Source organism: Amyelois transitella, chromosome Z (assembly GCF_032362555.1).
Source record: "Amyelois transitella isolate CPQ chromosome Z, ilAmyTran1.1, whole genome shotgun sequence".
Lineage (NCBI taxonomy): Eukaryota > Metazoa > Arthropoda > Insecta > Lepidoptera > Pyralidae > Amyelois > Amyelois transitella.
Window position 1 is genome coordinate 9096352 of NC_083535.1, and position 121896 is coordinate 9218247.

The following is a 121896-nucleotide window of genomic DNA, read 5'->3' on the forward strand; positions in this document are numbered from 1 at the left end:
TGTGTCTTTATTAATAAAATAACGTTTTTCTCCACCGTAACAGTATCAAATAAGTAACGAAGCATAGTTGTTAGTTCATTTACTATGTGGGTTCAAATCCATTGGACCTTTGCTTGGTGAACTCAGTTTTAGTTGCGTAAAATTTCGCAACTCTAATCGCCCGATAGTACATTACCTGACCAGACTTACGCAATTTAGGTCCGTAGTCATAAGCGGACTATGGAGAAGAACCCGTCCCGAGGACAAAACAGAGACTAACGCCAGTAGGATGATGTTTTTAGTAAATTCCTGGGTATGTATGGGAAAGAGGCGTGCATTTATGTATGTATGTATGTTAGTATTCAGTATATGACACAGTAGTGATTTTCCTGAATGATTTTACTTCCAAATGTCTATAATTTTAAATAGTTCCGATTAATATTCCTCACTGGACACAATATAATAGAAAATCCCCGCTTTTTGCAGCGAAACAGTAACTTAACCGAGCTAAATTTTAATAGGAAAAACAATTCGCTTGCAACTGGGCTTTTAATAAAACTGCAGGGCAAACACCTCGCGACGGTAGAACTCTTGCAAATTGCCATAAGCTTCGGGCGGCGCGTTTACAACAACCGCCTGTGCAGTTCCGCTCAGTTCAGATTTAAGGGACAGCTGTATGAATTATTATTTCATTGATATTATAAGATATTAAATTAATTTTAGAGTAAATAACGGTTAAGGCACGTATAGGTTCTTTTGTGCCCCCTGTCTCTTATTAAGTCTTTTCTGAGTTCTACTTCTTTTGGCGTTGTCTTCTTGCGAAGGATACGGAGCGCACTCTACGCTCTGGAAATTCTTACAAAGGTTAATCATTAAAGCCACGGAAGCGGCATTGACTTGGAGCCATTGGAAAAGACGGCAAGTAATCTAATACATCGTAGTGGAGAGCCGCCGTGTAAGTGCTAACGCAAATTACATCCTAATAGAGTCTGTTCTGCCCCCTGCATCGCGGGGACAAAGTTACTAAAACCACCAGAAATAATTTTGGCCGTACAATTTCCTTTGTATAATTTTAATTTTATAACATACATACCTCTTTCCCGGAGAGGTAGGCCGAGACAACATCTAATAATTTTATTCCTTTAAATATATCTTATAGTACCAATTACATGAACAGTTTTTATCACATTCACCCGCATCAAACAACATATTGAATAACAAATTTTCATTTAAACTAAGATAAACAAACTGTATATTTGCGAATGTCAATCAGAGCTCTTATCTCCCCTGGTAAGCACTTACATTCCTCTGGGTGCAGCATTTGGGTCCCTGACACACGTCGCGTACCCTGGGGACCTCGACAGATCTGTGTTCAAACACGATGATTGAATGTTGGTCCGCCTTTATGAAATTAAATGGCACACTTTAAAGCATTTCATTAGCTAAGTTAATTTTAGTAATGAGGTGAACGTGATTTTAATTTGAAAGAAAATATATTAGCTGTTTATTCAAAAGGATTCTTTAGATCTCTGTTTAATGATATAAAATCATAACTTTGTTGACGGTTTTCATAATAATCCATAACAATCTTGAAAACAGTATTTCAAATCGATTGTTATTAATGTAAAGAGTAATAACAATATATCTCTTATCAATCATAACTACGCCCCAACTTTCAACAAAACATTGCTAACAAGCTTCTTTTGTTGCAGACACTTGAAAGTGTCCAATTAGTCTTGGCCTTAAGCGCTCCGCAGCCGATGAGAGTCTGAACAAAACTATGCGCTGCGGTGGCGGGAAATAGTAGAGCAAGCAATGCAGCTTCCCCTCCTCCCCCCACCACCTGCCACCTCCCTCCCCCTCTCCAGGTATATGAGTAATCTCATTGGTACAATACTGGGCAAGTTAGCTACAACCGTTCTCTGAATCTCAACTAGGTTATGTTGGATTTCATGCGGGTATTTATCTGTCAATCGCGGGTTTCGGGTGTACCAGAACAACAAGTTTAGTTCTATCCTTCATTAACCCATGTCACAATTAGTTAAGTGAGACGCTACTTATTTACTTTAGGATTGGCAAGGTAAGATACGTAAATAAAATTGACAATAAGTTATTCACAACTGTATTATAATCAAAGCAATTACAACTTCAATGTTGTGAACTATACTGAAGAGAAAAAAAAAACGAATTGGTATTAAGAAAAATTTTACTAATACATATAATGTGGTCATATATCGGATCTAAAGGGCCTTGTTTTGGGAAGTTGTTGGGAAAGAGTATCTAACGAAATACCGTTAGTAGAGAGTAAATTCAGCCCATGGAATAACTTATTGTTTTGAGTTTGCGCCTCCGGTCTCATCCAAATGTCACAAAATGAAGTTTGTTTGTGTCATGAAGACAGAATTTGTCAATTTCGCAGAGTATAATATTATCAGAGAAAATAAAGTTAATTTAGTTCTCTCTAGTGTCACAGGCGGCACTGATAGGTATCACCACTAAGTTGATTGGTTTCCTACTAAACCTTAATTACTTCCTATTATGATATACCGTTAATCAAATCACCATTGTTCTTGTTCAGTCCTGAGTATTCATCATTCAGGATCAATCCCGTTAGTATAAAGTAAAAAAAGCCTTAAAATATGACCAGGGATTTATGTCCAAACCTGAATACAAACTTAGATTAACAAAATCCATTCATGGTTTGGAAATTGATAGACGAGCTCCGTCGAGATTTCTCATATCTACGCTACTTAAATCTTTCGTTGTTCATGATACTTCGTTAGTGTGTGATTCGATCACAGTTTTGTTGTAAAGATTATGTTCTGAAGAATCTCTCATCCGGTCTTTGGGTGTGTTGGGCACACACGGTGTTAAACCCAAGGACATATCCCTAAGATTGTTTCATAAAAAATATTTAATATTGTAGATTAAATATTTATGTATTGTGATTAATTACCTAAAAGTTGTTATTTTTAACATGGCATTAACATAAACCATATCACAACTAGACATTTTATAAAATACCAAATGTAATGTTTGCTATACACATTATACATATGTGCCATTTGAAATAATGAATACGTTGCTAATAGTCATTTACTACAACGCTTTCTACAAGACACGTAGCTTTGTAATACCGAAATAGGTCTATTATATAAAAATATTTGGTTTCAATGTAAGATCTAAATTTAAAATAAATTACTACTAAGTTAACACTATCATTTAGTATATTATCTGTTAATTTTGTTGTTGTTCGTGTAATGCTAAAAGATAATACGTTATCAGTATAGATGCTAAAAATGTTTTAGTGTCTATATAGAAAATAAAAATAAATATCAAAGAAAAAAAACAGGACTAAGCTAAAATCATAGGATTGTGAAAATAATGTGATGATAAAATAAAAACCAAACATATAAAAAAACATGTAAAATTGGATAAATTGATTATCTCGTGTCGTGTCTTCAGTTGTGACCGCGGTGTGTACCCCGAGTATAGTGGTCAACATCGGTCCTCCGATGTCCTACATGTAGCTCCTATCTGTTTCGATGCATTTGTCGTTTAAACACCAACCTGTAATAAATCAGGCACAATCTTACTCACTATCAAACGTCTTAACTACATCGTAATACACATGACTATGCCCTTTTATAAAAACCAGCTAAAGATCATTTTCGATTGAAATGAAACACCAACTTTTTACCTGCGACCGTAAGCTAATTTAAGCCTATCTTGAGACCACTACGGACACTCTTCATTCAATACTTTAAATGAGATTCTTATCTCGCGTCCTTAAATAGATTAGTAGATTAATGATGTCTGTAATAATTAATAATGGATCGTGAATTTTACAACAACAATAAAAGCGGTTCGGACGCCGTCGTAAACCGTACCTTGCAGTTTGTTGTTTTGAATCCTTGGCTTTATGATCCGTCAATACGTCCTATATATTTACTCAGTCTTAATTACGAAGTTATCGTCCCCGTTTTATTGCACTTTATTTTTTAGTACAATCAAAGCCTTGTTTATTGGTATCGAGATAACGTGCAGTAGGTATTGTAACTGCGGAAAATTGATCACAATGATTTTTCATATCGAGAATTTAAATTTAAAAAAGATGTTAGAACTTATAACATAACGAAATACTGAATCACACGTTGTCTTTAAATATAATAATTTTATCTTTTCAATATGTAGCTTGACAAAATGTCGAGCCTTTAAACGTTCGCATTAATTTTTATCATTACCTGTATCATTTTAATTGAAATCCATACAAGACATGACATTGATCTAATCAAATAAAAAACCTGCGATCAACTTGGTCAACGGACAAACTTTTAAAAGTTAAGCCCATTTTTTGAAAAATAAGAAAAAAGTGTGTCCCTAATTGATGCGTCGTCTTTGTTTAGTTTAATTCTAACATGCTTTTCCCATTAAAGTGGTCAGGAATCGGCCCTGTCGGAGATAACGCCGACTCTTTTACTCCTTACACGTTATAATATTATGAGGCCGGGGTTGTCCCTCGCTTTTAACCCTAGTTAAACTTGCGTTGGTAATGTTCAACGCCTCCGCCGCACACGAGAACAAATAAGTGAGACGCGACTCGTGTTAGGCTCCGTCGCGTTTTTACATTGTTGCTTGGGTCCCTGGGGCGCTCGCGTAGCTACAATCGATATGTTTGCGCTAAGTGCTTAAGTGCTTCGTGGGGATTGCGTTTCACTGATGAATAAGCAATGCCAATAATTGATACTGGCACATTTATGCCCTCCGCTATCAGTTTCACTACGTGACAGATTAACATCAACGTGCAACGGTTTTTATTACTTACGACTGCAGTTTTATGACGAGGTAATAAATCGATGATTAAATGGTAACGGAATGATTGATATCGTCAAGCTGTTTCATTCGGGTTCAAGTGTGAAAAGTTCGTATTTGTGAGATATTGATATGAATTAGTATGCTGTAAAACGAATCTCTGTAAAATGTTTAGTATTCGGTCTCATCTTTTTTTATAAACTTAGCTGAATTGAGCTAGTTAAACAAATTAAGATTTAACTAAATGATAACTGAAAGCAGACACTGTTTCTTTCATAATGTATGATCTCAACTAAATCTTACTTCATAATACAATGTTTTAAATTAATGCAATAACAACACCACAAATTAATGTTATATTTTAAACCATCCTTAGTTTACAAATTGTGCAACCGGCCGTCGTTTGAAGACATCCCGGCACCTTCAAATTTACGAATTATCTCCTTTAGGTTGTATACATGAGGTCTGATGTCCGGTCCCTACTCAAGGCCCCTTACCTTATCGATCTTGGCCAATGCTCGATTATTTTGGAACAGAAGTTTTGTCAAATTCTGTCTTCAAATCAAATTGAATTTGTTTTGATAATTCGAAATATTTTTTATCAATATCATTGCTTTTGATCGTCAAAACTCTATCATAAGCATGAAAACTCAAGATGAGTGTTCAGCCTATGATAGTTTTGATTTTTTCTCCTATTACTTGATAAGGAATCGATTAAGAAGATTTATCTACTTCTTAGTAGATAATTTTCAAACTGGGTAATATTTTTATTGTTGCCTAATATAAATTATTCTTAAACTGGGTAGAAAGTTGTCAGTCAAACGCGTCATATTCTCGAAATAATCATCAATCGTTCTGAAGTACTTGAACAAAATTATAAGCTGAGATTTAATAACTTACAGTACATAAGAGGCAGAGGGTTGTACCAAACAACGGGACAAACAAGCTTTCGAACGCACCCCACCGTTTCAGGAATGACACTGTAAACAAAAGTATCATATAAGTTTATTAATTACTTAGCCCTCCCGGCGAAACCCCATGAATATTAATTACAGGATACCAAAATGCTTGGAAACTCAAGAAGGGAAAGTTTTACAAAGAACCTTTATTATTTAAGAAGTATCGCCTATGTGTAAAAAGGTATTATACTTAGGGTATTCAAGTAAACAATACTGAACTTTAGTTTGATCACGTTAAGGCTTGGTTTTTGTTGTTTTGCATGTCATTTATCATAACTTGATAAGAAAGTGGAGGAAGTAAGTCAATACAGTAGGTGCTTGAGGGTAGGCTTTTACATAAGTAGTGACTGTTAGTGTTGTACATTGTATATATCTATTTTAGATTTTTATTTGTTCTTTATATGGGTAGTGGGTAGGTTAAGATGGTTTTTAAACAATTTGGTGAAACTTTTATTTTCATTTAATTTGTCTTATTTTCTCTATTGGCACCATACCTCATACGTTTCATTTAGGATTTTAGTACCTTATCGTTTTATTTAATAGCTCAAGCTTCCATTTCAATCATTACCAGACAAACTTTGATACCAATAAGCACAAAGCTATGAATTTTCTTAATGTGATTAGTCTGAAGAAATTTAACGCGCAAATGTTTTTTCTTATTTCTTTGACAAAATCAAGCAAGCACGGGTATTATTCTTCAAATGTCTTTTACAAGTATTCTTTTATCCGGCGGGAAAACTCGATTGCGTCCTTTTGCAAATAGCAGTATAACAAAGAAATAAAAAAGTAACGAATTAAAACTTTTTGCGCTTTTTTTATTCAACACACAAAAATGTGTAAGTCGTTTCGCAGTGGCGTTTAATTCCATTGTGAATTAAAAAAATGCGTGACGGGTTCGTAGCCTTGGGCTGGGAAAACATACAAAAATGGGTAGAGTCACTTGAACTAAGATAGTCCTGCGGCGGGACTCGAGTAGGTCTTGTTAGGAGCAGGCCCCGGGCGAGTTCGGTGCACCATTCATTTTACTTTGATGCTCAATTTTTCGTCCGGTCAAGTGTACTTAGGATGGGTATTGTTAACATTTATTTAGGGTATGCAAAAGGGGAAAACACATAAGTTATGTTTTAGATATTGAAATGTTCTGTTCGATACGTTTGTTCAGAATGAACGTTCATAAAGTTTGTGATTATTAAACAAACAATTTTAGTGCGGGCATATTTGTTTTTAGGTAGGTGGCAAAAGTTATGTATGTAGGTGTCATGAGCACTTTAATTCTGGAAAAATTGAAATCTGTTTCTTATATGGGAACCAGGTTATTTTACATACATTGTAAGTACAGTACAACTGAAAATTGGCAAAACATTATCATATGCACCAACAACGTTACCAGACCATGTATATACGAAGGCAAAGCCGAGGCGATAAACATCTGTTCACTTTGTAGCAACAAATTAACACCGAGTCTCCACCAACTCTGCTCCATCTCCGCCCAACGATCCCCAAAGCTTCCCTTAAGAACCTCGCCATCTGTTCATAGCACTAAATTCAACGTTACAATGCTTTGTTTTAAAATTTGTAATCATTCTCACATTTTACGACGTCGAACGGTCCGTTTCAGAAAATTTGATACGTCTATAAACCCTGTAATTGTGTTAGCATTCCACTTAATTAAAAGTTATGAATTTAAAGGGGCTTTGCTTTAGTACGCCTTGACGTCCGCGCCTTCTGTCGTATAAACGAATTTCTTTCGACCGTTCCGGAGTTTATAGTTAATGAGGAAGCAGTATTAATGAAACTCGTATCTATTTGTTTAAATTAAACTATTATGACTGTTAAACGTGAAACGAACGCGTGGAAAATTCGATTGCAATTTTTTGAAGATTTTTTTCCCACAGCTATTACTGAAGGGAGTCTGGGCTAAAGCGGTGAGTTATGAAAACAAATATATAAATACGAAATCTCATGCAGCTAATGACGTTAAAAGCGAGGGGCAGAAGTTACATTGTTAGGCATAGTTTGCGTAAAACTTGGGTTCATACATTCGCCACCGCAGGGGTCCGAAGCCGTAACAATGATGCTTGCGAATATGTTAACATTAGCTTACACTGTACTTTCATACTTTGTTTGTAGTTCAGAATAGGACATAAACAGTGAATATTCTTTAATTTAGTCAAATTATGACCAAAGTTAAGACCTTTGATTACTTATTGTTATTTTTATTAGTCTTGTACTGAATGACTACGATAGTCGGTACCAGCTGATTATTTTATTGGTCTTTTCTCTCCATCATCATCCTTCTTGCGTCAATACCGGTGGTAACCTGACCTCTATTGGAAATTGGTCTGTATAAGACCATAGGCTATGCTCCTGAATAGGATGAGGTTTTAAACACGAAGCGATTCCATCTGATCTTCACAACCTCAAACCCAAACATTATTATATTATTATATACTTATTTACTTTCAGTCACCTAAATGTGTTACCATAATGGGTGTAGATTGCCTCGTCCACCAAGCTTCCCTTCACCGTAAAGTAAAAAGGCTATGCTAATTGAAATTGAGTCAAAAGAAGATATAATCATAACAAGCCATAGCCAGAAGTTTCGCAGTTGTCATCTACATAAATACAAAAGCCGTGCCCCCACTCCTCTCTGTAGTCTTAATTCGAAGACGCAACAAAGCGCAAATCGCACCTACAGCCGTCTCCGTTGCCGACATCAATCCTCAAATCCTAAGGTTTGTTCAATCAAATAACTTGGCGCTTTATAATTTAAGCGTCCCATTTACATCGGAACTAGACGAGCGACCAAAAATTTTAATAACAAAATAACTTTATAACTTCTCGTCAAATATAATGGGAAAGTTGGAAGTAATAAGACAAAATTTTATGCATAACAAGGGGGGCCAATGGGGGGATCGGGTGGGGTTTAGCACTTGTCGACCTGCCTAGACAGGGATGAAATTGTCGCGTCTTATGAAGACGAACACCTCCGTGATTTCACCCTTAACAAGTATAAATTAATATTATTTCTCTCACTGCGTACATTTTTTAATGCTCAAGGTAATCGTAATTTATGATCCGTGATTGTTTTTATATTAGTGTTAGTTTTATTGGATATGAACGAGGAACAGTGGAGTTATGACTTCCGAAATTCATATAAAGTTCAAGTACTTATCATTTTATGCCTATGGTTAAGGAGCACGTGTATTTTTCACATTGTAAAGATTAAAAATATTAAGATAATGAAACTTCTCGTTATGAATATAACTTTGAGTGGAATATTATAGTAATTAGATTTCTATGGTTCCTGTTTTTTCTCTTTCTTCTGTTGCTAAGTAGCTAGATTATCGTTTAATATGAAAAGAATCTTGATCCACTTGTACGAATTGAGCAAAGAAAAAGTCACCGGCACACTTTGCGGTTTATTTTCGCCCCGACATCAGAATTAGTAGAAGAAGTAGGTATTGGAAAATGTCGGTGGTTATAATTCGCCCTTACCTTTCTCCGACTTTTGTCCCTAAAAATGTAATTAAGCACTTAATTGCGTGATATTGATATATTAATACAGGTGGAAGTAATCGCATTATTTTGTGTTACATACTGCTTTGAACATTTAATATATTTCTGATAAGACTTCAGAAATTGATTGATACAACTGTTTCAACTCAACAAGATAATTAAAGCAAGCTTCGAATTGGTATCCAAAAACACCTTTCACCTATTGATTCCACAAGGACTACACACGCGGAGGTCACAAAAAATCCTAGTTGTGAAGTAAAAAATGACGTGCCAAATTATCAGTCGCATCCGGCGACATCTGCATCAATTTACATACAACAAAATATATTAAAATCCTGTCAGAGAGCCAAGACACACTTGCGAACCGTCATTGGCACCGGGGCGCGGTGATTAGCGGGGCTGAGAGGGGGGTAGGTGTGGGGGGGACCATGGCGACAAGGAAAAAGGGCTACCCGAAAATAATTACTTTATATACCCCCTGTGAATAATTACCCCGGGTGGCTGGCCAGAGATCAATTAGGTGGCAGCCCGGATCAGAACCGTCGGTAATGAGCCGGCAAATTTTTATAGCCGGCCCTGTGCGGCTAACGACAATTTATACTTGCTGTAAGTGGGTAAATAAAAACTTGTAAATACGGTTACAACATTGGGAACAGTTTTCGAGTAAGGAATTGTAAAGTCTCTTTGGCGCAGTGGTCCTTCCCATTTTATATGAGGTCTCTGGTTTAATGCCAGGTCAGGTCAAATTGGAAAATGGCACTTTTCTGGTATAGGTGTTATATTGATAAATCTATTTTATTATTTTTTAAGAACGACACAATCTGAGTATGAATTTATATTCTAGTAATTAACCAAAATTATAATATATGTAGGTAGTTTACTTACTTACAGATTTCGGGCAGCATTTTTTTATGGTAAAGAAATGGTAAACTTGATTTCTGTATCTTAATTAATTGATGTGTAAATATTTTCATTTGTTAAAATTTATAATAAGATTAACTGATTTTATTACAACGTCCACAATATGAAAATGAAGTGCTGGCTCATATAAATCAAGAACATTATTGCTATTAAGCGATGAATATATTAAGATCAAGATGCAAAATAACGACTTCGGAATACATGTTGTGTTAACAGAGAAACAACTACATGATAAAAATAACAAGCCACAAAAACCTCTCGCCTGTTCCAATATTATTACACCAACGATACATTATACTCTCGATAATACATTTCATTTAATATTCGAAATAAGTTATGCCTCTTATGTTTATTCAAAACATTTTTCAATAAGTTTTTGCGATCACCCAAAAACTGTTTATCGAACGAAAGGGACAAGTTGTCATAGTTTCACTCACAGGTCATAAAACATTTTTTCCACTTCCTACTTATACCGATGTAACACATGGTGAACTAAATTATGTTACCTACGCATAAGCGACAGCAAAATAAAAATGTCCAAACATTTGTATACATTAAATAAATTTATCATCCCGTTTCATTTATAGTGTAGCAGTGAAAGGAAGCTGCGCACATGGGGTGCCGTGGAATCCCAAACGTATTATTTTTTCAATATCACCTCTCACTTCTGCTAATACAAGATAACAGAATTCACGACAATCGGATGAATGTTCGCGCCGCGTGAAATCAGTACTTTTGTTAGAAAAAAGAATCGAGCTAAGTCGCGATTCGCGTGGGACACATCGGAACACATGTATGTGGGTAGACGAGGGTAGAACGGGCCGTATGACGATACCTGTCAAAATATGACGAGTTTCATTCAGCTACAGATGTCGGCATTGTCGTCGGGCTAATCTCATTTGGTGCCTTGGACCGTGAAAGTGTTGCAGCGCGATTAACACATTTGGTAACGAATTGGGAGGCTGTCAAGTTTTGCGTAATCTGTGACAGGAGAATGGCAGCGGAGGGTGCGAATTGTGACGACTCGTCTAGGTCAAACTATAGACGTTGTCAATAGATGTCAATGTCTACTAACTTCCATTGTCCTAGATTGTCCTAGTTATCTGTTTGGATTGTATAAACACCAATAAAAAGATCAATGTCTTTGAAACCTGAACCCAAGGACTCAAAATTACTTGAATATAAAATATGACATTTATGAAACATCATGTCTAAAAGAGATGATGACTACTATTACAATTTCAAAAAAGTGAGGATACTTAATATAAATTACAAACCAGGGATGAACATTATGACAACAAAAATCAATTCCGCGGCCAGTAAGTATGCTAATTGAAATGTGAGTGGAGTATCAATGACTTTCATGAGTTATTTAACACTAATTACTTTTAACTTATTAAATACATACCTATTTAAGTTTTTCGGCAAATTTCGGAAATACGAAATTTCTCCCACCATAAGAGTTTATGTTGAGAGAAATTGTGTTTGGAAATTATGGTCTAAAAGGGCCGAGCTCCCCTTTTAGGAACTATCATTTCTATTTGTTAAGTTTAAGGCTTAAATGTTAAAACAGAACGAATTAGGTAATATTAGGTTCAAGTTTCAGGTATAATTTGGACAGACAAACACAACGCACAAGAACAGGCTTAAAGCTAAAAACTCATAAGACTTTTATTGAAAATTAAATTTCTTAATCATTGTGAATACATAAATACCATATTAAATTACACAGCGGCAATAAATATATTTCAAAATTATCTCATTCAAGTCCCGGGCCCATAATGGTCTACATTAAATTGTAGCAAACAAATCAGCGCTAAAACACATTTAGATGCATCCCCAATACATTTGTAAAGATACGGCTACTTAGTAAAATTAGAGGGTGGGGGGAGAATGTGTCACAAAAGTTATTTTGATGTTTACGTGTGCGTTGTTGCATTAAATAAGCTGTGCTGCAGCGGGGGTCCGCGCAAAATATAGAGAGTGCAGAAATAGCACCTGAATTGATGCCAATTCTGATTCGCGTTTTTATAGTTGAGCCATCTAGTGAAATGTGGACTGCCTTTTGGCTTGGCCTTCCTCGTAAGTGATAAAGACACGATATATTTGTGTCTGTCAATAGTAGATCTTCAGTAAATTGGGGCTAATATGGAAGGAAGAGAGATTAAAAAAATGAGAATTGAAAACCTTAATAAGTTATAAAAATGTTTAGTCAAATTAATTGAATGAAAAAATAAATTGAATTGAATGGTTACCATAAACTAATAAAATTGAGTAGTAAAAAATTGCCGTTGGAGAAAAATTTAATGAGACATGTAGAAAATAAATTTCAAATAGGAAGTTGCTAAATACTTTTACAAGAATTATTTATTATAACTGTTCAAAAATATAGACCATATTTTTGTACAGTTTTATAACATGTATATATATACAATAATTTCCATACTCTCTTTATTTTGTATTCTGGCCCACAATGCGAATACGCACTGCATTCGGCCACCCTTTGTGCCAGATTAACTTATATTGACAATCGTTGACGCACAAAGTTTTTGTTCTTTAATAACTTGATATTGGCTCCGGCGAGTGTTGTTGCTCTTTTCATTCGTCTAGTTGGGATTTAATTATCTCATTCAAAATTCAATTATTTTAGTTAGCAGTAAGTTAAAAACTGAAATTTTATAATTTTTATGGATTTGTCATAGATATGAGACAAATAAAGGCATGGGTGGGTGTTATATGTATTATTAAAAAAAATATTATTCATTAAAACAATTTACTTAGTCATAGTTAATTTGTGTAATTAAAAGCTACAATGTTTAAAAGGTCTTAATGCAACCTAGCTGTACCAAATTAGCCCCATAATCAAACTACTCGTACCGTGTATCCACATATTAGTTTTGATTAAGGTTCTTAACACCATCCCCAGCCGAACCGCTGATAATGTCGGGATAATGTTCACACACAAGAGTTAATTGCAAGGAGGCTGCAGCACGCACTCTCCCCCTCCTCCCCAGGGAGTGTCTTAGAGGGGTGACCTTACATTGCCTACCTATCTCCTAATGCGCCAAAATACGCATGAAATTTGAATGGCCCCAAAAAAATCGCAACAATAGCAATACCACCAACGCGGATGCATGCACCCCGCAGGGCTACGCCTGAATAGAATAATATCATACATAAACCCGTGCTAGCGAACCTCATCAATCAATGTACTCGAATGTTTCATTAGTAAACATTAAGATGTTTGCTTACATGTCCGAGTGTTGTCCGTAATATGGCCAGATTCCGTGAAATGAGGGTTTAAAATATTGTCAGTGAAGATGTTCCCAAACAATAAGGCCGAGGTGAAATATAGCGGTCCATGCGGTAGGCTTCTCTCTCTCTGCGTGAGAATATGTCATTACTAACGCAGTTCACCCATTATGTTCGGTACACGACCGTCCTTTTTGGCCAAATGTCTTACTGTACAGTGGCAAGCGAAGTAAGTTATCATTTTTTTTATAAGATTCTATTGTGTAGGTGGCCATCCCTTTTGGACAAAACTCGAGCAATTTTAAACTAATGCCTATCAGCTTGATCTATTGTCCGGTGTCGTGGGACACTTTTTTGGCATGCCATACTGCTTTTGTTTTAGCGATTCCTATCTATAACAGCATCTGGAATAACTTCGGAATCTTTTTCCTTTTGGCGACCATTTTGCATCCTTCGAATAAATCTAAATTAGATGACCAAAAAAGAAAACAATTTAACTATGTGTGAACGGAATTAATTAGGTTTCGAATATGTTAAAAAAGCAACGAATTTAGAACCTGATAGGTTAGGTTTATCTAAATGGATTTTTTTTCAGATTAGTGAATCGATGTGACATCGCCAGTTTTGTATGACATTTTAAGTTTTTTCAAAATTAAGTCACATAGAAATGCCTAAAAATTATTTTATAAAATTATTAAGACAAAGAAATGCCCGGATTACATACCAATTTTTACGAATTTTCTTATACTATAGACGCAAGAAGATTACGGTTATAATTACATATAAATTTAATAGTTAAAAATTGTATCCCTATTGTGTTTTCTCATTTTAAAAAACGTTCAAATGAATATTCGAGACTAAATCAACGCCTACATCGAGTTTAAAACAAACAGGCTCAGAACATTGCCTCACGCGCTTTCACAGGCGTTCCCATACAAACAGAATAAATAAATGAAGCCATACTTATTACTTCAGTCGTGTTTATATAAAACGTAAACACGAAAGTGACAAGGATTATCTTTGAGCGGATACTAAATAAACATGCAAAAGGTACCTGGTCAGGAACAGGTGTTACTTTTGCAAAGATTTCAAAGTATTAAGCAAATATGCGCGCTATTCTTAAAAGTATAGGGACTTTTTATGTAGTGACGTTTTTATCCGCAACTTAACAAAATATGGGAATCGTCCATGTGATTAGTTTTTGTGTTACTAGGCACTTTTATACTTTTGAGTACCTATTGAATGTCTTTCAATGTTAAATAATGTCACATGAACTATTTAAATAGTGGTTCTGATGTTTTCATTGCGAACACTTTTAATTTCTGATCAGAAAGTATTTAATTTAATTTTCTCTTTTCTTTTAGTGTCGGTCATAAAATGGGTGATTATGAAGGAGGTGGGTGTTAAGTAAAGGTAAACTTATGAATAGGATCTAGATTCACACAATGTTTGAGGGTTGTAGAAATAGCAAATAAATTACCACTTTCGCCAGGAGGATATCAAAAACATAGTAAATTTATTGTTATGAATATAACGAAATGGCTTACATTTTAAATTATTCGAACAAAAATATAACACTGCCTGAGACTTTAGGAATATTGAGTTGAGAGGCGTAGAGGAATATTGAAATTACAGAAACTTGTTCCGGCGTATTTTTGTGAGCTGTAAAACTTAATGTCCTTTTGTTTGTTGAACTTCATGAACCAGTTATGATGACACAAAATATATTTGAATAAAATCAAGAAAGAATTCAGGTACTATAATTACTAATTGATCAATTGAATTGAATAATTTACTTAAACCTGGTTATTCTTTTAGTTTAACACAATCGTTTCTTAAAAATATATTTGTTTTCACTCAACGGTTTCACTAAACGGGTACCGTGTGGTTCCCGGCACAAATACAAAAAAGAATAGGACCACTCCATCTCTTTCCCATGGATGTAGTAAACTAAGGGATAGTTTTACAAACTTGGGATTCTTTTTTTAGGCGATGGGCTAGCAACTATTCACTCTTTAGATCTCAATTCTATTACTAAGCCAAATAACTGAACGTGGCCGATCAGTCTTTTCAAGACTGTTAGCTCTGTCTACCCCGCAAGGGATATAGACGTGACAATATGTATGTATGTATGTTGTATTCATTATGAACTTACAACTTACAGATAGATTATATTTTGATGTAGGTTCCGGATTGTTACATTAAAGTTTGTAAAGATCGGTTTGACATAGCATGCAGGTGATAATTGTAATTAACCTCGTATACACTTTTATGTTCTTTTGGATATACCTAGCTAAAGGTATAATATGAGGTGAACGCAATGATCGATGACTGGCAGTCAAGGACACCCACACGATTCGCTGTCTTCTCACTGACATAGCTTTTTCTAGATATGACATGATAGACGGCACGATGATGTGAGGAAGTGGTTAATGTGAGTGGATTTTAAAAATCCAAGAAAAATTAATGTTGGTATCCTTTATTTCACCTTCGGCAATAAAAAATATATTTAAATTACTTTTGCGGGTTTTAGTGAAAACAGGCATAGAGACCAATACCGCAGTTCGAAGCTAAATGAGAACTCCATCTCGAGATGAGAAGAGGTGCTGCCGAAAAGTCAGGTCAAGATTACCGACTGACAGTATGAGCTGTCAAATTGCCTGTAAGTACTTCCTTTGCATTGAAATGAGATACTCATTTCACACAGACCCGCCGCCGCCGGTCAAGCTCTCGATTCGGAACGCCCTGCTCAACAGCGCGTCTCACCGGCGTCACTCTGAAACTCGCTTAAATTTCAGTAGATATTTATTTCATAGAGAGTAATGCATGTCTCATCTAGCATAATAATATCAATGCTAATGAAACACAGCTCGATACATCAACATCATTGACCGGGGCACGAGTCGCTCGCGTCATGTTTACTAGATCAGACATGAACACCCCATGTTGTTCAACTCTCATTACCAGAATTAATGACGTTTTGCCTTCGTCTTCAATCCATTGATGATTCACTAATGAATCAACAAATGTTCAACTAAACTAAACGATACATTCGATTATTTTGGTAATTCGAATGTTGCTACATTGTAAATAATGATGTAACAAATATGTATTGGTATTCAAATTTATGATTTGAGTTTGAGAGGCCATAATGTATTAACCATTGCGTTAGTTCAATATTTTAAATAGCTTTAATGTAATGATTTGGAAATGTTTCACTTTCTAAGTCCACTTTTTAGTGAAGCATCAACAAAATTTCATAATTAAAACAGAGTTTAAATTTTGAAAATTTGTGATATTCACTTGCCACGTAAATAAACTGGAAAAATACACTTACCTATACTGATACATATACATAATCTCAAAAATAAAGATGCAGAATGATGTAGAATAACTCTATTAAAATACAAAAATATGGGCCTTAATCCAAATGTTAACAATCAAAAGAAAACAAGTCATATTTAATTTTAAAAATAAACAAAAACAATTAATGACTAACAGTAGCATTTCAATTATGGGATTGTCTTGTAACTACAGGATGATACTTTGATTTTTCTTCTAAGGAAGGTAAAAATTTAAATTAAATTTAAGTTAAAACTTCGTAAATTCGTAAACAATTGTTTTAAAAATATTTTCCACATTAATGTACATATGTGAACATACCTTGATGTTCACATATGTACCTATAGGATAAACGTGTATTATCAATATAAAATTGTTATTCACCCTTAAATCAACTGATTTTTTTTTATATATGGGAAAACAAATCTCGTTATTTTGCATCGCTATTAAAAATAACATCCCGTACGTTAAACCCCTTGATAGTGAGTTACATTCGTTTCAATTTTTATTCTCTTTATGGCTGCTTGTTAATAACAGAGGTTATATGAATATGCCTGCCTTTTCACTGTCACAATATAAGTGTTTTTATCTAACGAAGTAATAAATTTAGATTTATGCATCCTGAAACTAACAAAAATAATTCACAGAACGTCTTGTTATTACCTAAGTAATTTCCAGGTCACATTATTTTTCTCAGTCTTGTCTTAAATTACCTATCAATGGAACTGGGAATAATTAAAAAAATCTTTTCTCTCTCAATTTATAATGTTTAGACCATTAGTATATTATTTGATTCATATCAATTCGTAATCTCTCAAGTTTATTTTCAAAATAAATTAATAAAAAGTTAACCAGCTGATTCACCTAGCCGTTATCACGGACTAAATAGTAAAAACCTTTTAAATCATATTACCATTCAAACCGTCAAAACAGCTCATAAAATCGACACATCAGAAATTATTACCGATACAACACAACTCTCTACATCTTCATGTCATCACAAAACAACTAATAAAACTTAATACGAACATGCATTCCACGGATTCAAAGCATATTTCTAAAGTGCCTGGTAATGATTATAACACACTTATATTCATTAATCTTTGATAAATTATAATTTATAATTCCATGTGAAGGCTACATTAATAAATTTGGACGAGTGTATTGAAAAGTTTTGGGTTATGATAAATAAATAATTCGATCTTTGGTTTCTTTCCTCTTGCCTCCTCTAAAGTTAATGACAATAAACCTATCGATGTTTTACAATAGTAAAAAAATATACTACAGTAGAAAAGGAAGACAAGCTAAATGATTTGGTTGTCTGACATTCTGTTAATTGCATAATTGTAAATTTACCTAATTATATTACAAATTAACAACTGTCGTTTTGTCAATTACCAAGTTACATAAATCAAGATAAAAAAAGTAAAAGCTTAAAAATATTTTGGTGGGATCATAATGAATAAGTATGGGAGGGAATATGAATATAAGAGTCATTGGGAGTAACACTGTGGCAGGCATAGGTCGCCAGAGATCCATGCGCGTGCCACGGCTTATTCATATTTTCATATCAAAAGCCCTTAGCTGTATTACCCTTGTTTTGGCCTGGATATCTTCCTTTAGAGAGGGAGGTTCGCGTGGGAGAATTTAATTTGTCGCACTTTATTAATCGCATTATGATATTCATATCTTCATTTTGCTGAATCCTGTTATCTCCCGTTCGCAAAGGCACAATCCTAGTTATAAATATTGACGGACGGGCCAGATAAAGTTTAATGGATATGTTTGCAAATAGCGGTAACTTAATAAAAGTTCTTTTATCGAGGGGGTTTGTAGGTTAAATCGACTGTGGTAAGTCTTATATTTTGTTGGTTGTTTTGATAAAAGAATATTCACAATGTAAAAAATTACTAAAAAGAATTTCTACTACTTCTTAAAAAATCCATCTACAAGGAAACCACGTACACGTAACTAAAACGACTTGACACTTTGCTTCTTCACATAGAGAGAAAGCAACTACATATTATCTTTTCAGCTGCAGAAGTATTAAAGGTAATGTATTTCCAAAATTGGTTAACATTGGCAATGTTATGACACTACGTTACGTTAGATTTAACTATAATACATTTAAGTAAATTAAGCGAGCATTCCTCAGTAACGTGAGAAATTTCATTCAATGTGAAAATGAAACGAATAGACGCTTACAGCGGAATGTAACATCAAATTCGTGCGAGCGTGCAAATTGTAACAGCTTGAATCCGGCCTAGATTTTGGAGAAACCACACTACCAATGCAATTCTCTGGCATTTCAAATATCTAGTTTTACTTCAATTGCTTGCGTTTGCTTATTATTTATACTTATTTACTGTTGTTTTATTATGGCCAAGTTTTGTATTGTAATAATAATGAATGAGTCAGTTCCAAAAATACGATTCAATTACAGAAATCTACATACAGATATTGCGTTGATACGGTCTACCATCATAATTTTTATATTATTAAATTAATTGCGCGCCAATGTGCTGAATAGTATTTTATAATAACGTATACATCCCTTACGTTCTTGACGGAACCCATATCTACAATATTCAAAGGCCACGTTTAGGCTACAATGTGACCCAAACATTAAAATTGATTTTTCCGTGGATTTAACTTAAGATGTCAAACATATACCTACAGTGCAAAGTTTGTGTTTAAAGAAAGAACAAGGAACGAAGAACCAGAGCAAAATGCGTGACCCATCGCAGCGTAGGACATTATGCGATTCGCGGCGGACCACCGGCACCGGCATTGTCAGATTTGTCCCTATTTCCATGAATTTTGTTTATTCAACATTGCCTGTTTGTTTTGTTCCTTTTTTTACATATGATTTATCCCCGCCCATTAGGTCACAGTGAGTAATGCAGCGAACGCTGAGCCTCTCCGCAGGGCGTCCGATCTCACTGGAAGATAGCTGCTACACGTGTTGTCAACTTGTATGTTTTCATCCAAATACTACGTTTTGATAAATTTAACATTCTACATTAGTATGATATCCTGATAATGACACCGTTTTATTTCGAGGTGTCACTTAATAAAGATGTTTCTCCGATGTCAAAGACCATAATTTGATTTTAAGATGCCGATGATCGATTTTTTATTGGGATCGATACAAGTACGATGCCCGTGGAATTCGGACTGTTTGTGAATTAATGTTTATTTATGTTCTTACTTTGGCGACATTTACCTTATTAAGTTTGTTCTTTATACTGCTACAGATTATTCTGTTTTTACAGTATGGTACCATTAAATGTGTTTTATATTAAAGGGATTTTGGTCCACGATACTGTCAAACTTTGCCAACCAATTTTTTTTGTTGTTAGAGGTTAACCATTTTGAAACACCTTTTTGTCATATACCCTAAAGTATAGAATACAAGGATTTCAATTATAGAGTAAGTCAGATATGTATGAAACATGAAGAGGTAGTTTACCAATATGAAGTGGTTGTTCAGAAGAAAATCGAAATCTTTTTTGTCAATCTTCTGAAAAAGTTGCTTAAATTTTCTTAGATCTGCTACATAAAGTAAGGAAAACCACATCGACCAGTGCTTACTAGCCTGCTCTGTGGTATTTCTCTTCAAGGCTCTGGCTATGCGAGTCGTTGCACTTTGCGCACTCACTACGAGTATACATTATGTATGAGTTATTGTGATGACTTGTTTATTTTTCAACAACCAATAACATTGTTTTGTTTCTTCTGATTTTTGACTTGAAGATTTTACGTTATTTCATCGTTTCAATTTGTAAAGTGTATGCATCATTAAAAGCAAATTACCTACGAGTTATAGTAAAACTTTGCATTGCATTTCTGCATTGAAACGAGTAATTTCTCTACACGATCTTTAAACAATATATGTAGGTAAGTACTTAAATATAGTATTTTTTTCTTTGTTTATTAATTTTGCGTCTCTGATACGTAAACTAAATGTAAGTTACCTACCTATAATTTGCTGATTAGTCAAAATACATTTTCCCAAACTAAATATTTTGGTGACAGCACACAATAGTAACCAAACATCTATACTAAATATAGGCACTTTAGAATTCGAATACCCCTTTTATAGAGCAGGAATTTCCGAGGTAATAAGAGAATAACTCGCAAAAGCGGATCGGGCCATCCATTATGCGGGGACGGAGCGGCCACCTCTAGCAAAGGCACTTTGTATTAAGTCAACAAATCCAAAAACCATTCAAAGTACATTTGTTTCGATGAATAATAATATGTAAATGCCTTTGTTTAAGAATGAGAAACTACTTTTGTTTTAAAATCTGGGTGGGTCAGTCAGATATGGAAAATGAACTCGTTCTGTGGACAGATTCTAATGCATTTGCATTAGTTGGTTTTAGCTTAGTAGAGTTAAAATTTATAATAAACAACGTATGCTATAATTTGTGAATGATACATTAGTTTTTTTATTGGAGATTTTAAGCTTATTAACTACTATACTTTTATGGCACGGGATCTTATTAGGTAGTAAGTAGGGAGTAAAGAAAAGCAGATTCTTACTTAATCTAACTACAGATCTAACAAAAGTATCAAAAATAAGTAAGACCAGATCATTCAATAAGCTCAATCGAGTCTCTAAGCGTAATGTGCATCGTCTATTAAAAAATGCGTATTTACTGTCTTCGGGCCGGTCTCGAGAGTTTCAAATATTTGAATTTTCCTTTTGTCTTAAGGATCACGAATTGTTTTGTGTGTACGCGGGCCCCGGGAGAGCGGGACCCCCGCCGTGGCTTCCTTCCTACCTCGCGTTTACAAAAACTCTCGTTATAAAAATGCGAGATCAAAAAAAACGGCCTCTCTGGGTGACAAGTGTTCTTTGTTATTATATTTGTTTATGTTCTTGTTCGTAACGCCTCGTGACGTTGCACTTTTGGTTGGCCCACGCATTGTCAATTAGGCTTGTGGGTTGAACTCGGAGTCAATATTTGTAGGGATTTGATAACTGATAGCTGAATGTGTTATGTTTGCTTTCTATCTCCATAGGTACATAGAGTCTCAGTGTGTGCTGTGAAATTCTTGAAATCAAAATTGAGGATGGATTGTAGATAATTAATTACACGTTCTTTAGAATATCTTATAATGTGAAATTTCATTAAACCGTGTTCAAGTCAATAAGTTTTTATTTAATTTTATTGAATATGAAATTACTATATAACCTTAAATGTTGTTGCGGTACTCGGACACTGATGCATCATGAAATTAGTAGGTATATTATTCTGACGAAATCTGAAACACTAAAAGCATTGAAGACACACGCCAGTACGATGACGTAGATAGAAATTCTGATTTGAGTGCGCAAGAGCAGCGCGTACAGTCTCGCCGCCGCCGTCCGGAAATCATTTCGTATAATAAAGAACAGCGCCATAACGTGGCCGCGTGCTGGGAGATCGATGCCCAGAGCAACGACAAAAAAACAACAAAATCGACTTAGCAAACATGTTTCATAAAATGAATAAGACGCCCGTATATCTTCACCTGCTTATGACATAAATTATAATAACATTATGTTCAAGAACTCCCAACAAATTCTTGAAAATAAGACGTTAAAAAAATATTATTAAGATGACTTTCGAAATAAAAGTAGAAATTCTTTTAATATGTCACCCCGCTGTTGAACAGCGCATGGAGTGCTTTTGTATGTTTACATGAATAATGCCATGTGATTTGAGCTAGCTGGTAACTGTCCGTGGATTAATTCCTGAGGAGGAAGCTGAGATCATGAATTACTTATCTTGAAATTTGTATTATTAAGAACGATTAATAAAATAAAATTTTATTATTGAAAGGAAAATCCAATGAATATGAAAGAAATTTTCATTTTAATCAAAAAATCGCACTTATAAATAAGAAACCAGTGAAAATAAACAAAACTATCAGTCATATTTTCGTTAGGTATATGAAATTAACTCATTTTTATAATATCACGAAAATTCCTTTCTTTCATGCCATAAAAATTATTATATCTTGAGGCATTTACAACAACTATTAAAGGCAATTTGATTGATGACATTGATTTTAGGCGTTTTACTACTTAGGTATCTAGTCTCATAGGCGCAATGTAAGCTAATATATTTATGCACAATAAGACAAAACGCAGAAGACTGAATGAATGAATTTCATCATTTGTTTATATTGCATCGATAAATGATCCAATAGAACAGCGTCCTGAAAGTATCATGATCGAGTAATTAACAAAAACAGACTCTTCTAACCCATATTTACCACCGATAAACCCAATGAAGTCACATGGAATTAGAAACGGTAATAAAAATCAATTAGATCGTACAGTTACGGTCTAATTGTTCACATTGGTTCGGTCCAGTGTAGAAATTGACAGAGACATGAATACATACGTGTAAATGTTATCTTTAGTGTGTTTAATCCCTCGCAAGGTAGGCAGAGCTAGTAGCTTGAAAAGACTTAAAGACCACGTTTAGCTGGAGAACAAATTAATGGAATTGACGCTTAGAAGTCAGAGGTTACGATACCACATACAAAAAAATAATAATTTAAGTGAGTAAGTCTATTAAATGAAATATGCGGGGGCGATAGGGATGCAGCATGGATTATTGAATTGATGTCCATCTAAATAATAATTATGAATTGCTTAAATCAAGTTTCATGCCTGATGACGAAACTATATATATTTTTGATGAATTTTCAAACTTTTTAAACTTACTCAAACTTTCCTTTTCTAAAATCAGAATATTTAAAGAGTTGTTCAGAATCTCCGAGGCAGTGCCAAAGGGAGCGTTTGCGGTGACGCAGCGTCGAGTCCCGAATTCCTTTTATTATCAATTAGATAGGTTTATGTGAAGAGGTGCGGATTAACCGGGTCTAGTGTGCGTGTCTCCGCCGCTTCGCTACAGCTTAGCCTCGAGGGACGCTGTGACCCCTCAGATACCCGATGACAGCTGCCTTTGTCATGTCCACAGAGGAATTTTATACCGCGAAATTGACAGTATATTGCGTCTCGCATTAGGGAATGTTCCGAAGTAGTTATGGTTTGTAGAAGTTGTTGCTTGAGAATTGAAGTAACATGAATATTTAGGTGCAGTTTAAAATCGTTTTTGCTTAAGGAATTTTCAAATTAACAGAAGAAAGTTATATATTTTTGTATATAGTTGCTAAAATAACAGATGTCAGATCTCTTTATAAGGATGGATGTTGTTTTTACGGAAGGGCAAAAGCACATACATTTTTGCATCTTATCACTCAATTGTCAAGACATAAGGTGTCGGGATGGTGTTTTTTTTTTTACAGTAAGTACATTAAAGACTCTATATAGTGGATGGACTAACTGACTCAAAATTCCTAATTCCATAATCTCGAGCTACATGAGATCAAAAGCCTAGGATTTAAGAATACAAGCCACAATATCATAATCAGAGGAGCTTTTAATCTATAAAATTTATGATTTCCTTATTATATGATTTTATTATGCTAAATTGACAATGATGACAATTCATATGAAAACAATTGAAATTAACATGGATGCCTCATGTTCTCGCTCGATCCAAAGCCATGTTTAACGGGTTTCCTGCGAAATTGACAGCAAGTAACACCGTAACTCATGCCGGTCGTGTTCAATGGTAGCTATAAACCACGAGTTCTTTTGCGCACGAGCACAAAATAAGAAAGATGTAGATATTTATCTCATTACAGTTTAAAAGTGCCTGTGGTTTTCGGCAGTTTGGAATAGGACCACTCTAACTCTTTGCTGGGGATGTCGTTAAAGGCGACTAAAGAAACAGGTTCACATTCATCAAATGCAAGCTTCCATGTAACTAAGAAAAATCATAGACTGATTGTAAAACTCAGTCAGTATTCTTTTTTTTTTTTGCAATGGGCTAACATTCTGTCACTTTTTGATTCAAAATTTTATCATCAACCCATGTATATGAACGTGTTCATTCTGTTTTTTGACGCTGCTCGTTCTGTCAACCCTGTGAGGGATAAAGAATTAATAATATGAAGGGTATTACAGTACGCCAGTGATTCAGCCTACGACAAATATCGTTAAAATTCTCTCTAGTGAGAATTTCAGGAAATTCTCATTTAGTTCACCATTAGACTAATATAAGAAACATTCGCGTCAGATTTTAATTGTTATCCCATCGGTTTGAACTGTGCGTTGATGTGTCGTCAATAAGACAAATAATTATCAGACAAAATTTTATTCCAAACTGTCAGCTTTCCTACATAATATAAAAATATGTGTTTATTTATAGGTACCCTGTGCTCATCTTTTCTTGACTGAAATAGAAACAATGCAACCTTTAACGAGCTCGTTAAAATATTATCTACCTATAAGAATAGTACATAATGCTCCAATATGCCTGAATTTTTAAAATACATATATTTTTAAGTTCTATTAAACTTCGGCAGGGACTACTACACTGCTAAATAGATTTTCAAAATGGATTACACCACTGTATTCTCCATTTTTTATTACATGAGTGAAGCGATGGTTTCACGTAGCGTACCTATATTTATTTCGTTCTATATCGAGTACGCTTTTGTTAATGTGCGAACTAAATCAGCATGATTTTATATCGTTAATGATTAAGCTTTTGTCTTTATTTCGTATTTCATTAGTATTTTTGTTTTAATTTTCAGGTCAATCAGATGACAGATGAATTTCAGTTTTCGCCGTAAATGCTTATTCGTTATAGAAGTTAACTTAGGTTAGCACATTTTATTTTGAAGTCTTGTCTGGAGCACATTATCGAATTATTTCGAATTTAGATTTGGACTATTCCATTTTTTCCCGTGGGTATTCATCTTTATAATCACATTCTTACGCCGCTACTCGCGACGCTATAGACTTGTGATTCTTCTTTATATATCTGATCTGACAATATTTTAAGTCTTAATGCTCTCATCGAACAGTCCAGCTGAATATGGCCTTCGAGTCTATTCGTTGTTGGCTCCATCTTATCCGTAGGAGATGAAGACGTAATATAAATGTAAAATATATAATGTAACCTGATAAATTAAATCCGGATTCACATAACAGACAACTGCGAAATCTTTCGAATCTCGGCGGAAGTTGGAAAGTCATTTAAGCTGAACCGAAAGCGTGTAGGAATGTACTATTGATTCCTGGATTATTTGCATGGAAGTATGCGCGAGGATCCAATCGAAATATTAATGAGGTAAATCTTTGTTCCTGCTGTTTTAGGAACTTCTGATTATGAAGGAATGGTTGCTTGAACCTCGTTTGCATGAATTCCCTTCTAACTTTATTTGGATTGCAGAAGCTAAAATGTCATTAGATATATATTACATATCTAAACACTTTAATTTTACTTCCGGATGCAGTTCTTACTTCTCGATGTTAATGAAAAAAAAGTAAATTATTGCTTGATACTTACATTTTTATAGAGAAGATAACCATACTTAGAACATTGCATAGGTACCAGTTGTAGCTACAAAAATTTATTCATATCACATTTTTAAAATAAAATGATTTTACTGATAACTGCAGACAAAGATTGAGACAAATTAATATTCGCTTTCCTAGCCTATTTTATCATGTCATAATTCTATCAAGATATGCAGAGTTTATTATTATCAGCGTCATAGATCTCCGTCGCTTCCTCTATTCTTCGTCGTATACCTACGTTAGATCATTATGAATGCTGCAAACTTCACCTTTTCTAGGAAAGTCAACATCAGTTTTAAAGAATAACATATAATAACTTGCATACACAATAAATCCAATGCTGCGACCGGCGCCGGCAGACGAATTGCTTCAGATAAATTATAATAATGTTTCAGTTATCTCCGATGTCATACGGAATGTGGAGATCGCATCGCGATGAACAGGATAGGGAGCCGAGCGTAGACATACTATCTATAGACTCAAAATGTGACCGAAACAAAATGTTACAATATAGGTAGCACACAATACCTGTATTATATATGCGAGAAAAAAACCTGTTGCCTTTTGACAGATAAACCAGTGAACCATAAAATTTTGCATCATATAGTATGGAGTATTGTGAAGAATGTATTCATGATTATCAGGTCATTTTAAAACGAGTGAAGCTGCGAGCAAAAGCTAGTGACGAATAAGAATTAGGACTCTTTTTTTTTAAATTTAGTATCTTCTCTCATCTTTGAATCTAGTGTACAGTTGATCAAGAGCCGAGCCATCTGGAAGCTGCCATCGGTGCGAACCATCATCCAACCCTATTTATCGAAGTCAGAAAGATATATTGACGTCCACTCCACTTAACTGCTGGACACTATAAGATATAAGAATGAATAACTTGCACTTCTATTAAATGTGGAAACAACATTTATGACGAAATATGAAATAAGTTAGTGGTATCTAAACAATATTAGAAAAAGCTTGAGATTCAGTTTCTTTTTTAATTAGAAAGGATCTCATCTAATAATATTGGAGGAAGTGCTGTTTCTTTGATTCTTGCTCTTCTTCAGCTGGGGATATTCCTTTTGTGATCTATGGTAAAATAGGTAGGGTGATCATAGATTTATCAAACATCATTTCACCCCAGCTACATTTTCAATTATTATCCTTCTCATCTATCAATCTATTTTCCAACTTCAACCTAGAAACCTAAGTAGCTAATTTTGACAGTAGTTCGTAGATTCACATGCTCATCAATAAAAGAAAATATTAAAATGAGTCTGTTCGATGACTAACAAGTAAGCTAACATCTCATCAAACATTCTGTCACTCCGCTAAATTTAAATATGAACGTTTATAATTTTAATATTATCAAACAAATTGCCAATCATGTAATTTGTAGATCGCTGATGTCAGATAAGGGTCATCGTTCGAATGATTGAAAAACAACAGGCGTCGTAAAATATAAAAATCTGTTTTGAATAGCTATAAATAAAACAGGGCCGGTGATATTCATACAAGCAGGGGATATTACGCAATAGTTTGATTTATTGTTTTGGGCAAGGTGCACGAATTTCTAACGGGCCCTCAGGAGGCGTGATAGAATTTCGCCTCGGCAATTTTCTCGTATGAAAAACTACTCCAGCGTCTGTCGGTGATAAATGCGAGGGTATGAATAAATTTGCCTGTTCGTAAAGAAATCTGACGTGATTAGGTTCGACACCTCCGGCCATCAGGTGCTTACTTGTGCTGCTTGAGTTAAAGTAAATTATATTAGGGCGAAAGCAGAAACGAAGGATTCTGAATGTCTTCATACAAGTTTGTTATTAATAAATTGACAATCATTTAGAACATAATCATAAAAATGCATACAGTTCAAATATCAGATCTTTTAAGCCTTTGCTTAATTAAAAAACTCATGAAATCAAATTAGGTACATAACGAGTCTCATTTAAGAATAACATCGACGGATCATTTAAAAATAACGGTTCATAAAAAGTAGAACCGTATTCCTCAAAGACGATTTTGAAAGTCCTCTTATAAACTGGTCTTAAAGTTTGCCTAAGGTTGTATTTTACGAGCTCAAGACGGTGGCTACTGAATGCTGGGAGCATCTTGATGAATTATAGGTTACGATGTTAAAGATCCGAATGAAGATTATTAAAGAAAGCGGGAGATGCTCCGAATAATATAATAACTGATATTAACTACAATTGCCTCGTGTCATTTAAGTTGTTTACTGCAGATAGGTAGGTACCAGTTTTTTTTTTACTTTGTCTTAGCACAAATTGCGACTGTCGAAGGATAGGAATAAGGTGCAGGTTACAAAAATCATCATAAAAAATGAATTCAGTTCACTGAGTTCGAAGTATGAGAGTGAAAAATAATTTTATTAATAAAGATAGTCATAGAAAGTACTTACTTATTTTCTAGATGAATATATAAGGCTTTCAAAGCTTAGTTATAAGTTTTCCAATAAATGGATTGGCCATACAATTCCAATGTCTTTAAACTTACCTCTTACTCTACTTCTACAAAGTTATTTTTCAATACGTATGCTGTGCTTAGATGAAGATAATCTTAATATGTTGCCAAGCAATATTTTATTATTGGGTTGACAGACCTCTCACATACTCATCCAAATAACATATAGGTACCTACTTTCTGAAGTTTCTTTACACCTAGTTAACGGAGCGATTTTAATAATGCCCACAAGCTTTTCACAGTTACACAATATCAACGAACGATAAAATTAAGCGTGTTACATTAAACATGCGGTTCAAGCATTTAAAGCGAGTATTGCTCATAATGAACTCTCAAATATCACTAAATCACGGTGGATGGTCGTGCGTTTGTTTATATTTTCGATTACCCACCAATTCCATGTGCACCTAATAAATTTTACAAGGCTAAAAATATAGAACTTGCAATAAGAACCGGCAAACAATAGAACAACATATAGCGGTAACGTTGGGAATATATTTATTTGAATTAGAGGCGGCTCGGCCCGCACCCGTCGCGGAACCACGTAACCGACTCGGGCCGGACGCTCCCCACTTAGGCGAAGACTCTAAAATATTTACGGCTAACCGTTTATTATGTAATATTCAAACGACGTGGGAGATCAGAGGGTCCATTCGGGTTTTATACATTTACTCATTCGCCATTAATGTAATCTATGGAAAATGGCTACTTCCCCGGAAATAAATTAACACCTTCAAACAATTACCTATAAATAACATCACATAACTCACAAATGGGACCTTGTTTTATGACAATTGTTACTAATCGATATGATGGGAGTTCTGAAGCATGCACTTGAAATTGGTCTGCGTATGCCATCTGTCGGGCCCTTGTGAAAACACGATGAGCTGTGGCAAAGCAACTTCAGACATTCACTAGGCATCAACTCTGCCTGGATTTTGAAGACAAACTATTAGTTCTTGAAAATTATCGACGATGGGGTCAAAGGCAACAATATCCATAAACCTGTATAACCACAAACCACAAATCTTCCATGTTCAACACGTTTCACCGTTCTTCATTGCTAAGTTGAGCAAGTAAAATACTAAATGTAAGCTACGAGTATTTAAGTAAGTAGGTACGCTTTTATTCTTAAGAATTCGTGAATACATGAAAAAAATACATGTTCTACAATCCAGATTCACCAGTTAACAGGTTTATAGGAGGTCGGAAGGCAGTCGCTCAACATAATCAGCTCAGTCCTATATAAGACACAGCCGGACCCCGGGTGATCTCTAGGGAGGACGCAAGTGTATATACGTAAGGATGATACTTAATGGACCCAAAATGAAATATTTGTGAAGAATGACTACAATAAGTACCTATACTTTATTATCTGTACCAACTCATTAGAAACGAATAGTAAGCGATATAACTTTTACGCTTGTAAATATCAATCCACCTAATTAAAAGTCGTGATTCCAGCAAACATCTTTACTGCGCCAATCATCAGCTATGCTCTCATGAAGGTGCCTATAAAATATCTTCTACTTACGCTTGTGGTCTGATTGGTCCTTTCATTATTAGCTGCTATTTGTGTTGTCAATGTTTACGGCCTTTTTATGATCGCCGTGGTTTTATTGCACGTGGAATTGCTATAGTAACGAATTTGATTAAGTAAAGCAATCGTTATGTTTTGTTTGTCCCTGAATGAGTGCATTTTATTACCTCTATCAGCTGGATATGGAATATTGGTTTTATTGTCCGTGTCGTCATCATAAACTTGCCTAATTTAAATAGCATGATTACAATAAAAGTATATAAACTATAGTATCTCTTGTCTATAGCATATTTGAAAGCACATTATGAGCGTGAAATCTTTGCCTCTGCCATTTGTTGCAGCATTTTCTTTTTATTTTTCATTTCGTCACATTCACTCATAATTTTCTTATGAGATACTTACATGTATGATCTTACGGTGACAAAGAACATCTTGACACCAGCACATTTAGGCAACTGGATCAGTACCCATGTTTTTATATTTATAACATGGGTTTCATTTTTAAGCGATGGGCTATCTATCATTAAGTCGTATAGCTCAATGTGGGCTATTAGTCTCTTCAAGACTGGTGACTCTGTCTCCTCAGTTAGGGATGGAGACGTTTAATTTTTACAGAGATCAGACAGGAGTTGCTTCGTGTAATAATCTGCTTTTTCTTATCTACAATTGTAGACATAGACTCACTCCGATTTCTCCTCCAGAGATTTGAGGACGAAACCGAGACTAACGCCAGGAGGATGATGGATAAGTAAGTACTAACATGCAGGTAATTTTCTAGATTTTGCCTTATTGTCATATAAACAAATCAACTAGTATATTCTTAATCTCAAAGTCCCCAGTTTTATGTTAAATATAGTAAAAAGTTAGATTAAAACCACTAATCTTCAAAACTTCTGTCCGTCATCATGAATTCTGGCATTTAATTAAAATCCCTTTAATTAAAGTAATTCAGTAAACTGGGCAAACAGCGGACCCCATAATTTTGGTACTACGAGAGAAAAAAGCCGTTCTTTTATTACCCTTTAAGCATTGTTTAAGAGGCTAGGGAGAGGACCCTCCGTACTTTTACTGAGTCATTATCGACTTTTTCACGTTTTGTTTAAACATCATTTAACAGTGAACAGTTCTTTGGTTAACCTGATTTTCTTTTAGATCGTTGATGAGTTTCCATTAATTTATTCAATGGTTTTTCATTAACAGTTGCTTGATTAGTTCTTTCAGCTTTAAATTGAATTTAATGCATTCAGCATTATTTAGTTATGTTTATTTTTATTTCCTTTGTTCGAATTAGGGTTTTTTACACTTCTCCTTATAAACTTTATTGGTAGTGATAATATTCATTGGGAAGAAATTTAAAATTAAAAAAAACAAATAAACGGTGATTTTTTTAAGATACTTAAAATTAAAATGAAATGACGCTTTGAAATAAAGATTTAATTACAATCGTTACATAATTTTACTCATAATAATAATAGGTATATATTCTATAAATATCTATATAGAACATTTAATATTAAGTGAATGTATTCGATTTGGTCACATTGAAATTTTCGTTTGATTGCGTTGCATCGTGTTTTATGAGAAGCCTCAAACTATGGACACAAATTAATTTGTGACTTTACAATAAAGGCTAAGTAATCTAAAAGAAATTAATATTGCTGGCGACGATTGGCCATTCCCAACTAACAGAGTTCAGTAATGATTACTACAAATAAATGTTCGATGTGCTCTTCTTAGTCATAGTGCATACTTTTAGCTGACTTATGGTAGTGACAGGAATTTTTATACTGAGTGGGCAAGCATATTCTTGACGACCACAAACAACAAAATATCTTTTTTGCTTCTATACAGTTTTGATCTTCTGCTGTTAGTATCAAATTGGTCATAGGCGATATGAAGACTTTATTTTCATGGTCATATTTAGTTTAAACGGAAGTCATAATTTACAGACATTTGACTTAAGTAATATTTCGGTCATTGAATTTACAGATAGATTTTATTCCCAAAAGTAATTATTTTCAAGCAACACGGCTTATTTGTAGTTTATTTTAATCCATATACCCAGATGTACAATTATACAAATATGGCCTCAGATTAATCCTATCATCGAATCTTCCAAACATATCCATTGAAATATATCATTTATATTCATTGCAATTACCTAATTTTTACCCACATGACTAAATCCAACATCAAACAAATAAAATTCTATTATAAAACCCCGGATCCTGTCGCGATAGACTGTGACCGATTTAAAATAAAATAGTATAATATATTTATTTACATTGTATTCTAATAATACTTTAAACAATATTTATAAAATTCAATGCGTCATTGCACAGCATCAAAGTTAGCGAAACCATATCAATACTTTGTACACTCGTCAAGAAACTAATATAGAAAATCTACAAAACATTTTATATACAATGACAACAACAATAACCAAATCGACGATTGTCTGGTCTATCGATTACCATCTAGTTTAGCTTAAACTGTTTCCGAACGAAAGCCGTGAAAGTGCGAGTTTCCTCAAGTCGTTGTAATGGGTGCCATGGCACGCGTCGTATACAAGTATAGAGGAAAATATCGCTACCTATTATCTTATCCTATGGACCGTCGTAGATAAATAAGGAAAAATAATTAGTTGATTACTTTTCATAAGTACTGTTCTCTTCTGTAAGAGGGTCTCATTCTTCGAACCCGACTGCAATAAGAGATTTTCGTGTTTCATTGTCCCTGTGTAACTTTTGTATCCAATTTAAAATAGCTGGACGGATTTTTAAAATTAAGATCCATTATACTCGTTTTGACTACACAAATATCATCTAGATAGATCTGTTAATTTGTATCGGAAGAAAGTAGTCTAAAACCTCTGCTGCACATTTATTTACTACAAAATCAAAAAGTAATCTAAGAAGAGTTCTGATTATTTAAAACAATTAATTATTTTTTTTTACATTTGAAGTTACAGTCAGGTCGATTATTAGATATTATTAATATTTCATATTTGTTACAAGTAGTAGTACATGCGTGTAGAATATAGGAATCAGATTTATCTCACACTAAGGTTCTAAAATTAAGTCTTGCGTTTAATGTGTATCAATTTACAATGCACTTACAACTAGTGAAAATAAGTGTGGCACCAGAACTACATTAACTTATTGCTCGAAAGGTTAACCGTAAAATCATATCGGAAGAACTCAAAAAATGTAATAATAATTCTTACATAGATCACTTATCATACAGATACCCAACCGGGAATACAATATACAATATTTCACTAAAACCAATTATTTAATTCGATTTTACACTTAATTGCGCGTTTCTTGTATTTATAATTTGGATATAATTTTCATAATATTCTTAAATCTATTAAAATACTGAGCAAAGTTTCTTTCACACGACGATGCGTTTTAGTCGCTTAGTTGAGGACAACCGTCGATTAAACTGGAACAAAATTAAGTACTTAACGAATTCTTTATACATCATAATAATCTGTGCATTAATTTAGTAGTTTAGAAATTACCTTATACGATATACAAATAAAGTATGTACCAAAGTAATAATTTTACAATCTACGAGTTGTCGTATGATGACAAGTTCGATGCCCTATAGTTTACACTGTGCCACTGAGAATTTCATTGTCCCTATTTATGCGCCAAGCAGCGACTCAGTTAACACATGCTTTACCTGAAACAAACAAACAAAAATTAGTTGCATAAAGGTTTTATTACCAATTATTATTTAATATTTATAACACGAGGTCATTTCTTTCAGAAATAAGGGCAGACATAGGTTTTCTATAGAAAAAGTCTGATGAACCATTAATATGACTGCAAAGATTATTTCTTACTTTAATTGTGAAGTTCGACGCTTCATTCATTAAATCCAAGAGTTCGAATGAGCAATATGATGTTAATTTTCATGCAGTAGATAACTTCCAATTAATATTTTAAATAAATATCCGTTAGTATATATTGGATCAATTTTGTTGACAAATAATAAAAGTGGCCCTTAAAAAGAATAACTGCTTTGAATGAGTAAAAAAGGTTGACCAGTGGAATAGGTGAGAGATGTGATTGTATCGGGAGCGCGCCCGCCGCCGCGCTCACAAAAAGAACAAGCCAGACCAATCGAGATGAGGTGACGAAACGTTCAGTCTCATTATCTGAGAATTTATTAACGAATCGCTCGGACCGGAAAACCTAAATGTGAAAGAAATAAAAATTCGACCTCGGCCGCGGTCATCTAAAGTTTGTACGGCGTCAATGAAAAAAGAAGTCAAACAGGTTACCCGAGCGACCTGCGACTGAATGAAACAGAGGACCCGAGCGAGGATCAACAGATAAGAGGGAAGATTAGGGCCTCGAAAAAAAGTAAAGCGGCTTTAATGCAGAGGTAGTGTTGTGATTGTGAATGAAGAGGATCCATTGAGATTCCGCGCCCACGCACGTCCGAGACGTTGCGTGTTATGCGGCGAGCTGGAAGCGGGCACCGCGTCTCCACAATACTCCTTGTGCGTCTCGCATTAACGTTTCTGTCTTTCAAACAATCCCACCTTTGTATTATTCAAATTCGGGCGCCGTCAGCGGGATTATAGCTAGGTGCGTCGGTATTACTATAGCATTAAACAATTATGCGCTTCCTGTTGGACGTGAAACGATAAAAATAAATTAGCAGCGCCCGAGCTGTCTCGAATTAAGTATTAAACGGGATAAACTGGCGATCTGGTAGCGATATCATTTTGCAAATAATAAGTTAAAACGATACAGATGCAGGTATGTTATTTAAGTCGAAGACAAAAACCGTCGAATTCTGCATCTTCTTTTTGGGACTACTTTAAAAGAATGCCGCGATAAGGAGTTATTTTCGCGTCGAGAAATTCGAGGGACAAAAAAGCGTGAAAACGAAAATAATACAAAACGTGTGTAGAAGTGAATTTGTGAGCGTTTGGCTAAAACAGAATTCTTGGCGATTCCGCCCTGTGCGGCGACGTCGGCTCGCTGGATTTATTGTAATGAGTCGAGGATGCCGATTACTCTAACAGAAACCCTTTATCCGCTTTCAAAATATTTGCTTTTACTAGCCGACGACTTTCAATGGGTGTTGTGTGCGATTCTTGCCTTCTTACTTTAAAATATTTGATACAGGCCTTTTTGTACCTAATTATAAATAAGATACCCATGCAGATGTCAATTCAGATTGAGGTTTTTTGGACACCAACATGTAGGTTTTCAATTATAGGTATGACCTAACAAAATGGTCGGAACATTTTTCCTCTAACATGAGCATAACACGCTGATACAACGGAGAGCTAAATTTGGGAGGTCACCGAGGAGCGCGGCGTGGGCGTACGCGCGCACCGCTGACACTGACAAATGACGCAAGATTGCAATCTCGCCCTCGACGCGACGCCCTTCGGCGCTACTCTACTCCATTGTTTTCAATTACCGACATGACACCCCGGCGCGAGTCGGCTACTAAACCGCAACTCTGTTTATGGCTTCCTCGATATCTTTACTACGATCATCCATTTACGAAGTTCTCATTTGCATGTGTGCGTTACGACTGCCGCAATTTTAATCAATCAGAAACTCACCGCCAGTGGTGCTCGGCCCGCTTTCAGACGGCCGACACGAAACCGTTGGGATGCTGTTGTGAGCTGGAATAGGAAATTTTCTCTTTTCACGTAGTGTTGAGGTTGGGGAGGCCTATCATGAACTTACTCGGTTACGAATTATCAACTAAGAAGAGATTTGAAGACGGGCACGTCATAATTACCTTTTATAGAAGGGTTTGAAAGCGGCAGATCCTTCGTTGTGATGGGGCTGGTTAGGTTGGTGATTATTAGCCGCGTGGTGGGGGTTGTGGTAGGGGTCCCGCTGTGGCGACTGCTGATGACGGGGGAAGCAGTACCCGGAACCGCCCCCGCTTCCCAACGGGTTGGCAACGCTCGGCACCTTCATATTGGGCGGTGTTTGGGGCGGCGTATCAGTCTGGACGTCAGGAAAAGAAGCCGGATGGACACATGGATGCTGGCCTCCATACTGCCCCCCAGGGAAACCTCCATATCGTCCATACGCCCCACTAGCGGGACTGGCAGCTGCCGTCGCTGGCAACGCGAATCCATTCGAGCTTCCGTCGCCCACTGCTGACCGGTCAGGGCCGTACGCGTGCTGGGGCCATGGTTGTGCTGCTGGCGGCGGAGTCTTGCATGCTGCCGTATCTGCCAGTGACCAAATCTTCGGTTTAGATGCCGGAATAGGGACACCACAGTCAGACGTCCCCCTCTTTGCCTCCTCCTTTATTCCGTATCCCAACAGCTGATGATGCATACCCTGCAGTAATTCATCGCCCTTCCGCTCATCATCTGTAAAGATAATCGTATTCATCGATCATATTTTGCGTCCGATCAGCAATAAACGCGTGGGCACACGTCGTTGCAATCAGATTAATCGCAACGGCTAATGTTATAGTTAATGCGACAACAATAAAAGGAGCTTAAATAATCGATACGGTCGGTGTATTGAATCGTCGACGTGACCGTTACAAGCGGGACGTAAGTTTTGGCTCGTAAGATGTGGAATCACTGGCTCCCTTCAGAAAAGTCGTGTGAAAATACGTTTGGCGTGCAGTGACCCATTCGTTAAGTGGTTATCCGATTAGCGAAGTGAAAATACCACTTTGGGGCGCCTCCCCCGCCGCGGGCTGCCCGATCCCTTTCGTATTTAAGCTGAGCATTTATTTCGCATTTGGAGGCGCGCGGCGCGCCCTCTAGCACTCATTCCGCTCGGAGTATAGGCGTCCACGACACAATTAATGGTCAACCTCACTTCTTGTTCTTCTATTTCGACCGCTATATGTATTCTTTTATTGTTTCCGCAAAACAAAAAAGCGTTTGTTTTATTAAAATCAGAACCGTTTTTATCGCACCTTACGATCGTAAGAGCTGCAGAATAATCCGCAGCGCCGTTGATAAAATCTAACAGTAGGCCGAGTCCGCTTATTTTAAAGCTGCAATGAAATTAATCCTAACACCGTTCTCGCTTGGAAAAATTTTATGTTATTGTACAATTACACAAAAATGTTTATTCAGCAAAATTTTATAAGGCTCTAAGTATTATCATAATGCCATTTTCCGTTGTAAAGTGGCTTTCGGAGGGCGCGGGGCGGGTTGGGGCGACTAATGAAATTCAGAGGCCCGCGCGACGGCGGCGGGACGGGCGCGGGACGGGCGCGGGAGGGGCCGCAACCGCTCGACTTCATTCTCTTTATTCCATTTAATGCTGACTGCTCCCAGCTTTTAAGAGGGGTTATCCGCGTTGCCCTTCACTAAGGATAAATAGGGACGCCACTGATACTCCGCGCGAAGATATTTATCCGGCAAATTGTTTTAATTTTCATTGTATTAATCTAATAAAGGCCCACAACGACGGGAGATAAGCGAGAATTGGATGATTTCGTAATGTTTTATTTCAGCAATATGTTTAATGTGTTCCTACGTTAATTTCTTTGCAAATTGTAAGGGAGCTGTTTATTGAATTATGGTCATGCCTCATTATTTGATCAAAACCAGATTTTAATAACTGCTAATAATATTATCGAGGATTTTTCCATTTAAGTGTAACTATTGTCGGTTATTTTTAATTTCTATGTTATATCTAAGCCCACTCTAGAATTATTATTTCATTCAACAAACTTCAAAGTGATCTTTATCACATAGTTCCACCTAACGTGTAATGTTCAAATCACGGCATAAATTGAAATGTTCATTTAAACTGCAGTGCTTAGTTCACCGATTCACCATTAATATTTATTGGACGCGCTACACCCGTGGATATGCAAACTAGCCTGGAAGCATCGGGAGAGGAAAGCGAGGGACGCTTCACACGTCGAGTGGTTTTTCCCTTTAGTCATTGAGGGCGAAGACATAGTAAAAACGCGTTTCGCCGCCTGCGAAAATCCCTCAATACCCAGCACTCGACTGCAATACAGGACCCTGCAATTTATTGCTGCTCCGGACGGCGTCCGCCCCGGCGTTCACTTGTTTGTGTTAGCTAAACTCGTTTGCCATTAACGCCAGCCGGATTAATATTTTGGGATGCGTGCGCTCGCTACAAAAATTAACATTTATTGGCGGGGGTCACAAAATGAACCTTTTATTCATGAGTGGCTTAGCCCGGGATAGTTCTGTATGTTTGTTTGCCGACGACGTCCTAGGGATCGCGTGTGAAAGCTTTTATATTGGCGTTGTTTGCCGTGACTCCAAATGATATATTACATGTCGCGAACATTGACGTTTTAGAACGGTTATGCATGTCGAGTGAATGTTACGCTTTATTTGTTCTGCGACTCGGTTTGTTCCGAAGAGTTTTTGCTATGCGTGTCTTGGGTAATAACTTGCCGACGAATGCCGGCTCTGCTCACATTTTTTCATTTCCAACTCACTTAATACGACGTAATGAAATGCCTTTGACGTAGTTCACTTGTGTTTCTTTATTACTTTGCTTTACACGCATATGCCAATTATTATGATTAATTAATGTTTTGTATTAAATATAATTGTTGGATGTTAATTTTTACTGACGATGACTGGGAAATAGATTGGCGAGTATGCCTAATTATTGTCTATAGTGGCAAACACTTTTTCCACGTGACTTGTGTATATTTAAATAATATTACGCCTAGAACATTGAATCGTTTGCATTAAATCTAGAAACAAAGATAGACTTAATTTTCGAGAAATGTCACAAAACACTACAAAAAATGTACAATATTTTAAGTCTTACCACTTATATTATTCAGACTCCTATGATTCCACGTAAATAAAAGTCATATACATTGCTGGAATTTCAATTAAACAAGGCTTAAGTCTTACTAAACAAAAGACACACTCTAGACCTTAGATTGTGTCTATTGAATTAAACAAAGTCATAACAATCAGCTCAGCGCCCCAGCTCACGGAAGTCGCCAGGGCGCGTGTCAGTAATCCCGGGGAAAAGTCTTGCGATTTTTTTGGCGCAAATGTGGGGTTGGTGTGATGTTATTGATGTATTATTGCTGGAAGTGGATCGAATAAATTGCTACGTTCCTTTTTATTATGATTGTTACGTTTGACCGCATTCGTATTACATTTTTTGTAGTCAAGCTTTATACGTAGGTATTGAATGGTTATTGGTTTTTTTAAAAACAAGAATAATTTTTTGGTATTAGTATAATAAATTAATAACTTCTTAACTGAATTGAAAATATTAGTACCATCAAAAAAAAATTTAAATCTCAAGTAATAGGTACTAATTAGCTTTAATACCTTCTTTAATTGCTGAAATATTAGTTTTATGAAGATTTGATTAAATTTAAAAACAATGAAAACAAGCGCTTCACGCCTATGTTTGTAAACATTTCGTGAAGTTAAAATATCGAGAGTAGAGCGCTTATAATAATTCCAGTGACTTAACATCGCTGTTACATCATCAAAACGCATCTCGGTTTCCTTACACATTCTCCTCTTCGTCATATCGGTATTTTATGACCCTCGGCCCGCATGAGCGGTGCGAGCGGCGCGCGGCCACCGAGACGGCATTCAAACCGCGAATTAAGTATACTCGTGTCCCAACAATAGCCGGCTTCATTAGGCGACGTATGCCGCGCGCTAGCCGTGACGCCCCCCAACACTTCCATTAGAGCCGTGAAGTTTGCAATGAAAACACTCCATTCCAAACCATCTTTATTGTTACAATGCCTACTTATAATTTATGTTGTTGACAAGCGAAACTAACAGCCTCTTCTGTTATTGCAACTCGCACGCTCCGTCTGCATTTTATTATTGCACTTACGCTGTGGAAACAATCCACATTATCATAACACTTCAGAAAAAGCAAAGTAAGAACGAAGGTGATGACAAAGACCACGGAGAAAATCGTTCCACATTCAATTGGAACACATTATAAATCCCCAAAACCGTACTTACTTACGTTCCGACGGAATATCCTCATAAAAGAAACGATCCACGAACTCGACAAATCCTTTGGCAAGAACATGAAGTAGGGCAGATCGTCTGACAAGCCAAACGCGACCTCCGCGCGGCGCCCCGATGTACCGGCGAACGGAAAAAGCGTTATATGAAATTTGGGCAAGGCGCCGCCCACTACTACGAATAGGAAATCCGGGAGCGAGGAGCGGTTACGCACAGTTACACGCCTGAGACCCACACCCCCGCCCCCGCTGCCTTCTCACCTCCTCAGATCCCGTTCACCCTGCCGCCCTCAGCCGCGTAACGATAATTCACTTGACGATTTATACACCGAAAAAATTAAAGCAATTTTAACACCGATTTCATTTCAAAAACATGAACTGCTTACACTAGTAAATTTAGCGTAGCGTGTAATCAAAGACAATCGCTTGAGCACAAATCAATAGAATCATTCACATATTTAATAGAGAACACATTAAATTCGCATTGCCTAAGACAGACACGATTAAGGACATAGTTTTTGGCACAGACACTCCAAGCGACATAGATAGATAGAACAACATTTGACAGTGAACACATTACTACCTCGAGTGAGGTAATGTGAGATGTTGACTATCCAGTGTTGCGTAGTTTAAAACCATTCAGTGACAGTCAACATTCTTGCTTGATATTGTTTATTTTGGACTGGATCACAAAATAGGTTTAAACGGTGCTGAAAGAACGGGGTTCGGCTCACCTTTGTGACTTTTTATTTTTTCGTCTTGCTCGTCTTTGTCTTTCTCCTCGTCCGACAGCATTGTGTCGTCATCGTCATCGGTTTTATTCTTGGGCTCCCACGTCATCTTGTTCTCCTTCTTTAGTCGCCGGCGTGCATTCGCGAACCACGTCGACACCTGCGTCAGCGTCATCTTTGTGATTATTGCGAGCATTATTTTCTCCCCTTTTGTCGGATACGGATTCTTCTTGTGCTCATTCAGCCACGCCTTTAGTGTCGCCGTTGATTCCCTCGTCGCATTCTTCCGTCGCGCCGCTAAATCGTACCCAGCGCCATATCTGTCGACAAACATGTTTATACTTACATATACCTAGTGGGAATAAATTTTCGCTTCTGGCCTCAAACATAAGACGTTCGCTTATGCGAAGATGTGTCCCTTACTGAACAACTAAGCCACATTTCAATAGTAATACATCAACAGTTAACACTTAACTACTTATATTAAAAACGAAAAAAGATTAGGTACGCACCTACTGCTTTAGATTTAATGAATTTTAAGTATCATGAAAATTACTAAAAACATCTGTACAATTACTCAATAAAAAATAAAAACTTTGTGACCAGAAATTGTATGAGAGCAATTTAACTTTGTGGCAGTCAGAGCCATCCACACACATCTCTTAGTATGTGTAGCGCGTATCCTCACTGACAGCTATAAAGCGGCTTTTAAATTCGTAACAGATAGGCATTTTATTTGGAGCAATAGATTTCTCGTAACGGCAGCAAAAATAAAGCTACTCCGGTAACAGAGCGGCATTCGATAGACTTTTTAGGGCCATGGTCCCATTTGCATCCGTATTTTGAAAGTAATTGTGGCGAAAGACTCGTCCCCCTGCAGCACTCGTACTTACCTGACTTCGATTTTGTATTCGACATGACAAAGGCGCGGTCTGAGGGGCCCAATAAATAGGTTTCGCGCGGTGGTGGATATAGTTAAAAAATTGCTCAATCGAGAATAGGTTTTCGTAAATTGTGACTTAAACGCGATTTTCAAAGGCCTAAGTTGAAGTTTAAAGTGTTTATGTTTATCTACTATGTTCAGTTGAATACATAATCGAACATTTTTGTTTTTAGTAACCAACCGTGTCTAGATTATTCCACAACTTCTGTTTCAGTATTATTAGACGGTGTAATTTATGAAATAGTAGAATAAGAATTCAGAACATAAAAACTATAAATAAATAAACAAAAGTTCGAGTCGCCGTGTCAAGAATTTTTAAATTGTATATATCTTTCATAAGAGCTCGGTGGCCTTCAAGAAGACACTCGGTTCGGCAGAAGGCGGTCCGTTGCAACTGCAACTGCAGGGCGGTGCAGCGCAGGCGTGGGCCGCGTGGGCGTTCTCGACACGAGACACCAATCGATCGCGACGCCATCTTGCGAGCCGGACACCGGTATTGTTAGTCTCTGAACAACCGCCGGCCCTCCATGTAGCCTACGCACGCTCCACCACTAAACATCTCAAAGGGTTAGACCTTTCAAAATGAAATCGTTCTACCAATCTCAGAGCAGCCGACCCACATCCAAACGAGTATTAATACGTATGTCAAAGGAGCGTCTTCACAAAGCCTCTGAAACCATACCGCATTAGTTTGAACACGAATAAGCTTTTCAGAAATCTACGGCGGTTAGTGACGACAGGGGAGCGGTTAAAGAAAAACTCAAGCGCTTCGGCGCTGAAACGTTTTATTGAATTAATAACGCGTCGCCAGTTTCAGCGCTGAAGCCGCTGCGAGGGATGGCCTCACTTTAAGCTTTCTAATTAATTTAGACAGTCCACTTACTCTTCGCGCCCGCCTGTGAGAACACATGCACTTGGTTTGGAATATGTTAATACTTCCATGGCGGAAATGCTTTGTATCTTTGTTAATTTGAGGCGAGAGCATAATACCTATGGTCGAGTTTAGAAACAAACTTTATATTCCCGCTACCAACAAATGGTTGGATTAATTCATTGTGACATTTCCTGGCTCAAGTATTTTAAATGAAACCTCAAGTTAATAACGTATTGTATGTGTGTATTACTATCATATTCCCATCTAAGTTGAGCTTGTGATACATATTTAAATCATAACGGCGTGTATAATTAGATCGCTAATTTGATGTTCTAAACAATTATCAAGTATGTTGGGCACGAAGACTGGTTCTGATATGTATATTAACTACTCACGTTCTTTGTGATTTTTTTTCTTTTAATTAAAGTGCTGTTAACAAAAGTTTCTGTTTTTGTTAGTCGATGTGAAACAGCCATAAAACAGTCATTACGTTTCTGATAAACAGTTGTAAATTTATTTTATTACCTCTTTGCGTTTAATAGGGTAGGTAAGGGAAAACAACTTAGTCGTGTGGTTTCTGTAGAAGAGTACACTACAATAGAACCACTACTTTTGATGGGATAAATACCTATTAAAATAGGCGGCACATAAGTTTAACCAATTAATACAAAAAAATTTTAAGAACTCAATAATGTCGAGAAACATCTATACTTATAATAAATCTGTAGAGAGGTTAATTCTGTACATGGAATATATTTTCAAAATAACTATCAGGGGGTGATTAGTGATCGATACTGATGCCAAAAATGCAATCAGTAAAATTTTTGTCTGTCTGTCTGTCGGTATGTTCTTTATAGAAACAAAAACTACTTGACGGATTTTAACGAAACTTGGTACAGTTATTCTTCATACTCCTGAGCAGGTTATAGTATACTTTTCATTACGCTACAATCACTAGGAGCAGAGCAGTGAAAGGAAATGTTGGGAAAACGGGAGAAGTTGCTTGATTTTGTAAGCTTCCGTCGCGTGTGCAGCCTAAATGGTTAAAGATACAGCGAAACCATGTATAACGGAAATATTCTACATAAAATTATTAAAAAAATATCCCACGACAGCATAAGTCTATCTTTTATGGTTGACTCACAATAACACGTGTAATTCCTAATAGCTTAGCAGTTCGGATATTTCTGATTATATTTCTTTACTCTGATGTTTATAATACCAATAACACTCACGCTCATTCGTAATTCTTAAAAGTTAATATAAGTACCTATTCAATTAAAAAAGAATCATCGAAATCGGTATAGAAACACCAAACTTATACATGAAATGAAATACGCTAGCAAGCTATCGCGCGTAAATACTGAATCATGCTATAAGGATTATTTTTGCGTAACGGTTACCGCGCTCGACGCGGCTAGCGGCGGCAGGGTAGAAAAAGGGCGGGAGGCGAGCGCAAGCTTCATGAGCCCAAGAGAACCAAAGTCTCAGAGCAGTCGTCGGAGCCCCGCGCTACGTGAGGAACTCGACGATCCGCAGGGACCTGAAGTGGGAGAACCTAGATATTCGAGAGGGCGGACGCGTCATCACACAGCCACCTGCGCGGCATCTCGCCGCTCCACGGTCGGGTGAAACTCTCCCCTCGCTGCCTTGCGGCAGACGTCGTCGACCAGTGACAACGCCGCCGCCGATGGGAACTCCCAGTGTATGAAGTCGTGAAGACCCAGGCCGTCACGGCCGCCCCATCGACCTGCCTACAGTCGTAGGCAGCGATGATGCCATTGAAGAGGGCCAAAAGCCCTCACCAATCTACGGGAGTAATACCTAAGGGAGTATGGGAAGACCCGACGACGGCAAGATAGTATTGCACAGGCGTTTCAACTTTATTTTCATTTCTTTTTCTTTTGTAAGTTGTAGGTACATATTTCTGGTTATAATTCTATTACAATATTTTTTTAAGTTTAAATAGGCACTTAGATTTATCTATACTAATAATATAAAACAGAAGAGTTTGTTTGTTTGTTTGTTTTTGTGTTGAATAGACCATTTATCGAGGAAGGCTTTAGGCTATACTAGCTGTGCCCGCGACTCCGTCCGCGTGGAATAGTTATTTTGGGCATCATTGCAGCCCTCAAGAGTGAATAATTTTTGCACATTTTTCATTATTTCTTCGCTCCCTACAGTTGCAGCGTGATGTTATATAGCCTAAAGCCTTCCTCGATAAATGGTCTATTCAACGCAAAAAGATTATTTCAATTCGAACCAGCACTTCCTGAGATTAGCGCTTTCAAACAAACAAACTCTTCAGCTTTATAATATTAGTATAGATTTTGACTACAGTTTTGTCTATCAGTCTATGTATTATAATTATTAATAGCTTTTTATATCGATTTAAAAATGACGAAGTTCCATACAAACTTGCACCCCCTATTTCATCCCCTTGGGATAGAATTTCAGGATAAAAAGTAGCCTATATTTTAATCCAGGTTACTAACTATACATACATACATACATATGATCACGTCTATATCCCTAGCGGGGTAGACAGAGCCACCAATCTTGAAAAGACTGATAGGCCACGCTCAGCTGTTTGGCTTAGTGATAGAATTGAGATTCAATAGTGACAGGTTGCTAGCCCATCGCCTAAAAGAGGAATCCCAAGTTTATAAGCCTATCCCTTAGTCGCCTTTTACGACATCCGTGGGAAAGAGATGGAGTGGTCCTATTCTTTTTTGCAATGGTGCCGGGAACCACACGGCACTTACTAACTATATCTGTGCCGAATTTCGTTCAGATCCGTTCGGTAGATTTTGCGTGATGCGCGTACAAACATACAGACAGACAGACGGACAGACAGACAGACAAAAATTCTAAAAAAAATTGTTTTGGCTTCTATTGACCCTAAAAAGACCCCTTATATTTTTTTTCTTAAATATCTTCAATGTACAGACAAAGTTCAGTTAGGTATAGTTTTATTATATGTTTGGATAACGTCTAGCTGCAACTATAAGGAGCGAAGAAATAATGGAAAATGTAAAAAAAATCGGGGAAGGAGCATCCTTGAGGGCTTCAATGATGCCCAAAATAACTATTCCACGCGGACGAAGTCGCAGGCACAGCTAGTTTAGATAATAAATTTTCATGGCATGTAAGATTATCTCTTTAAAAGCAGATAGCAGCCTCCGAGATTGGAGAGCAAACAGCTGAGAATATAGTCAGCAATATGCTTATTATAAAGAAAAAGACAGAAAATAGTCAAGATATGTTTATTTAACAGTAAACCATGGTCTCAAAATCAGCGCGGCAAACTACAAAGCCTACTAATATTCGAAAACGCGTAGGGTATTCAATTCGTGGTATCGGAGGTTTACAATCTGCCCGCTTAGGGGAATTGCGGCCTATACGTCCTCTCCCTACACGTAGTACCTATACGAGTACATAAGTAATGTACTCCGAGTGTACCCCCTTCTCCCTGCCGCCCCGGGGTCGTATTAGAATTAGGATTCGCAAGAGGCGCGACTCGAGTATCGTTTATTCCGTTGTATCACTTTATCCTTTGTCGTATTCTTAGTGGCGTGCTTTTACACTGTACATAGAGTGTCGTGGGCGACATTTTTAACCCCCAAAAAGGGACGTGTTACTAAGGGGGTATATGTTTTGTATCTGTCTGCTGTAGCGGTGTTTGGATTTTTTTTGAAGAAGCATTAATGAAACAAGCCTGTGGTTTATAAGTTGAAATAATATTTGAAGATCACCTATTCATCACCCTCTTGGTGTTAATCCCTCATCTGTTAAGAGGAGCAAGAGGTTCGCTTCTATGACAGATTCCGATTTCTATGGCATAGCATTACATTATTCACGTACCAATGATTGTTTTCTGTGATAAGTTATTAATTAACCGATGTTAGCAACGCTCTTGAGGAAAAAAATATCGTGAGAATACCTACATGCATACTTAAGAAAGTGGATCAAATATGGGTTTGAAATCAAATTTGTAAAACTGACATACCCAATCTAGGATCCATGGTCAAAAGCATACCCCGGGCTCCTCTTCAGAGAAGTGAGGATGCAACCGGGACTAAAGCCCGGAGGAAGATAAAATGAGGTGTAGGTAGGAATTCGATCATTCTAAATTTCAAATTTGAATAAATAAACTTTTCATGACTGGCAGATAAATATCCACTAAGTATAATTTTTCAAGTTTGCTATTAATAAAAGAACTCAGCAAACGACATTTTATAGTCTTCTACACACCACCTGGATAGCTGCTAATGAAGATAATGAATAGGAAGGTAGCCATTCTATTAAGACAAAAGTACTTACAGTTAGTGCATTAAAAATTCCCGAGGTGGGTTGGGTGGAGGCAGGCATTAGAACTCCTTAGCTGTCAAGATATCTGCTGAGGACGCAGTAGGGAATACGCTGTGGTGAGGATGAGAAAATCTAGGTAAAGATACCTAACTTTTAGAATAAATTTGTGTGCTTTAAGAATAAATGCACCTTTATATCACAGCTTTATGCCTCATAAGGTAGACATAGCCAAGAAATAGTCACAAGACAGAACCCACGTTTATATCGAGACTTAGAAATAGTCCCTGGTAAATTACCAGGCCATCGCCTGAAAGAAGAATCCCAAGTTTATAAGCCCATTCTCTTGATTTTTTAGCATATACCATAGAAGTATCTAAAATATCTATACATATAATAAAACAGTAAAAATATTTTGTCTGTACATTTAGTGTTTTTGACTGAAATGGATAGAGAAGTTTGTATGATTAAGATTCAACTCGAAATTTACGCGGACGAAGTCGCCGGCAACAGCTAGTAAACAATATCTTTTTATTATCTGGCACTTGAGAATAGGACCATCGTCTCTTTGTCATGGATGTCGTAAAAGGCGACTAAAGGGAAGGCAAATAAACACATAAGATATCTGAACGTGACCAATCAGTCTTTCCGAGGCAACTGGCTCTGACTATCCTGTAGGTAAGGGATAAATACGTGATTATATGTGTGAATGTATAGAATTATCCGATTAATTTTATATCATTTTACACCGAAATGTTGTCCTAAATTTATAAGATCGTTCTATCCTTTAAACTGAACAGTAAATTAGTAGTTACTTTAATGGTAAAATGGTGTGTTAATACAATGACCTGAGTAGCTGTTTGAAGACATGATGCAAGTCACACTAAAATTGTGTGTGATTGAGAAGTACTTACCGAAATAGAATGACTGAAGTGACAACATTGATGGTTTTATCTTAATCTCAATCAAATAATTGTAACAAATTATCTAAATCCTTGCCATATTGCGACAAAATATTTAATACTAAGTCTTTCTGCTTAAAACAAAATAAATGTTCATTGACGGCTTAACTGCCGTTTGAACGGCACATTTCGTTAACAAGTATTCCTTATTTGGGTTATTTAAAGGTAACAACCCGAATCGTTGGCACACAAAATAATTCCCTAAGAACGTCGCCTGCTCGGGGCGCAGTAATTTCCTGCTTATTTTGATCTCAATGGTGCAGTTCAAGTGCTCCCTCGTCTCCTTCCTCTAATTTTTGTACGTTTTCTCTGCCTCAGACTTGTGTTAAAAATAGCTGAGTAATTTTTCATTTCGGCGCTCGGCGGGCGTGGTAGATTACAGGCTGTTCCAAAAAATACGCCAACGGTACTTAACTGAAGTGGGCCTACAGTCGCAGCCAACTTTTGTTGTTCGTGTACATTTTTCGCCGTACTTGTTTCATTGTGTGGCATTTTATTTGGTTCAGCTGACTTATTGCTGCTGCCCTCGTTGACTTTTTACGGTATGTTTGCAATATTTTCTTACAAAAGTGAGCACTCAACGATTTTGCATGTATCTTTTTTTGTGTTTTAACAACTAAATTAATGTTTATTATAGCGAAAATTAGAAAAGTTGGAAGTGATAAAATGGAGGAATGCTACTTGTATATTTTGTTGATACTAGGTATTGTTATACGTGGAAATCTACGGTTTAATGAAATCATCCTATGGTATGAATAGAGCAGTGAACAATTGGGTATGAGGAGCGAGGGCGCGATATATCACGGAGTATTTCCGTGCTTGTCTCGGCGCGCTGCCGTATCGCTACGTCTTTTTTACGCATAAAAACTAATGTCTTTTCTAATTATTTTTAGATTACAACGAACCGCCTGCAATATATTAAGTCGAGCGCAACCGAATTGTCAGCGTAACTCCGCTTTGATGTATCATGATTTGTTTTTATTTTCAGCCACTTCCAACGTGATTCATGGACGGATAAATTTCAAGTACGCCGTGAAACGTATAATTTAATCGATGCGTCCGCATAATACATTGTTATGACACTCTTACGACGACTGCTCTCGGGTTATAGATGTCTCTTTTTACTGCCGGCGACTTGGAAGTGTTACGGTCCGTTTTAAGATGCTAATTATCTACTTTTAAAATAATAGATGGCCTCTGTATATTTCCTTAATGATTTTATCTTAATATGAAGTTTGATCCTTATCATTTTTTAATATTCATTATTTGAACATTTTGGATTTCACGATTGTTTATCTATGTTAATTAAAGCACGACGGACATTCTTATGAGCACGTAGCAGAGTTTACATTAAGTTGAATTAATCTTATTTGGCCTAAAGGTAAATGAGGAGATGAATGTCGGGGTGTTTGCGCTGACACGCCTGACGGGTTGATAAGTTTGCCGAAAACGTCAACACGACGCGTCGACCGCTCGCGTTTCAAAGAAAAACTGTGAATTAATCAGGCACTAGCGCAAAATGTATGTAATGTCATTCGTCTCTGTCAGTCTCGCGGGTGGGCATATGTGGAAATGAGATGGAGGACAACCAGGAGTGGTTATCCGGTCATTTGTCCCTAGCGAGCTACACGCACCAGCGCGTAGACTACGTGCTTTTATCTAATAATAAAGTTACTACAGAAGGGCCACCAAGGGCAGTACCCTTATAAGGATGAAACGGCCATAGAAAAAAGGAAGCGGTGTGGTTTCCGACAGATTAGAAGTCAACCACTCCCATCTTTATCTGTGACTATTGCAGAAGGAAATGCCAAAAATATTAATTTCACTGTAACAACAGACACCAAAAGTTTCACGAAAACTAAGCCGACCCCTAAGAAATTACATTAAATCACTTTTTTCATACTTTAACATGTCAAAGAAGTGTGAAAGTGAAAATTAACATCTTGTTAAAAAAATCTTTCAAAACGATATTCCAACTTTATATTTTTTGCTTCTACCGAGCAGCTGGATTGTATCAAATGGATTATCAAAAACTTCATTATAACTACGTCGCGGCACGCATGCGCCGACGCACGCAGTTCATTTTTTTCGTAACCGCACAGGTGTCAATGTGCATTTACACCTACTTAGAAAGCATGTTTATTGATGAATTGAAATTTATTACAGACCGATTGTTATGAATGTTAATGTTATCGGTTTTGTGTATTTTTGTGAGTATTACATGAAAAATGGATATCTCAAGCTGTTAATATAATCTGAAAGGGTTTTATAGCTATGATGTAGGTTAACGTTTTCCTAGTGGTTACGTAGGTCAAAAGGTAAGTTAGATTAGCTGATATTGGTAAGAAATCTTGAATAATTCGATAAAAATGTGTATATGTAAAGTGTAGTAGGTTCCGGATTAACTGAGCTACGTGCTGTTACTGCATAAATATTTATATAAATTACCCGTGCACTTATTTCAATCAAAGTTTATATACTTTTGACTGGGAAGACGGGCATGAAATAACAAAGGGTTTATTTTGCAACACTTGTTTAAATACTAATGAAGACTACAATCAGAAATACTTTATTCGATTTAAATTACTTTATACTACTTATTTATTTAAGTGGATTAAAAGCGTCAATTAAGAAATTAAAGTTGCTTAAAATTTTATATCATCCTCATACGTCAGTTATTAAACGGCGGAACGTGTTAACCTAAAAGCCGGGGTTATATTACATATTAAACGATGGCGAAAAATAAATGTAGTTAACAACCTAATAATGACAAGAGATTCTACGTTGTCTGCATCGGAAATTGGAGATTGACTAGTGATGCGCGAAATCGATTATATTTTCGTTAATTAAGTGTCAAGAAAACTGATACGTGGATCGTAGTGGTCGGCGTAAGCAAGTGGTACCGGTTAGTGTCCTTAGTAAAGTTTCTCAATAGCTTAAAAACAACTTCAGTTTCTTCACAAGACATATTATGTTTTTAATACACGATTTGGTATACACTCTGTTGCATACAGACGAGTAAAAATATTTGGCTAAGAATATAGTAGGTAAAAATAACTGGTTTCCAAACTAGGTAAGAACCTGTCCCTACTACCCCCAATAAAGCAGTTTTATAAAAAGAAATACATGGGAAAAAATATTTTAATTTTATCATCTTCAAAATGCTATAAATCAATCACGTAATTAATTTAACATGAACACATTCTGATTTAACCTAACACTTTTATAAATCGATAATCATGTGAATTAATTTGGCACATCACTAAGATAAACCTCTAATCGCCGCTAGACGTATCAATTTCCCATCGCGTGGAATATTTTAAATTTTGACCGAAAGCGATTTGGATTAAATTTACTTTGGTTTAGATATAATGGTTGCATATTAAACATCTATTTTGTCTGGTTAACATATAAGTATCCATTTAGTTTTTGACTTGAATCCTAATTTTGATATATATTTTTTTTTTATTTGATACATTTGACTTCCAACTGCCTGATGGTATGAAGGATGAGGTCTTAGTGCATAAGCTTAAAATAAAGCCTGTATCTTGCTTTTGTTCCCAAATTAAGTAAGGGGTAGGGAATTCAATGTTGAGCAGTTGGCATAACAATACAATTTGTTTTTTCGGAAAGGTACAATCTCTACTTCTTCTTATTAATTTTGTAGTTGGCGACTAAAGCACTATCTAGAAGAACAATACTTAGCATTCAGGCTTTGTTTAGATAGAGAGGACTAGCTTTTGTAAACAGGCGTTATTCAATCAAGTTGATGATAAAATAAAATATGCAAATCAAAAGTGTTTTCATTTCAATACACGTCCAATAAATAGAAGTGCTATTTATCACAGAATGAAATGTGGCTCAGTTACTTACTATACCAAAAGGGGACACATTTGCACAACATTACAAAATTTATTAAAGTCAATGCGAGCTAAATACAAATACGGGCCTTCGCATAGCAGACTATTAGAGAGATAAGTCTTGATAGGGTAGTGTTATGTTAATCCGGGCTTTATCTAAAGTGGCACGGGTGGACCTATGGGCCTCATAGACCCTGGGGACTTACCCGTAGGCAGCGAGCGTGGGGTCGTAAGGGTAGTAGCCGCCCGAGGGTTGAAGCCCGGCTGACGTCCACGCAGACATCTCGCCACCACCCTCTTTCAGCGCGTAAGGGTTACTCTGAAACACCACACAAACAATAAGTCAAACTTTGAAACATTTGGAAAAAGTTTGTCAGAAATAATGGTTTGGATAAATTTTTCTTTCCGTATTATTGGAAGTCTCACATTTATTACATACGTTACTACTGATACGTATAAATTACTTTTGGGCTGAGAAGGTGGCTGGTTTGCCTTATAATTAGAGCTGATTTTTTGCCTGAGTTGATTCTCATACATTCAGGGTTGGCACGAACATAAAATAATGATTTGACCTCTATATATCACAATACCAATTGAGGTACTTCATAATTATTTAAAAACAAAACGAAATATTAAATAACACAAAAAACCTATAAAAGTTACCTACTTAATTAATAAAAATCCATGGCCTTATACTAATTGATGACCTAGAGGGTCAAATAAGATAATCCGATTCCATCGCTATTTATTAAATTGTCACGTCCCTAACCTTTCATGTAATTTGAATCTTTTCATAATGCAATTGCTAACAAATACCGAACGCCATCCAGGATTTAATTAAAGTTAACTCCGAACAGGATGACAATAAAAGTCCCAAGTGTACGAACATATCACTATCCCATTTGCATAATGTCGGGATAAACTATTAAGGCATTTGCACCCTCAGTGACTGATAGTGAGGGACAGTAGGGCTGCTACGTAGGTATATAAAATCGAATGAGCGTTTAAACGAGCCATAAATGCGTTGTGGTGTATGAATGTTTCGAACGTTGATGGAATTATCATTGATACATTTAGCATTTAACTGACTTTAGTAGTGCTCGCTCGTGTTACAGTTAAATTTCTCTACTTAGTACTGCTCATATTTATTAAAGGTTGGTTTATTAAACTATGTTACATTAAAGTTAAATGTACGTAGTTGATAATAGCAAGACCATCAAAAATGAACATCGTTTATAAACTAATTTATCTCTTTGCCTAAATTAATGAGACAATGCGAAATCCCATTTATTTTTGGTAACATACCAGTACCTGTGGACTGTACTTTTAGATTTAAAATTAACAGTATACTTATACTTCACAAGGTTAATATAAATATTTTCCTACGCTCAAGAAATTAAAAACCTTTTTTTCCACGCGTCGCCAGCCCTGTCTACTGCATACATTAAGACAGACTAAATTAAAAGTGTGAACCCCAATTCGGCGCATTTCGATAATACGAGAAGTATTATGATACATATGGTGCCGCGGAATAAGAGGGCCGAAGGAAGAGGACTTATTTGTTCCCTCTTGTGAGGGTCGGGTTTTCCTTTCGCGAAGGCTGTTTGTTTATTGTATAACTCAATCTCTCACCAGTTTTATTGCTTTTCGAAAATATGAACTCGGCGAGCACGTATTTTGAATCAGTGTTCACTTTGTGGCTAGGCGAAGTGAATTTTAACGTTTATAGTGTAAGTTATTTTGATGTATAAACTAAGAAATCAAAATAATTATGATGATGATGTATGTTATTGATAAACTTAGACGCAAAAATGTTTGAATCAGATTTCACATCTGTCTCTACTTTGGTAACTTACAGGATAGGACTTGCATAATTGTGGCTGGTTTTGATTATAATACTCGGCTATGATAACCCGTAATTATGTAAGCTAAATAATAATTCATATGTCGTATAAATAAAGATTTCTTAATATTAACAGCAAAAGATTCAAGAAAAAATAAACCGTAGGTACACTGGCAATGTGTAATAATAATGCATTTCTAATAAATGATAGATAAATTGAATCATAGATTATTATTCTTTTTCTTTTAAATTCGTAGTTTTATATGACATTCTGAGGTGCTCAATTTGTTTATTAAATGTTATCTCTGCTACGATCGTTGACTTTCCCTATAAACTTGTTTGGTGGCATTTTTGCATATCAACCTCTGAGAAATAATTCCAAGTCCAACTTAATATATACCTTTGACACATAATTAAACTAGCTACCACAAAGATTTGTTAAATAATTTTTCTGGCTAACTTTTTTCGATTTATTGTAACGTTTCTAAATAATTTTAGGCACCTAATTTCATAGATTTATGAAATTATTTTAAATGCAGCGATCATGTTAATATATTTAATTTAATATGCATCAAACTGTTTGGGATAAAACAAAATGTTAAATTTTCTTTCGTTTACGTTAACATTCAAAAGAAAAAGAGGTAAAGATTAAAAAACAGACCTTTGCTAATGTTATGGATGTAGCGTACCATACAAATTGAAGGTAAATTGCAAAAATATAATTGTAATGCAGAAATTACAGTCTTGAAAAGACATAACAACCTACAAACTACGATTAAACGCGTCTTGAATACGTTATTCTTATAATCATTCTTCTATTTATTCAGTTAATCAACTTTATACATAATTGTGACATGAATGCCATTACAGGTTATTATTAAACAACTTTTATGTCAACATGAGTAAACATAGTTTTTAATGGTTGTAACGAAATTGATGTAAAATTAATGTTGACGAGGTAAAAAATGTATAAACAGTTTGCGAAATGTAACAATTTCATATTTTTAGTGTTTACATTGGTAAAATATTTAGCGGGCCGATCGGGCGAGTGGTTTTAGCAACTCAAAGTTAGTGAAGTTCAGTTCAATTCAATGATTGATTGTCGAAATTGCTGGGTGTACCATTTGGGAGGGCCATCTACCTACTCTCTTAGTATGAAGTGTTTTTTATAAGTATGATAATGTATTTGATCGCAACTGCAATATTGTAGTGACGCTGCCATATTTTTTATATCAATAATGTTGTTATTGTTATTCGTATTAGGCCATATCTTTTACCAAAGCCTGATCTTAAGTTTAGTTGGTAGTTAGGTTTTATTCATACATTATTTAAGTACAATTATAAAATTTTTGCATACGGAATTTGACTTTCCAATTAGTGTGTTGCAAACTAGCTGTTTTTTTTTTCTAGCTTATATAATAAGTACGGGTAATTATCACTCGACCAATATGAAGGAAATTTATCGTACAACATGTACCACTAATTGCTTAGCTGAAGTAAAACATAATCGACGCTTCGTTACTTAGCATTTGCTTAACGTTATTATGTAGTTGGATATATATTTGGTAAATGTGACTGACATTACATACGAATAGACATGATGACCAAGGCAGGATTTTTTTATCTTTATTCTCGCTTAAGCAAGCAAAGGTAAAAAAAAACTACTCAAAAGATTCAGCTGAAATTTGTAGGTATAATGAGGTAGAATGAGGCCTATACTCACGTCAGAGCAAGTATACAAACATCCTACTAATATTATAAATGCGAAAGTTTGTGAGTATGTCAGGATGTCAATATGGATGTTTGTTACTCTTTCACGCAAAAACTACTGAACCGATTACGATGAAATTTGGTATGTAGGTAGCTGAAAATTTAGAATAACATACTTTTTATCCCCGTGGGAATGATTCCACGCGAACAAAGTCGCGGGCGCCTCTAGTACATAATAATTACATCCATATTCCTTTCGGGGTAGCAGAGCTAACAGTCAAGACTGAAAGGCCATACGTTCAGCTGTATTTGAGATTCAAATAGTGACAGGCTAGCCTATCGCCTACAATAAAAGTCACAAGTTTATTAGCATTTCCCTTGGTCGCCTCTTGCGATATCCATGGAAAAGCTATAGAGTGGTCTTATTATAAATTTTAATATTTTTGTTAAAGAAGTCTTTTTGGTAATTCCTAGTTCCCACACAAGCGAAGCCGGTCGGAGCTTGATAAAGTATAAAGGTCGGTCGAACGACTATTACGATGACAGGACACCTGCCTTTATAGGAGTTTCGATTAATTATCCAGCTTATAATATTATAATATGTAATTGCTATTTCATGTCCCTAATCAATATTTAATTACCATCTGTTGATTGGTGTAATGTAATGACAATACTCATGTCGTAACAATTATTTCTGTACATTTTTGTAAATGCGCAAATAGGAACATACATACATACATACATATGATCACGTCTATATCCCTTGCGGGGTAGACAGAGCCAACAGTCTTGAAAAGACTGAATGGCCACGTTCAGCTATTTGGCTTAATGATAGAACCGAGATTCAAATAGTGACAGGTTGCTAGCCCATCGCCTAAAAGAGGAATCCTAAGTTTATAAGCCTATCCCTTAGTCGCCTTTTACGACATCCATGGGAAAGAGATGGAGTGGTCCTATTCTTTTTTGTAATAGTGCCGGGAACCACACGCAAATAGGAAAATTTCGTTAATGTTACTTCCCGTGGGAAATCTCCCAAATCTTTAGAACCAGCAGTTTGGTTGTCGTTGTACTTTGATATGTTAGTTATAGTGCTGTAAAATTTCATAATTCTTTTTTTTTTTTTTTATTTCTTCATAGATTTTTCTATTATTATATAATTGTTGGTCTAAAACACAATTTCAACATTAAATATATCAAACAATATAAGGCAACTTTTATGAATTCACATAGCGAACAGATAACCTGTCTATTGAATTATATGTATAGCTTAAATCAATTTTCTCCTTAAAAAAATATTGTCTTTTTCAGAACCTAATCTCTAAATTATCTGTTCAACTGTAGCCACGGTAAAAAGTCTAGACTATAACGGCAGTCGCAAAAACAAGACAGCTGTAAATGATAACTGCATCATTAATATCTATCAGTGCATATAAACAGTGAAAAAAGAGTGACAAATTCGCGTCCGCAACTCTTTTGTGGCGGCGAGATAAAAATCCTCCTTCCTGGGTGTGACATACCCTCGGAGTAACTATGAGTGATGGCGGCCTCTCCCCAGGCATTAAGACACGTGCGGAGTCATTAATGATCATTGTGACACAAGTAACACGGCCTTTTGCAGTTTTTCTGAGATTACATTCGTTTTCATACTAGTGGAGTTAGCTGTTTTTGATAAGGTTGTCGAGTGTCCGTTTTTAACTGTGGACTCTTACGATAATCTAAACAACACCGTGGAAAAAATGATTTGATCATTATTATAAATTTATTTATTTTTGTGGGTATATAACCTTGATGCTGTAATTATTATTAATGGCGTAGAAAACTCTTGTAAGTACAAAACGATTTCAAACGAAACAAGGCATTCTAATACCTACCGCATCGCATCGCGAAAGTAAACAAAAGCTTCAAATTAAAAAAAAAGAATTTAAAAACAAATGTGAATTTAATAATTAGGCTTATAAATGGCAACCAAAGAGGCAACAAATCATTCCAAGGTAACTGTGTGATAAATCTCATCTGCAAACTCAGAGACCTACCCTTCTTTCCATAAGACTGAATCCTAACAACATTTTAATCAATTCTCCACAGAGTTCGCGAGTCAGCGCACAGATAGACTCATTACACCAACCCCAAATAAATATAAACAGTAGCAAAGGGGCCGACCCCACTATTAACGTTATTCACACGACTCGGTGGCTCCATAAATAAAACGCAAACTAGAACCCTAGAGCAAAAACAAGTTCACGTTTGGGTGATAGTGGTTCATAAATAAGGTTGGTTTTCATTGCATTATCTGGTGATAAGTTATTTGACGCTTCATAAAGCGGAGAGGCGCCGGCGCGCCCCCGATGCTGCCAAATTGGAGTCGCTTTGCTTCTCAGTGTAGCTTGATGGTACTGAGTCGTGTTGGTGATACCATTTTCTGGACCATAAACCGCGATTTAGGGCGTAGGCAACAGCGAAGCAAGTGCCTCATTTAGCCGCTTCGCTAGCGTGATTTGGAACGCTTTCCCTAACTATATTTGCTCCAAAGTGACTATTGTTGAAATAAACATAACATTAGGTATGCCACGCTCGCAAGTAGTGCATTTGTTGATCCAGCAGAATCGCTTTTCAGGAACAATAATTATCGAAGATTAGTCGTAGCGCAGATACTGATGTGCAATTGGGATTATCAAAATCTGATTTTCGAATTTAAGAAAGAATGCCTTCCGATCTCTTTCCTTTGATTATTAATATTAAGAATAATCACTCAAAAATAGTGTAACAACATGAACTAAGCTGGGCTTAGGTTCCCCTGTTAACCAGTTCAGATGGTACTTAATTGAGACAAACCCCAGATGATAAAGTACAGAATGTTTCCAAATTTTGTATTTCTGAAATCTCATCACTATTTTAACAAGTATTAATTAATATAAAGGCTGTAAACTTTAGTTTATATTTCAAAATACGGAATATGAATTTCAAATGAAGTTCATAATAGATGGTCTCCAAAATAAGTTGAACTGAAAAACACTTAAACATTTAACCGACTCCATAAAAGTCGTGCTATATGGAAATGAAGTATGTAATTTTATTTAGAGAGAACGAAATAATATTCATGCAATAAAATAATAAAGGCAAACACCGACTAGCAAAATCTGAAAGTGAATTGTAGCGAGTGGAAAAAAGAATGAGTCTAAGTGGATAAAAAGCGAACACAAGCGAAAAAGTCATTTCATGCCGCACGGTAGTGACGCAACTGGTTACAGTTACACGAATTACAACCTTGAGCGTTTAGGTTAGGGGTCGATATCGTCGCGGCCGAAGACACCGTGGTTAAGTTCAATAAAGCTTTCCCCCAAATAAGCCATAAAATGGTGCGGGCGCCCGCGCGCCGCTCCGCCAGCGTAGGTATGTTCCCGTTCCAATTATTTGTTTGTGGAGGCACAATAATTTTATTTTACGTTTTATTTAACATTTATTTCGTTACGGCAATTTCACGGGTATCAAAGAATTGCTAGATTGTGATTTAAACGGAATTGGTTATTTTCCACATCGACGAATATAAGATGACTATATTTCATTGGGTGTAGAGTTAACGCTGTTTTATTATGCGCGATATTATTTCCTAATCGAAAACTAATCTAACAATAACTTATTGGAAACTGAGTAGTAAATCACGATTGAAAATTAAGAAGGGTGTTGTGATTAAACAATAAAAAATGCTATTGGTACGATTGTGTGTGTATAATATAACTTCAAGTCGTAATAACTCCTTAATCATTTTGAGTGATTGAACGCCACGGTTGTAGCAGTTTTAATCAATAGTCATTAAATTAAACAGCAAACAAAGTAATGAAGTTAACACATTCATGCAGCCAATTATAGTTACCTGCATTTGATTTATTAACGATCAAAATCAATATGCTATATCTAACTTTGAAATTCTTATCAGAATTTTCATTAAAAATTACAGATTATTTTGTGATTTAATTATAACTAATCAATTTTTTGCGACATCTTTTTCATATTACCTGTACGAGTCAACACCTTATTAGATTATGAAAATAATAAATTTTCATAATATTTGTAAAATTAGGCTGTTTACCCATAATGGTGCTAAGAAGCAAAGCTTTTTCATTCTTTGGGAATGTGACATGAATGTGACTCTCTCTAGTAATTTTTGTCCTACTCCTAATGAAACATTGTTCTTACTTTAAATGCTTAACATTACACATGAGTAATTAAGTGGTAGGTACTTTATGAGTCGCGGTTAGGGTAGGATTAAGTGCGAGGCTGGCCCGCTCTCCGAATCAATCACGCAGGCCAATAATTGATCGTCCCTCCCTAATTACCCCCCTTACACTCACGGTTCATTTAAGGCTGCCTGTTGTTTGTTTTCCTAATTAAACTGGAGCTTTATCGGTTTGAGATGTCTAACCAATGTTACCAACTGTTACCGAGGAAAAGACGCTAAATTAGTCCTAAAAATTCCTGAAAAAAATAAGCGGTAGAGATTTTAAATAAGTAATTTTACAATAAAAAAATTGACAATACGGAGCAGGGTAAGAAAACTACCATTAAGTTTTATAGTAATTTAAAATAAAAACTAATTTTTAACGAGATCTAATTGCTAGCCTTTTCCGTTTATTACCTCTGATTTCCTTCAATATTTAAATATCAATAGTATTAAAATAAGCGCCAATATATGTTCTGAAAATGCGCCAATTCGGACACTACCATAGCCAAAATCGCCAAATCTAGCGGCAAGAACGCTAAGTTGGCAACTCTTCCTAACTGATACCGTTGCGTTTACGATGCTGAGTTACGGTCGCGCAACAATCTGACCGCATATTGTCTGAGCTCCAATTGACTTGTTTAATCCCGCTTTATTGTTTATTTATTTATAGCATGGCGGCGGAGTGTCATTACCTAATTATTTAAGGTTTAATCTAATTAACTATGATAAAATTGATTTTATTAATTTGTTTTATATGTAAGGACTATTCTGTCAACATTATAAGCTCAGTAGTCGAAAATTAGAGTTTACATTTCGTATGAATAATGCTTTCTAATGCAACATAGTAACAGCTTAAGTGGCAGTATTTTTACTATTCATTGATAAAAATTCTGTAGCTTCCTCCGTGACGAGAAAGTATACCGGATGTGAACTATGTAATGAAAACTTACAGTGATAGCAGTCACAACCCATAAATGTATAAATATTATTAAAATAATATATACAAATCACACGGATAATGAATGGGAGATAAAGATAAGTTGGCATAATCATTATTTATTCTGACTTATACTTATATCTGTCTTATTAATTCCATCCTGAACATGACCTTCGAATATTTTCGGGACTATTGACTTTGTCTACGCCGTATAAATAAAGACGTTATTTTTATTATAAAATCTAAACTAAAAGGAATTTTATTTTATGTCAATAAATTTTATTTGTATCAACTTATTCACAAGAGTATAAATTATCAGTAATTTATCAGCAAATGACACAACGCATGACGGATGAAAAAGTCTCGTTTGGCGTCTTTAATGCGAGTGACAACGTACAAATTAAAAGTTAAAACCCGCAAGTTTCCGGCTCTCGTTTATCGCATAACATATTTATCTGATGCCCCGCTAAATAGCCATCATTCGAGCGAAGAGGGTACAACGCAGAACGCAGCTGTATACATCGTATAAATTACCTATAAAATAAGGACATTAAAAACCATTTAAACCTATGAATAAAGCTATATAAATAAATTATAAGCATAATTTTGATACAAAAATAAATGTTGGAGGTGTCTGTGTTAATGGTTGACGTCAGAGTTCGGGAGAGGACAATACGCCCCCGGGGTGCCTTTGTGCCCCGGATTCCTGCCCGTGACATCTGTCCGAAGTGTTACAATAACTGGCAAAAAACTCACTCCAAATTCACCAACTGTAAAGCTGTGCGATTATTTTCCGCTGAATATACAATGTCGCCCGCTAGTAAAGCCATTTCACAAATATCTTCATTGGCTTTGTTGTCACTGACGTATCATTTATTCAATTCTGAATTAGGGCCCTCAGCACCGCGGTGGTCCCACAGACTGATTCAGCAAACGTTGTCATAATATTATAAGCGGCGTTTAATTTTTGCCATTTCAAGGTAATTCTATTACTTTTTTTTTGTGATGTGGATGTAGATATTTTTTCAAATTTATCTTCTTTTCATTTCGACATCTTATTCGCTCGGAGTAGAGCAGTTCTACGATTATTAACGAAACTTATATTTAGTATTACATACGATATAATTTTGGTTTACACAAATTATACCTACAGCTCATAGTTTTATAAAATTTTCTTCACTTGATTAAAATAATAAATAAAAATCATTTTCTACCCACGGAACTCTAAAACAAACTTGAAACTTAAATTAAATAATAATGTGGCTATCTCAAGTTCAATCGACACCTTATTTTTTATTCAACTAATGCTCAGAGGTGGCTCGCCGGGCGGCGCGGTCAGAAATTATGCTTGGATCACGTTTTTTTATTCCACTTCCGGCCAAGATAACGGTCGAAATAAGCACCTTTATGTTGTTAAATGATCACAGATCGCTTCGTAAACGACACGTCCAATATAATTGTTTGTATTCAAAAGCGGACGCGACCCTTTCACCCCGTCGCCTCCATTCAATTATCTCCCATTAGACGATTTCCTTCGGTCAAGCGACCGCGCAAACTTTTCGCTTAAGATTAATCGCCGCCGCCTCATCGTACGGAAAGTCCATAATATCTTTGGTTCCGGACGAAAACAAAGGGCTCTAACAAATTTCCGGTATCGTCCACAGATTGCTGACTAACGTCTGCTGTATGACTTCAATGAAATATGCATCACCGATTGCGATAGTTGTAGGTGTATTCAAACAATAGTAAATACATTTAGGCTGGCCATTATTTGATTTATAGTGAAAGCGTGTAGGTAATTTATAAGAGTGCGAGTGGACGGAGGGACCGCGCGGCGGGAGTCCGGGGAAATCGGGAAAAGCCAAAGATTTATGAGCGGGCGCGGGCGCGGCGACCGCGGTCAGCCAGCGCTGTTTGCTCACTCATTAAAGTCGGCAAGTGAACGCTTACTGCAAAGACGAGTATATTTGTGGAGCAATTAACGCGTCCGAGGTGAGATTAGGGTTGCGGCCTGCCGACCTATTGTTTGTAAATGATTATGAATGCTAAATGGCCAGCGACAAACGACACAGTTGACAGCCCTTCCATTTAGTGCGAAAGTGGAAAACTTTGTGATTTATGCATCGTTAGCACAGTTGAATCTTTGTCTTTCAACTATAAATCACATGTAAGTAGCCTGACGGTTTTGATGATTTCTAGGCTGTGACGCATTTATGCTCTCAAAATTATTGCAATTTGATGACGAGAAAAAACGTAAAAATGATGTGCGAAAATCGTTCTAACTCACAAAAATTATTGATAACGAAAATAGCATGAGTGAGTACGATATTTTACTGTGAAGTTGGATGTTTTGATAATAGAATTATTGTCAGTGGTATTAGAGAAATACGTTTTTTTTTTCTGTGTTAAATTCAGCCATCTCGCTTGGAAAGCGTTGCGCGGTAGATAAGGCCGATACAGAAGACCGTCTGGATATCGCAGTGTAAACACGCCTGATGTCAATCACGGCGAGGCGGCTCTTTACAACATTTTATCGGTTGTCACATAGGTAATCAGAGTATAACGCATTTGACATAAATCGCTGATGTACCTAGAGATAAGCCCACCCACGTTTTGCTAGCGATATCAATGAAGCAATGGCGGCCAGCATTTGTACAAATAGGCCGGGGCAAAAAGACACATGTCGACATATGTTGGTTATCGTGCATATGCAGTCATACTGCGAATTTTAATTTAAAAAGTAGCTGTCCTATTAGTCGATGACCGGTGTATGTTATCGCTCTAAAACACTGTTATACGCGTCATATCATGTCGATATTTTTTACAAAATTACTTTTAAACAGCGTGTGAAGCACCCTGATAACCATCATTTCTGTCAACGTCCTGTTCAAATCACTATACACAGCGGGTATGAGTCTATAATCGGTAGATATTTATTATAAAATATACTTTTCATGTCTAAAACAGATTTATAAAATAGAACACTAGACTTTTCTACATCAATTCCAATAATTTATTTCAATTTACAAAACCCTTAAAATCTATTTAAAAGTATTCTTATTAAATGAAAATAAGCTGTGTCTCATTACGTGGGTAGCGAGTCGCTCCAAACTAATTTATAAGAGGAATGATGGGTCATTCCCGTCATAAATAAAACCCGCCCTGTATACATAGATAAGACTACCCTTAGGATTAAGCCTATTAAAATAATACAGTTCCTAATAAAGGCATTTTCACTTCCATTTATATTAAACCGTATATCAGGTGGCAGTTAGCTCAGGTAAAAAAAAAAAATAAATAAAAAATTTTTTATGGAATGACATATTACTTTTTAAATAAAGTTTTACAATAAACTTTACGCGACGAAGCTACTGGTGAAAGCTAATATTCTATTATTTTTGCGATGGCTTAGTCTACGTCCACCGAGTACCTACCACTCGGTCACCCAGGTACTGCTAATACTACTAGACTAATACGATACTTAATTTCAAAGGCTACTATAGCGTCTTTACATATAATTTTCATGTCGATCGTCAATGCGTTAGGTTCATTTTTTGCATTTTTGACAATTAAAGTTTGGTACAAATACCTTCTAATATACTCTTAAAATATTTATACTCATCACACAAAAAAAAGGGTCACCGTACCTAATTCAATTTCATTAATCAACAACTTGGGCAAAATAGATTTTTGGAGAAAATGCAAATGTTTGTTCTGTAGCTTCTTTGTACTCAGCCTGAAACTGTATATTATAGTGAGTTATTTAAACATCATGAAAGAATATAAATGACCGATATTTTATATAAAATAGTGCAACCATAAGGGTTTTTCGATGCATATGGTCGTCATAACGTCTTCTGTAGTGTAAATAAAACTGCACACATCAAATGTCAGTAGAACAATTTTATTTCACTTAAATTTTTTTTCCAGAATTCCTTTTAAAAACTGGAATAAGGACTGCTGCGCGTACGAAGTCGCAATCCAAAGATCTAGTTTAGCCTGTTAAATCGAAACCAAAAACTCAAAAGAACTAAATATTTTATTATTCATAAATACCCCTTCGGTTCAAGTGACGACAGTCAAATTAAAGATGTATTCATTAACGTTCGAAAATTTATAGTTAAGCCCTATTTAAGCACTGTTTTTCAGCACCTCCTCAACATTAAGTAAACGATACTTTTAAAATCATTAATAATAAACACAATCTGATCATTCAGATATACTAATTACATTTTAAAAGCACAATTTATTACCCTATCCTCACTTCTGAACAAAGCGCAGAGTATCAGATAACGTATCAGAAACCGCGGGCTATTGTTGTATATCGATACAGATTTGATAATTAGGTCGGACCTTAATCTGTGATTAATGAGCAAGCCGAGCTCTCTTGCGCGACCACCCACAGGGAGTAGACGGCTTAATAAGGCTCTCATTAACACCTTAATGGCTATTCTCAATTCGCCTGATTCCTTTCCACTTTTATTTATTTTCTCCCTTCTCACTCCCGGCCAGCTCGTGCGCATCGCTTTGTCCCGTTCTAACGCCCTTGTAATTGAATCTGGTATCCAGAACTTATTCTCTTTGACTTAAGATTAGTGATGTATTTAAATCGACGTTTTGTTACGTTTTTACAGTCCCGTCCTCTGTTTCTTCCCTCGCTTATCCGCCTTTTAATTTGGTCGTGATAATGAAATGACTAAAGTTTCGTGCGCGATTGTACCTATTTAGCTTTTTATCTCATTTGACGTAAATCTTTGATGAAATGCGACGTAAACTGGAATTACAAAATACTCAACTATTGTTTGACAGTATTTGCTTTTTTACATTTTCATAAATTTCAGAGTTAATATATTCATTGACATCAACTTTTTCGTATTTAACATATTTTTTAAGCACATTGATAAATACTTCTTAGTTAACATTTATTACCGTGCAGATTATGACTTAAACATTTCCAACAATTGTTTTGTTTTCTTTTTTTAACATTTATAACTGCTTATATTTTAATAAATCATCACGAAAGGATAGAAAAGTCACGACTACACTTTTAAGTTTAATTGGTATGATAAAACTTGCGAATATAAAGAACTTTGCGAGTACATGTTTATTAACTTATGCATAGGTATTGCTCTAATGAGTAAAGTGAAGTTAGGTCGTGGTAAAAGAAACTCCGGATTGGAAACGTGGTTTATCAAATATAACATGTTGCACTAGAAGAAAACATTAATAAAAGTGAAATATAATCGCGGCAAAAGTAACGAGCGTGTAGTCAGCCTAAGGGATTTCTCAACAGTATTTAAAGTCGTGTAAGTACTAAATTATTTTGATATGTGATATGACAAATGTATGCGCAAGAGACATTAATTTGGAATGTCGCCGTCATATGTCCATCATTCGGGTATAATGCCGTAAGGGCTGAGTTCAGAAGATTTCCGTTCGCAATAAACATTTGAGATGCCTACGAGGGACGGCGCACATGCTGTGTAGAGTACAGTCGACGACGGATTTTATAACTGCCGCTCTCAATTTGCCAGCAGTTTGTTAAATTAAGATTAAACTGTTTGTCATTTTGTACGAATATAGCATGAATAAGCGGAAATATGGCAGGATTATCTATCCACATGCAGATTTCATTAGGTGGTGTAAGATCCGTACGTTGAACTTGCACCTTCAACATACAAACATACATATAGTCACGTCTATATATTCCTTGCGGGGTAGACAGAGCTAACAGTCTTGAACAGACTGATAGGCCACGTTAAGCTGTTTGGCATTGTGATAGAATTGCGATTCAATTAGTGACATGTTGCTAGCCCATCGCCTAAAAGAAGATGCCCAAGTTTATAAGCCTATACGTTAGTCGCCTTCTATGACATTCAAGGAAAAAGATGAAGTGGTCCTATTATTCTAGTGCCCGGAACCACACGGCATCCATGTGATGTATGCATGGAATAGAATAACATCACTTTTGGATGTGAGTAATTCGAAACGTTAAGTTTGTTTCGATGCTACTTTAGTTACAAACTTTACATCAAGTTATCTATTCAACTTTTATTTACGTTCAGTCATTACTTCGAAATGTTGGTTGTAAAAATTAGCGGTAAAGATAAGCAACACCGTTACACAATGTATGTATGTTTACATCCGTGTTCTACACGAAACACCTTGTCTGTTATTCTTTAGACATTAGTAGCAAATGATTTATGCTGTAACAATTTTTTCCAGGCTTCACTCCCTTGGAATGAAGCCTGGATATAAAATTGGGAATTTCGAGAAAAAAATAGCCTTCGACCTCGATTGATTAAGTCATTCATACAAAATTTCGACAAAATTGGTTCAGTGGTTTAACCGTGAAAACGTAACAAACATACGTAAACATACTTTCCCATCAATATTATAAGCATTTCCCCACAGCTCAACCACGTTGTGTTTTATTTTAAAATTTGCGTTGTTACGTTTCTCCTGGAAATTAAACAAACAAAAGTATCTTTGACTTTGGTTGATAAAAAAAACTTCATCAAAACTATAAAAAACTTAAATGAACTGGACTGAAATGAAATCAATTTTAATTGTTATGAAATGAAAATAGGAAAATCTTCTGACCCATAATGAATATAAGCATCTGTTATATATAAGTTACTTTAGCTGCTACCGTATTGTATTCCGAAGAAACGTCATTTAACAAAGAAACCTGTTAACCGTTGAAACGTCAGTGCTAATGTCGTCGTTAAAAATATGAGCGCGGTCTGACAGCGCTAACCTGGCCACACATACACACACAACACAAGCCAACCCTTTTTTATTGATTATCAAAAGCGCATAATAGATAAAAGATGGCGCTGCGTGCATTGTTAGTAAGTCGCAACTCAACAGGACGGCGCCACCGGCGTCGCCAGTCTACAAAAATGGCAGTTGAATATTTTCTCCTCCGACATTAACCAGACACACACTCGTGAAATAAACCTTATCACTAATACTTTAAAGACCTATTCACGTTTGGAGGTCTTCCTGACATAGCCAGAAACAGCACGAGTGTATTCGTGGCAGAGCATCGTCATTGTTCGCTAAATTGTCGCTTGCACGAAACCGGCCCGGCTTGTCGTGAGTTAGGTATGAGCACAGGCACACAATGACACCATACATATATTTAAACACCTGTTATTAAACATGCACAGGTCACAGTAGGTACCGGCAGGTTCGTTAAATACAATGACAGATAGAGATCTAAATGTCGCCGCTTTAGGATGCATCCACAATTACCGTGTTGCCTTTGCCACATGATATTATAATTACGGTGAGTTGACTGAACTCATATTTTCATAAAAACGTCCGAATGGTTCGCGATTTCCTTAGGTTTCGTATCTCTGTTCCAATCTTCAAATTAAGACGAAACGCGAAGCACAATCATAATAATACGTAAACCGAGACCGAGGCACCAAAACAAAGAATAAAAATAAGCTGACTGCAGCAGGAAAAGTAAAGTCTCCGTTATGAGCACATTGAGATTAAAGGAAGGAAATCCCGTTTAAATACTTGACAAAAAAGGATCATCACACGTTCAATAGGATTTTCAGGGCTTAGCGGATTTCACATGTACTCGGCAGGAAAACGTTTAAGAGCCAATAATATAATAAAATATCCGGAAAAAGAACTGTCTTTATTCTCCAAGACAGATTTCACAATGGTGATTTCTATAATAAGTTATGTTTATAGTGTCCTCGTTTGCACTGGAGAGCGGACAATCGATTCTTTCGCGGCTTAAGTCCCTTATAGGGAGGGATTACGAGCGGTGCATACAGCGACTGCCCATTTGTCCCTATGCTCAGACAAGGTGTTAAGCCGAAGTAGTTTCATCGCGTCACCGACCGCAAATTGGATAATTATATTTTATAAGAATATAGAGCTGTCACGATTTTGAGATCATCTTGAGACATGAATTTTAGTGTCACTCCGACTTGAAGATAAAAAGCTGAGTGGATGTTCATAATTGGTGTAGTAATAGCGGTTTGCTTTTGAGTTTATTTCTTGAGTTTAAATATTAATGTTTCGTGACAGGGCGGCGGTGCGGCCCTCGCGAGGTGTCGGCGGTTTTCTGGCCGAGCGCGCCTGGACCGGTTCGCAGCGCTGGCACGCTACGCCAGAAAAGCCAAACACGTATCCGAGAGCGATAAACCTTGCCTCGTATACGGCAAACGACCTATTGATACCAATTTGCAGTCTACTATAAGGAACGAAATGGTCCATTAGATCTCTCTTCCTCCTGTTTATGCATTTTCAGAGAAAATTCTAGAACGTGGCATCGGTTTATTCCATCCCATACTGGATACCTAAAAACATAGCAAAACTTATTGATTCATAATGAAATAAACATACCAAAGGTGAGTAGAATGCCGAGCTGTCTACACCGATGCTAGGATACGGGTTCTGGTCTGTTGAAGGATACGGTGTTCCATAAACACCGACAGCCGCACTCGACAGCCTCGGATACGACGAGAGAGCGAGTCTTGCTCCGTCGTACTGGCACGAGCAGACTGTTTGGCCGGACACAGGGTCGGTGATGATGGGCCGCGGGGTGTCGCAGCAAGAAGCAGCTGGTGTGCTAGCGTGGCTGCCCGCGCCGGGAGACAAGGCACCTCCGGCCACCGCCGACCCGCCCGGGGAGAGCGGAGGGGCTGAGCTCGACCCACCGTCCGGACTAGTCGCCGCTCCGCCCGTACCCGCCCCGCTGTTGCCCACGAGCAACTGCAAACACAAATTACCACACGTCAATATTCATCCGCAGCTCAGCACGCACGTACCTGTCATGACCACAATCGATAAGACCTTTACGTATATGGACGCTAGATAAGCTCGCAGGTGCGTACAGCGTCACCTGTCTACTTACTATATAATTATAGTTAATGTCAACATGAAAATCGGCGATTTAAGGGTTAATATATTATATTAGGTTGTTTAGTATCAATGGAAAAACATTTTAAATTCGGTAAACATCAAACGTTTTTACCCAGATTGCTACCAATCAAATTGTCCAAAATATTTAAAATGACGGTAGCATGGACAGTAAGCTTAGTATTGGAGAAAACTGAAGTCAGTTAATCTATAATGCGGAATATATAATGCGGAATATATAATGAAAGAGACCAATACAAAATATCTCTATATGTAGTGTTCTTAAGTCGCATGTTCTTAGGTTCTCTTCAGATAAATTATTTTTCGTGAATGGCAATTTTAGCAACAGCAACAAATCTATTTTAAATAAAGGAACGTTGCCAATGAAGCTTTACCACTCGATTGTTCAGTCGGAAAACTTCATTCTTCCGACAAAGCTGAACTTTGAATGCAACCACAATGGTCTTGAAATTCCCGCTAGTACGCCTAATTTACTGTAAAATATTGTCGTACGGTCGATTTGAGAGCACCAACACAAGTGGAACGCCTAAGTTGTTTATTTTTTTAACGAAATGCAAATTGATCCCTTTTCTAGAGCAGTGTAAGATAATATCTGAATCATTTTGGTCGTTTTTAAAATGGACAGAAATGGAATTTCGTTTAGTTTGCGGAAATACTAAGTATAAACTTTGGGATTGGACTTGGAAGTGGAGCCAGTAAAGTTAGCGCGCTCAGTTAATCAAAAGACCGTGTGGTCATTTATTATCTTCTATTTAATGTCTTGTTTAGACACTTATTATTTCGTGTTGATTTTATACAAATACTTAATCTTAAGATTGATGATGGTGTGTCTTGTGTTATTAATGTTATTATACGAAATCTCACCACTGGTTTTATTAATACTTAATATTTTAAAGGTATACCTATTAAGTTTAAAATATATATATATATATATGTTTTTATTATGTTTTGGTCGATAAATAATCGATTATCATTTTTTATCGATACTTAGGCTGATGAGACATTTTGTGGAGATACGTACAAAATCGTTCATAATACAAATGAAATTTATTTCGTTGACAAATATACGATGTAGATTGGTCGGCAAAAGATTAAAGGGCAGTAAAGGGACGTCAACAGATTTGGTCAAACACGGGGAAGGTTGACTTAGAAATAATAGCATAAGTTACTGTGCACACAGTCCCCACTCAAGGCTCGGAGAGACATTTGAGTGGGCCAACTTGTTTTCTTTAAACAGAGCGGAATATCGTCAAAGGCCTTTAACTTGTTTATTATTCTCTTTTTGTATTTATTGTTTAATTATTATTTAAAGTTTAATCCTTTTTATTGCATGCTCTTCTTCTTTTAGGAACTTCAAGTCCTTCTTTTAAGTCAAATTTTGTTTGTTAAATTGATTAAGTTGGAAGTAGTACATAAGTAGATAAAAAATATTTATTGAATAAAAAGTAGTTATGAATTTGGAGATAGGATGATAAATTCGGGAAATTCAATAATGCCCGCTCACTGGTAGATAAGAGAATACTTAAGAAAAATAGGAATTGATTTTGAACATCTCTTAACATCTATAGTAGCAATACCTTAAGTGAATCCAGAACTCAGCTTCATATTGAAAATTTTACATTCCTCACATTACTCATAATATGGTCATATAAAGCGAAATAAATACTAGGAGGGCATTGTGAGTTGAAACAGCTTTAAAGATAGTGAGTTTGGTATCATTGGACGGGGTCGGGTGTTCAAACAATGCTCTATCTGTGGATTTATGTTATCTATGTATTAAATGTATATATGAAACGTATGTAATGATAATATTTATCAATGTAATTTTGTCCTGGAGAGCTGATGGATAATATATAAATTAGCTGCACGTATGCATAGTTAACATACTTAGAATTTTGTTATTAATTTAATAAATATTGAAATATTTGGTAGTTTTCAAAACACTTGACAATTTTTCTAAACAAGTTTCATAAATGTGGTTAACTTTTTAAATCTTAAGCAAAATACACTTAACTTTTTTGATCGTCCGTTTTAATGATTGATCAAATGATGTCAATTTGTATAGAAACTCAAATGAATATATTTACGATGAATTAGCGTGTTTATGATAACACGCTAAGATTTTCTTGTATCATTGCTGATATTACTGCCTATCACTGATATCTGTGATATTACTAATCTAGATAGGTATATAACATAGCTAATAAACATGAAGAACATATTTTGATAAGCAAATACTAAGTCCTTTGGCGGAACCAAGTACCTATAACATTGCCATTAGCATTTTGTACACAATAATTTCTATGCTAATGCATTATTTGCTAGAGTATTTGTTCAACCATTACGATTATTCATTGGTAATCTTTCTATAAAACACTTTTGTCGAACATATATGATAAAAACCTACTAAATGTAATACTATGTAAATGAGTTACGTAGGCATTGTACCATCAGCCAGATTAAAAGTATGATTATTAGCAACAAAGATTATAAGAGGTTTAAATAAAATATCTCTTATCTGTTCTGTATACTGGAAAAAACTACTTGTAGGTATATATAAGAAAATCCGTACAGTACCGAAACTAGATTAATAAAAGTTAACAGACAATCACAACGGAAGATTCATTTGTATGAATTGATTCTGTTATTATTTTTCAATCGTTCAATTTTAATACTAATTGTTTCAACACTCGCTCTTTCTCATCGTTTAACTAACGTTCCAAACACACCCTTTTCTGGTCATAGACAACTTATTTATAGACGTGTTACTGCACAAACAAAGAATCGCTGTAATAATATGGCTTCCTAAGCCTTATACGAAGGGCTCATCAAATCGAGTATTGTAAGGCAATAATATACCAGCGCAAACAAGGGCGAAAGGACAGTCAACATAATAAAAATACACTTGGAAGAAATAAACATCGGAAAATGAGTATGGCCCTAAAATTAAATAAAAAAGCTTTAGTAATTTATTCCAATCTGTCAAATGAAGAGTATTGAGCAAAGAGAGGGGAGTTAGATTATGTTTTGTGTGGGTGTGGGTGGATATCAGTTGCTGAGTAGGGGCGCTAAGATGGTGTGGAGTGTTTGTCCATGTCAGTTAGGAGATTGACCGTTTTAATTTATTTCGAATATAACAAAGATTTTACAACTATTTCATATACTTACGAGTATATCCCATTTACTTTTTTACACGTTAGACAGAGCCAGTAGTCGCAAGAATCGAAGTTCACGTTTAGCTGGATAGCTGATGATTTTATTAAGATACAGATATACAAAAAGGAGCCATGATAACCTAAAAGAAGAATTCTAAGAACTTAATTTAAACGGTAATAATGATGGGTAATATGCTTAGTATGAATAACTTTGCTATACCCAATAAAAGATTTTGAAATTTTATTTTGACATAAAGCTATATTTATCACAAGCAATTATTTGCGTCTTTTTATATGTACCGAATTTAAAGGGAATGTTTTTAAAAATATATATTAAAACACCTCATCAAAAAGAAAATATGCAGAGAGTTAAACTGATTTACTACACTACAAACTGAAACAGGTAACTAGAATAGTTGGAAATTACACTCCAACAAATTGCACACTATTACCTCCAATCGTCAGTCCTAATCGTCAAACCTAATCATTTATGGATGTATCGGGCATAAACTGAAAAGGGGCGTGGCCTCATTTAGTATGCGTCTAGCAGTTCTATTATATACGACGTATATATATAAGGGAAGCTTTCAGGGCGGTCAATAATTGATGACTGTTGGACGGTGTGAAGTGACTGGAGTGGACGTGGTGTCATACCTACTTAGTTTTTAAATGTCAATGTTTTATTTAGTTTTAAAAATTCGGGTCAGTTTCAGGGAAATTCAGAATGAAAGCAGCAGGTACTAAAAAAATGTCCTGACATACCTTAGGTACTGATAAAGTTTGAAAAAGATATAATTATGTTGGTGAGAAGTAAGGGAAGGGGTAAAATCTAGCTATACTACAGAAATGGAGTAGAAAGTAATATATTATTCAATTAGAACATCTATAAAGACAAAGTAATTTTGCATACACAAGATTATAGGTTTGCCAAGTTACATCTTTTTATGACAAAATATATTGCTCTTTCCAGCCTATGAAACCCTAAAAACAGGTGGTAAAAGAGCAATATTTGAATGGAAAAACAATTTAATTTTATTGAATGGCCATTTTGCCCGTAAACCGAACCGTACGTATTGCGGAAAGGTGAGATAGCCAAGTTCAATTAGTCTTTATAAATGTCTGATGACACGTCACCGGTCCGGCGAGGACTCCAGAGTGGTCTATTTTTAACTTGTGGTTTCCAGCAAAGTCGCGGGCAAAACTTATCTTTTATGTTCAACAATTGACCACTTTGTGTATGGAATAAGTTTTTAAAATAACAGGCCAATAAGGACTCCCGCACTGAGGGTGTACCATTAGGTACACACACACGTACAAAATACTCGTAAGTGAAAATTTAATTAATAACTTGGCCGTTATGTGAGTTGATGTTTGAATAATTTGCGTTCAAAGTTATTGAATTCTGTTTACTTTTTCACAAGTTTTTGCTGTAGACTATTTACTTACTCGAATCAAGTGTAATCAATAATATGATTTTTAAGAAAATCGGTATAAAAAATTCAAAAATTTATTTTAAATAAATCAATAAAGTTGTCAATGTTTAAAGCATCTAAAAAATATTCATATATTATTACTACCCCATAATTTGTATTAAAATTAACTTTTTTGATTTATGGTAAATTTTGTTACTAACACATTAGTAAAAAATTAAATATCTAGTTAATATTTCTTTTATATTGTATCAAATAAAAATTCTGCAGGTATACGAAAGCCTTAAGAGACTTCAAAGCACATATATTTATGTACTTACAACGTAGAAACCTTAGAAAATAAGTAAGTATGTACTTAATAATATTGTACTTTATTACGTTTAGTAAACACTGAACTATTTACGATTATGTGCCTTTAATAAACATACCTATAGATATGCAAGTATAACCAATTAAACGACCACCATAAATCGACAATAATACGTAATTTGAACATATCATTTTCTCTGGAGTTAATTAAATAACGATTACAATCTTTATTATAACCACTCATTTCAGTTTCTCTTATATTCTGATTCGCATTGCAATCCAGGGGTTTTATTAGTTTATACCTGAGAGTAACTATATAAACGCAGAGCGCTGATTTGTCACAGTGCAAAAATTAGTTCTTCCTTTTACTTATTCAGAAATTATTTTGTCTATGTCAGCAAGTTTAAAACACTATTAAATATTTTCCAATCAAATATATGTAGTTATAATAATAAAAAGATATTTCCTAAAATAGGCCCTGCCAACGTCCTAGTCATAGAATATACCAATTTCAAAAGATTGAGCTTTACGACATATTTAATATAAAAAGTTAACAAAAATGGTTTATAAAGACCTTCATTTTTATTTAATAAAATTAAGATACACTTCATTTTAGGCTTAAGATCATGTGATCGCGCGCTCTACTATCAACGAGAGTCCGTCGCGCGCGTCAGTTTTATCAACGCGAATTATAGAGAAATTGTTTATCAGATTGAAGTTGATAGTTAAACTGAGAACTATCTAGATTTCTTATAAAACTACTCATTCAAACTAGCATAAACGCATAAACTTTTTCTAGCACCTATGTAAAAACTAAAATAATACGCACTAACAACAAGCAAAAATATTGAATATTACACACTCATATTATGATTTTATTTTAATTAAATAATCTATATATGAGTAAATGTGATAAGAAAAATGACAGCAGAACCGTACAGGAAATGAGGGTGATGGGTGAAAGATATAAAGGTAACATCAGTGAATAATAAACAAGGCAAATATAGATAAAATGTTTGGTTTTGCTAATTAATTAATACATACATATAATCACAGCTCTTTCCCGGAGAAGTAGATAGCAATTATATTTTTCCACCTGCCACGATCTCTGCATAATCCTTTTGTTCAATCCTCCTTCTTTTTGTTTCTCGTATATGTCATTCATAAATCTTTTCATGCGAGCCCGTCTACCTAGGCTACTTTATAAACTTTTACCAGAAAGCAGTCATTTCCTTAGTTTCCCGGTTTTACAACTGATTATTTTTTTTTGCAATTATAGATGCACTACAATTATTGATGCACAATTGAAAAATCCCTAGTCATGTGCCTAGTGGCTCAGTCTACCCTGTAAGGGAATAATACATGATTTGTGTGTGGGCCAAGCTGTGGCCAATGCTACAGATGAAGGCCAGAGCAATGCCTGAGCTATAATAGATAAATTAAATTATCAGATAAGGAGAGTGTCTTCTTCTTTGGGAATAAATTCCCGTGCGAACAATCGATTGCAATGTATTTTTTACTTAGAATAGACCTTTGTTAAACTCTCACACTCTAGACTTTTTACGTTAGGAGTTCCTTGTAAAAATAGTTGAGCATTTTTATGCTATTCTCAAAAAAGCTTTCTATACAAAGGTCGTAGGACAAAAATAAACAGTATTATCTAGCAAAAAATGAAGTCTACCGTAGTCAACACCTTATAAAGGTGTACTTTAATTAAGCCCATGTTTACGTTTTTTGGAAGTATAATTTCCTTATGTAATAACCGTACCACTAACCAATGAGTCAAAATTGATATTTTGAAATTGTTGGAATGTCGTTTCGCAAAGATGGTCACAATTAAAGTAAGTAAAAAGGTCCTATTGTGTGAATGAAAGAAGAAAAAAGTGTAGATGTATATCAATACACAGTTCGGGTTGTACTAGTTATAAATACGTATTGGAAGTTACTTTTTGTATGTTTTTGCGTCTGATTTTATCTGTGATAATGAAATATTGTTAACAGAAGATACCACCATTAAAAGTCAGTACAAAAATAGATAACTGGTTTGTTACTTAATACTGAATTAAGGGATCAAAACTAGTTCAAGAACAAATCAGGTGCAATTTGTTATATTTGATATATTTTCTTTAGGTTAGGTCAAACCGCGAAAAAAATGGCCCGAATTTCGTTTCATCTTCTTCATCCAACTAATTTGTTAATTCTATAGTTTAAGAGTCAGAATTTCGGACGATTATACAAATCGCTCCTTAAAGAACTGTATTCTTTTCTTATGACGTGACCATAATGACGGAACGGTAACGCGAAGTAAGATAATGTGTTTATTTTAAAAGCACTGTTAATAGGCATAAAGATGATCTCAGTTTCGGAGGCATTAGCACAAATATCCCGGCCGAGAGCCTGCCTCCAATTTTCTACGTCGGTTATGTTAAAGAGAACATTATAATAATTAGGTTGTTATCAGATCTTATTATATGAATTTTGAAAAATTATAAGTGACTATCTTCAAGTTTGTTCATTAGTTCTCAATAGCGGGCAGCCGCAGGCATATGGGTTCTCTCAAATTTGGTCGTTTTAAACATGCCAATCGATAAACGCTTATTATAATGATTAGGGTCTAGACGCTTCCCGGCCAGATTGAACAGGAGTCCGGGTGGTTAATCGGTTAACGGCTTGTACATTTGGAGATTTCAATAGTGTTAAAGTTACCTACGATCAAAAAGGTGGCGGGCAGCAAATGGATTTACTGGTCAAAACAGACACAATGGAGGGAGTTGAAAGTGCTCTACGAATGATGATGACTTGATATTGTGAGTCAGAATTATGTGAAGATAGGTCTAATCTTCTAATAAAAGAAAACTTCGATAAAAAAGATACTTTCATTCATGTAAGATTCATTACTCAAATATTATCAAATATAATTACCGCAACTGAATTAAGACGAGAATACTAAAGGCCAAATAAGCCAATAAAGAAAACTCGGTGGCCTTTAGCAAAACATTTCATTTTCTTTATCAGACGATGAGTACGTAGCCTCATAAACTGAACTGTGTATGTAGACGTTAAAGGAACAGATACCAACCACTGATATACATTAAATAAGAAACAGAAATTGTCTTGGTTGTTATGAACGATATAACGTTTAGTCTGCAGACCGCCGACCAAAACAGCTTATAAGATCAATGGAACTTCTGAGAGGTGCACAGTATGACAACTGCATATACGAATTTTAATGTTTCTAGTCTTGTTCAGATTCATTTGGTGCATAAGTTAACACTTTATAAGAAGATCTTAATGAGGCAAATGACCAGGCAATACTCATACCTGCATTTTGGGCAACATGCATTGGGTCAATCAGTTACCTATCAAATGTAAGAACAATCTGGTCGAGATTACTGAAAGAAAAGAAACATTTACTTCTCGAAACATGAAGACCTTGTAACCTTTCTGGAATGTATTATATAATTTAAATAGGTTCAATATTTATGAAACAAATATTAATTTAAAAAATAAAGTATTAGTGAGCTATCTTTCTGTCCCGTTATTAATTCGTGTCACTGGCGATTTAATTAATTTGTACCTTCAAGCGTTATCAAAGAGACAACATAAATTGGAAACTGAAAGACCCGTAGATAATACTTTAAAAGGTGAGTAAGCATGGTAGTCGCTTTTTAGTAGCCACAAAAAAAACAACGTATAAATATTCAACAAATAGATAGAACAAATATGTGTTTAATATTATTGAGAAGGATATTTTTATCAATACGAGCATAAATTTAGTCTCAATTGGTTTCTTTATTAATTTTTTTTAAAACCTTTCCATAATAAAAATTTGAGCGTTTTTAAAAATAGTTACTCTTCTTCTGTCCATCAAAAATGGTTGAAAAAGTAAATAAAGTAATTATAAGTGTGCCGTGTTGTTCCAGGCACCAATAAAAAAAGAATAAGACCACTTCATCTCGTTTTTATGGATGTTGTAAAAGGCGACCAAGGGATAGGCTTATAAACTTTCCTGGTGACACATTTGAATCTCAATTCTATCATTTTGCCAAACAGCTGAACGTGGCCTATCAATCTTTTCAAGACTGGTGGCTTTGACTACCCCGCAAGGGATAAAGACACGATTATACGTATGTATGTATTAAATATAATATGTGACCTTAGAACAAATCAATTGTGCGGTATTTTATTATTCTATATGTTGAATTACTTATAATTCATGGGATACTCTGAAGAAACTTGTAAAAATAAAGTCAAGTCTCTGACCTTTTCGTTTCTACACCAAGCAAATTAGTATAATACAAAGGTCTTTATTAAGTCCCAAGATTATCGCCAACGAAGAAATGTCGTTGTGTGTGTAGTGTGTACGCTCCCTAAGGGCTATGCTCACTCATGTGGCAGCCGAGCGAGGCACAGAAGTGGCGAGGATTAGGCTCGAGACGCAGTACAATAGGCGCTCTACGACGGCGGCGTGGCGACATGGGAATTACGAGAATCGAGCGAACCACACCCCGACTACGACGAAATACCTTCCAGAACAAAACGCATCCAAAACATTGCACAACCACATCGTAAATCTACTTTTTAGATATACCCCAAAAGTAATTGTGACTTTATAAATGGACAAACAATGTGAGATGTGTTTTAGTATGACAAAAATCCTCGCCCCCGCTGCGACTATGGCGCGCCGCCCGCTGGTACTACACTTACTCGCAATGTAACTCTAAAGTGCACACATTCACAGACCATTTCAGCCTATAAAACGTGGAACAAGGTCCACACTGTACTCTAAACAGGGCACTATCTTATAAATGTTTCTTTATTTCGAAATCACAAACACCTTCCTACATCACAATAATATGTACGTCCTCGAGTAAACATTTGTATAGGGTTGAGATAAAATTATAAAGTATAGGTACTTACTAAGGGTACCAAAGCTTGCGGCACCGAGAGACATTGTATTAGTCTGCATGGTATGTGTCATACATGAGGGTATCAACGTATAGGTTTGTCAGAAAGTCAGTCTAGACTTCACATTGTAGAGCGAATGCTAACTTGAGTTATAGAGGTAATAGCCCTAAATAATTCAGTCACAATACCTACTAAATACAAGCTGGTGTATATCGATTCTTAAAGTAAAATTGAAATGAGGTGTGTGCGTGACGATAGTGGTCACGATAAACGAGTTCGCGTGGTGCGTGATGATCAAAACATGACACATGACGAAATAGCACAGCACATTAGTGATGCGCTGCGGCGCGCTGGGAAATGGGATCCATCGGCCTATCGATAAATTTCAGCTACAATCGCAGCAATTGTTAATGGTTATTTAACGCGCTTCGATTTAACTATTGTCAGGCGGATTGCATCGATAATTCTGTTAGCCGAATTCCCAATAGCTTATACCGAGCCGGTATTTCATTATGGCTCTTGAAATGCCAGCGCTAGGGTCTCCTAGTGGCTGTCAATTTAGTAACCACTGAGAATTAATTCAGCTATTTAACAGGCAACGTGCAAAATTATGCTAATATATAAAGTACGAGTTATGAACTGAGCGAGCAAAAAGTGTCACCTGATATTGCATTAATTAGTCTCCTGATGACATCGCGATAAGTTGGCGATAACGATTATGAAAATGAATACATCATGCGGCTCAGGCGACTCGGACCGAAGCGGCTCACAATGAAGCCGATTAAAAATTGCAGAAACAATAAAAAAACACTTACACGAATCTGAAGACGAGAGTAGTCGTGCGTGCCATACATCGCTAACAAATCACGTCAACTAATCGCTCCCGAGCAACACAATCTAAGCAAATGTGAAAGAGCAATCGTCCGCGAAGACCAATTTGAGACTCATGTTCCATCTTAAATTATCGACAAGTTTAATAACAAGCGTAAAGCCAATGGCAATAATTGCCGCAAATTAATTACCGGGTCACAGTGTGCGAAGAAAAACAGTAAAAGTAATGACGTTGCTGAAACGCCCGCGTGATACAATAGGGTGCTAGGCTTAAATTTATAAGCGGAGCATAGAAGCGCTGCCGGCGGCTGTTTGGAGTTCGGGTATAAATAACATTTAGCGGGCGGGGCGAAGCGCGGATTATGAGGTCGGAGGACTCAATTAAACTGTGCTACCGGACCCGGCTTTTATATGGACTTTTCCCGTGACCTCCCGCCGGATTTCCAGATAAATGGAACCACTTTAGGCGGAACGTTGCGTTCGCTCGGGATACTACGGTCAAATTAACGGTAATGATTTTGCCGCAACGTGTGTGCCAGCGATTGTTTTTGATAGAGATGGGTACGAGTACCTATATGTATGCGTTCTATTGTTGACTTAATTAATCTATTTACGAAAATCTATGCTATTGCAGAAGCAGCTATGAGATAAAATACGTCAGGACGAAAATAGCCATTTAATAAAAACAAGTAGTCATTTTGGTAACATAGGTACGTCACAATGCAACAAACACTACTTATGTACTGAACAATGAACATCTTCCGCCCGTATGGTCGTTTTCACGACAAATGCTAATTAAACAACAATTTTCTTTCCTACTGTATGTAATCATATCTAATATGCAATTAATTATAATTGTTCCATATTAGTTACTCAACGGCTGGTGTGTATTCTATAGTAAACTAGTGAGAAATTATGCAGTCCCTAGACATATAGCAAAAACCGTGTAAAAATAACGTTGTATATTCTCCGCTTCACTAATAACGGTGATTAATTAATTCGACATAATGATGAAGTTTTACTAAGAAAGTCAGTTATATTTTTCAGTATTTGAAAATGTGTATTAATTATTTCGGACATTGAAAACTCACTTAATAAATTAAGTTACCTAACTCTATGCAACAACACCGCTTAGGTATAATTACTTGGGTAGGTACTCCTTGCAATCAAGTACTGTTTTTTTGTTCTGATGAATATTTATTCATAATTACAGTAATAGGTGCTAAGATGATACCTTGAAAAGGGATAAGATGGACATAATTACACGAAATAAAAGTTAAATAGCGACTCTGTTCCATGATTTATAACTCAAATGTGTTCATTCACAGTCTGAAACATATACTCTTAATAAGACAAATAATTAGCCATTTCCCTCCACTTTGACACGTAACTCGTAAACAAATGCTTGACTCCAAAGCGTTATCGCTCATCGTACTTTGACATTTATGACTCCGCACTCAAGCGCAACACATTACCCTCTGTTCGTCGCCGCAGTTGGGTAAAAAATGAGAAATATGACGGCTTTGTTACAGAGGTATGCCAGGTATAAATTCTTGTTTGTTTGACTTCTTAGAGTCCGTATCAGAAACACATTAAACGGTCTCGCTCACTCCAATGCTTCATTGCATTGAGTCAATTAGTCGTAAAATTGTTACGGAATTGCAGTGGGCACTATTGTGTGTGGAATACTGGATTAATTAGCCTTTCCGGGATACCGGTTGGTGTGGGGGGTTTTTGGAAAATCACATTATTCCCAGCTCTCAAGCTATGGATGTGTGTGTAACTCAATTTTCAACAACAATGCCAACTGGTTTTTGAGGACTCGGGAACCTATCACGTCGGATAAACTCAAAAAATTGTATACGCAATAAATACAAATTATAGGCCAACATTCAGCCTCAAATTTCTGTAGGTAGGTAAGTACTCAAACCGCCATGTAATGACGGTTGTGATATTTATGACTTTCACAAAATTACCCATATCTGCTTATCACGAGGGTAGCCTACGTCATGAATTGTGATAAAATGAATCAGTCATTGATTAATCTCGATTCGCCGTTTGATAATGTAAAGTAATATCGTAATGTTTCTTATGAAATAATTCTATTTTTATTTTCCTTTTTAGTCTTAAATAAATCATTTTAAGCAAAATGCATGTTTATTTTCTATAATTGCATATTGATAACATAATATCTACATCACACTATTTAGGGTCAGCGGGCACATCTCACTTTTTATTAATTTGCTTTTGAGAGTTTTTTTTTTCATTTTATTAATAATATTTATGAAAGGTACTTTTAATTTCTAGCACGCTAAGTCGAAAAATATTTTACGGTGGTACGCCCCTTTTATTCTAATTAAGTATTATTATACACAATCACCTACCTACATAGGTGATACAAGTTATATTTGATTTATAACTTGGTTCTGTTTATTTGGTTTAAAACTTACTTGTAAGTAAATAAGAGTTGCATAAACTTTCATTCAAAATTATAAAAAAAATTTAATGATTTTAGTGACATTGTAGTCGATTTTTTGTGCAATAAAAGGGGTCAAGTCTACCTGCCAGTTATCTGATCTCATAGATGCAGAGGCGCCAATGTTTTTTTGGGCTTAGACCTTCCACTTTGAAATGGCTAAAATGGGTCGATGAAGATTTATGATAGCATCAAAATCTATTTGACACCATAGAGCAATTAAAATTTATAGTTTGGGTAGCATTTGAAACTTTGTGTCTTATCTGTAAGACACTCCATAGTATATTAGTGTATTTAATTTAATATCAGGTATTGTTTTAAATGAAAAGTCTTTGGGAAAGGATATTATAAAAGATATTCAGTATTTGTCCATAACCAAAATATATATTTTATTAATCATTTGTAGTGATAAAAAATCATGACAATAACCCCACGTGTAATTGTAATTGTAGTTTGTTACTGCATCTTCTGTGCTGATGCTTAAGAAGCGGCACTTAACTTTAAGCAATTTTATCAACATCAACCAATGTTGTGAAACCAAAATATGTAACAATCATTAAATGGTATTCTAAATGACCCATATTAATAAATTATTTGATAGAAATATACTTCTTTAGCACAGTTGTTGCCATTTTTCGGCTCATACGCACTCTCTACCACAAAATGTTTATTCTATGGTTGGACACAGCTGATTGTCATTGCAATTTGATATCTTGCAGGTGGCAACTAGGTTCTCTTGGAGACAGACACTGATACAGTACTTCTTAATATTTTGTAAATAAGACGATAATTCATAAAGCAGAGAAGTTTTCATAAAATAAAACAATAAAATTAATTGTTTTAAAAAAAGACATGTGCTACATTAAAATAAAAACGGATACAAACTATCACAAACATTGCCGAAATCGATTTCATTTGATTCCATAATAATCATTTTCCATTAAAAATTATATATTTAACGCCTATTCATAAGAAAGGTACTGAATTAAAAACACAATAAATGATTAAGTTTGTTATACATTTCAAAACTATTAAAAAATTATGAAAGTAATAAACCACTTTTCTCGTTGACTGTACAACAGGATGTCAACCGCCATGCCCTCAGCATCCAAATGAAGCTCTAGGTTTTTATTCGACGATGCTTTAAGCCTGGTGTTGTGGCCATTTCAAGAGAATTTTCGCATACATTTCTCTCAGTTTGCGAGGGGCCAATAAAATTTACAAATGAATATAAAATATAAAAGTGGCACTTTTGACATTGATTGTATCAAATTTTCAGACATTTTTTATATAAGACTTATGATTTCGTAAAATTTACCTTCCTAAAATATAACAATAATTATACTTATATTATTATTAAAATAAATAGAATTATTATCTACAACGGATAAAATTATATCAATTATGATGCACCATACTTTTACACATACATTATTTACATAATTTTCAAGAAATAATGAATGTTCCTAAATTAAAAATAATGACATGCCTTTATTATACCAAAGGTCTCAACAATTCTCTGGCAATTTTCCAAGTATCGCTATTCTCGTTATTAATTGTTTAGCACAAACATTAACTGGTAAGTGCCTATTTAGGCGTTGGGCAGGTTAGTAAGCCATTTAGTACACAATTAAGTGCCCGCCTGAGCTTGATAAATTCTCAACTTGGATATCGGAATGTTAGTATATTTACGATCAAGTATCTTTCGTGTTTTATGCGATTTTGTAAAGCACTTTTCAGTGTCAGTGTACTTTAATGTGATGTTTCGATAGAAGTAGTAACATGGGTGGCTTAATTTTTATACTCATAAATATCAGTTTAATTATATGATCAAATTATCTAGGACGTCCTGGAGAAAGGTCGTGGCAAGAGTACCTCACACCACGAACTTGCATGAAGAGAGTAACAAACGTGGATGAAGCGAAAAAAGTATGCAGTGATCGTGGCCAGTGTAAATAAGTAAGTAGGTTCTATCCACTTTTCCAGAAAAGTGCAAGGATTTTATGTATCTTTGTCTCTTTCTTCTCAATACTACTAATACTAGTAACAACCTGGGTACTTCATTGATTTTCAGTTGAGACAGCTGTTCAGCGTTGGCGAGACAACATTGACTTGGCTTCTGTTTTGCTTTTGATTCGAAAAGAAGTTGTGATGAATTTTCTTTTTGATAAAATAGCATTAAACATGATAGATACTTACTTAATCGTAAATATACTACAAATGAATATTATTTGACGTAATAATCTACAAATATATATTTAAGACTTGAATCTACTTACTCAGCTTAGTTATTACAATACACATGTAATAATTGTTTTTCTTTTTATTATTGACTTATTTAATTCTTTTATTTATTTTACTTATTATTAATTAGATAAACATACATTCAACATACACACACATCCAAAAGGCAATTTAATACTAATATAATGTTACGAGTATGACGCATTAATAAAAAGTTAAAATATAAATATTTTGACACATAACATAATATTTATTTACCTATAGGTACATGTAGGTACCTATAGGTAAATAAATATTTTGTTTCCCTACAAAAAGTTGCTAATTTTATTTATAGGCTAATGTTGAATGATATTCAAACTCATAGTAGCTCTTTAAATAATTAAGTATTTCTTTTTCAATAGAACGTGAATAATCATGTTAAGTCCAATAAGAATTAGGTAGGTACCAATATACTGGGGACATGCTTATATTCTTATAAGATTTTGGATTTTCCCTAATCAGATTTTGACTTGAATGGTAGGCAGGTATATATAGGTATAGTATTTAAAAGGTATAACAATTTAAATACAATTTCTTTTATTTCTACCTAAACTATATTTATAAATCAATTATAATCAAACAGTAAGCATTACATTCATAATAGATTTAGGTATACCTACCTACTTATTACAAATAGTGAAATAAGTTTATGTTTAAACATTATAAATATAAAGAAGACCTCAATATCTAAATGTTTTTTTAAATGTATGTGAATTTATTACATTAATTAATTTTCCAAGTTATTTTTAAATGAAACGAGCTATAACGGCTCATTCGTAAGTAAGTAGGTAGGTATATTTAATAAGTACCTATTGGCATCTCTTGACTTGTGTGTAAAGGGGATGTATAGGTATATTAAAAATGGAAATAATTACTTATTTGTTTTATATATTATTATTTTAATTAGCTTATGAATTCTATTATAAAAAATCGTTGCTTCAGAAAATATTATTTAATATTATGTTAATTAAATTGGGTTTTAGTACATATTAACTTCATAGAAAGTTGGAGTGCCTAAGTATTAACCTACTACTTACTTACCTATCTACCCTAAGTGATAGGTATTGTATCTATAAGTATATGCAGATAGATATTTGATTAAATAAATAAATTTCTTCTAGGCCTAAATTTTATACATCGTTATTTATTTCCAAATCGGTAATACAGTCACGGACAGTTGCTTGTCTATAATAAAAAAATAGAATGAAAAATTTAAATGTACCTAACTGTTGGGTAAATGTTATACAAAGCAATACTTTCTGTCCTTAATTATTCAATTATTCTATCTTTATACCCTAATTTATTTAAACTATAAGCTAAGGGAACCCACGAACTTTAAATTATTTCATCCATTCATAATCAACATTAGGTGGCTGACATACTATTTTTCATCTTAAGAGATATTTATAAATATTACTAACATTAATTGTAAATTATTTTTAGGTACCTATTGTAAATGATTATTACAAATAATATAAACGGTGTGATTTAATAAAACTAACCTGCGAGGCGGGCGGGTACGAATAGCCAAATTGCGCATACGCTGCCATCGGGACGATCATATGGGCGGCTTCACACTAAACACTGTCTCTCAAAGTCTACACGGACGTATAGTATCCTAATACTAAATTATGTTAAGGTATCACAGATGATTTGCGCGGCGGCGAAGCGGCGCGCGGCCATCACGGGCGTCAGCGGGTTGCGCGCGCGCTTCTCATGCCGAACCTGGTTCCAACAGGGCTGTACCAAGTTCACGCGATCGAGTCTCGACATCGACTAGCGCGCGGACCGGCTCTTACGCCCCTCCGCCGTAGGAAGCACCAATTAAGCCCCGCCTTATGGGTGGAGACTCAAGATTCTCGCCAATAGCGTAATCCATTTTCTGTCCTTTTCCAAAGATGCAGCCTAATAATCACATTCTATTGGATATAATCATCCCCACTTTGCGTGAACTCCGCCCACACAAACGACTGCCGCCTCTCGATGAGTGGGGCGCAGGAAAAAAGCGGCAGACTCGCCCTGGTCGGATCATGTTTATGACTTTCCGCCGAGTCCAGCCCTGTACCAAGCACAGACCCATGATAGCAAAAAATGGTCGCCGAAGACAAGTTGTTTCACCTCGTCAGATTTACGAACATTGCAATACAGAGTTAAGATTTTATTTTTTGCACTAGACTGAAGTTGGAACAACACATTCAGATATTTATTTTAGAATTATTTTGGCTTTAAATAATAATTTGTAGGTAAATAAGGAAGGCTTGCGTAGGTTATTTTAAAATTTATAATTTTGTTTTCTTTTTATAAATGAGTCAGCTCAACCTAGAATTTAAAAAATGTTACATTCGTGCTCACGAAAAATTTTACTAAAGGTAAAATACTATTAATAGTACTTTTATTTTATTGGTACGGTTCCCGGCATCAATAGAAAAAAAGAACCAGGACCACACCATTTCTTTCGCGACTAAGGGATAGAATTATAAACTGGAGATTCTTCTTTCAGGCGATGGGCTATCAAACTATTTGAATCTCAATTTTATCAAACAGCTGTATGTGGCCTATCAGTCTATTCGAGACTGTTTTAATTATTACCTGTTTATTTCCATGAACTGACGTGAACTTATAAAGAATAATTAAGTAATTAGATGGGAATATTATTCATTGTATTAATTCAATTTGTAATACATAACAAAATACTTTTTTATGTAAACAGGACGGTAAAATGCAGAACTTTCAAGCAATGTAAGTTACTACACCCGAAAAATCTTTCTAGAGTAAATGCGGAAAAATTCGTATAGATGGCGCTAGCGTGAAAACTCGACGAGCGTTGTAACCTTTCTGTGCGCGATTGTACTTGATTGTAACGAAGGATTGAAGACATATTTATTTAATATTATTAAAGGTACTATCATGTATATACAAGGTTATAAGTAAATTAAAAATATATAATTCGGATATTTAACTAAACTAATGCAGATTTCATGAAATACTGTTTAATAAGAAGCTATAACATCCCTAATTGATTTTCTTTTTTTACACCAAGTTGTCCTGGTAATCAAAATATAAGTAGTATGAACATCTACACTTATAGGATAGCGACAATAAACTATAACTATACAAAAGTCCTGTATGATTAGATTTTTTACGTGTTTGATCTGAGATAATTCAAAAGATTACAGACATAATATCCTATATAAACAACATATTTTTGCACACATAATATTGGAATTAATAATTTATTACTTATACAAAAACTGTATGGCTTTCACAATTTTTTGAAACAAATGTCTAAAGATAGAATCATCTTATAGTTTTACCAAATAACCTAACCGATTTTTGACCAATGCTGCTTTTAAATGAATTTCTTATTTACTTTATTTTATACATACATACATGTTGTCACGTCTATATCCCTTGCGGGGTAGACAGAGCCAACAGTCTTGAAAAGACTGAATGGCCACGTTCAGCTATTTGGCTTTATGATAGAATTGAGATTCAAATAGTGACAGGTTGCTAGCCCATCGCCTAAAAAAAAGAAGAATCCCAATTGTGTAAGCCTATCCCTTAGTCGCCTTTTACGACATCCATGGGAAAGAGATGGAGTGGTCCTATTCTTTTTTCATTGGTGCCGGGAACCACACGGCACTTTATTTTATTAGTTATAATTTTAAATTCTTGTCTTTGTTAATGACATGTTTAATAAAAAAGAAATGTGATCCTCTTTCTTTATATTATCCAGTCCATGCGTGACTTAATGACGTTGCTACAACACTTATTATGTTTTACTACTATATAGAAGACTTTCAACTAATTTTACACAGCGTAAACATGCAACTGTACATAATCACACGTAATTTAAGTAGTTTTCACTGAAAACAGGCGTCATATAAAATACTTTAATATGACATTTGTAATATATGAGGTACTTATTAACAGCTAACGTAGAACAGGTTAGTTAAAGTCTTAGTAATAAATTGAGTATGAGGAGTTTGAGAGGCATAAAATGTCTTATTTTATGGTCTAGACCTCCAATTTAGTTCTTTAAACTAGATATATGAATACCGTGCCAGAATACTCAATTAAATGTTTAATCTTTATGACTACTTACTTCTATTAAGTAGCTCAAGATATCATTTTATTGTATTAAACCACTGACTTCAGTCTAATAATTTTTTTTCAAAAAACTAAGTCATCTATAAAGAAATTAAAAAAAAATCGCAAATTTTTTAAGATATTTCCTTACAAATGAAACCACACATCTTTCCTATAATATTAGCATGGAAGTGAGAAAACAACTTCTGTGCCACTAATTGCACGCATAGTCAACCCTAGTTTCATCATATCCGATCAATGCTGCAAAATAAAGATCTAATTACTTCTCATAGGGTTTAATTTAATTTAAAATGCAAACGAGGGCTGGCGCCAAGACATCTGTCATCGTTCATAACAAGCAATTTGAGTCAATTTCGCATTTTTGGAATATAGTTGCGTGGCCAGGCGCCACTCGCTGGCGGAAGTGTCAGAAAAAGCGCCTCTTAATAAACTATTGGTTGACATTTTCGGTTTTTGCAGAAATTAAGTATCTGTGTGGTTCCAGACATTTAAGAATAGTTCCAATCGATATTCACGTGGTTTCGTAAAATGTGAGTAGGAGAACATTTATCTTATGAAAGCTTTAAGGTGTTTAGCTTTTAAGCTGTTTCTCTTCAGCGCAGATTGCAAAAGTCAATCAAGCGAAAATCTAATGAACTTTGGATTCATCTTTTAATGAATGAGCAAGAAAGCAGTCTCTGAATCTCAATTCTATTAGTTTGCCATTCGACTAATCGTGTTCTTTGCTATTGGCCCTGTCTACCCCGTAAGAGATAAAGATATACACATGTTACTCGTGCGAGTCCACCGTGGAAGTGCGTTCTCGCAAACCAAACGTTGTAAATGCAGTTTAGATATTTATGAACATGTGTAAGTAATTAATTTTTATGAGCGATCAGATAACGGAGTCGGCCAGGCGATACGTGCGTCACTATGTCTTAGAAAAGGTTAATTAGGGAGTTTTCACCGTTGGAACTGTTTATAAGTCCAAGGACGAGGTTCTTCCCACCTGGGAACCCCGCGATTCTGCCAAAAAAGCTGTTAAGGGGAGCGCCAAGCCCTCGAATAAAAACAGCGGGACATACGTACCTAATAAATAATTCCCTTAGGCAAACTAATTTTTATAGTTCAAAAAATTATAAGCTTCAACTATTTTTGATTAGGAGCCCAGAATAGGAGTCTGGATAGGAGACCAAAAATGAACATTATCTTGGAATGGGTTAGCATGTTTTCTTCTACTCTACTTGGGTTACTTGATTTTCCTCTTTGATAGGCTTTAGTTTTTTCATATTAAATTTTATTATCCTGAAATATCATATACATTCAGTCAGAAAAGTATCGGGAATGGATTATTTATTTATGGTTCCAAATTCAAATTTTTGTTTTTTTTGTTGTTGTTAGATTGGCACAACTGTTTTCCATTTTGGCGCGGAGTTTGAGTTGCATCTGTTGTTTACATTAAATACAGTGCTATTTTTAGTTATATCATATCTATTGCTAATTTCATAATGGATAAAAACATCGAACAAAGAGTTTGTCTTAAATTTTGCATTGCCAATGGAATATCGTGTTCGGAGTCACTGAAAATGTTACAGAAGGCTTACGGTGAATCGACTTTATCAAAAACTCGTGCTTATGAGTGGTACAAAGCGTTCAAAAGCGGTCGAGATGTGATGGAAGATTTGCCTCGCTCTGGTAGGCCATCAACGTCTGCAACTGAAGTTAACATCGCAAGAGTGAAGGAAATAGTGACTGAAAATCCTCATTCAACTTTGAGAGAGATAGCCACCGAACTTTCTGTATCTCACGAGTCGATCCGTACCATTTTAACTAATAATTTGGGTATGAAACATGTTGCCGCTCGGCTAGTCCTAAAAGACCTGAATTTTTTTCAAAAACTCAATCGCATGAGAGTCGCTGAGGACATGCTAGAACGAGTCAATTCCGACCCAACATTCATGAAACGCATTGTTACTGGTGACGAGACGTGGGTTTACGAGTTTGACATGCAAACTAGTCAACAAGCTTCGGAGTGGCGCCTTCCAACTGAACCGAAACCGAAAAAACCACGCCAAAGTCGTTCAAAAGTCAAAGTCATGTTGACTGTTTTCTTTGACTATCGCGGTGTTGTGCACTCGGAATTCTTGCCGGAAGGTCAATCGGTAAATAAGGAATATTATTTGAGTGTTATGCGGCGTTTAAGAGAGCAAATCCGACGAAAAAGGCCAGATTTGTGGAAAGAAAATTCTTGGATTTTGCACCATGATAATGCACCTTCGCACAAGGCCATCATTGTGAACGAATTTTTAACCAAACACTCAACAAATACCATCGAGCAACCACCATATTCACCAGATATGGCTCCAGCCGACTTTTTCTTTTTCCTCAACTCAAATTACCACTTCGTGGCACCCGTTTTCAATCGGTAGAAGACATAAAAGAGAATTCGCGGCGAGAACTGACCTCAATTCCGGAAACAGCGTTTAAAAAATGTTTTGATGATTGGATTATTCGTTGGCGTAAGTGTATCGTTTCTAAAGGAGCATATTTTGAAGGTGATAAAATAAATTTGGATGAATAACAAACAGTTTGTGTATTATTGATCTTTTCCTGCTACTTTCTTGACAGAGTAGTATATTTGTATCATTAACAGTTCCTTTACCTTCGATTTATTTTAATTGTGGCAAATGTAAAATAATCATACTACTTATTTGCTTTTTAAATACCATGAATACCTATCGTAAACTAGAAAGTATGCGCATGAGTAAAAAATAGCAAATATTTGTGAATTTTGTATCCCTGTAATTTGGAAATGTTTCTAAATGAATTCACGTTCTCAGAATACATCAATTTGTTAGGAATATTTGGCTTTCCAAATTTTTAGAGATAGCACTTTCAAAATGGATTAGTGAGGTTAGAAAAACAAGGAAAGTCCCTCACCGTCAACAATATAAATTAGGAGCCGGGTTAAATCTACTTACTTGAATAATCCTCGCTACGATACAATTTGATTCTACGGTTTGCAGGGATAGATAAAGGGCTCAGAAAGTAATTTACAGGAGACTTCACGCAACGTGAGTAAGTAAATTTAGCATCTATAAATAGGAGTCCTAATCGTTTATCCTTCAGTATAAGTAATGATTTGTAATAAAAGGAAATATTTGTATTTGGTTTGAAAAGTAAAGTTTCCCAATATTCGACATACAGATACGACTAATACTAAAGGTACTAATACTAAAGGTATTAGTCGTATTATCTTCATAAGGTATAGGTTATTTTATTATTGGCAAATCTCACGGGTAATACAAATCTATATGTTGCATTTACTGTTTATAAATTTCTGGAAATAAACAATGTGTAAGTATTGAAACAATGATATAACAAATTTGATAAAAATAAATGAATACTTATACAAGATAATCACACAGATTGAGTTAGCCCCAAAGTTCGAGACTTATGTAATGGGATACTTAATCGACCACGTAAATTGAAATTCAATTTTCCAATTTAGTTTACCTATGACAAAAATTTACAAATTAATCTAAGTAACAAACAAAACTGTTTTGAATAACATTTCATTCGATAAAATTATGGGACATTTGTATTAAGACTCTGAAGAGTGAACTCTTAACGGTTAAGACAGTCTGCACAATGCCCCGTATCTCGTTTTATCTAATTAGTTCCTAGATAAAAACAATTTACTTTTAAAATACATAAATATGATTAAATATTTTTACATTCGTTTCGGTCTCTCAAAAACATCCCCATTATATGGGTTCTATGTAAATATTTTGTACAAACCTTGTGTTTACATAACATCCTTATGTACAAGTATGAATATTAATTTTTTTTTCATCTTTCGTCACATATTTTCGTAACAGTCACTAATGTGTTTTTCGTGTACGAAGTAAAAATAAAGAAATTAAAATATTTTTAAAAAGGCAAAAATCTACATGGTATACGTCAACCGACAGATCAAAGGAGCACTTTTGAACTTTGACTCGTCGCTACCAGCGTTATTGAGTTGACTCGATGAGTTGCATATTTTTGACCGTCATTTTATACTACGCAGGTTTCTTAATACTAGTTGTACCTACGTAAAGTCTTATATGTGTTCATGTCCATGCCTCTGTATTCTGAGTTTGTCCTAAAAGTTATAATATTTTTTAATTATTATAAGTTTCGTTTTATTATTGAAACGAAGGTATCCATTTTTGCGCAAATTAATAAGGAAACCCGATTCCACGTAGGTTGAACAAAGGAAAGAGAAAGAAGAAGATTCGTAATAAAAACAACACGTAAATAATATTTTTATCTACAAAAATATTTGGCTTTATTTATCGGTTGCGCTATCAGACCCCAACCCGCCAATAACTAGGTATTCATTCGATCCATCACAAACCTAATTTATACGGTTAATTAAACTAGGCTTTGCGACCTGATTTAATTAACAATCAATATATGTATATAAAACTACTGCGTTGTTGCTTGCCGAGTGACAGACTAACTGACAGACAACGTACAGAAAAATACAATTGGATTTAAGAAGCCGACTTTTGTTATACTTGTCACTTAGAAAGTTATTAGATATTAATTTCCCTCTACTTAGGGCTTCCCTATTCCTGCCCAATCTACACATGTTTTTAATTCAGGAGCTGCAAGCTCTTTTTCATTTCTAAGTAGGTAAACATAAAAGTGATTAAATTGATCTTTTTTAAAAAGTTAAAGCAAAATAAACATTTAGCATCAAAAATACGCATTTTATGAGAACTGTATTTTCGTTTCTAGATACCTAAGCACGTATAAATGCGATTAATCACATAGCTAATTTATACGCCTAATTAAACTAGGCTTTGCGACCTAATGAGCTGATGTTAATCCTCGTATCTACGTAGATCTTCCGAACACGTTCCCGATAGCAAATAACAATGAAGTTATTGAGGCTTAAATCAGAGTTAATTATTTATAACCTGATGTTAGTTTCAATTTATACCTAAATAAGTAAGTCTTTAAAATATTTTAACAATCCGTATAATATTATAAATGATAAAGTGTGTTTGATTGTTAATCGTGTAAGAGTACTAAAAAGGAAAGGATATCTTTTATTCTGGAAGAAGTCTGGGGTATGTCCATTACATTTACAACTAATGTAAGAGGCTGAAGAATTTGCGTGTTAGAACTTGAGAAAAGCATGGTTGTCAATTGCTGTTCTGATTATCACAAAAATGTTCATAAAATTGAATTTTAGGGTGAGACTATGGAAATAAAATCCGAATAGTATGATTTCCTAATTGGATAGTGAATTGTATATTTTACTCGGGATTATAAAATACATAACCTGTAGAAAGCTAATATATATTATATTCTTAAGGCAAACCATAGTGTAGGTATTCCTTAAACGTCGTAATTAACATTTTTTTTAAAGTTGTTTGATTTAACCTACGTAAAAAACGTCAGTTGGTTTTTCATTAAACAAACACCAAACACGCATTAATTAAACAGTCGTAAAAAGAAGAAAAAAGTCCATAAACCGACCGCCGTGCGCAAATTCGCATAGAAATTCTATCAGAATGCGTGAAAAAAATCCCATTTAATTTAGGCCCCCATACATATGTTGGTCCGTGGGTCCACGCTGGGCTGGAATAATGTTAACCCGTTGATTAAACCAGGCATAGCCGCATTGCGCTTGCAACCAGTCGACATATTACCAGGGCTCGAATTCTGATTGTTTAGAGAATTTATTACCCTTGTGCCATGTATTGTTAATTGAATTCGGGCGAATAGGCGCGGGAGGTTCGTACGCACGTTATCTTACGTTTTTGATGCCCGAGAAGGACAGATTTGATACTACATATTTCAATGATAGCTGTTTATTAGAAAGGAATATGATTGAAAGTCCTACGATTCCTAAAGCTTGGTTGGCAAAAAGTGAGAGTTTGAAAAATATTTTTTCTTAGTTTTATTTTGAAAATTAATAATCCTTTTTAATATATTTGTTTTTTAATTTTGATTTAATTTTTCAATTCTTAAATAAAACTTAAAAGGTTTTTGTAATTTAGTTGAAGATTAGCAGTGTTTAATTATAGTTAATAATGATATTTCTATCTGTCAATTAATACAAAAATTTAAAAGCTATTTTATATAAAAATTTAATTATTTACATTCACTAGCTTTGGTTGTGGTTCTAAACTCCTTTTATAGAAAATTAAATCAAATCAATTTTATCAGCTGTGCGTTGATAGAAAAATCATCTTTACCTTCATATTATTCAGATTATTCGCAGGCATATAGTCAGGAGCAAGCAACTCGTAAGTACATTAAGACACATACACTACACATTACAAGAAGGTATCAATAAATCTACCTATCTAACCAAACATTGCATTGCAGTCCCCTTTAACCCAAAATCGATCAAGTATAATACAACATGTATATATCAGGTACACGGGTACAATCAACGACATATGCAGATTTTCCCATAGTGCGACATGTAAATGCATTCCTAGGCGCCCCAGGGTCTTACTGCCAGAGTATGTAGGTGTCTTGAGTATTTTAAAGTGCTATAGAATGGAAACTTCGCTCACAGTTTAATCTCGAGTTGTTACATATTTGTTCGGCACGTGGAGGTTTCCGGTTCCCTTTTTTTATTTGGCATAGAGCCAGGATGAAACCTTGAAAACTACGACTTTTAGTGTACTTACATTTATGTGAGTGAATCTCAAATTCTTATGTGTACTTTTACGTTTCTCACACTAATAATTGCAATTTGTCATGTTTGTATTCTTACTTCTACTTATAACTAAAAGTAATGAAACCAATTAACATATTTAAGAAATATCACTTACATGGCCGCTGTGTCGTATGATCCTGTAGATAAAAATAAATAGCTACCTACTATCATGTGATACTCCATATTGTTTACATGCTCTTTATCTCTTTGGTTCCGATGAAGACATCTAACAAGAATCAATGTTCGCAAATATCCCTCACAATATTAAATTTTGTATCGTGCATTAAAATATCAAGAACATTTTGAACCAAACAAAATCACTCCCTAAATTTTCCTAACTCGCGTGCGTTTCGTTTTCATAGTTAGCGTTAATTAAAAAAATCACATTCCCGGTCGCGATAAGAAGGAGAACGCCTGTAAACACTTTGGACACGTGTAAATACAAGTGGATAACATATGTACTTCCTTTAGCATCCGGTTTACAATTTTTTTTTAGTGAAACCACTTGAGAGACCTTATTAAGATCCGTTTTGGTTTTTGCCGATGTTTATGTTTATTTTACAAGTGTTGCCAGTTCATATTGATACACTGGTAATGATAATTAATACCACGATCCATATGGGTTAGGTTCCGCTGCAACGGTCCTAGAGATCAGACGGGAGTGGCTTCGTTCCAGAAAGGTGAAAATGTTAACGGCATTAACGCCAGGAAGAAGATAACTGATAAACAGGTAATAATGTTTTACGTAAGAAAAATCCCGTCAAAATAGTACAATTTCATCGGAAATGTATGCTGTCATATAGAATAAACTTAATTCAACTAAAAAAAAAAACATTTTTTATTTTACCACTAATTTAATTCACACTATAACAAATTGAAATTTGCACACGCCTAATTTGTAAAAGTATATAGTTACGATAGCTATATTTTAACGATCTAACTATATGATTAATGGTCGTCTGGCAGGAACAATGAAAAAATAGTGTTTTGTTTTTGGATAATGAGCGTTAACTTGATAAATAATTAATGGGCTCGTAGCGAAGATATAATCGATGGACTTGATAAATTAATAAAGCAGGATAGGGTACTATTTCACCATGGGTGAATAATAAATTTTTGTTCGTTAATATTTTTGGTAATATTAATTAGATGTTAGACAGCGATATTTCCTACAAGTGGTTTATATTATTAGGTCTACAAACAAGCGCTACTATCAGGGTAGCCCTTGATGGTAGCGGTCGCCGCAAGATGGCTGAAAACGATGACGCCCGCAACACCAGGAATATTTCTATTTTTTATCTGTTGTAAGGCGCTCATATTTTGGGAAATCATGACTTAAACTTAATATGTAGTAGTGAAAAAAAATGAGAAATATAATTATGGTGAGCAATTTATTTTCCTATCATTTTAAACATAGATCCGAATTAAAATACATACGAGTAGGTAAAAAGAATACAGTTAGTAATAATAGGTTTAACTTGGCTATAGATTTTCACCATTATGTTTTAATTGGATAATCCTCAGGATTAACTTTTTAATATCAACTTATAAAACATTTTTATTAGTTATGCGCACGTAAACAGATCTTCTTAAATATTAAATGTAATCAGATGGTGCAAAGGTTGGGCAAATTGCTAACTTAAACCAAAATATATAATTTTATAACTGAAAACTTAAATTAAAATACAAATGATCCTAAAATAAGGTACGTAACTATGATAAATCTAAGAGTACTCGTGGTTTAGACTATGGAAAGCTTTACTGATGTCGGCTTTGCTGTCTGGATTTTATTTTAATTTTAAACAAATACGAAAAAAAATTTTTTTGGATCAGTCTTCTAAATTGCTGATGATGACATTTAATATTTATACAGTTAAACACTTACTTTTATTCTTACAAATGTTTTCTCATTAGCAATTCTCACTTAAGCAGCATCGCGAGCAAAAGCTAAAGTTTCCGACAAAACTATGCTAAATCGCTTCTGGAATCCAATATACCCGTAAGCAAACTAAGCTAGTGTGGCAAAGTGGCGTCTTTTGATCACTATGTGGGGTGGATATTAAGCCTTCTGTAGGCGCGTTAGTGTGCCCCGTTGACAAACAACGTATCCAAGTAATCTACTCGTGTTTACATTGGCTGCGGCAAAGTTCTGAGGGGTTCAAACGCCACTATGACATTGTTTGAGCCGAACACCTCTTTGATTTTCTTGTAAACTCCTTTGGTGTTCTTGTCTATGAATAAAAATTATGTTTTTGTAACCTTAAGTTGTACGCTGTTTCTACTTTCATCTTACTGGTTATCTAAGGTTTTTCATACGGTTGTCACATTTCATCATACTAATGGGATCTGTGTTCTGGTGTACTCTTTGTAACTAGTCTTAATTCTAAGACGGACTTGAAAAACTATGGGTAAGGTTGCTGTTCTTCCAAATTGACTACGAAACTCTACTAAGTAGATAGATACTGATCTTTTTTTTTTTTATAAGTACATTCTATTTCTTGTGATAATAAGATACGATTTTCATATACATTCAAACATAATATTAACAATAATCTTAATACAAATCAATTATTCACAAAACGTCATATGGCGAAGAAAGTTTTAAGCAGTCTGTTGAACAACTCGCCCGAACCCTCAGGAACTTAGAGTTGGCTGTGACTTGCTCTTTCGCTAATATATTCTATGTTTAGAATAACATTATAATATTAAGGAGGCTTACTTGAGCCAGCCCCGGTCTAACCTAACGCGTACCTATTCCTTGAATTAATTGGATATTTACTTGACAGTTAATTTTAACAGATGTGATGATACGTAATAACGAGATGGTGAAATTTTGTTTTCATAAAACTGATATTTTGTAGACATAAATTTGGATACCATATTATTTTTTAGCAAAAAAAATTAACGTTCGTTTAAAAAAATTCTTCTGTATTTATTTAACTACAATGGCATTAAAATCATGATAACTATAACCCAACTGAATAGTTATTAACTATCTAAGTATTGATTTATCTCTCAGTTTAAGTTATCAAATTCTTACGATTTGTCGGGTTAACACGTGTTCACTTCATCAGTATTTTAATCAATTCACTAATTTCTTCATTCCTTTCAAAACTAAAATTTATATGAATCAAACATTTCCCTGTTCTGTTGCTCACGTTTTCTTTCTAAAACTCTTACAAACATTCATATGTAATCATGTCTATATATACGCATGCATATGCGTATATATAGACGTGATGATATGAATGATTGAATTAATGAATTAAGAAATTTTAGAGCCTTTGACCTCAATCTGCCTGATAGTAAGTCTCATATATAAGAATTATCACGTCTTTATCCCCTGCGGGTAAAACAAAAAGAAACCGGAAGACCACGTTCAACTTCACGGCTTTATAGTGGAATGTTATGGAATTGAGATTCAAATAATGAGAGTTTGCTAGTCCAACGTGTATAAGAAAAATGCCAAGTTTATTACCCTATCCCTTAGTCACCTTTTACTACACCCATGAGAAAGTTGTGGGTAGGTAGTAGGTATGTGAAAACAGAACAGAAAAGAGACAGACCTATATTATCTCATCACATGTTTCCAAACTAAACACCACTTGCATATGCCGATTAAACATAAAAAAGCAAGAACTTGCATTAAAACTTTATACTAAAAACGTTTGTATGAAGCCAAGTTGCATTCAAGATGTAGATTAGACGTACCCGTACTAATTAGCGTTTACAATGTTAAACGATATGCTATAGGCATCCATTCCATTGGATTCTAGTAATTACCAGCTAATTACAATTTATCGCAAGCAAACCGATTTTATTCCGTTTTTTGTATACCTGTTAATTGTATTTATTGTTATTCGAAACATCATTTACTTTTTCTTTTGAGTTCTGTTCGACTTTTTCATGAAAAGAAAAATAAGAAAGTTTGTCTTTAAATGTACACTATTCGTGATTTAAAAAAAAAACATGAAAAATGTTTTAATGACACATCACACAATTTTTCACTCACCACTACGAGTGAAAGTTTGAAATTGATAGAACGTTGAGGTCCTTAAAGGCAATAGCCTTAAATCCGATCTTCACAAACAAAACAAACAAGAGTCACACACACCTACAGACGTACATCGGTTTCATTCAAGGAACCTGTCCTTTGTCCCTTCTTTATCTCAGTTCATTCATTACCATCTAGCTATATGAGAGGCGACGGTCCGAAAACATATTGAGCTTCGATTTTTTGTCACACCACTTAATTATCAAGATATATATCACGATAAACGAGACAGTGATAAAAAAAGATTTTATGTAAAAACAGACCGGCGTAAAACTAGTTTTATGGAGCCAGCGTTTGATGCTACGGGTGAGTGCGATATTGAATAAAAAGTGTTTCACCCGAACGAAAATGTTCAGCTGAAGTTACGAATCCTACTACTATTATAAAGGCGAAAGTTTGTATGGATGTATGGATGTTTGTTACTCTTTCACGCAAAAACTATTGAACCGATTACCATGAAATTTGGTATGTAGGTAGCTGAAGACCCAGAATAACACATAGGCTACTTTTTATCCCAGAGTTCCCGCGGGATTGATAGGGTTTCCATGCGGACGAAGTCGCGGGCGGCCTCTAGTTCTTAATAACTTTGTGGACCATCAGTTTCTTCAAGCCATAGGAAGTCTCAAAGAAATGGTGAATATATAAATATATATACAAAAAAAATACTAACAAATGCTAGTCACTTCGCTGGCGTAAAGTAATTTTTCCAAATCCCACGGGAAACTTTCTTCGCCCGGAGTAAAATACTTACTACCATTATAAAATTTCAAGTAGATTAGTGATGAAAGCTTAATTATTACCACACTTTATTTTATTTTATTAGGTCTTAGATCATTTCAAGACTTCTTTGAGCCCGGCACGTAATATTTCTTCGTCAAAATTTAATCGCTGTCTTTGCATTTTATGACGAGCTATTTTATAACTTAACAAGTTATTGAAATGTTTGTCAATTGCATGCTTCATACTCCATAATGGTTATATTTCCATGAAAATTAGCTTCACGTTTCATCTGCCATGCGGGCAACACCTGATGACATAAAAAGTGTTTCCCACGCTTCAAGACGAAGGGTCAGTGTTAGTAAATTTCTAGCATGCATTTAGCTTGCTACGCACGAATCTACAATCTGTCTTTATCTGTATTCCCTATTAGGCTACTCTAAAAGGGAATACCTACAGATAAAGACAGATTTTTAAAACGACCTGAGTGGAGATGGAACCCAGAATTTGTGATTCAGAGGCATTTAAATTACCTTAAATTATTACAAAATTTAGTATCATGGTGTATGGTGGCAAGGCAACGGTTAATCTGTTTCGTTCAATACATGGAGTAGGTATACGTCGTTTGGATTCATGTAGTATTTTTCGTCTGTCATTCCAGTTACGGACAACCTATGAAAACGTATTATATACGAATAGGAGTGGAAAAGTCCGGATCAGCAACTTCTATACGCATATACTCGAACCTAAATAAAATCGCATTAATGACTCAAATTTTAGTTCAGAATATAACAAAACAGATTATGCTAGCAAAAACGACAACCCGCCTTAATTGAAAAATCTCCTTTACACCTGTTTAGAAATTTCGGTACAACTGCTCTCAATATTTTATTTTTTAATCATTATAATAATATGACAAATTTCAGCTTCATAAGACCAATAGTTTCGCATGCAAGTCTATCAGCCAGTAACGCAACAGTTTTATATAAATTGATTGATTGATAATGTAAACTTAATTTATTGTGTACATTGCAATATATTCTGTAACTGTACTTGCACAATAAATGTTTGTGGAGTACCTATGCGAAAATGACAGCACAATGAGGTGGAAGGTGGAATCAATCATACAATATTTTAAGTTACATAACTTACATTTTATTTTATAGGTTTTGAAACACCCCATGAAATAAGGGGAATTTCACATGTCTGTCAAAATTTTTAAATGTTTATATTCTACCTTGGTGAATACCATAACCATTTTAATATAATAATAATTCTTACCCATTAATTATTTTATGATATTGCAAATGCCAATCATCGCCCTTCCCCCTCTCTGCCCCTTTAGGTCCTCATCTCTCTGGAGAAGAGCCCGGGGTCTGCAAATCTTGTAAGAAAATCTGACCTAATTCGACCCCATGGTCGACACACCCAGTAGATTAAGGCAACTGAATGTGCTGATGACGAAGATTTCATCGCCGTACGAGCATCATTACCTAAGCAAATAAAAGTAATAAACACAGAAAAGAGTTATTGGATGACCGCGGTAGGATATAAACCTGTGTATAACGTTTTTTTATATACAGGCACCATGACCGTTAGACTATATAGCTGTTTCTATACTACCAGTACCAATTGGCTGTGGAAAACACAAACATACATGACATAACTACTAAATAATCCAATAAATAGGAAAGGAATTAAAGAGTAGTTAACGATTATAATACGCATAACGCAGTGAGCTAGGAATGGAACGTCATGCTACGGAACTTAAAGACATTTTCATGTATTTTCATAGATCACTTAAAAAATAAAGTTAAAATACTGTTTTAATTTGAAAGAAAAATACAAAATACGTGAGATAAGTGACACTTAGCCAATTCCTTTATATATTAAATTAAATATATTATTACTTACTTTCTGAGGTAAATTAAGGAGTTGATGAAACATAATGCAGGTGCAACTGCAATTATGAATAATGCATAAGAAGGTCACTCATATTGTAATTTTATTTAATCCTTGCTTAATGGATAATGACTTTTTAACAATCTCATTCATTGCAGTTAATCGAAGGAATCGCGCAACTTAGCTATTAGATTCGGTGACATTTTGCATAAAATTGCTATGTTTAACGTAAAAAAAAAGTAGAAGGGTTAATTTATTTGAAGTATATATGCACTTTTGCTGTTCGTCTGAAAATTAGAATAATTCAATATTAGGAACCATTTTTAATTACTAATCATAATGGAAATGTATTATAAACTTAGCGTTAGATTTGTTATTGGTTTGAATATCAGTCTAGCTAAAGTTCTCTGACTATTTGCTCTGCCTACACCTTAAGGGTTAAAATCGTGATATATGTGTGAAGTTTGTATTTATCTGTAAGTAAATTAAATAGTTAGTTTCACTGATAACATTATTTCTAATTAAAATATTCTGAACATGGGCAGGACTATATAGTCTGCATTGTGCCCTGCAGCTACTTTAAAACAAGGATCAAACGGGAGCAATCCCCGAATTCAAACCGATCACAATCCAGATCCAATGCCTCGGGCCCACCGACACAATGGATAAACTTATAGACTAATTAATGTTGTTCAAATCCCTCAAAAACTTGAGATAATGTAAGGTCTGGTATAATAAAGGAAAATTACTGTCGCTAAATAGTCACCAACCAAATCTTAGCTACTCGCATTTTGAGGAGATTATTTTTTTATTGAAGTTTATTTATTATCTATTGAAGTATGCAATAGAAAACTAAAGTAAGTATCTGCGCTAAAACGGCGTGATTTCATGCATTTATTTATTCTTATTTTGGTTAACAGGAAATATTAAATGTGGTAGGTACCTACTTCGCGGTACCTACCATGACCATTTTTGAGTGCATATCCTTTAAAAAATTTAAACATTTAATTAAAATTATGTTCTCAAAATGCGCAACGATAAAAACATTTTTACACAGGTCACATTCAAGTTCGAATTTGAACTGCCTATAAGTAACATTAATTTACCACGCGAAACATTCTTCTTGCGTGCATAGACAACGCACTGCCTAGACCAGACAATGAGCGTAACTTGTTTTTTGCATTTTTTAAGTAGAAAGTTATGGTTGTAATTGTAAAGGTCAGTTGTGCGGTTTCTTTGTGGTAAATTATTGTTTTGCTACTGTTCCTTCACTTACCTATATCAGATATTCTTTACTTCCTTGCATTACTGGGTACTATTAATAAAACTTAACTGTTTTCTAACCCATATTTATTACACATTACGTGTAAATTATTGTAGATATTAGATATAACTAACATGTTTATGTTTATCACCAGAAGGTGGCTTGACTATTTATTTTCTTGTTAAAAAAACTCAAATTTATATTATTTTCTTTTAATAATTATAGATTTTTTTAAATAACATTTGTGGATTCAAAGGCTATAGAAAAGATGAATTTGAAGAAAAATATGAACTTACCTTACCGAATACAATTAAGAAAAACTTAGGTGTGTAAAATCTAAAATGTATTTTATACCTGATAGCCCATCAGCACGGATTTATTGAGAAACTTTAGTGAAAGAAAACAAAAACATTTCTGTAATAAAATAAGCACGAAACATAAATAAAAAAAAATAATCTTATTATATAACACCTTTTCCACAGCAAAATGCTTAAAAATGGAAAAGCGAGCTTTTCGCTAATAATAACTATTTAATGTAGATCCAAGTATAATGAAACGTCATGAATGTTATTCGAGCTCAGACATCCGATATTGACAAATGGATATGCTTGTATCCGTTCACGCTTGTCTATTCCACAATTTGATGAGGCTATTAACACCGTTGATTGACAAAACATGGCGCCTCTACGAGATTAGCGGTCTATGTCGTTAGACGTGTCGACGTACGAGTCGATTCGGTCGGATTTAGTTAATTACTGCTGGAACTAAGACCGGCCGAGTGCATCCTTGGTGGCCGCAAACAAAAGCGGCGATGCCATCGATAACGAAGGCAAGTTTTTATCTTCTTATTTCGACGCTTTTAATTAGTTAGGAAAATATTTTCGAAGAAAAAAAAACATTGTCTCTGCTCTCTGAGGGTTTGACCGCTCGAGAGCCTCGGGCGCGGTATAATGGAGCACCCGCTATTACGGGTAGCTTCTGTATAACCGATAACATTTTTAGTGGCAATTATTACAGACTGTATTATTTATTTGCAGAGGTAAACATAAAAAACTTTTTTGGTTTACCGATGCTAATGAATTTTACTGCTAATTGTTATGATCGATATAGCAGTAAATCTCTTAAACGGATGAAATAAATGAAAAAAATACACTTATTTAAAAGCATGTGGTGTGACTTCGCTCCCGTTAAATTTTCAAGAATAAGTAGCCTATGTACTCCTAAAGGTTTGGTCTATCTCTTTACCAAATATAACCAAAATCAATGTGCTTATTCGTTACAAAAAATTAACCAAAAATAGAAATCTTTTCTCTATATAACATTTTTATTGATGACAGTATGGTATGGATTAATATGAGTTTATCTTTGCACAGGGATTACGCCCTGTACGAATGAAATTTTGAAATCGAGTTTATCCTGTCACCCAGCATTAATGGATTAAGAACTTTCAAAAAAGGTATCTATCAAAAATAACTCCAAGCCTTAGTACAATTATATCAGAACACTAAAGGTATTATAGGAACATTATTTTTCTGTTCGACTTTTGAAATTATTTGATCACTTAGAAATGGTTAAAAAAAACCTTAACGTTATTAATGATTAATCATAATATTTTTTTTAATAAATGTTGTCAACACTTATTTAAATAATCATTAAATTAATCTTTCAATTACAATACCTACTATAATAGCCATTATTGTACGTCAAAATGTCTTTGCGGTTGCACTGTGGTAGTTCAACTGATAGATTAAAATATTATTTTTAAACAATTGTCAGAAATAGCACCCTTTCCAGATAATAACTACCAATCACTAAACCTGTATTTATTTTTAGCACCTTATTAAGAAACAATGAAAGCCAATTCATTGCAAGAAATATCAATAAAGCTAAATATATCGCCACTTACAAAACAATAGCTGATTTTTCGAGTAAGATAATAATAGCCAACGAAAATATAATTATGGCAGACGTCAGTTGCATCCTCATATAATTAAAATCCATGAATAATGATACGGCACTGAGTAGGTATATTCGGAGTAATAAAAAGTTAAATGCTCTTTGTGTCGAAATATTTCCAGCGATACAAAACGCTGAACAGGTTAATTTTCATTTGAGTACATTAACAATGTTTAGCTGTGTACCGTCCGTTTATATGGCGTACTGGCGTGTACTAGGTAATAACATTGTATTAAATAATAAGATGTAATTAGTATCTACCCGCTGCAAAGATAAAGAAGGGACTACGGAGTTTTTAAAAGCTGTTTACAATCGACGGTAAGTGGGGTACATCCGCGCGGACAATCCATTTCGTATATTTATACAATTAAAATGTTTACACTGTACACGTTGATTAGTAAATTTTTAGAATATGTATTTACATTTGAATTATTACATTAAAATAAAATTTGCCTTAAAATTTAAGCAGGTATTTTGCTGATTGCATAGAGTAGAGTATTTGTAAGATTTGTCCATATATTTGTTTATTTTATATCATTTAATTATTTATTTTCCATGAATAAAAAAAGTGTTTCTTGGGATTTTTCACCTCAGGAAAAGGATGGAAACAGAACAACCTTGGCTTGGCAGCAATCTATTTAATGCACAATAATTAAATGTAATGGTAATAAATATCCCTATTACAATTTTTTTACCAATAAAGGCTGTAGCCAAAAATTAAATGAAGAATTTCATTATAAGTAGTTTTGATAATATAACTACTAGGTACAATGCAGTTTTATGACAATTGTATTGTGACTCAAAATTAATTATAATGTGTAAATTATTTATTAAAAAAAATCGTTTTGTAATCACATCAAACAACACCCGTACGATTTTCTAAGCAGTTGCACGCGACAGTACCGCGGACATTATCCTCGTTAGCACGTTATCGGCCGATGTTATCTCATATCTATAGCTTCATCGTCACCAGCCATTGCAAATAAATTCACCTTCTTGACCTTAATATATAACCTTTCATAGTTTACCAAATATACTAACTCATTGAAAAGTTAGGGACAGCATTTTTAGATACTTACACCAGCTTTTGCGCGGTGTTTCGATTTGAATTGGATCCTATCTCCTCCTGCCTTTCTCTGTTTTTTATACATACATATTATATTGCGCAAATCTCGACCTTACTGCGAGGCTTACTATATCAATGTAGTTTGTCCCGTATATATTACCCTGCAAGGGAGGTCCCTTGCAGGATGAGAAAAAGCCTGAAAGACTGACTAGCTACGTTCAGCTGTTTGGCTTAATGAGAAAATTGAGATTTAAATAATTAATAATAATAATCTTTGTTTAATAACATCAAAATCAAAAAAAAATTTTAGTCGTTTCAAAATGCGTACAGTTTAGATAGTTTAAATAAGTAAAGAAAGACTCTTGGTAGCACTATGGTTCTAGACAACCTAGTGCCAGAGAACACGGAATGTATAATGAAATCTTTTTTATTATTATTTTTTTTATTTTACCAACTCTCTGAATTATGGTGATTTTAAACCAATCCCTGAGAAACATACGTTTAAACTAACTGTAAATGGTATTCTGGACCCACAACTTAACCTTTTGAACGACATAATAACCATCTTCTTTTGCTAATTAGATGATACAAGTCTGTATTTAACTCGTAGTAAGAGATATGAATAATCAAGTATCAAATCTTAAAATCCAAATTTAACTGGATGACTTCATAAAAAAAGACAAAAATCTAAAATAATGCATCCTCACTTTTAGAATTTCACTAACAGAATATATTTTTCTATCACGCTACATGGTAACATTGTAACTTAAATATTTTACGGTAAGTATTGACATATGTTGGTAATGTCGCGGAAAAACCAACAATAGATTTTAATGATATGTGCACTAAACATGAATCTACTATGTTTGTGAGTGTAGCAGTAGATATTGATATCTGTAGGACCGTGGCCTCAATTCGTTTCAGTTCGTGACAGCTTTGATATTCAGGATACATAGAGAATTATTAAGTATTTATGTAGGTTTAATAAATACACCAGTTAAATTCACATTTTTATGTGAATAAATAAAATCTACCTAGATATCCTGTATTATAAAATATATGTATTATTATTATGTTATCACTTAAAAATCTTACTTTTTTTGTTAGTAGCAAATATCATTATTACCGGTGTTTTTCTCTCGAGCTGGGGTCATTCAAAAAATTAACGTTGACGTTAAATGCGTAATTTTAAAACGTAAAAAAAATAACATACACATTTCGTAATTTCATTATTTTTTATGATTTAGTTTATAGAGAGCATTATCTTATATAAAAATTTCTCGTGTCACAATGTTCGTTCCCGTACTCACCCGAAACGGCTTGACCGATTCTCATGAAATTTTGTAAGCATATTGAGTAAGTCTGAGAGTCGGCCAACATCTATTTTTCATTCCTCTTAGTGATTAGGGTTGTCCACCCTTCACATTTTTTTTAACTAGAAATTACCTAAATTATTTAAATGGCAAAACAAACGTTTGCCGGGACAGCTACTTCTTCATAATTTAGACGTACGTGATTGAACTAGTCTAGACTAGTCAGACTAGTTCAATCACTCTTAGCTAACATTAAAAATTGACTGTCGTTTATCGCAGAGCTAAAACGAATGAATATTTTACCTTAAATAATTCACAACACAATTTTTTTTTTATTTATCATTTGTTTACAGCAGCGAAGATAATACTTTTTAATGACATAAACGTAGTCCTATCTCTGATCTATAGTCATCAGTTTACGTTAGAAGACACACATATTACATAAAAATTCAAAGCCTTCTACAAACGTTGCGTGTTTCACACACTCAGTAATGCAGCTACGATGACACGACGATGACGCGACGTGCACGACACGACACGACACGACCGCGACGTCCAGACGTAAGGATATACAAATGTAATATTCTGTTGACATCAAACTAATTTTGTACAGAAGGGCTACTTAAAAGGTGGATAAGAAAAAATTGCGTAAAATATAGTATGATAAGCTGTAGACTGAAACGCTGCAATCGTTTAACTTAAATTCCCGTTCTTGTGGAGTTTCCAGAAAAACAGACCAATGTACGAAAATAAAGAACATAAATCTTTTCTCTCTATAATATAGTTATCGTTATAAATAATACAAAACAAAATCATAAGGACAACGTTCTTTCACATTAAGTATACACATAACTTTTTGAAGCATAATATACCTAACCTAGCCAAAAAGTTAATAATGCCACATTTAATCATATGCCAAAAATCAATTATGCCTTAGACATATTATGCCAAAATCTTGGTTTTGTAAAAAAAATATGATGCCAAAAAACAATATAACAAAATAATGAATGAAAGTGGCCGCGTATCGGCGCTGTCCCTTCCATTCTTTCTATATTTTGTCCAATCGGCCCGTCCGCTTCTTATGAATAAATTATAACACGGCAGGTGGAATGACCTGACACAAAATGTTTTGATGGAATTGCTTTAATTGGACGTTATCTTGGTTCGACTATCGCAGATATTCCGTTCAAAAATTCATATTTTGTTCGCGTTCACACCAACCTCTTCATTATAACTTCAATATAGATTGGATAGAAAACAAATATCCGTTCGGAGCGGAAACCCCCGGTGATTGTATGGTAAAAAGTTTACAAATTAATTTTGAGATGGACCACAGAGCAAACTGGGCAGTCTTTGTGTTCTGTGTACGAACTGTAAGCTGTAGTGGAACTACTGAGTAAAGAATAAAGATAATATGTTGTTATACTTACGTACATGTATATTTGCCACAGAAATCGGAATAATATACTAATATTAATCTGAGATACTTATTCATAACAATCAAATTGAAAACCGATTGAAAACAATACATTAAATAAAAATAAAATATAAAAATTTTCAGAATTTTAAAATCCATTTCACACATATATATTTAAAAAAAATGAAAACATTATGTATTTATTTTCAGTTTATGTTAAAACATAAAATAACGTCATCGGCCAGTCATAGGTACACGACTTGACAAATGTTTTAATGCTTAGATAGATGTTAAACATTGTATTTAAATTAATTTTCACGAAAAACCTGAATGTTAACTTACGTTAACAGACGTTAATGCTGTTTCGACACTAAGTTTTTACAATCATTCAGATTACACATGTCTGTTACCCTCTTGAATGGCTATCAATAAGTTGATCAATCTACGAATTCCAATTTTAATTGGTACAGTCAACGACGACGCCAATAAATTTAAGCGGCTTGAATGAATGAATAAAAGCCCTTCATTGAGTTAAAAAAAATTATAAACAGATTCAACAAAAATTTTGGTGATGCGAAAAGCGGCCTGATCGCATTATGCAATCCATCCAGGCAATCTTTTGGAGATTGTTTGGATATATTTCGTTGCTATCCAAGGATGGGAATCCTAGTTAGCAGTCTTCTTCATCCTGGCTTTAGTCCCGGTTGCATCCTCACCACTCTGGAGAAAAGCCCGAGTTATCTCTTTGACCATGGATCCAGGATTGGCAGAGTTACGTTTTTAAACGAAGCGAATCCTATCTGACCCCCGCAACCTTTCCAGGGGAACCTTACCCGTAACAGATTAATCATGGTAATACATTCAGTAGCCTGAGTGTGCAGTTTTCTTCACGATGTTTTCCCTCACCGTGAGAGCATTGGTTAGTATTCAAAGTAATGTACATAACTTCGAAAATAGTCATTGGTATATGGTCGAGGTGTGATTCGAACCTAAGCCTTTTTGCTTCACACGCAATTTCACCTGATGGGATTCCTAGTTAGCAGTAACAAAGAGTAAACAAAACTCGTTTGATGGTGCGTCCTTCAACAAAAAACGCCAAATTTCGAGAAGAAAAATGAAAGAGGTTAAATTCCAAGAAGACTAGCTCATTCTTTCGTAATATTTAAATATCAGTGGAAAATGCTACATCAAACATAAAGATATATCTGTATATGCAAATTATGCAAGAGTATCTGGTATTCTATTTTTGAAATAAGTAAGAAACTTAGATGAACAAAATTAGTTCCAGGCCGAAAGAAAACCGGTTATCATATCGCGTTACGCTAGCTGCCCATTAATTTATATGGAGTCCCGGGCTTGTCTCCCAAGGCTCTCTTTTAGTCCCTGAGCTAGCCGAGTATAATATTATCTGCGCTGACTGTACCCATTTCTACCGAGACCGCTGCGAAAGGCGTCGCGTGCGCCGATGCGCCATTGAATTATTTATACTTTTAATATTGTAATTATACAACGGCTGCCTTATTATCATTTGTTATTATATTAAATGTTATAATAACACCACCTTGATATTAAGATTGTGAAAACGTAAGCGCTTAATGACTGTTCCATCGACGTCTTGCATGTGTTTGACAGGTTGATATTGTAAAAACAATGTCACAATTTGTACTTGTTTGTTAAACTTCAAGTTTAATATTGTATCTTGTCAAATGGTTATGTTGAAAGTTTATTATTTGTGATAAAATAGAGTTATAACTTTGCACTCTTACAAACAGACTTCTTTAAATAACTTAATTCCTATTAATTTTGTTCCCACGGGAATTTCACGGAATCCTCTATTAGTACACCCGTAGACAGCAGGCCTATATGGACTAACATGTCATTAGTGGCTTACGTCAAGATCTCAACCAACATATTTTTAAACATTTTAGGTATCATTATTGATTATCAACGGGCGACTCTTATGGCATCTGAATTTTACAGTGATTTGCCAATTCTATATGATTAGTAAGTAATAATATAATTATAATATTAAAAATGTAAATGTTTGTGAGTCTGTATCCATGTAGGATGTTTATTTCTCTTTCACGCATCAACTTAATGGATTAGAACAAGAACTAGCTATACATCAGAATAACATGTGAGCGAGGCCGCCAGCGCGAACTCAAGTTTTGAGCAAAGATTTAAAACAAAGATCTTAAGTTATTCAATGAAAAAATATACAACATGTTTTATTAATAATACACACGTAGAGGTTAAAACGCAATGCCTATTGGTTGCGAAATAACAACTGCAAAGAGCATGGTTCAGAACACAACAATGTCATTACGATTGAAACCTACGCATTTGTTATTTTCCATTGATGACATGCTCATAGAAATAGATATAATACTTTAAAACAAAATAAATTCTATATTGAACTTGAAAACAAAAAAATGATCTTGTTGCGTCGCTATTTCTGAGCATTTGTAAAGCTTTAAATTAAATCTCAGAGTTGAGAGGCAAAGTAAGGGTTTGGTTTTCCAAACATCAATTGTGTTGTCACATTAACTATTAGGTACCGATTCTATATCACTTCTTTAGTCTATTATTTCCATTTTATGCTACTTTTTCTTTACTGTTTGAAGAGGTAACAGGTACGTAATATCGTTCATTCTTCAATTACTTTGGGTCTTTATATCCTTTTCACTGCTCCTTCTTATAAGTATTTTTGGAACAATTAAAATACAGAAAAAAAATATCATCTAAAGAAAAGATTTCAACGCGTATATATATTTTTCTCTTATTATAATACAAAAGTTATATTGCGCTATATGCGGAACTATGCACACTCACAGATGATTTACTTATAAATTGAGACTATTAAACAATGAATAAACATCATGAACTATCCTAGTCTAATAGTGATGACATTAAGGAAGAAAAACTCGTACAAGATGATATTTGCCAGAAGATGATATTTATTAAGTATAACAAACCAGTAATTTCATATTACTATTAAAAATGCTCTATAAAATATAAATTCCAAGTTATTTAAAGACCATTTTAAAATTAACACGTTTAATATTCAATATGCATTTGATGTATGAAATTTATTCGGCCTTTGAGCTATCCACCGCGTGACCACAGCTGCATATGCAAGTTTTTGTCTTACTGAACCGCGCATTCGTTCCTACAGTGAGAGTTCTAAAATTTTATTTTTCAAACTTATTTTATTTGATTTTAATTTGATGGTACTAAGGGACGCATTTGTTTCAAAATAGTTGTATCTCTGTCATTTAACAAGGTATGTTTATTTTCAGTTTGAAGTATCATTGATCCAGAGTTATGATGCATAGTCCATAATATTTTTGAACAGGAGATTCCTCAGACAAACATGAAGTGATAATATTATATTGGTAGAACCTAACCTACCAATTAAGGTTGGTAAACTTTTATCCCGTGGGAGTTGATAATGCACATTACTGTTTCTTTAGCCATCAAAACTGGTACTTAAATATTTCTACTCATTGCAAATTAAATGATCATTGATGAGATGATAATTGATTAATTTGGAGGAAGCAAACAAAGTGTGTAGGGATCGTGGTAAGTGGAAAGATGTAGTCTCCCCTCCGGGAAAGAGGCGTAATGCATTTAGGTATGGCTTTTAAACCAAAGCCGTTTAAAAATGATGTAATTTATGGGAACTACAATATCCAAAATATCAAACCTTTATACTTTTTACTGGCCGAATGTTAATAGAACCGCGGCAACAAAAAGTTATATATGAATTAAAATAATTGTTAGTAAAATGAATTAGAAAACGTGTCAACAACAACTTCCAACAAATAAGTTCAACGGGAGCACATCCACTAAAGTATAGAATTTCATTAAAATTACCGGTTCCTGGGCAAAATGCGGGTGGAAGACGGTTGGCAAATGGCGAACGCGTGTCCAAGGAAGTAGTGCACCTGAGCGGTGGACTTTCTCACGAAACTGTGGCTATTATAGGCGTTTTCCGTAATGTGGGAGACTACTTAGCGACGACAAAAACGAGTGTTACCGAGACACGGCTCACTGCGCGCGGTGGACAATGGAAACTTTTTATTTTAGGTCCAACTTTTCTCGCTTCCCGACAATCACTCTTTTGTGTTCGACAGATAAGATAATGTGTACTTTGGAGAAAAATAGAAACACTATTGACGAATTGTGTTGATGGTGTCTTGTTATTTTTTTTCGAAATTTGCATGTGAATATTTTAAAAATGTATAAAACTTTCGACCATTTGATAGAGAATCAAAATATTTTTTAACAAAGAGTTAGAAAAATCATCCAGTTTCACTTTAGTACATTTTCAAAAACAAATAAAAGGGTGCAGTCGGAGACTACATGCGTTTCCACTTTCATACTTCAAAGATCTTTACTTTGATTTAGCTAAAATGTAGATACTAGTGTCTGATAAAATAAATAAACATTAAATATCTACAAAAGGAACTAACTAATGACAGCTCAGGATAAATCAGCACCCAAGTAATCAATTATGTACCTACACAGAACCGGGATATGGCAAAAAGTGTCGTTGCGCTGAAATAGTGATGGAATTTTATCTTTTTATTTCGCTATAATCGTAACATAAATATTGAGCAGTGGGTCGTTTAGTACCGCTTAGTATGTCGTATGCCTTTGAGAATTAACTATAAAGAAAATAACATTACTTTTAAAGACATATCGTTCGTTGTAGGACGTGTTGCAATGTTTGAGAATGTACAGTCAAACACAAATGGACTTTGCAATCAGTATCAGTGGATATCATCTTAGAAAGTTTCCTTTAGCGGGTTTATGTTTCCTATGAAGTAAATTTATTCGTTCTTCATAATTTAAATTTTTTCTTCAATATTTTTTATTTACGGAATTAACCGTTTTACAGTTTTATATGATAGATATAGATAAGTGTTTCACACCTAAAGTCCCAAAAAATACATATATCGCACATTGATACATTTACAAATTCAAAATTTACGTCTACGACAAGGGTGTTTGTAAATTTGGACGGTATGGGAAAAGTAACAGAACTGTAGAATGCTTAATCGGATGTGAACCGGACGGCAAAAAAACCTGATGATGCCGTTGCGTTGTGTACACTCTGTTATTCTCGGTTCAGCGCTCTCTCAGTTTTCTTTCAAATTTGCATGAGACGCACGCAGACTATGTAAATTACTTTATGCACCCGGGATTTTGCTAGAAATGATGGATTTTTTCGAAAAGTTGTTGCTACATTATTTGATAATTACTGAGATTATCATCTCGTATCATCGTTGGATGGATAAAATTCGAGAGCTTCCAATTTAATGTAATATCTTAATATCTTTTGGATTGCCACCCTACAGAATGAACTGCTTGACTAAGAAAACTCGTCTTAAACCTAGAGACGAGGCGGACCAGATGAAATAAGTTAAGCTAATGATAGAATTTTGATTCTGACATCATTTCAGATGCAATAAAACCATTGACAGACCTCATTCAAAGATCTCACCATTACTTTCTAACTAGCTTTGAAAATAAATACTAGATATCTGTTTGTAGTTCGTACTGGTCTGAAAGCAAATAAAAACATAGTGTACTGCTTCTCTTTCCGTGCAGATAATTCAATCAAGGAAAAGGCTAATAAACTTTGGATTCTTCTTTCAAGCAATTGGCTAACAACCTGTCACAATTTGAATCAATATTCGAGGTCATACAGCTGAGCGTGGCGTTTACTTTCTTCTAAATTGTTGTCTACGTCTACCCCGTTAAGGATATAGATTTATGTGTTAAGTTTCTTTCAAATTATTAGCTCTGTCTACCCTTTAGGGATGAAGATTTATGTATGTGTCTACGTGAAAGATTAAAAGAACTTAAAAATAAACTTTTTGTACAATGTAATTAGTATGCGAGTGCGCGCGTCGTTCTCCTCCTACGCATGCGAAGGCAAACCTTGTGAATCACGCGAATTTTAAGCTCCGTTGCCTGTCAATTATTTAGGAATAGCTTTGACCCGCACTTATTTTGCTGCCATCAACAAAATTTCGCAAATACTGAAAGTCCATGTTTAGCTGTAGTATATCAGAACTGAAAAATAAAATGTGTAAAAAGTGAGGCATCAACGATTTAGATTCTGTCATGACAAAAGTTCTTTTTCTTCTACATTCTTAAACTGAATGTAGAAGTTACTTATTCTACGAAAATTCAGATTTAACTATTTTTTCATTGTGTTAGATGACCACTTTTTTAAATCAATTGAAAGTCCACCTAGTTTTGTATTGTATAATAATTTGTATTTCTCTTTTTAATTCCTTATGCCTAGCTACAATCCTCTGAGTCCAACAAGGAATGAATAACCATTACTAAATTTTGTATACAGAATCTGTTTGCATAACAGATTGTATTCAGTTGAATTAACTATAAAAAATAAATAAAAACAATAAATTCTATACCGGTGTAAATTATTTAATGACCTACACTACTATGCAGAGTATGTGGGGACTTTGTTCCGGTCTAATGTATAAGTTTATATAACTTTTCTACCTCGTTCCTACATGTGTTAACAACTTTTGACGAGAGTATATTCCTCTTTATGACACGATTACACTGCCACTGTTGTAAAACACGACACTAGTGTTCAAACACGACAGTTTAAAATGTATCTAAATTAGCATTCAGATGGTACAAATATTTTTACAAGGGAAATATTTCCAGCTTTCATGTCAATATTTCAATTTAAGAATCAAGTATAATTGAGCTGGAGCAGCGTTTATTTATGTATTAAAATATAATGATCATACTTTGAATCTGATTATGGGAACTTGGAGAGGATTTAGCGACTCTTCAATTTTTTTATTTTTTTATATGTAATACGTTCTGAATCTTTTCATCAATTTGCACCACGTTGTTATTTATAAGTGAACACTCGACACCTGATATTGGTAGTTCTTTTAACTTGATTATAGTATAAGATTTTTCTGCTTTGAACCTATTAAGCTATAGTTCTATCTTAAAGCAAAATAACTAAACGTGGCGTATCAGTCTTTTCAAGACTGTTGGCTCTGTCTACTCCGCAAGGGATATAGACGTGATTATATTTATGTGTGTATTATATTATTTAAAATGTTCAAAATATCCCTTCCTTAGATAGTAAACAAAGAAAACCTAGTTAAAAAAGTAATATTTCATTATTTAGAATTGTTTTCTACAAACAAACCATCGAAACATATTATTTCTTGTATAACGAAGCAACCAATCACACTGGCCCACTTTTTGTAATCAAGATTTCTCAAAATTAGGGTTGACTACAAAAATGTCATGACGCAGTGTTATTTGCCCGACTTCCAAATGATAAGTTACATGTGATAATTACATGTGTAGGGGCTACTACTTGGTTTCATCTACTTATAAAATGAAATGGATATAGTGACACCGTTATTATATACATATATTTATAGTTACTTACTTTTTGACTATAATTTCATGTGTCAGTCAAAAGAGGTAATTATTAGTGTTTTCTCTATAAATGGTAAACTGACGCCGAACTTTGAGATCTTGGGTTCCTTCAGTCTTGAAAGACTGACAAGCCATGTTCAGTAGTTATTATCTTAAAAAAATGAAATAAAATTGAAAATTTATCAATAATATAAAAATTATTAACATCAATCGAAATCAATTAAGGTATAGTCCTAGTCTGTATTATACTTTAACCTTACTTGCGTTTCGAATGAGTGCTTAGTCAACCGATCTTGCAAGACTTGTATCAGAAATATACTTAGCGTTCACTGCGGCGTACGTATATACGATACAATAACGTTACAAGTAGGTACTTATTGAAGGCCACTTTCAGCTTAATTATGAAATGAAGATTCAAAGATAACGACCGGTTGCTAACCCATCACCTAAAAGAAGAACCCCAATGACACGATATGATGGTATCATGTAATCTCTAACACCAATGAGACAACGTGATTAAGATCACTGCGAGCATACTACGACGACAGAACTGCTAACGGAGAATCAGACTCAAATATTTTGTCCTTTCTTGTCAATTTTCAATGAACATCGGTTGAGTATTTGCTTGGCTTGAAATCAAAGAGTCGTTCATACCTAGCGCTTTTACTCCCCTGTCAGAATAAGAGGTTGGTGAATTACTATTGATTTCTTTTATTACGGTTACGTGAACGAACACAGTTAAATTAAAAGTTAACAATTTATCACAATGATAATAAAAAAACTGATTTTAATATACCTAACGTTGATCAATTGCACAGCCTACATGTTATAAAATTAATATTTTTACATGGAAATGTCTGAATGAAAGATATTTCCTTCCTTGCGGTAGGACAGCATGGGCTAGCCCAATAAAGCTTAACTTAACTACGCGATCGGGCTCTGGGCACCTTGCCACATGGCGCCGCTTACATTTTATAGTGTCGTATTGTGGCGCTGAAGAATTTGGCAAGGTTGTTTGAATTGGTCACCATAAGCTGGGATCATAAATTTTATGAAGTAACTAGATTTTATGTCGGTTGCTGAAACATTTTGAGTAGAAATATTCTTTAAATACAAGTATTTTCGCGATTAAGTGCACACGAATTTGTGCAAAAGGAACAATCCATACTTAATCAGTTACAATATAATGTTTATACTAGCTTTATATTTTTATTTAGTAAAAACATTATAACAATGTTTTTACTAGCTTTATAATTATTTTGTTTCTGTTGAGTAAGATCTCCTTACATATGATTTAAATTATATCCGAACTTTAATAAAAATGAAATAGGTGAAATATTCATTTTATAAACAGGGTTTATAATTGATTAATTAGAGTAAATTTTTGCTAAATATATATTTTCTCGTATTCTTAAGATCTGCACACTCTACGTTAAATACAGTTTACACGTCAGATGCCCAAACTAATACAACTATGAGAGTTCTTTAACAAGGAACTATGAGTTGTAGACTAGTAATTGACAATATTGAATTTCAAGTACGTAGTGTAGTTTATATCTAAACAGAGTGACTCCGTAGACGAATAAAAGTTGTTCAAACACTGAAAGGCAATTTCTGAATTGATAGGAAATGAAATCATGCACTTACGTGAATTGAAATTTGTAAGTAATTGCAAATGAAAGCTTAGCCTCCTGTCTGCTTTTAACCTTGTGCAACCTGCATTCATTGGGCCCTTATGCATGGGTAAGGCTCCGGGGTCTACCCATGACCACGATCCATTACTTACTAGGTAATTCAGTCCGTCAGATGAAGAGGAAACTTCGTGAGTTGATTTGTCCTGGCTAGCCTAGGCCTTCAACTTTGAGAAATTTATTGATTATACCTTATAGTTCATTAGTTCTAGCATCCTGCAAATCTGTCATCGTCTTTATGTAAGTCAAATTATATATTCATTCATTCATATAATCACATCAAATAGCGACAGGTTGCTATACCATCGCCTGAAAGAAGAAACCAAGTTTACAATAAGCCTATCCCTTAGTCATCCATAGGAAAGAGATGGAGTTTGGTTCTTTTTTATAGTGGTACAGGAAAGCACACGGCAAAATAATATAAAAAATATAATTATATTACTATGATGCTTTTTTTTAAATTATTATCATAATAGCAAGATATCATGCTCCTCGGTCTTTAATAATAAGATTTACGTTTAGGAGCATATTGTAAGCAATTCATATAAAACTTTTGAATATTTGATACAGTTTTAGTCTAAATTGATTGGCTTGGAACGTAACGCTAGTATCTGTGTAAGTGTAGGTTATCGACTGTGCAATTTAAAGAGATTAGATAGATTTTGCAGTTCCCACATAATTCTGTAAACTCAAAAGCGACAAATGTCAGCTATAATTAATTTGAATTATTTATAAATTGTAATCAACACAGGTTTTAACGCGTAAAAACCTTTATATTGGAAATATTTCAGCACTTGTCGTAGCGGCATTCTACTTGAACTCTACACTAGCAGCCTTATTCATAAACGTAACTTAAATTTTAAGACACACTCTAAGGCATACTTAAGAAAAATCGTATTCATAAATGCTGTGTAGTGTTTTATTAAACAGTAGGTATCCTAAATTGCTGTCAAATTTAACAGACCGAATAGAGAAGTGCCGTGTGGTTCCCGGCACCAATAAAAAAAAGAATAGGACCACTCCATCTCGTTCCCATGGATGTCGTAAAAGGCGACTAAGGGATGGGCTTATAAACTTAGGATTCTTTTTTTAGGCGATGTGCTAGCAACCTGTCACTATTTGAATCTCAATTCCATCATAAAGCCAAACAGCTGAACGCGGCCTATCAGTCTTTTCAAGACTGTTAGCTCTGTCTACCCCGCGAGGGATATAGACGTGATTATATGTATGTATGTTAAACCGACTCGGAAGCTTGATAAAAGGCTAAGTTACAATGATAAGATCCAATGGATACAAGACTCGAATGCCACGTTTGAAAGATGACCGCGATGGAATCGAGATTCTATGATTGTGACAGGTTGCAAGGAATATTAAAAGTAATATTTGTCTGATGTGTTGATTTTCATTGATTAATTGGTGTCGTGTGGTTTCCAGCACTTTAGTATAATAGAATCACTCCATCTCTCTCCCTTGGACGTCATAAAAGGCGACTAAAGAAATGGCTAAAACTTGACATTCACACACAGCTATAGCTGAACGGAGCCTTTCTGTATTTTCAATTCGGTTGGCTCTGTCTACGCCGCAAGGAATATAAACGTGATTATACGTATGTATATATATATGTATTAATTAATTATGTAATCTGTCAATGAAAAAGTATAGTTTTCTCAATTTAACAAAAGACGTGCAGATTTTTATACATTTTCAATGTTACATGTTTGGCAAAAGGCTTCACTCAAATGGGAATTTCGCGACAATAGTTTCAGTAGAATCCGTCAGTCTGTTTCTTAGATTATCCAAAACAATAGTACCATCCTAACAGATATTTTATTAACATACTTAAGTTAATTTTTCATTATACAGAACAAGATTTAGACATCGTTATTGCCAAGTGCCGTACGTCGACGAGTTTGCATGTTGATTATAATATAAAGCCAAAGAAGTAGGTAGGGATCGAAAAGAGTGTAAAGGTTAAGCCTTTGTCTATACCTTCGAGGAAGTGACATAATCATTGTTTTCACCCGTTTAAAGATTTTATTAATAACTTAGCTGATAAGCTAAGACGGGATACCGTATGACATGGCTATTACCTATGTGTAAGTTTTTACCTACTCGATTACAAACTTTTGATACTTAAACCAAGATTTTCTATACCTATTTACTATGAAGTTGCCTGAAGTTACATGATTAAGTTATTTGACATCAAATTCAATACCTGAAGCCTTATAAGCATAGTCGTCAATTTTTTGATTGCATTAAAAATATTGGGAAACATTGAGTAGGATTAGTTTTATCGGTTATGGTTGATTGATTGATTGATTGAAAGTCGATCCAGCCTCTATCATCCTTGATTTACCTACATATCAAGGTATTTTGCGAGTAAATAAATTTCTTTTTTAGATGTTTTGTTTCCTTAAAACTTAGACCTATTGTGGTGTGAGGTACCCGTCACCGTAATTATGTAAGTATAAGTGTTTATTTTTATATACATCCTTTCTTTTTTTTTTTCTTCTTAAAAAATAATTACCCTTTCAGTTCTTATGCATAGTGTATGTTACAGCTAGAGCTCCAACTACAACTTACATCTTGTTGATTAAAGAAGTCATCTTGGGCGTCCTCGCTGGAACACCCCATATCCTGGAGGAGAGGAGTGACGTGTCGCTCCCAGTCATCCATAATTAGCAAACTTTTCCTAAGCAGTTACAACCGCGAAAAGACAATCACAGCCCAACAATCTTCGCACAAGAAACCGCAGTCATTTGTGTCTACCACTTAAATCCAGCATTACGGCAAGTGTCGGCGAGTCGAACATTTCGCGCCAAAAAACTTAAGACTTTTTTTCTTTCCCTGATTAGATGGAAGTGGCGGGAAATGGTCGCGATCGCACGCAACACTCGGCCGTCACAAACTCGAGCGAAAGAGAAAAAAACAGCGGCGACTGCGAGCGTATCACGTGGCGCTGTTACCGGCGCGTATTCAAAAACGTACTAGAAGAAAAGTATGCGTATTCAGCGTGCGGAGTCAGTGTGGCGAGCCGCGAGTTCCCGGCCGCCCGTCGACGCGACCGAAACAGGAGTGCGTGGCGTCCGCGAGCTCGAACGCCCTCTGCGTCGCGCCGCCTCGCGGGCCTCTCGCTCGGGCGCCGCGACGCCCCATAGCGCCGTCCCTCTCCCGCACGCCTCCCATGGGCGGCCGCGATTTCCCGCCGTCTGACCGTGGCCGCAACATGGCCGTACTCCGAAGAACTCCGCTCACCAGCTGCATCAGCCATCATCATCGATATGTTCTCTCAAAGGCGGCAGTAGAAAGTTGCCAATTGCCATATGACACATTTGCCTAACTTTCA

The 121896-nt window shown here is 35.0% G+C and overlaps 1 protein-coding gene across 3 annotated transcripts; it reads right to left on the minus strand.

The window, feature by feature from the left end:
* Positions 1-31654: 31654 nt before the first annotated feature.
* LOC106133791 (homeobox protein araucan) lies at positions 31655-121615 on the minus strand. 3 transcript variants are annotated; one of them, XM_060953512.1, is made up of 7 exons: positions 121134-121615; positions 68971-69339; positions 52095-52207; positions 40945-41261; positions 36017-36605; positions 35835-35897; positions 31655-33925 (listed from the first exon to the last, which is right to left on the minus strand). In XM_060953512.1, the coding sequence occupies exons 1-6, from the start codon at positions 121224-121226 to the stop codon at positions 35858-35860; spliced, it is 1521 nt and encodes a 506-aa protein (XP_060809495.1). In that variant the 5' UTR covers positions 121227-121615; the 3' UTR covers positions 31655-33925; positions 35835-35857. The 3 variants fall into 3 exon arrangements, with proteins under 3 accessions (XP_060809495.1, XP_060809496.1, XP_060809497.1); XM_060953513.1 differs by lacking the exon at positions 121134-121615 and adding an exon at positions 86402-86662; XM_060953514.1 differs by lacking the exon at positions 35835-35897 and having other exon boundaries at positions 121134-121614.
* Positions 121616-121896: the final 281 nt, after the last annotated feature.

Coding starts and splice junctions, on each gene's coding strand:
- LOC106133791 (XM_060953512.1), bottom strand. CDS start 121,226: ATGGATGACTGGGAGCGACACGTCACTCCTCTCCTCCAGGATATGGGG. Junction 52,208..68,970: donor CGGCATTCTACTCACCTTTG/GTATGTTTATTT, acceptor GTGGTGTTTCAG/AGTAACCCTTACGCGCTGAA. Junction 41,262..52,094: donor CCCACGCTCGCTGCCTACGG/GTAAGTCCCCAG, acceptor GTTTGTCGACAG/ATATGGCGCTGGGTACGATT.